Source organism: Nesoenas mayeri, assembly GCF_963082525.1.
Source record: "Nesoenas mayeri genome assembly, chromosome: 5".
In the NCBI taxonomy this organism is placed as follows: Eukaryota; Metazoa; Chordata; class Aves; order Columbiformes; family Columbidae; genus Nesoenas; species Nesoenas mayeri.
The window spans coordinates 42,109,207-42,213,494 of NC_137548.1; the positions used below are offsets into that span (position 1 = coordinate 42,109,207).

Genomic DNA, 104,288 nt, shown 5'->3' on the forward strand with positions numbered 1-104,288 from the left:
AGATCTCCAGTTGGAAGTGGGCTGCGAGCCACTGGCAGGTAATTGCTAAAGCAAGCAGGGCTGCATTAATTGAGATGACAGCAGCCAGCAATGTGCTCTCTGTTAGTCTTGGCTCTGCAGCAGCTGGTGGGGAAGCAGAAAACCCAGAAGGCCAGGGAACAGGGTCCGTTTCGCTACAGCAATGCTCCAGGCAAGAGCCTGCAAGGGGGCAGGAGAGAAATCTGTCTTTCCCCTCTGTTGGTCTGAGTACTCTGTAGCTGCACCTCTGCCGTTCACTGTGACTCCACACCACGCTGGTGTGGGCTGTGCCACATCCAGCACTTGAACTGGCTTTGGTGACCTGCACTGGGGGATCCCTGTCCTGTGAACTGTCCTGCCAAAGAGATGCAAGAGCCTGACGCAGCTGTGGGGTGGGAGGGAGGCAGCCATCTGTGACAGGCATGTGCATGCCCAGTAGGGAGGGGGAAGGGAGCTGCAGTCCCCCTTTTCCACCCCCTCTCCTCCCACCCGTGCTAGAATCGTGCCTGGAGGTACCGTGGGCCCTGGGGGGGGTTTGCAGTACCCTGTCCCCAAATGACTCATTGACAAAAACGGAATATGTTGCTTGGGCAACATAAGAGACTGTGAGAAGAGGAGAGCAATGCAGGCCAGGAGTGAGGTGTGTTAACAGAGGTGAGCAGGGAGCCTCGGGCTGCCAAGGCAGAAACTTGGCCCCCCAGAGCCTCGGGGTGTCTGCAGACCTGGCAAGCTGAAGATGCAGTGGGATGGAGGAGCACAGCACAGCCAGATGTGGTCCAGGTACTACTTTCTGTCACTCCTCAGCCTCCTCCCTGTGACCCCAGATCCTGCCTGTGGCTGCTCAGCCAAGCTGCTAGAGTAGGGATGATGACACTCACTTTGCTGTCTTAAGCCACTGCTGGTAAGTGTGGACTTGCCAGCTCAGGCCTCCAAGTCTGCCAGGGCAGGATCCAAGGCATCGTCCAAGGCTGCTCAGTTGCTGGGGAAGAACCAGGACCTGCAGCCACAGCAGTTGCTGGCTGCAAAATAAATTGGAAAGAAACAAGTTAGTTGCTGTGGTTTGCCTGCAGCACAATGAGATGAGCAGGGCTGTCGTGAGGTGCCCAGAGGGTGGGCAGCAGCCAGTGACCTCATGTGCCATCCTCTACTGGATGTCATGGGCTACAGTGCCCTGGAGATGGGTGCTCCTGGAGCAAGTGTGTCCCTCCTACCTGCACCACTGCCTGGGGAAGACTGGCAATGAAATGAGGGACTCTGCCCTCTGCAGGGACCAGAAAATAGCCCCAGTTGCCCAAGGCTACGCTCCACAGAGATCAAAGCCACCCTAATCGCAGATGTTCCTTTGATATCAGCCATGATGCTGCCCACTGAGCTGTAGGGAAATTGTTCGGTCAAGGGCTTTTGGATAAATGGTGCAAAAAAACATTTGCTATCATCACCACAGGGCTTGAGGGCTGGGCACAAAGGCAGAGCCCCTCCGCTGTGTAAGCAAGGGGCTTGCAGGCAGCGGCATGGCCCAGAGATGCTGTTCTAGCAGGCTGCCTCTTCCATGCCCTGCATGTATGAGGACAAGGAGGGACATCAGCCACCTGCAGGAGCATAAGCATCTCCTCTGGCCCTGACCACGGGGGCTCAAGGACCCCAGAAGCAGAACCCCACTGCGGGTAGTGGGGCAGATGGCAGGGAGAAGGGAGGAGTTGGATGCAGCTGTTATGGCAACAGAAGCTCTGGAGATGAAGGGAAACAGAACACTTTAAAGCATGTTTCCATGGCAACAAGCATCTTCAAAGGCCTCTGTAAAAAAAGAGGAGGTTTCCATAAAGGTGGGGACTTCCGCATGCTGAGCTGCTGCAGGTGCTTTGGGAGTTAAACAAAGAGGGCTGCCGAGGAGGCAGGGAGGGTACAGGGCCAGCCTTGCAGGGCAGAAAGGGTGAGAGAAGTGGAGTTTTGAAGCCCAGAGGCTGCGTTGTGCCTGCTTCCTCCCCCACAGTTTTTTTGCTAGGTGGGCCTTTGCTCCATAAGATGGTCAAGTCCAGGAAAGAGGGCAGGGAACAAGTAGCCTGATGGGAGCTAAAGGGCAAAGAAGTGCCTGTGCTCTTGCTCTGCCTCTTCCAGCCTTGCTTTCCCTACCAGGGGGAGGACAATCCCACAACATCCCTGCTGCAAAGGCTCATAAGCTCCAGCACTTCCAGGGACCGGAGTCATAGATGAGGAGCTCTGGGTCAGTACTGTAGCTGGGAGCATGCAGCCTGGCTGCCTGCTGGTGACAGGGATGTGACAGCACACCCATGGCTGATGTGACTGCAAAGGGCCAGGTGCCTGACAACCAATGGTAGGACAGGGGGTAAAGCGTTCAAACTGGAACACAAGAGGTTCCACTTAAATTTGAGAAGAAACTTATTCTCAGTGAGGGTGCCAAAACACTGGAACAGGCTGCCCAGAGGGGCTGTGGAGTCTCCTTCTCTGGAGACATTCAAAACCCACCTGGACACATTCCTGTGTAACCTCATCTAGGTGTTCCTGCTCCGGCAGGGGGATTGGATTAGATGATCTTTTGAGGTCCCTTCCAATCCCTAACATTCTGTGATTCTGTTAAAAGACTCAATCCAGATGGCCTATCCATCCTGGATATCTTCAGTGTGGGATGCATTCAGTTTCAGCTGATATAATTGAAGCTGTGGGCATTCTTCACTTAAAAAAAGAAGCTTGCCATTAAAAGAAGGGACAATATTAGTTACCACTAGATGCTGTGGCTGTCACTGGTTTTCTATCAAAGTATTCCCAGAGAGGTGACTGACAACGCTGGGAGCTGATTGACCACCCTACAGTGCCTGGCTCCACATCGGCAGGGAATTGCTCTGCTCCCCCAGCCCCAGCCCAAGCCCAGCCCCTTCTTTGCAGAGATGTGGACTTCTGTGCTTTATTTTAAGGCTACTGCTCAGTTTGATGACTAGCAAACTCAGTGCTCAAATGATCCCACCACAGAGTAATGCTCCTAATCCTGGCCAGTAGCCCCTGGGGATGCTGGAGAACAAGCACTTTCCCAAATCCATGGGCTCTGCAATCACATACCTCCTTTCCCCAACATCTGATGCAAAGAACCCGCCTATGCTCCGGTCTCCAGTTGTACCAATGGATTTTGAGACGTAACGTTACCTGGAGAACCCTTCGAGTGGCTTCTTTGTCTAATTGTCTGCAACAACACAGTGTCATTGGCAAGTGGTATAGGAGACTGTGGCCTCACACAGCATAGCTGGCTAGAGGCAGATTTAAAAGGACAAGTCATAAAGCAGAAGTGCATTAAAGGGCCTCCTTCAAGGGTATGAGTGAGGGAAAGTTTCTGCATGACCAAAAAGGTGCAGGTTTAAGGACTGTATGAGCTGGCTGGATAAGCAGGGCTGTGTGGCAGAGCATTTCCCTGCCTCGAAGGCAGCAGCACAGGAGTGACCCAGAGTACAGCACTGACTGACTGGGATCCTGCATGCCACAGCCAGGCAGGAGGCACCATGGCTGTGCTTCAGATACCCTTAATTCCCGTCAGCAGCTCCATGGAGGAATGCCAGGGTAACCCAGAGGCGTCAATTACATTTATCAGGCAATTAAAGTCACAGAAGCCCCATTAGCACACAATGAGTGCTAGGCAACCATGTGCTGAGGAACACATTGCTCACCTTGGGGTGTGTAATGAGGGGCCCGGCCAGCAATGCTGGGGGGATTGGGGTGATGCCATTCCTGGTCACTAGGAAGCAGGAGCAGGGGATGAGCTAGGGAGAAGATGCACATGGATGGACCTCATTCCTCTCCCTGCTGGCCCTCAGCCACCTGCAGCAGGATCTTTTACCATGGGACCTGTTATTGCACAACCAGCTGTGCCCATGAGATGATTCCCTTGCAGCCTCTGGTACTTGCTCTTTTCCAGCTTGTGTGCTACAGCTGGCAGCCCAGGGGCTCAGAGCAAAAAAACAGGGTTGGGGTCTCAGGACAGAAGTTACACAAGTGCTCGTGTCTAGTGAGCTGCTGGGAAGGGTCTCTATACCCTGTAAGCAATAAATGCGAGCAAGGAAGGGATGCTTACTGAGGAAGGAGAGCTTTTCTTACTAGAAAGGAGACGTATGTAGTTTGTTGTTTTGTTGTTGTTGTGGTGGGAGTTTTGTTGTTGTGGTTGGTTTGTTTTGTTTGGTTTTTTTAAATAACAATTGGTTCTGGCTATATGGACCTTGTGCTAACCTACATGGAACATGGCAGCAGGGATGTGGTGCCCCAAAATGCACCTGTGCCATCACTACACTACAGACTGCTCTGGGAAGCTGTGCAGCTCCTGGGTTACATTATAGCAGACAACAGCTCCTCTGTGAGGCATAAACTGGCCTTCTCTGCCTTAATTCACGGCGTGATTTGCAGGGTGCCACTTGCTCCGTGCACTGGAGAGTCGCCAGCAGCCCCCTCCCTGCTCATATCCCGTGTGGCTGATAATCCCAGCAAGATGAAAGGATGGCTCCAGTTGCACAGCAGAGGGAATGATGAGCCACTTTCCTGGCCCCATGCCAGACCCAGGGCTGCTTCTCAGCCTCGCACTTGCTTCTCCTTGGCTGTCCCGGGCTCACAGCTGGACACCCAGCATTAGGTCCTGTCGGCAGACAGACCTTGCCTGCTTTCCCTCCACTCCGAGAGGTTTAGAAAGTCAGTGCTCTTCACCCTATTTCCCTATTTCCTCCAACTTGTTCACAAGTGCCGGGTTCCTGTGGGTCCTGCAATCTCTTGTTAATATTCTGGGTGTGAGAGCATTCAGCATTGCTCCACCAGAAGCCAGAGGTTAAAAAGTACAAATATGATTATGGTGATAATGCTCCTGTGCAGCCAGCTGGAATGGCAGGAGAGAAGGAGGCTGCAGAGGACTTTGCCATCAGCCTCCACTCTGCCTTGTCTTCCTGTGACCAGGTATTGTTTTGCCTGCTTGGGGTAATGCATACTCAGTACCAGGTTTCCAGGCCCCAGGGAGGCTGAGAGCTTCAACTTATTAGTTTTGGGAGACACAGCTCACAAGCACATTTATTCCCCTCTGCTCCATGCCAGCTCCCACCCCCTCTCCGTTGCTCACAGGCCCTTCAGGAGCAACAGAGCTGGGTGCTGGCTTTAAAGCATTCACTTTTGTTTTTGCAATGTGGTCTTCATGCTAACCATATTCATTTAACAATAGCCAAGGCCTCATGTATTCCCCAGAAAGCTTGACCTAAATTCATCAGCAAGGCTTATTCTGCAGTTTGTACTGCAGCGGATGGGAGACTCTGTAGCAGCTGGGGGAAAAAAACAAACCTTGAAAGGGGGAAGCTTGGATTGAATTAAATCTGAATCAAATCACAGGCATCTCCTCTGTGTTTCTTTAATTGGAAGTTCAAATTCAGTTTATTGTTCCCAGCTCCATCATTTTTAGTTTCCAATGTGCTGCAGGATTTGCAGTCTCAAATGGCTGTGATGGTTGTGCAGGGAAATTTTGACTGCTGTGGTTGCTAGAAATTGGGAAAGGACTATGGTATAGTTTGGATGATGGCTTATTAGGTTTCAGAGTTAGCCCTGAGTGGAAGGTTCCCACCTCTGTGAGGCATTACTGCCTTCTTTCATCTCTTGTGGAAGGTATTCACTGGGCTGATTTATTTTGTGTTATTACAGTGACACTCAGGCATAAAGGGCATAAAGAGGTGGTTTCATCAAACTCCGTTCTTGAGGAACAAGAAAACGGCCAGGGCTTGATAATGACATATTAAACAGGTCTCACACATGTGCCTTAAACCACCATGACCTCATGAGGGTTAGAGCAACGACATGCTTAATCCTGGCTGTTTGGCCAACTCTTAAGTTTGTTAGTCAGCTCCCTGGAGAAGGAACAAAGCTGCTCATGTATGTACAGCTCTAAGCCATTGGCTGTGCTCCAGAAAACAGTTCCTCTTTGCTGCTGGAGAAGGATCCTCACCAAAGCTTTGCTTGTGCTCATTCAGGCACATCCCCTGAAGAGATTAATGCTCAGCAGACAGCACCTGAAACATGCAGAGGAAGGGAAATGCCACTTTTCTCTGGAGACTGACAACGGATATGCTGTTGGGTTTGGGTGTAGGCAAGGCCAATGCTGGAAGCCTTCTGGTACTGCCTTGTGCTCCTGGGCAAGCCCAGGCTCTGGCACCCTCCTCAGGAAGGTTTAAGGCCCACCTCCACCCTCTGCCCAAGCAGGTAGCTCAGCAGCACTGTAAAAGACCAGAAATGGAGCTGAATAGAGGAGGATGAGGAGAGCTGGTCTCATAGTGCCTGATCAGAGCTTTTCCCCAGCCTCGGTGTACATGTTTCGTCACCATCCCATCACAAAGCTTCAGCTAAGCTTTTGGGAAATGCCTCTTCCCTGCCAGAGAGACTGTCTCTGCTCCACCACCCCTGCCTCGCCACACCACCCTGGCCCTGGCAGCAGCACTTGCACTCTGTTGGCTTAAGAACCCCAAAGCCATCAGTCCCCATTAGGCAGCTTCCAGCTCTGCCACCCAACACCTCACATCAGCCAAACGCTGAAGGGCTGGGCCCCACCACATGACAAGAGCCTGGGGGCTGTCGCCTCAGGCTGCTGGGACACTCCCCTTTGGCATGCATAGGGGGAACTGCACCTCCAGCTGCCCCAAGCATGGCTCAAAACATCCTCCCCTCTTCCTGGGAATTGCTCGGGGTGCTTTGGGAGAAGACGCATTTTTGATTTTGTTCACATCGCTGAGGCAGCCAGTGATAGGACCCAAGGGAATGGCAGGAGGATGTGCCAGGGGAGGTTTAGGTTGGACCTTAGGAAAAGGTTCTTCACCCAGAGGGTGGTGAAGCACTGGAACAGGCTCCCCACGGAGGCAGTCACAGCCCCAAGCCTGACAGTATTCAAGAAGCATTTGAACAATGCCCTCAGACACATGGTGTGAACTTTGGGGTTGTCCTATGCAGAGACAGGAGTTGTACTCCATGATCCTTGTGGTCCCTTCCAACTCAGGACATTCTATTATTTTATGACTCTATGAAGAGGAGGGAAATGCAGCTCTTCTGCTCATCACTGAGCCCAGGTGAGTTAGCCTCCTTGCCTCCTGTTACCCCCAAAGTGGCTGGGGATAACACCCTGCTTCTCAGAGGGACAAGGGTGGGTCCTACAGAGGCTTTGAACCCTTCATTTTTATCAAGAGAGAGGTGAGACAGCACTGGAAACCCTTTGCAGCCCAAGGGTGCAGCCCAGATATGCCCTGGGCCTTGCTAGGCTGTAGGAAATGGCTCTTCTGGCAGAGAAAATCAGATGCTGCTCCATAAGTAACCTGCGTTTTGGCTAGAGAGGCAGAAAGGGGGCCAATGGCTTGGCATGGCATGGTGAGGGGGCAGCAGGTGCTGGATGGAAGGGTCCTGCTATGGTGGTAACTGTGTCCTGGGGAAGCTGGCTGCTCCTGCACTCACCGGCACAGCAGGGAGAGAGGGTACTGATGGGGCATCTCGCAGAGATGCCTCAGCTGGCCCTCCCCAAAACCACATCAGAGGCAACCAAGCACCTGACAGAGTCAGGCAGGGGACTTCAGAGCCCCATTTGGGACACACTCTGCCCACTTGGCTGCCAAGACAGGGGAACAGCCCTGCCACACCAGATCCATCTCTTGCCTGAAAAGCCAACTTCAGCCCAACCACAGAGAACGGAAGACAGAGCAAAGCGAAAGCAGAGTCACCTTTTGGGTTCTGCATCTGACCTAGCCTTAAAAACTCAATTTGAAGGTGGCATTAGGGAAGTAAGATATCGTTTATCAGGAGCGACAGATCCAATCTATAAATTAACATGCTCGGCCTGCGAGTCAGGAGGCAGAGATATCTATCAATTTCTCCCCAGCAGGCTGACACAGGCACACAAATTTGGCCAGTTCCCCAGGGCAGCATCCAGTCTCCAGCAGCAATGAGGACCCAGAACTGTTGGCAGAGCAGAGACAGTGACAGGGAAATTATACGGGAGAGCCCCGGAAAAGAACCAAGCTTCCACCCCACCCCGTCCTCTGTGACATGGGGACAAGAGAGCCCCCAACAAAATGAGGTTCATGTCTCAGTCCAAAAGCAGAGTATATTTTTAAACACACCATCAAGGCATTCGATATAGGATGAATTGCAAAACAGCTACTGTCCACTAGGGAAAAGCCGGCTATTGTAAGATATATCTACATAGTTCGCCTCGATCCTCCACAAAGAAGTGATAAACCAAGGAATTAATATTTGCTTTTTAAGTAGGACTTACACAAATATAATTTTAAGTATATAGAAACTACTGTTTCCGTGCACACTAAATCTGGGGGTTCAGGGCTGCTCATCGCCCAGCTCTGGGAGGTGCCAGGTGACTTTTGGTGATGCCTGGCATGACTCTGTAGTAAAGGACAAGCAAACGAGGACATTCACAACCCTGTCACGAGGCACTTGTCTTGCTGAATCCCTTTTCTACATAAAAACAGAGAGGCTGGGCCAAATGGTGGAAATTGCTTTGATCAGGAGCCCCACCACAGCCTTGCTCCCACCCCAGGTACCCAGATCTCTGCATCAGCTGCTCCCTGCAGGGAAGAACAACCAGTGGGGTGGCTAAGGGGACTACTCCCTCCGAGGGACATGGAAACAAAATGATCAGGAGGCTCAGATGGTGCAGCCAGGAAACCTGTTAAAGGCCTCGTAAATAAGAGCCCATGTAGACAGCAGGTACTGCAGGGCTTTATAGGCCTATAAAACACCCCGAGCTGCCACCAAGGCTGGAAGGGATGGGAAGGGAATCTAATTTCACAGGATTTAAAGCAGGTGAGAGAGATATAAATGGGTGTTTTTAATAGTAATTAATGTTGCCATTCAGAAGCACTTAAGCACTGGGTTCGGAGAGTTTCCAAGGGCTTGCCTCATAAATCACAGCCTGCTACCTGCCCGCCCTTCTCCTGGGGAGCCAGGCTGCTACTCCCTCGCCTGACCCTGCCATGGCAGTGGGGCCATTTCCAGCCCCAAGCAGGGAGCTCAGCATCCTTGCAGCCAGGCTGCTCCTGAGCCATGGCAAGTGGAGCCATCCGCAGACATCCCTTTGAACTGGGGGCCACCCCAGGACGGGCACAGGGATGACTTTCCCCAAGGTTATCCCCTTTTCTGCAGAGCCAGAGGGACTAAGCAGCAACTTCCTCATGCCTAACTAACTGCTCACTTCTTGGGCTGCCAGTTTTCACCCTACCTTCTTGAGTCACTTCTGCTATGCAGGCAGTCAGCTCCCAGCAGCTCTCTCTGTCTGGTGTGGCTGGGGAGCAGAGTCTGTCAAAGCCCACAGGGATGAGGTGGAGAGTGGGGTGGTGCATGGGAAACACGCAGTCACCGGGCAGTGTCCATAATCCCTGCTGTTTTGTGTGGTGCTGTTATATGTAAGACAACACCATGACCCTTTGGGTCTGATTTCGTACCATTCCTGGATGGTGACAGAGGCCAAGTGCTTAGCAGAGAAGCCCAGTGTGGGCAGCTGAAGATGTGCCCCATGCCTTAGCACCCCCACACGCTCCAGAAAGCAGCTGCAGAGCTCACGTCCTTTGTTGGATGCTGTGCCCCCACTCCTGCCTCCGACGCCCGCAAGTGCGCAGGTGAAGCAGGACAGCGAGGCCAGAGCTGCGCACCACTCCAGCCCCAGTCCTGCCCCGGCCTCGTCCCAGTCCTGTCTGCCTCTGCCCCAGTCCACCCCAGACTCGTCCCATCCCTGCCTGGGAAGGCTCCAATCGTGTGCCAGCCCTGCCATCTAGTGTCACTTCTGCCACAAACACAGGTTCTGAGCCACACCATTCCCCCAGCACCTCTGGTGCAGATGCTCAGTTGGGTCTAAGGTGTGACTGTTTCAGGCAGAGCTTGACTTTCCCGCCGGGCGATCGGGGCAGGGGGAGGATCTAGACTCAGTGTTTTGCCACGTGGTGATGCTTTAACTTCGAGTTGAAAGGAAATTGCTGCTGCCTTCACTTCTGGTCTCTGCCCATGGTTAAAGCAGGTCCCTGCCATTTCCGCAGTCAAGGCAGGAGCCCTGAGGAGAACAGGGAAGAAGACGATGCTAACTATATTTTCTGCACTATTCTTCCCCTTATGTGCAGTCAGATTATCCAGTTTGGGGATTAAGCATGCCCCTGATGCAGAGACAGTTTGTGATGTGGCTGAATTTATTAGCTGTACCTGTAACGCTTCCAGAGGCAGCTCAGGTCTGGAAAGCCCAGGGCTGCTTTGGTGTGGCACAGTGCCACAACAGAGGTCCTGTTGGACCCCAGCGCCTTCATACAGAGCTGAGTCAGCATGACTGCTCCAGGGCCCTGGCACCAGACATGCAGAGGCTGAAGAGCCCAGGCAGTGCTGGTTTTGATCCAGTTTCAAAGGTGGTTTGAATCCAGCTGGGATTTAGCTCCTTCTGGGTTGAGTTCCATCAGATTCTGCATGAGCTGCCCATGTCCTGGGGTCCAGGAAGGTGTGTGAGCTGGGTGCAGCTGCATCCAGGCACTCTCCAGCTGGTGCCACCAAGCTGCTGGAGGACAGGCACCTGGGGCAGATACCAAAGCATCTTTGCAGCATCTGCATGGGCCAACAAAACTGGCACAGAACCACAGCTAATAAACCCACCCAGACCAAATTTGCTCCTGTTTTGCAATGACACCAGTATGCCTCTGCACTGGACTCCACAGATGCTCTGTGTTTTTCCACAATGTGGCTGCAGAGACAGCTATTAGATTATCCTGCACAACAGAGAACTATGGCAGTCCAACCCAGCCATGGCCATTTCTCCTACAAAGAAGGGAAAGTCTGGGAAGACATCATACCATAATAGAAAGCACTGGTGCTCAATATGGGTAATGTCTGAGGATGATACTAAGAGATTTCTCCGTTCTCTCACACTGATTCACGTTTACTGCCTAGGAGAGAGAGACTTGATCCAACTGTTCTGATCTGACAAATCAGGCTTGGATTTTGCATTGGTCTCCTGTTTCAGTTATCGGCAAATATGAAATAATGGTGTGACAGGTGAGATCTGTTGTTACCAGGCAATATCTGCAGTTTGAACTTGAAATCTTGAAAGCTCAAGCTAATTTTGCTGAGGTACACAACAAAACAGAGGAATCACCAGTAGGTTCAATAAAGTAATACTCCTGTTACAGGTGAAACCTCCTGGGTTGTTGGTCCCTGCTTGGATGCCATTGTGGGGTTACACTGACTATATATAGGCTGAGCGTACACACACACACACATATGTATGTATACAGATATACATATACTCACATGTGTGTTTGTATATACATGTGTACATGTGTGTATACATATATAAATCTAAATTGATGCTTTGACTCATTAGCACCTTACTTTATAAACATCTGCATGAGGGATGCTCAGACCCCCAAACACACAAAGAACAATAAATCCTTATATACTTTGGAACAACCTCACTGGTGAGCTGGTTTTTTCCCATGTCCCATTCCAGATAGTGGAATGAGCCTTATTTCTGACCCCAAAGGGGTCTTCCTGAACACCCAGAAAACTGGTGGTGTTTTACGCTTCTTCCTTTTTCTCTTCTATGTGACTTATAAAGGGCTTATTCCCACACTAACATGCTGGTCAGTATGTCCAGGTCTCTTGTATGGCCAGGAACTGCAATTTATGCTGACTCACCACTGGGTTTGACCTACACCCCAAACTCTATTGCTATTTTATCAGTTGGGCTGCTGGCTATCAGCTGATTCTCTTGCTTTTAAGTAGGTCACATAATTTAAGGGGGAAGGGGAGAGCTTTCCCCTCAGAGGAGCACTGTATATCATTTTGTAGACCGTTTTCTGTTTACATAGGGAAGGATTAAATGAAAAGCAGGAGTACCTGTTGCGGTTGAGATGGACAAACAACATGGACCAGGTTCTTTCAAGGTGAAAGTAATAGATGCCATTTATTGCTACAAGTGCATTTTTATACAATTCTACCAGTTCATGTGTCTTTTCACTATTGGTTACAAGTTACAGCACTAACATCTCATTGGTTAATTTTTCTATCATCCATGTTATTCTTCTATCCCCTTCTCTCTCACGGGTACATCTCTCCTCTCTCCGGATACTCCTTTACTCCCATCCTTCTCAAGGGTAAATCTTAATATCTCAAGGCTGATCTCTACTCTCATATTTTCTGTCAAGGATTCCACAGACCCGCTGCAGTTTCCCATTAGTACCCACATGTGTGTTCAGGCAGGCAGGCATGGGAGCTGCTGGCAGCAGCGCAGGCACCTCGCAGGACATGCACAAGGACACTACCAGGGCAGTCAGAGTTCCCAGCATGAGGAACCCATCAAAGCTGCTCATTTTCCAGTGATAACTGTTCACTTTGAAAGACTTGGGGAACTTGAAGCAGCACACTTCTAAGCCAGAAATAATCCTGTGCTGGCTCTTCAGAATATGTGCTGCCATGTTAATATACAATTAGGAAGCACGACAGGAAAATATCTAGGTCTCATCCAGATATGGAAGTGAATTACTGCTGCTGCTATAGCATAAAACATTCTGTAAGGAAGTTAAACATATTTATCTTCTCAGTTAACTAAGTGAAAAAGTAACTTCTTCTGCCTGTAAGTGCTTGCTTGTGAAAAAATCAGCAGAGCTGTAACAAGATACAGCGGTTGAAACCATGAACCCGGCAACTCCAAGCGCACAAAATGGCATGTACATTATTTAGTGGAAAATTACCAGCCATCCAAATAATATTGCTTGTTCCCTTCTGAATTCAGTATCCCTGGAAGAATTTTTAATCAGGACTGATTTTTTTTCCTAGAAGATCAGCTTTAGCTAAGCAGAAAACCATTCAGGGAAGCCCCAGGCTGGTGCTGTGCAGGAGACCAGGCTACGTTGTCACAACAGCTACAAACAGCATTATAACCTGTTAATTATCACTTTTAAAATGAAACGTCTAAATCACCTACAACTCTAAATTGCCTTCCTCCAAAGCAGAGCATCCCTGTGAGGCAGGTAGGCAGGCATGGCTACAGCAGAGTAACAGCTGGTCAGTTTTTGCACCTAGGCAAGACTTTATTCAAAGCACTTGTCACAACCATTGCCATGCTGTAGACAAGCTCTGCCTGGAAAGATTGACCAGCACAACTATCACAGAGCTACCTGATTATTTGAGAATAAATCACTTTTATTCTGGAATACACTGTCAACACCAGGGAGTTATATTGGCAGAGCTGAGAGAGCTATTCTGGTCAATTCTCCCATGCAGACGTGACATACATGTGTGATAAGGCTGGAGAATAATCCTCTGGGAGAAGCAATGAACATTTTATTGATTGGGATATTTCAAACTTGTGCAGGACAAAGCAATATTTTATGTGCCGAATGAAAAGACCAGATGGGACTGAGGGTTGTTGTGTTTTGTTTTGTTTTTTCCCATCTCTAATTTGTGTGTTTAGTTTAGAGAAGACATTTTGAACAACATTAGCAAGTGGCAGAGGGAAAAAAGAAAATTAAAAATCTATATCTGGCTCTGATCCACCAGAGGCACTGTCATACTTTCAACATCAGCGGTAGGAGAGGTAATTTCCTTGAAATGCAAGATAAACATGTGATGCTGAAGCCACAGGTATGTGTAACAGGCCACCATGACCTCTAGAACCACATCAGCACCTCACACCCAGGCTGTTTGCTTTTCTTACCCAACAGATGCTGTTTAGGGCAGAAGTGCAAGGCCAGACAATGGAAGGAGGAGTATGGGAGGGCATGCAGAATAGGAAGCTTGCAATGAGTAAGTGCCAGGTGCACTTCTGGCAGCAGAATCAAAGCACAGTTGAGCTAGAGGGGACAGTGGTTAGTAATTTCCAGAACATCAACAGCAGATTTTCCTGCCTTGGTGTCAGCCCCTCTGCAGAGTCACAATCTCTGCTGTTTCCAGCTCTGTGTCCGTCTGCTCTCACACTCCATGTGCACTTAGACAAATGCCATGCACCACTGTGGCTCTCCCTGCTGCCTGCACAGGCAGCCAAGCTGGGAGGTGGGTAAGGAAAGGAGGCAAAATTTGCTTGGGGTTGGAAGGGCTCTACCAGGCTGGAAAGGCACCTGACAGCCCATCACAAGGTGCAGGGGTGAGAGCTGGTGCTCAGCACATACCCAGAGCTCGCCATTACCCTGAAATGGGCACTTGGGCTGTCTGAAGCAAACACCCAGGCACCAACTTTCTCTGTCCAGAAGGAATGTGGTTCCCACCGCCCATGTCCTGTTTACAAGGAAAGGGCTATGAGAAAAGACAACATATTTTATGAAACCAGCTGATGCAGCTGGGAGAAAAAAAATCAAGTGCCATTTCAGAGGTTTGAGAAAAGCGTATTATGCCCAAAACGTTTTCCAGCTGCATCAACTGGTCTAATGAAATACATAATTTCCCCACAACGCTTGCCATGCTTCTGTCCTTGACTGCAGGAGCATGGCCGCTATGCGGGCAATTAACATCGCTGTCCTCGCCTCTGAAATCCCCTTAATTGTGCTCTCTGTGAATTGCTGGGCCCCAGGACATTGCAGACCAGACATTTTGCAGCAGTCTCAGCTGAAATAAGGAGTAGGGGATCATACTTACCAATGTTTGACACTGAACGCACCACTGCGACCCCCAACCACATGGAACCTGGTATTAATTTCGATTTATTTTGTCCTGCAGTTTGAATCCACAGCATGCTGGTTTGGTATTTGAAAAGGCTCCTTTGTTATAAAGCAGCATTAAGGGAAGGTGGGACCTTTTGGCATGTGAGTATGGGCAGATGGGTCTTTTATACCCAGAATGATTTGGGACTGTGGGGTAACTGTTTTAGCAGGATGACATGCACAGGTTACCCCAAAACACAAGCTACCTTGACAGTAGTTAGCGCCTGTATTGCTTGCAATGTAGCAGGGCGGTGCAGAGTTCAGCACAGGCTGCTCGTCAATACTGGGGTAGTCAATGGCATTGGCAGTGACATTCTCCTGATTAGATTTCAAAGTTATGCTGCAGGAAGAGGAATAAGGCAGCCCATGCCTCCCTGTACTGTCCTTACGAGCTCTTTGCAGGTGTCACCGTGTCTTACTTCATTCAGGTCATATTGGGAAGGCTTTATGCACCTCCACAAAAATCAGAACTTTATTTCTGTAAACAAGGCTTAGGTAGCAGAGTACGGACCTGTACTTTGTGGTGGGCTGTGGGCAAAATCTGTGTTAGAAAATCACTGAATGCGCAAGACCCGCACTCAACCAGCACATCACGGCGGCACTGACATGAGCTGGCAGAGCAGGCGTTGTTCCCACACGGGGGCTGCTGCCAGGTACCGCCCGCACGCCCGGCCCCGCCGCCCCCGGACAAACGGGGCGCCGATCACCTCGTCCGGCTGCCATAAACCACCGTGAACCCCTGCGATGTCGCAGCGCTTCCCCCACGGCCCCTGCCCAAGCCCTTGGCTTCTGGCTGCACGGGGGTGCATGAGGAAACGCGCTCAGTTGATTGCCCTTCGCTAAATCACCCGGGTTGTTAATTGCCCTCGCTGTCCCCGCCAGCCCTCCACTCTGGGCTCCCCGGCTGCCACGGCCGGGCCCCGGGCGGGGCGGCGGGGCCGGGCCCTCCCCCGACATGGCGGCGCGGCCGGCGCGGGGCGTGAATAAAGGGCGGCGGGCGGGGCCGCGGCGCTCCGGGAAGAGCGGGGTCGGCGGCGGCAGCGGGTGAGCGGGGCTATCGGCGGGGGGGGAGGCCGCGGGCCGGGCCGGGGGTCGACAGCCGGCGGCTGACGTCCCGTGCCCGCCATGAGCAGGGCGCAGCTGACGCGGACGGGCATCCTGCGGATGGCGCTGGGCGGCGGCGCCGCCGACCCGCTGCTGCCGGCGGAGGGCGGCGGGGACCTGCAGGCGCCCTTCCTGCTGCGGGCCCTGCGCATCGCCGTGGTGGTCTGCCTCTACTGGTTCACCTCCATCGCCATGGTCTTTCTCAACAAGTACCTGCTGGACAGCCCCTCGCTGCGCCTCGACGCCCCCCTCTTCGTCACCTTCTTCCAGTGCGCTCTGACGGCCGCCTTGTGCCTGGGCCTGAGCCTGGGGGCGGCTTGCGGGCCTCCCTGCCCCGGCCTGCCCGCCCTCCGCCTCGACCCCAAGGTGTCCCGCAGCGTCCTGCCCCTCTCTGTCGTCTTCATCGGCATGGTCACTTCCAACAACCTCTGCCTCAAGCACGTCGGCGTGGCTTTCTACAACGTGGGACGCTCCCTCACCACCGTCTTCAACGTGCTGCTCTCCTACCTGCTCCTCAAGCAGACCACCTCCATCTATGCCCTCCTGGCCTGCGGAGTCATCATAGGTGAGGGGGAGCGGGAGGAGGCTGCACCCACCCTGCAGCCGGCCCCAGGAACCCGGAGAGACAGAGGTGGGATGTCTTCCCCTTGGGAAGCCATCCCCATGTGCATGGCGGCTCCCTGGTGAGGTGGGGTAGTTGCGGGCTCATGCCTTGCTCTGCCTTGGGCAACCCGCTTCGCATGTCTGGAGGATGTGGGTGAGTTGTTAAGAAAGGATCTTTCTCTTATTCGACCATGGGTTCACTTTACCTTTGGGCACTGAAAACCTCTCTACCCTCTAATGAAGTTGAATTCCCTTTGCCTTTTTCCCCCCACAAAGGCCATAAACCAGCAGTTGGCTTTCTCCCTGTTCACAAGTGTTTGTTGATTATTAACTTTGGTAACAATAACAGTATTTATGTCAGCACTGTTGGGACCATACAATGGAGCCAGCCAATTCAGATGGGCTGAGTGCCCGATGAAGGATTAAGTGATCAAGCCAAGCATAAAACACAACTAGAAGATCTGGTTGTGTGGTTAGGACATGGGGGAGGGCATCAACTAGGCTTAATAGGAATTGCTTGTAAGTCTTTAATTCCAATGGCATTGGTAATGCCAAAAACCTCTTTCACTGGAGGGCCACTTAGATGCCCCTGCTGCTGAAATGTTGACTTCAGTCCAGTTTCACGTGGACATGTGTTCACTTTGGTGCTTAGACAAGTAGATGTACTTGAATGAAAATGAGACAGGAGAATCCCATCTCCATAGAAGAGGTGAACAGGAACAGAACTACTGTTTTTTCCACCCAAGTGTTGCAAGCAATTGCCTTCAGCTAGTCCTGTGTTCGGATATTGCCCGAGGCAATGGCATCTGCCAGCCATACACAGTTTCTCTAAACCCTTCCCCCTGGCTCTATCTCCTTTAGCTGTGGGAGCCTTGGACTGTAGCAGCATAGCTGAGCATCCTCTCTGGCCTGCCACAAAGCCCTTCCTGTCTGTGCATTGAACCCAGTTGTATTTGGGCTTAGTTTAGAGCATGTTAGTCACTTTGCAGGCAGCTTTCCAGGTGGCCTCCAACATGAAGCAGCTAGTGGAGTGCTCCTTCAGTAGCTCATCTCTTTTATGTTTTGTTTATCAGCTGAATGGGGAGAGGTCTCTCTCTGTCCTGGAGATGCAAACCCTGTAGCTTCTGTTTTGGGGGTGGTTAATGAGTACATTACTCATTAAAGAAGCTTAATGTGGTGAAAACACTACACTCAGTTTCTGCCTTATGATCTTTTTTTTTTTAATCAAGCTTCTTAATATTGCATCCATGTGTTTACTATCTTTCCTTCTTTTCTGACCTATTAAGAAAAAAACAAAATAAAAACAAACAAAAAACACACCAAAAAACAACCCACACCTTGAGGAATATTTCTTGCTACCTGTGTCGGTTTGCTGCCTTTTCAATTAAAAAAAAAAATAAATCATATGATCTCCTTCTGAAAATGACCTGTACACAGAGTAGCTTTAACTTCAGTTCATGGGTCTTCAGAATAATAGTTTCTAAATTCATGCTGCCTGGTCGGTGTGGGAATCAGTCCTCTGAGATTGAATGATAGCACAGTAAATTACCTGCGCTCCCAAAATAAATCTCCCAAGGACAGTAGACATTACACTTTGTGGTTTCACTTAATAGAAGTGGGAAACCCTTAAGCCTGTCTCTGCTTGTGGTTTTTAGTGTAAGATAGATGATGAATTGCTAACTCTATATTTTGAGTCCTTCAGCAGTTGTTCAGATGCCTGATTTGTTTGCTTGCAGGTGGCTTCTGGCTGGGTGTTGACCAGGAAGGTGCAGAGGGCACTCTGTCATGGACTGGTATATTCTTCGGCATCTCAGCAAGCCTGTGTGTCTCTCTCAATGCCATCTACACCAAGAAGGTGCTGCCTGTGGTGGATGGTAGCATCTGGCGCCTGACCTTCTATAACAACGTCAATGCTTGTGTCCTGTTCTTCCCCCTCATGATGCTGATGGGCGAGTTCCACACCCTTTACCACTTTGACAAGCTGGGGAGCCCCAGTTTTTGGGGCATGATGATCCTGGGGGGAGTCTTTGGCTTTGCCATTGGGTATGTGACTGGACTTCAGATTAAGTTCACTAGCCCACTCACCCACAATGTGTCTGGGACAGCCAAGGCCTGTGCCCAGACAGTGCTGGCTGTTGTCTACTTTGAGGAGACAAAGAGCTTCTTGTGGTGGACGAGTAACTTGATGGTTCTGGGGGGCTCCTTTGCCTACACTTGGGTGAAGGGGCTGGAGATGAGAAAGGTACAAGAGGATCCTAATGTCAAAAGCAACGAAAGAAATGAGACTGGTGTGTAGGTGGCTCCTGCACCTCCATTTCTGTGCCTGGGGCATTAACTTTTGGTGCTCCTTTCTTCCTGGGGAGAAGAAGACCAAGGAGCAGGAAGAAATTCACCTGCCAAGTGGTGTGGAGAACTGTGTCAGGAGCCAGAGCCAAAGATCTGACTGGATCATGTTTTAGCCATGGGATCTCACCCTGTACTGGGGTTGGGAAGAGCATGTGTTGTAGAGAGCAATCAGGGGATTTGTGATCTTTTTTTAAAATTTGATGTTGCTACTGACCTAATCTGGGCAATTTGCATCTCTGGGAGGCTGGGTTTATAGTGGACAAAGAACAGGATGGAGCTTTGTATAGTTATGGATCTAGAATTAACTGAATGAATGCAATCTGAAGTTAAAAATCCTGAACCTCCATGTAAGGAAGAGGCAGGTAGTTGGACTGCTGCGGTTAGACTCCAGTAAACTGTTTTGTAAAAGGATTGGCAACAGCTGTTCTTTTCCCTCCTTTCTGGCTCTGTCTACCTGGTTTCTTACTTTGGGAAATCATGCTAAGTAGAAGGAATTAAACTTCTCGTTCCCTGTGTCCTGTGAGGGACAGCATACTTAAGTGGCCTTTCTCAGGGAGGAGTGAGCTTGGCCTCTGCCTCCTACAGTGACAGGCAGGAGGGGAAAAGTTACTCCAAAGCACTTGCATCTGAAGGCTGGAGATCCCAATTCATTTGGTTTGCAACACTTTTCCTCTTTACTCTCTGTGCAGTGGGTAGGTTTCTGTTTGAAAACATGGTTCTTACTAATTAGGCCTGTTTGGGAGGCCTTATTCTATACCTGCTCTGGATCTCCTCTGATGTTTGCAGTTTGTCTTTTGGCTTGTTCCTTTTAAACATCACCCCATGGCCATCTCAGTGAATCCTTCATCCCACAAAATCGTAGTTTTGCTCTGATACATCAATCCTTTTACTTGAGACTTGCTGCTGAGCAGTTCTGCAGAAATCTCTGTGTCCCCCCCTCCCACATCTGGTCTCATGTAAGTGCCACCTGAGGTTGCTCTAGAGCCATGATTTCTGATCCCAGGGGTCAGTGGTGCATCCTATAGTCAGCTGTGATGTTACACCAGCTTCCCAAACCTCTGGCCTCTTTATACTTAAAGGGGGATGCTGGGTGGTCAATATTGCTGCATTGTACTCTGCCCCACAGATCCGACACGATGTACCGTGTCCCCCCCGCGTGATGTCTGGCTGCTCCTACAGAAGGACGCTCCATTTCTGCCCGGAATATATTCCTGTCTCACTTGGGGCTGGGTGGAGGGGGGATGCTGCTCCAGGTTTCAGGTCCGTCCGCTAGAGGGCGGCACGGCGCCTTTAGACCTCCGCCCCCCGCGCGCCGCCCGCTCTGGCCCCGCCCCGCCGCGTACGCGGCGGGGCGGGGCCAGAGCGGGCGGCGCGCGGGGGCCGCGACGGCAGTTGACGGTGGCCATGGCGGCGGCCGCACCGGGCCCAGCTCCGGCCGTTTGCCGCTCGGTGCATTGGTTCCGCCGCGGGCTGCGTCTCCACGACAATCCGGCGCTCCAGGAGGCGCTACGTGACGCCGCGTCCCTCCGTTGCATCTATATCCTGGACCCCTGGTTCGCTGCCTCCTCTGCCGTGGGCATCAACCGCTGGCGGTGAGTGGGGCTGAGGAGGCGCCGGGCGTTCAGGCCGCGGGCGGGTCCGGCGGTTCGGGACACCTTGAGGAGGCGCCGGATGTGGGCTGTAGCGAAGGGCCCGGCGCTGGGGAGGGTTCCCGCGGCAGCTGGAGCGCTTTCGGGTGCGGCGGCTGGGCCGGGTCGATCAGGCCGCCGCAACAGCGGGAGCAGCACATGGTGCCCTGCCCGGCCAATGTGCTGCTCCCGCCGGTCCTCTCCGTGCAGGAGGGGTTCCTTGTCTGGCTGGCCTCGCCACGGTTTTTACAGCGGTGTTCCTTGACTCTGTGGGAGGCTGCCTTCAACTTTATGTAATGTCATTACACTTTCTCGTTACGAGCTGGGCGAATGTATGAGAGCGGCAAGCGATGGACGTTTAGCTTTAAGAAACGCCTTTCCCAGAATTTAGAGACAAGTGCAAAGGTTCCTCGGAGCTGCCTGACCATACCACGCCTTCTTTCTGCCCCTTGGCTGATGAGTGTGCATAGGCATGTGTGCATGCCTGCGTTCCTCCATCCCTCAAATTTTTACAGAAATGTGCTTTAGGTACTGCTAGCAATGTAGAGAAAGCTGCGGTTTTCCCTTTTCTACAAGTGAGAAAATGTATGGCAAGACTTTGTGTACCGGTGGCCAGTAACATTATATGGTGTCAGGTGTCAGTTGTCTAAACATTTGGAAACCAAATACAGGTAGTGTTTCTCCTCTCCAAGACCCCCCTTCATAGAATCGAAGTAGATCTCCTGCTGCCCTCACACTATTCCATCAGGGGTGGTGGACAGGACAGCCACCTGGCTAAAAATCCTTTAAGTGCTCTTTGAAATCCCATGTTGCTGTGCATTAGGGAAATTGTAGTTATTACAAATTCCCTCTGCTTTGCATCCTAGCCTCATCTTAGAGAAACAGGATGGTGTGGGTGATTTCTAAGCATTTCTAGAACCCACATCAGAGAATGGATTAAAAATTGTATATGTGCTGAAATGACCACAATGTAGATGTTCAAATTACAGAAAATTGTGGATTCTGTTACAGCTCAATATCCTAGGAGCCTGAAGTGATCTTTCCATAGACTAGACTTTCTACAGGCAGCAGCAGACAGAAATGCCTTTCACGTGCTGCTGTTCTTGCTAACTGTCCTCATTTGGAAGAACTAAAGCAGTGCCCCCAAAAGATTAATTCCTGATCAATTTAATCCTTGTTTGTTTCCACGAGCATTGCAGAGGGAGGGAAGCAGGTAGTGGTTTTATTTATGTTGTAGTCATGGAATGTATGAGCATATGAAGTTTTTAAAAAACATGTTTTCTTGGAGGTGTGCATCTACTGCAAATGTCAGAAGGTAGCACTACTGGCTGTTAGGCAAAAATGTATTAGCAATTTACGTATATTTATGGGAGTTGCATTGGTTCACATTGGGAACCTTGGCTTTGTTATGCTATTTTTTAAATGCAATTACTTGTATTCAGAGTTCTGTACTCCAAAACCAAATGTTAGTGTTTTACCTAGCTTCCGTTAATTTATCATGTTGAAAATCACTTGTTATTTACCTGCATACCATGTGTGAGCCACACAGGAAAAACCCGTGTTTAATTTTTAGAACACCTTGGAAAGTTGACATTCCTGTGTAATAGACTGAAAGTGGGCTGGAAGTTGGGGAGTGGTTTCTTTAGGTCACCCAGACCTGGTTCTGAGTCTTCTGTACTGTGATACAGGGCCCTTCTTTCTATGAACCTCGAGTTCCTTTATTGTGCAGAGGGAACTTGTTCTATATCAAAGCTTGCAATTCCCATTATGGGCAGTGCAGTTGAGAGACAAAGTACCCAGTTTGCAGGGCAGTTTGTGGCTGAGCTTTCCTCTTCACTGTGTGCAGTCTTAAGGGAGCTGATGCAGGTACTCATGTCTTGCAGGTCACGCTGCAGAGTGGGCCTGTAGAAATGAGGGAGGGGCAGAGGTTGGCTCGCTTACAAAAGGTTGTGAGTTTACCAGCCGTGTCACATGCTGTCATAGAGATTAAAGTTTTAAAGCTGGTGTATTTTGCAGACTTAAACAAAATGAAGTGACATTACAATGTAGATGGGGTGACGTGTGGCTGTGAATGCAAAGATAATACATTTGATATTTTATAGCACAATGGGGGTTCAGTAAGACACACCATTAAATGTAAAAAGCGTTTAAATTTTTTTTACAGTTTAGGGATGGGAGGAAATAGATAAATGTCTTGACATGCTCTCATCTTTGCATCTTCATGGTGGAAAATAAATGGCAGGTCTCTGTGCAGCTATTCCAACTACAGATAATTTTCACCTCGGAAGATCTTGCTGCTTAGTCTCGTGCTACTGATGAGCCAGGACTGTATGTTTCTCTGCTGTGACATTGCCTATTTGTAGCCAGAACTCTAAAACTTTCGCAGTTCTTGTAGCAATTCATTACTTTTCTTGGAGTTGTATCAACGTCTTTCTGCTTCATATGCAAAATCCCTCCTGCAGTAGAACCCATGGAAGAATATATTGTAGCAAATTACATGGTTTATGCTTTTCTCCTTGTCCTAATGTGGAGACAGCAGCTGGTTGCCAGCTATGTTGCCAGCTTTGAGAAAGAACATGGGAAAGGGGTTGCAGGAAGAAGAAAATCCTTGAAATCTCTTGCATCTGCACAAGCAGAAGGTAGATGTGAATGGCTAGGAACTGGCTGGTGCTGCAATCTTATAGCAGTTGGTAGACAAACCAGGGATGGATACAAATTATTGTTTTCTGTTTCTTGTCTTAATATTCTGTTTGATTTGGTCATGCGGGTTTGCTGGAGTTTCATGCAGATTCTTCTCATTTGTCTTTTAGTGGTAACTGGAGTGACTGACACTAACTGCTCTTATTTCTTATCTGCAGATTTCTGCTCCAATCTCTGGAAGATCTGGACAACAGTTTAAGGAAGCTCAACTCTCGCTTGTTTGTTGTGCGAGGGCAGCCAACAGATGTCTTCCCAAGACTCTTTAAAGTAAGAGAATCAAGTAATTTTCTGGAGCATAGTGAAGAAAAACTGATGTCTCAGTGCTATCCTTGTTTTCAGTCACTAATGATCTGCTAGTTGTTGGAGGCCCCCTCAGCTTCTCTTTAAGTACTGTGCCTAAGGGCCAGCTTGGGAGCCAGATATACTTTTGAACTCAGACTTGCAAAGAACTTTAGTAGTAGGGTGTAATTAGCATGCTTGAGCTTCTGTCTTTGTATGGTGGTCTTTGCCTTTGTTTCTGTATGTCAGGTCTTACACTGTAATGCTGGCTCCTCTGTGTTGAGAGCTTCTACCTCGCTGGCCATTTTCTTCCTGCAGCTTTTACTGAGGAAGACTGCTATGTCCACACACCTTCACAGGCAACTGAAAAAGTATACTGATCTGTATGTGAATTGCAAATAGGCTTTGTGTTAAAATTTCAAAATTCAGAAGTTTTAATGTTAGCTGGCATTCCTTTTCTTCTTCTATTCAAGGCTGAAGTTCAGTCAGATGAGCAGCAAAATACAACTTGGGCCCAAACTTCCTGCTGATATACCATTTAGAGTGGTAGAATATGCAGTGACCTTGGTGCTCTATGATGGATTATCAGGATACATTTTTAAAGTAATATGTCAGTGCAGCAGATTGTGTCTTAATAGTGTTTTCGCTAGAGTAACAAAGGTAAAGGGGAAGAACATGGTTTGCAGTAGTCTTATGAGTTGAGTTTGTCATGTGGATTGTACCTTATATACAGTCAACAGAACTAGTGTCCCCAAAGCCTACTATAGACCAGCTGCTGAGAAGGAGTGGTAAACATGGATTTATACCCTCCTGCTGTAAATGGTTCTGATGTCTATTTTCTGGAGGAGGGCAGTACTGCGGAGGGTAATTGGACTATGTGGGTGAGAAAGGGCACTGATATTTATTTTGGTTTCTGCATCTTAACACGTGACACAAACTGTGTGCTACTTTTAGCTTTTTCAGAATCTGGGTTATTTTTATCTTTTTATCTGCAAATAAGTTCTGGCTAGTAGTAGTTCATGCCCTTCTTATTTTAGTTCAAGGTATTCACAGGATAATTAAGACTTTGATGGAGAAAAATGTTTGCTTTGGTCAAAGAACAAAAAGTAATTGGCAGAGTCTGAAGTTTGGAGAGATGGTTGTGGAATCAGCCAGACCTGCTTTTTGCTGCAGTCTGCTTTGCCTGGGCAGGTGAGCTGATGAATACCTTAGATGTGCTTTAACAGGGCTGCAAAGAAAGGGCAAGGGGGAGGATGGGGGCATTACGCTATAATAAGGTAAATGTATGGCTTTCATGGGAATTCAGGCCTCTCCAAAGCTGCTGCACTGAACAGTGAATTAGCAGCAGCTCACGCCTTGTTGTCAGCTATTGTGGGGAGGCGAGTTATGTCACATTCGGTAATGCAACACTTGGACCTCATATAATTTCTGCTCCTGCTGCCAGTGGCTGAGCTATGTTGTCAATAACAGTTGCCGCGAAGGCACTATTACGCGTACATACTGTGAGGAGAAGTGTACTTGTTAGCTCTGTGTTAACCTTTGCAGAGGTTTTTTGTCTCACTTCCTCTGAACAAACGTGTAATTTTACCTCTTCTATCAAAGAAAAGTGTGTCATTTTTTCACTCAAGTTTGCTCACAATCCCTTTGGTGTGTTTTTCCTACAGGTTTTCGTTGCTATAGGCTAGATACTAAGAGACAAGTCAGTCATTATTTTTCTTTTGTATATTTGCAGCAATTTATTGTCATACAGCTTGTTTTCTGGTTGGTTGTGCTCCGTTTCCTGTGCTACTGTAGCACACAGAGTGTTAGGCTTCTCAAAACTGTAGGAAACAGCTGAATTTGAAGTTTTGTATTCGTATTTCAAACCTCTGTTAGCCTTAAATGTTGTTTTTATCCCATTCCTTTCTTTCAAAGCAGTAATGTGTGTTTCTTCAAGACCAAAGCCATCTTTTCCAAGCCTTCCAGCTAATACTGTCTTTCTTCTAAAAGAAATGAAAGTTTAAAATGAAGCTGTTAAATCACATAGAAGCAGGGCAGAGCTTGGAACATGTCTATTTGACCCCTTCTCTGAGTTGTGGATGCTGTCATGTTTTTATTTTGAAAAAGGAGTGGAGGACCTCTCTGAGATGTGCATTCAGTGGTACATAACTGGTTTAGTTCTCTGTGCATCTTAATATCAATTTTAGGATTTAATCTGAAAGCTTAGAAGAGGACTTGTACAGTTGTTTTCTGCTTCTAAATTCCCTTTCCTGTCTTTGGCATTAGCTTTAAAGGTCTTTAGTGAACTAATCACATCTGTTCTTTGTGATTTGTTTCTTGTTCCAAGGTGGTAAAAGACTGTCCTGTATATATAGAGGTGACTTCGACTGTCTCACTTGGAGAATGTGGTTCACATCTTAGCTGTGTGAGGGGGGTTTTAAGTATCTCTGTAGATTTCTGAGTGTGTTTGACTAAAGTGTTTGCTAAACAAATCTGTGGGCTGCTGCTCTGCTTGATGGATGTCTCAGGAGGGTCGCTGTGGAAACCATTAAACCTCTTCTCATAGGATTCATTTTCTCAGGAAAACTAGGCCATAGTCTTTGAGAGCAGACTGTGCTCTGGAAAAGCCTGGAAGAGGCTGAATGCTATTTCATAAAGCCTATTCCCTGTGATCTGTGAGTGATCTATTAAAGGTGTGAAGATACAGAATATGTGCATGGCTCGACCAGGGTAAAATAACTCCCCAAAGGCAGGACTTTAATTTAAATCTGAACTGCCATATCATACTCTACTGTGCTGACCGGAAAGGTTCACTCAGTTCCTGTCCTTTGTCCTGCATTTCCCACTACCCTGCTTTTGCTGCTTGTGTTGTACGATGGTTCTCTATTACGTAATGGCTTTAAAGAGACATTGGAAAAAAATAAGTGTATTGGTTTTACTGATAATAGTCTCCATATAAAAATAGGGGGTTTTGAGCAGAACTTGTATTGAAAGAGTTATCTGAAATGCTGTCTCTCCAAATGCTGGAACAGAATGGTAGGGTTACTTTTGGACAGCATGTGCAACAAAACAAGGTGTTGTTAGGCTTGAGGACTGAGCTGTAACCTAAGAATAGTAATAGAGAAGAACTCAAACCTCCTCTTACATGTTTTAAACCTGACATTGAGGAATTTGCATAACAGATGTGATGTCTGCTAGAGCTGATAAAATTGTTGATTCTTTGGTTATCTTGACTCCAGACTGCTGTTCTTCACAGAAACCCTCTCTGAGTTTCCAGGACTTAACACTTACCAGGAATTCTGACATCGTCCTTTGTAATTGTGCTGGTTAGAAAGAGTTTCCTGTTTGACTGCTGTGTATATTGTGTGTCTTGCAGGAATGGGGAGTCACTCGTCTCACCTTTGAATATGACTCGGAGCCGTTTGGTAAGGAGAGAGATGCAGCTATCATCAAACTGGCCAAGGAGGCTGGTGTGGAGGTGGTGATAGAGAACTCCCACACCCTCTATGACCTGGACAGGTATGGGGAGAGCATGGGCAGAGGTGCTGCCTGGTCTAGGCTGGGATTGTCATGTCTGGGGAGACTTCAGTCTCCTCTGTTACATTTATCGCTATATGCTGATCACTGTCATCCTGTGTGAGCCTAGAAGGTGTCAATAGGATTACTCTGCACGCTCGCATTTTTGATTAGAGCACGTCAAAGTGCTGCCAGTGACGTGAATGTACAGAAAGGTGCTGCCTCAAGCTGATTAAACTCTGTACTTGATAGTCATTTAAGTTGCTCAGCTGTGTCCTATTGATTGATCTGCTTGAGCATGTCCCCACTGCATGGACTGCTTTTTTTTAATTTCATTATAATAAAGATAGCTGAGCTGTTGTCTCAAGCAGGTTATGAAGGTAGGGCTTTTAACTGATGGATGTGCCGGGACAGCTGGAAGAAGTAGAACAAGGTAGATTGGGGCAAACTGACCTTATTCTAAAACCTGAATGCCTTGTCTTTGTTGTGTTTTTGCTATGGGGGAGCCTTGCCTTTATGTTGAGTTTTATATATTATCTACATAATATATAGATATGAAAATAATCTCAAACAGTGGAGATGGTCTTTCAGCTAAGACTCTATGGTATGCTTGACTTAACTATGTTTCAGTACTGTTCTTACGGGTTGCTTGTTTGGTTTGGGTTTTTTTTTCCCCTATGTATTGTGCCAGCAATGCTAAATGTAGATTTCCTCCTATAAATCTTTAGTATCCATAATTTCCTAGGGGAACGAGCTTTGCATTTAGTACATGCTGTGAGGAAATGTTTGTAGCAAGGGAGATTCTTCTTGAACCTCTCTTGTAAGCAGACACTGCTTACTAATCTTTGCATTAGAAAAGACCATAAATGCTTATTACATCCTCACCTTGTCAGTGTCCCTCACATCCTTCCTCATGTCATTGTCTTTTCCAAGGTGGCGGTCTTAGTTTACTTATGTTTTCAGGTGGAATCTGTTCCATATCTCTTCCAAGTTTTGTCACACTTCTTTATACTTCTAGGTGTTTCTAGAGATAGAGAGCAGTGGTGAAAACTGTCGTTAGTGTTCAAAATGTAGAAGCGACATGGATTTTTATAGTGCTGTAATGTTTCCTGTCTTCTCCTAATAGTCACTAGTATTCTTTTTGCTTTTTCTGAGTATTGCTAAACACTAAACTGATGTCTCAGGGATTCTTGCCAGAATGGTCATAGGTATTTGAGAGGCTACCACTATATAAGTATGTTTAAGATTGCATATACATGCATATGGAGAAACAACGTGACCAACACTGCATTTTATCTGATATTTTTGTCAGCTGGTCATGTGGTGTATAAGGAAATTTTTAAGCTGCCTTTCCTCTTTAGCTATTCCAGATAGCTTATTGCATCAGTAAACTTTATCATCATGCTCATTTTTGTCCCTTTCCATATATTTTATGAATAATGTTGAACAGCACAAGCCCTAGCTTAGATCTGTGTGGGATTTTTCCTCCTGTTGGAAAAACAGATTCCTACTCCATCCTGTATCAAAGAATTGTCTGTCTGCAGGAACCTTTTACTTTATCCCAATTTATCGTGTTTTTTTAAAAAAATTTCAGTGAAGGATCTAGTCAGATGGCTTCTGAAAATCCAGGTAGAATATATCAATTGAATCTCCCATGCCCCAAGCTCAAACGTCACAAACAGATTTTAAGGCACAACTTCGCTTTACCAAGGCCAAATTAAACCTCCAGCATATTGCATATAACCTTGCATTCACTGATTCCATTAGTATTTTCTACCCATCTGCATAATACACATGTCAGACTATTCTATCATCCCTCTGATGCCCTTGAAATGCTTTTTAAATCTGAAATTATATTGGCCTTTTTTCTTCATAGTATTCGAACAGTTTTAAGGCAAGTGTTGCATACAGCAGCTATTAGTTTGGGTATTTCTTGATGTCCTTTGCAGCTCCTGGGTAAATGCTTACTGGTCCTGACAAGCTGTTGCTGTTGAAGCATAGTGTGTTTTGTGGCATTTCTTCCTGACCTCACAGTCTGTGACATCTCCTGATACATTTCCTTAAACAGATTCAGATTTGTAATGTCCCCGAATATCTCCATAGTGAATACACGTGCAAAAATAAATGCAGGGGTTGTTGCTGTGCTGTTATAGTCTCTGCTTTTTTTTTTTTTTAATAACTTGATCACATCTTGGCCATATAAATATGCTGGAGTGTCTGTGAAGGTTGGGTTGTTTCGTTGGTGGGGGTTTTTTTACTATTTATGTTTTTTGGTTCTTGTTTTTGGGTTTTTTTAAGGGTTCTCAAACTTCCATTTGGCTTGGGAGGTGCAAGGAGGCTGCTTTTCTGGTTTTAAATTTAACCTACCAACACTTGGGGTTTTTCTATCTTTATTTGGTCTTCATTTTTCTGAAGGATTTTGCTTTATATTATCTTTACTGTTCCTTATTTGTGATCTTTTTGGACTCTTTTTGATGGCTTGTGTGCAATTGTTGGTTTTGTTTTGTTTTGTTTTGTTTTTTATTTGTTTGAGGGTTTTTTTAAATTTAGTTAGTTAGTTTCCCCCCAATGTCATTGTCAAATCGTCTCTATGTTGCGTGTCAGTGTTTTGCATCTCAGCTTGTTCTTTTTGCTTAGCGCGCTTCCTTGGTTTTATGCATTTCTCTTCTTGAAATAAAAGCCACTATGGTATTGTTGCTCCTGGAAGGATGTTAAATTGATGCATGCCAAAGTCACAGTTAGAGCAGGCAAGTGCTAACTAACATTTTCAGCTATACCTAGTGCTGCCTACCACCAAATAATTAATTGCCTTTCCTTGTGTGTTCTTGATTAATCGTTCCATGGAGCAGTCATTTATGGCAACTAGAAAATTGGGTTTTGGCAGGCAGCGAGCTGTGACAGCTACCCAGTCTGTGTGGAGGCAGCTCAAGTCTCCAGTTACTCTGACATTTCCTGGTTCTTGGCATCTCTGAGATTTCTCCGCATGTGGCAATGCAGTTCTGATATTGTATTTCTCCTGGAAGCCTCTCTCAGAGTGTATCACCCTCCAATTGTGCTAACCCTGTCTTTTTAATTCATGCTATGTGTTGTCCCTCTGCTCACCCTACTGTTTTTCCTGCATAATTAGTAACGTGGTGATAGCATCCTACTTCTCATCTTCCTTTAATCAAGTTTCCAACAAGATTATCAGGCCCGGTTTAAAGCAATTTGGACTTCTACATAAATTATTCCAGCTATCCTTCTCTTGTCTCCTGCAGTGTATTCCCAGTGCTACCTCCACCAGCTCCTTTTAAACATTTACAAAGAGTCTATTCTGTTAACTTGTGAATTTGACCCGGTTTACTCCATAGGAAGATTACAATATACTCCTTGTTGGTGCTGCTGGCATAGCTGTGTGATTATCAGAGCCTCTTTCCCCTCCTCTCCCTTTCAAAAAGGACACAGCTGTAGAATATCAGCATTTGTACTGGAAAATACTCCTAAGAAAATCTAGGAATTCCCAGTCAAGATTAGCCATGTTGAGATTGTAGAAGTCAGACAGAAAAGGTAATCTCTTGGGTATCAGCTTAGCCTGCTCAAAGCCTTTACTTGACAATTACTCTGTCTGACAACTTCCAGCTGACAGGTTGTTTTGTCCCTTCTCTGGATCTGCCTGTTTTCTCCTCCTTAGGATCTAAATCCTCTGCAGTCTGCTTGCTGATGATCAGCATTGTGGTTTCTGCAATCCTGAGCAGGCTGAGGTTATTCAGGGGGAGTGTGTTCAGTCAGAAAGTAACACTGTGGGCTTGTTTGTCGCAGGCATCAGGAGCAGCTTTTCCTTAAATATTTTATCCTAAGGCTGAAATGATAGTTCAATGTGTTTTAATAGGAGTGCATAGTAACTTAAAGGAACCAAGCACTGGGGGAGTATGCATACCATGGTGGTTCTGCAGTTCATAATTACACTACAGCAAAAAAGTGGTTCATTTCCATCTAAAAACATTAAGTCAGATCTCTGCCTGCCACATCTTGTTATCCTTGTCTGTCTTGCACAGTGCTCTGGTGTCAGGTGTTTTCCCCCTGTGCTGGTACTTAGCCTGTCATCAAGTCACTTCTTCATCTTTTATCTGCTCACGTGTGTCATTCTGTGGAAGTGGAATTGTTCGTCCTTTGCCCAGTGTTTGTTGTGTGGAATATCTGTTGGTTCTCTCTCCATCTCCTCTTTGAATCTGTAGAAATACCCCTTGTCTTAGGTATGCGTAGCCCTACACAAGCTCTCTGAAGCGAGGATTTAGATCAGAGCAATTGCATAAGCTGGCAAGGCTAACTAAATAGTCTGTGTGAATTGGTAGTGGGGTGTGCTGTGGAGCAGCCTGCTTGCTGAGTGCTGGCAGCCAGCTCTTCCTTGTGCCAGGAGGCAGAGGGGGGCACATTCAGTCCCCTGCCAGAACTGGGCCATCATTTGCAAGCAGGCTGAGGTGTCAGGTTTGAGGCAAGCAGCATTCCCTACCCTGGTAGCCATCCTGCTGGGGCACTGCTGTGGAGGAGAGTCAAAACTGACACCTGTGAGGGTGTGCATTCAAAGTCTGCAGACACTCTGCTGTTAAAGGTGACTGACTGTAGGATACCTTAGAATCCCAGCAGCACCATAACCATGTTTGGTCAGGTTTTTCATTGCCTGCTTTATTGAGGTAAAGTGTGACTGTGTGACAGTCACAAATACCCAAAGAACTTCTGGCGTCTGGGTACTACTGTCAGGTGGTGCTGGGCCGTATACTGCTGTTCTGGCAGTATAGCCATTTTTATGTGTGCTCACTAACATCAGAAAGGTTACATTTTGTGTGATGAATACAGTGATTCTGTTCTTCTCTGTTCTGCTTCAAGAAAACTAGAATAACTGCCATGTGTAGTTTGAGTTGTGTTGGGGGAGATGGATGAAATGGGACTATCAAGTCCTGGGGAGAGTCCTCCCTTTTTCTGTCACTGAGGAAAGTCCTGTGAGATTGTACTGCCTCGGTTAGAAGGACAGCAGGAGGAAGGACAGGACTTCTGCCAGGGGGGCTTCCTGTAGAAATGTTTGTATGGAAGACTGAACAACAGTACAATACCCTGTGTGTATCATATAGTGTCCAATATTGTACAGTACCCAATGTCTGATACTTCTGTTTCATGGCTGTATTGTGAAAGGTTCAAATTTTGTTACATAATGCCAGTGTCAGGTGCTGTGAAATGTGCGACTTGTCCTAGCCCGATCTCTTAAAGATTTGTGCCCCACATCCAGTAACCATTTAGGAATTTATGAGCTGTTCTAGGTAACTTCACTCATATTCACGTTCTTGATACAGATATCAGACAGTGGCATCCACCTGCAAGTCACTGCAATTTGCGCTAAGTAGCCGTGTGTTCACAAAAGTTTTAGCTGTGGATCTGGGATGTGGTATAATACAGCGGATCTGGAACTGAGTTGCAGGCTCAGCAGATGTGTGGAAGAGGACTGAAAAAAGCGGCTTCCCCGCCCCCATCCCAAGCACCTCAGGGCAAACAGCGTGCAGCTCTGTCACATTTTCTCTTCCAAGCTCTGAACTTCTCTGGAAGCAAGTGAGCCTCACCAGCGTGCTGTAACTGGAAATACCTCACTTTTCCAGCAGCAGTGCTGATTTTCTGGGGGTCTCTGTGAACCACTGGTCTTGTGTGGGTCCCCAGTGCTCAGAGAAGGCCACAGAGAAGATAGTGGTGGGTAGTATTCATGAGAGTTTGTGATCTTGTACTGTCTCTAGGGGGTTACACAGGGACAGCCAGCCAGAAAGTGTGTGCATGAAAGCAGAGGAAATGGTGTCTGGTGTGGTGGTACAGGACTGAATATGTTGCCTTGGAGGCTCACCTCAATGCAGTTGTTTGGAGGAGTGGGAGAGAGGCATGTAGTGCTGTGCCCACACTGATCATGTTTATAGCCTGGCACTAAAATTGCAGTGTGATTTGCACCCAGTGCACATCCCGATTGCCCTCCCCTGTCCTATGCACAAGTGGTTTTTTTTCTCCCATTGTTTACAACTTTACAAGCAGAAAACCGTGAGGAAACTGCAGGAAACCTCATTTTTAATGCGCACACCTGCACTGCCGGCCCTGAAGTGCCCCTTCCCCCGGGCGGCAGCGTGCAGGGATAGCGGCGGCGGTGCGGGAGCCGCGGGAGCGCGGAGCACGCGTGACGAGGGCCAGGGGCGGCCGGGGCCAGCGTGTCGCTCCGCCTCGCTACACGTGCGGCGCCGGGGGGAGGGGAAGGCACATGGCGTCCGCCGTAGCACTCGGCTGTAAGCCCAGCCCCTTGCATAAGCTGTTGACACTGCTGGGTGGGGAAGTCTGCTCTGCCGAAGCTCCTGTGTGAGCTGTGGGGTTGGCTGCCTCAACTTTATGTAATGCTGGTGATTCCTGTGCTGTCTGCTTTGCTGTTAACGCTTTCCTCTCCATGCAGAACAGGGGATTAAAAGTGGCATCTTTCATCCAGGGGAAGCTTACCTTGCCCAGGGGTCTTGTGAAAGCTCTGTCCCAGGAAAAATAAGACTGCGTGGCCCTAGCAGACTGAATGCTTAGTGGAGTAGTGAGGAACTGTGTCAGCCCTTTCCATAGAATGATCTGACATAGGTGAATAGCATGAGATAGGTCTGCTTGTGACCTTGTGGCATGGGGAAGGATGGTGATTTCTCTAATCACGAGAGGAATGACGCAGACTGGGATTTGTCTCATCTGAGATGGGTGGAGGAGGGGTCACTAAGAGGCTGAGGCCTTTTGTGTCAGAGGGAGGCAGTAAGTTCAGAATCAGGTTAGAATACCATGAGGTGTCAGGGGAACAGATGCAAGTCTGGGATTTGGCTTCTTGGGAGACAGAAAGGCAGTAATCAGAGATTTCCTACAGGGGCCTGATGAAGAGCTGTGGGAGAGATGTGATGCTAAGCCTGATGCAACCAGAGCTCTTTTAGGTTTTTTTTTTTTCCCATGGAGGTGCTTTAGTATGTGGTGTTTTGTTTTCTGGTGTGTTTGGGGATTTTGCTTGTTTCTAATATCCCTTTGAGGGATGCATCAAGGGGAAGTTGGGTCTATAAAGATTTCTGCATCCAAAGTGAAACACTATTCTGAGCAGAGATAGTAAAATACGGTTTGGCTGTTACTTCCTTGTGACTTCTGTGGTAGCGGGGCTGTGTTTTTTCTCCTTGCTTATTTTATCTCCAGAATAATTGAGCTGAATGGCCACAAGCCACCCCTCACCTACAAGCGCTTCCAGGCCATCATCAGCCGCATGGAGCTCCCAAAGAAGCCAGTGAGCACCATAATGAGCCAGCAGATGGAGGCGTGTAAAGTGGACATCCAGGAGAACCACGATGACGTGTATGGGGTCCCATCCCTGGAAGAGCTGGGTATGTGTTGAGAGTGAAGGCAAAGGTTAACTGCCAGCTGAAACAGCATCTAGTGGAACTGTTTCTGATGGCTGGCATGTGCCCAGGCCAGCTCTAGTGTTCTCATCTGACCTGGGCTGCCTCTAGCCATAGAAGCAGCCTAATCTTTTCAGCAAGAGCTGCACCTCGTGAAAATAGGCTGCTGTCCCTTGCAGTGGTAAATGCACAGCGTCCCCTTTGGTGTTGCTATGAAACGCTGCATCTGTCCTTATGTTCTCTGATATACTTAGCATGTAACCACTGTATCTATGTCTCATGTCCTTGGCAGCTGCTTTTCTTCCACTACCATCTCTGATACATCATGTAACAGACCCGAGGAGGTAAAAAAACTGTGTACCAGGCTTAGATCATTTAATTCAGTCATTGCCAACCAACACCAGTTTGGGAGCTTAGCAAGATGCAACTTATTACAGAAACTTCTTTCACTCATCCTACTGTGCCTTATGGTCCTGTATTTTTCTTGGGAGGAGAAGTATGAATAGAGAGCTTAGGCATGGGGAATGCAAGGCTTACATCAGGGAAGCGAATCTAAGTGCAAGGGAAGAAAGGATTGATGCAGAATACTGTCTGCATGTGTGGCTGGAGGCTCCATACCAGCTTTATAGGAGTATCACTCTTGTACCTTAAAGCACAGTTTCAGCAGTCATGTAAAAGTGGGGAGCTTTACAACAGGAATATCCTAAAGGTTGCAGTCCTGAGTAGATCTGCTTCCTTTATTGTCTGGCCTAATGTGAGACTGCCTGCAACCTTACACAGCTCTCTTTGCTGCCAGGGGAGGCTCATCTGTCAGCCCAGAGCAGTGCAGGCCAACTGTGTTATTGCTTGCCCTTTTGCATCAGTTCTTCAGCACTAATATAGCACCTTCCACAGCACCAGCTTTCAGCAGAATAGGAGCCTCACCAGGAGCAGCCATGCTGTCTGGTGAGCTGCTGATGTCCATGGCAAGGTATTTTGTAAGGCAGAGCTGTGGAGCACATACTTCTTTGCCAGCTGCTCTGGCCTTTGCAGAAGAGCCCTGTGGATAGTGCTGACACACAGGAGAGAGTGCTGGCATATAAGCAATGGGAAAAGTCCCCAGAAGGCTGCCTGACGCATTGCGGGGAGAGGCCCTTGTAGGGCAGTGTCATGAGCAGGCTCTCCACGTGTTCCTCAATATTTTCCTGCTGTAGAAGGACTAGAGCAGCAAGTAAGCCATGTTAGGCAACTGCAGTATATAATGTCTTGCTGTTATTAATGTGTAATCCTATCTGTACCCTTTGTCTAGGCATGGCTTCAAATCTTACCAAGTTCTTTCCCTCAGGCTTTCCTACGGATGGCCTTGCCCCTGCAGTTTGGCAAGGAGGGGAGACGGAAGCCTTGGCACGGCTGGATAAACACTTGGAAAGAAAGGTAACCCCTGTTATTTAAGTGGCGATTCCTGCAGGCTGCCTCCAAATGAAAAATGTTGAACACTGGCCATTGCCCTATTTCCCTGCTGGTCCTAGCAACCATCTTGGCATTCACCTCCGGCAGACGTGTTTGGTATTACACTGCTGCCGTGACCTTGGGTCATGTGTGGGGCAGGGAGCTCATGGGCTTGCTCAAACCTGAAGAAGTAGAGCTGTATATTAATTATGCTACTGTTTCAAGCACGTAGGATTCTTTTCCTTGTTTATATCTCTCTTTTTCCTTTAGAGTAGTGCAAACTTAGAAACTCTCCTCTAAGTTGCTCAGTCCCTGCTACACACTGCACACTGTCGCCTTTGCCTTTATCTAAGGTGTTAGAGCAAATACATGCTTGTAAAATAATGCATTTCCCTTGTACATCGTCTTGTTAATATTTTGTCTCATTGGCTGGTGTTCCTTTAGCCCCTTGCTGAAACACTCACATGTCTTCTGTGAGGCACGTGATCTTCATTACAGTGCATGAGGCATATCATTTCAAAGTAACGGTGACACAGATGCAGAGACGTGACTCAATTTTAAACAGTTTGTATCTTTTTAATGCTGGATGGATTGGTGGCAGTTGTAGAGATCAAAGCATGAATTCTTGTTCTGAAGGGGGAATAAGCTGTCAACACTTTACAAAAAAATCTGAATGTCCCCAAATTTTCATGGTCAGTGTGTGAAATGAGATAGACATACCTACACATAGACTGTGGTGTTAGCCTATGTCCCTAGGAACTCTTGGGGTTATTAACTCCTGCATGCAAAGCAAACTTAGTCCTTTTCTTGGCCACAATGACTAAGTAGTTTAAATCCTGGCCTGGGGAAGGGGTTTGCATATCTTGAATGGGGTTTGAGCGTTGGGATTGCCCACTTGAGGTGTCTCCCAGCAATGGTTGAAAGTGAGTAGAAGAGACTGTGCTGTCAGTGTCTTTGTTACCTGCACAGATGTCCGCCCTTAGTGTCTCACAAGTTTGGGAGGTTTTTTGTCTCATTTCTTCTGAATATGTCTAGGCGTGGGTTGCAAATTATGAAAGACCAAGGATGAACGCCAATTCATTGCTGGCCAGCCCTACAGGACTCAGTCCATACCTGCGTTTTGGCTGCTTATCCTGCCGCTTGTTTTATTATCGTCTCTGGGAGCTCTATAAGAAGGTAAGACAAAAGGTTTGTCTGGAGAGCAGGCTGGGTTTTAGCATGATGCTGGTTTCTGAACAGTATGCCGCAACAGCTGCAAAAGTTACTGTTGCCTTGCATGCGTTTGACCATTGGGGTAAGCTTGTTGGTACCACAGAAGAGGCTCTTGGGTGGGGAAATGTGATTCTCCTGTATGTAGTCCAGCAGACCATAAACTTGCTGATACCTTGTTCTTCAGCCTGGACTCTTCTGTCCTGAGCCACATAAGAGCTTTATGCTGTTAGATTTGGGTCATGCAGGTCTCTTGTCAGTGTGCTGAGTGAGTTAGAGCCAACACTGTAACTTTACTACCTGGGGTTTCTGGTAGAGGATGATCTGGAATAGAGCTCCTTTACAGGGCCTGTTAATAACTGACTTGGGGATTGTATATAAATGCACAAGTGGCCTGCAGCTCAGCTTAGTAAAGTCAGTCCTCCCCTGCTTGTGAATACCCATGTTCCCTTCTCCACAGGTGAAGCGGAACAGCACGCCCCCCCTCTCTCTGTATGGACAGCTTCTGTGGCGGGAGTTTTTCTATACAGCGGCCACAAACAACCCAAAGTTTGATCGCATGGAGGGGAACCCCATCTGCATCCAAATCCCTTGGGACAGGAACCCTGAAGCCTTGGCAAAGTGGGCAGAGGGCAAGACAGGCTTCCCTTGGATCGATGCAATCATGACCCAACTGAGGCAGGAAGGATGGATCCACCATCTGGCCAGGCATGCAGTGGCCTGCTTCCTGACCAGGGGCGACCTCTGGATCAGCTGGGAGTCAGGAGTCAGGGTGAGTCTGGCATTTCCAGAGGCTTGCAGGAGGCCATAAGGAAAACAAAGTCTCCCTGGCACTCTCTGCAAGGATGGGCACACAGGTATGGCTTTTGCTTCACATGTAAAATTGCATGGAAGAGAGGATTTGCTAGCAGGCTCTTGGCCTGCCAACAGCCTGACTTCTTTTCTGCCTTCTGCTGTGAGGCCCTGACAGTATCAAGAGTCTCCAGTAACTGTAACTAAATGTTAGTGGGACCCATTGCTAAATATGGACTGGGGATTTGGGGTTGTTTTTAATTTTTTTGTAAAAGTTCTCTCAGTCCATCTGTTTTCTTTGCAAGTTCCATGTCACTTTGTAACTGGACCTTTCTCCTCATTGTATAATCCATCACTGCCAGTCAGGGAATGCTCCATGACTGTGAAATCTGAGTCTTGAGTCTCTCAAGGAAAGAGGTAAAAGACCTTCCTTTTGGGCCATCTGATGGGACAGCCAGCTTGAACCTATCTGGTGTTCATATTGCCCTATGCAAAAACTGGAGGCAGGAGCATCTTGTCGCAAAGCTAACAAAGCAGAGCATAGCTGAATCTGTGTCACAGGGTCAAATGCTAGAAGTGCGGCGCATGTGCATAGTTGCAAGCAAGTTACTGCTGAAACCTGTCTGCCTCTCAGTGGCAGTGCCCTTTGGGACCTTCAGAGGGGTTCTTCCTTCTTGCTTTGGTGCCTTTTCTCCTGGGCAGCATCTGCTTGCTTCCCACAGCTGGTGCTTTGCAGTTGTTACACCTCCCAGGTGTTCGGATCAATACACAAGGCTTGCTACAGCACTAGGTAGTGATTGAGTCTGTAGCTGCCTGATAGATCAGACAACATTTCATCATGATGAGCAGACAGTGTCTTCCTATGTGAAAGCATTAGGAAGTGAGATGTATTGACCAGCCACCTGGCTTCAGCCAGCAGATTGCCTCTTTGCTGCTGCTGTGTTTCCTGGGAGCTGCTCTCACAGCTCAGTGCCTGCCCTTGGACTTGGCATCTTGGGTCCTCCTGCCACAGAGTCCTGCCTGGGGAAGCTCTCACTGCCTTTTCCTCCTGTTGCTGCAGGTATTTGATGAACTGTTGCTGGATGCAGATTTCAGTGTAAATGCAGGCAGCTGGATGTGGCTTTCATGCAGTGCATTCTTCCAGCAGTTCTTCCACTGTTACTGCCCTGTGGGCTTTGGACGTCGCACAGACCCCAGTGGTGACTATGTGAAGTAAGTGATGTGACTGGTGCTTCTTTCATGTTTGATCTGTGAACTTACGTCTCGTTCAGTAGCTGACAGGTGCATGATGCTTTCTGTGCATTGTGAATGCTGCATTGCTGCACTTTAAGTGGTGTTTGTGCACCTTTTTGCTTGGGTTGCAGGAAGTATCTGCCCAAACTAAAGGGCTTCCCCTCACGATACATTTACGAACCATGGAATGCCCCAGAGTCTGTGCAGAAGGCCGCCAAGTGCATCATTGGGGTGGACTACCCCAAACCCATGGTGAACCACGCAGAGACCAGCCGACTAAACATTGAACGCATGAAGCAGATCTACCAGCAGCTGTCGCGCTACAGAGGGCTCTGTGAGTACCAACAGTTGCAAAAGATTCTGTCTTGAATAGGAGATAAATGCTGGGAGGAGAGCTCATGATTTAAAATAGATAGTGCTTGTTTCTCTGGTCGGTCCCTGCAAGATGAAGCAGTCCCTGCCAAATCTGTTCAGTCAGTTTCCAGGGAGAGCTCCACTGAGCTCCTGGTCGGGTAAGAGCAGGGTTTGATTAGTTCTGAGAGCTGGTGATGGCACGGCACCATCCATATGCCACCAGTGGTCCAGTCTTCACTTGGGAAAAAGTCTAGACAGAACATCCTGAATAAATATGCTGCTAGGTCACAGTGTCTGTCTGTGGTCAGTACTGGGTGAGCTCAGGTCTGAATTCATCATACTTTGGGATATGAATGTGCTGGCTGGTGATCACTAAGGTGTTTCCATGTTAAAGGTTTTTCCCACTCCACATGTCTTTTGTTTCTTAACTCTGATCCTTTTGCCTTTCTCTAGGTTTACTGGCATCAGTCCCTTCCTGTGTGGAAGATCTCAGTGGCCCAGTCACAGACTCAGCTTCAGGGCAGGGCTGCAGCACCAGTACAGGTGAGCTGGAGCTGTTTGTGTGCTTCTGAGATAGTTCCATGTCGACTTAAAGGCTACGAGCAGGAGAGAGGGATTCTTCTCTAATAAGAAGAGAGTGTGCAGCTAGGAAAACAGATCACATTCACCTTCCTTTAGGCTTTCTTCAGAAGTCCCCAATGAGCCTTCATTCTTAAAAGGGCTGAAGAGTAGGAGTTGATTAAAGTGAATCTTTTATTGCCTGTATGGGATCATATGTAGCCACTTAAGGGAGAAGTGCAGATGACTGTAGGGCAAATCAGGTATAATTAAGCTGTCCTTCATCAAAGCAGGATACTTTTGTGTTTGTTCTGGGGGGCTTAATTATTCTGATTTTTAACAAAGTTTTTTCAAAAGTTTTCAAGGAGGCTGTGGCAGCATCTCTCTGTACTTTTGCACTGCATATTTTTTCTCCTGTGGCAGGTTAGGCTAGGGTGTACTTGTGAGGAGATCTAAAGGCAGGGGAACTGCTGCAATGACTCTTCTTCCTCTACAGTGATGAGGCTGTCGCAAGCAGACCAGTCTTCTCCAAAGCGCAAACACGAGGGAGCAGAAGAGCTGTGCACTGAAGAACTGTACAAGCGAGCCAGAGTGACAGATCTCCCCACTGCAGAGATCCCCGGCAAGAGTATATGATTGTGAGTAGCCCCTAGTGTTATCTGTCCTAAACTACCTTGTTCGGGCAGCTAGCTAGGCTCAATTTAATTTTCTTCCTGCACATTAACAAAATGAACAAAATGGACTTGCTTGTGGAGGGAGGTGGCTCCTAACTAATTCCGTAGCTCTGAAATCTGGCAGTGGTCTGCCTTCTGGTTGTTTTGCTTTTGCTTGACAAGCTGTTAACTCAGTTGTCCAGGAGAGAGCAGTACCTTGTTACCAGCACAATCACAGAGGACAGTCGTTCAAGAGTTTGCCCTAGTGAGGCTGCTTCTCTTCCCACAGAGGGGGTTAGCAGGCAGATGTGGTGAGGATATGGGCTATAGGAGGGGAGCAAGCAGGTCCCGTCATCTGCCTGAAATACTCTTTTTAAGTCCTAGAGGGGAGGAGCTGGTTGCATGTTCTGCCAGCTTTTCAGTATGAGGGGGTGTTCAAGTCAAATTTTCTCTTTTTGCTTTCTCCTGCAGCCAGCGACAAGCACCTTGCAAGTGAAGAGTGAGAGTGCTGAAGAGGTGACCAGAGAGGGGACTTCTGCCACAGAGGGACTGGAACTTGAGATCCGCAACAGAAAATCGAGGGTCTCTCATAAATCTGTAATTCCAATAGCTGCCACTAAAGGGCACTGTGCTACTTGTGCTTAGGAATATTTGGCTTTCTGGTCTCCAAAGAGCCAAATATATCTCTTCTCGGCCATGCCCAAAATTTGCCCACATTTAAGAGGGAAAGGGCCTTCTATCGGTTTGTTCACTCCTAGGTGTATCTTTCTTTTCTGACAATGGCTCAGTGCATGTGACTTGATGAATTGATGTAGGGAGCAGCATCTGCACATCAGAAATAGTGAACATCATTTTTCATCACTAATACTAGGCGATGAAGCGTGCTGATTAATTCAGATTATAGTAGGACTTGAGAAGGAAACTGCTACACTGTCAAAAATAGAGTACCCATCCTACAGGAGAACAGGAAATTCTCAGCCTTTCATTAGGCTACTCTGATGGCGATATAAATGCTGAATAAATCAAAGTGGTACTCATGTGGGATGGAAACGAAATGAAGGACAACTGTAGCACAAGAACAAAGAGACACAAACTGTCTGTACACTTGAAAGGCAGTTAGAACTTTCCCTGCAGAAGAATCTCACTGCTGCAAGGTGAGCGAGCCATAGTGCTGTTACCTGGAACGGGCAGCTTTGGAGGAGTTTGACAGCTGGGCGGGAGGGACTCTGAGAGAAGGAGGAATGATCAGAGAATAAGATCATGCCTTGATATGAGTAAAGCAGTCTCCCAGAAGCTTGCTGGTGCAAATTATAAGATAGCTATACCTGTGCCCTGCACGCTACAGCATTTCCTTCACTGAGTGAAAGTTCTCTCGAATGGAGTGACCAGTGCCTGGAGTGGCCTCATACTGATAGGGATGTATTACACATCAGCTCCTTGAAGTGAGTCTTCCTCAGGCTTAGTTTGTTGTCCATTCGTTGTGGATGTTTGCTCTTTCCTGTACTGGCATCTGTGGTTTGCATTGCTACATGGTGTATTCCTGTACCTCATACCCTGCACATTGTTCCTTCTTGCTATTTGCCTTCATGCTGCTGCTTTGTAGTCTAGCAGGATTATTGTGTACCTTTCCTGGCTCTTGACCATATATACTCCTTGACCTGGTCCTGTTATATGTCATTTCAACATGGTGCTAGCAGAGAGCCTCTGCTTGCCTTTCCCCCTAAGAGGGCAAGGGAGGGCACTACTGCAGGAGGGCCTCTCCTGGCCATTTTCAAGAGGAATTAAATCAAGCAGCTAATCCCGTGCAATGGGCGGCTCTTTGCACCGTTTGCATTTGCTGTTGTTCAAAGGCTTTCATCCCTGCCTGGCACAGATAGCGTGGGGCTGTGTGTGAGCTTATGCACCTAACAGCTTTGGGAGCACAGGAGTTGTCTCCCACTCTGACTGGGATAATCAGATTCAGTTTTGGAGCCCAGATTTGAATCCAGAGCAATGGGGCTGCAAATAGAAACTGACTCAAATACATCTAGAAAACCTGGAGTTGTTGAATGGAGGGCTGTGAGTTAATTTATTGCATAGTTGAATAACCTTTCCTTTGCACTCCCCTGCCTGGGGCATTGACCCTAGATTCCTTTCCCCAATGGAATCCATTGGGAAGACTGACCAAGTAAACAAGAGTAACTTTTCCTGCCCTTACTTTCTTCTAAACTACTATTCATAGAGTCTGTGTGGTGGATAACCCAGTAATCAACAAGTTTTGTCTCCTTCAGTCTGACCCAGACCTTACTCTCACTGTCTTGAGGGTAGAAAGGTGTAGAGACCCTCCCCCCTCACCTTCTGCTACAGAGAGAAGAAATGGGAGAGACATGCACTTTGTACACTTGGGTTATAGAAATTGTGAGTTCTGTCATTTGGCGAGTTCAATGCTTAGGCAACACTCTGTAAATATGACTTTTTTATATATATATATAAATGTCTTAAACCCTCTCTTTGCTGTCATCTGAATTATTTTGTTTGGTAAGTGGCATTTTTGGGGCTGGATCCATAGGGCTAAGGAGCCAAAGGGAGGGGAGGCGTGATCTCTTACAAGACTATGTGGGTGAGGAGTAAGTCACATTTACAAGGTTTTTGTTGGTACCTGTGATGTGGTGGCACCTGGAAGAGCTGCGTTGCAGCTAGTAGCACTGGGAAGGGCACAGAGAAATACAAGGGCAGCCAAAGATAATGGAAAAACTTCCTGCAATAAACCCGTTAAGTACGCTGGGATTCGTGCACTGTGACATCTTTTCCCAACTGAAACGATAAAGGTGTGTGAAACTGTGTGATAAAGGAGTGGGGGATGATTGTTCACTGTTTTCTGTAATGTTTAGGATTGGACATGGTCAATTAAATTACAAGATGGCAGATTGAACCAGGCTGCACCTTCCACACACAAATGTTTTTGTGGCAAGCTCTTTCTAATTTGTGGGTGCTAACAGCTTGACTGAGTTCAAAAAGGCTTGACCAGTTCTTGGGGAAAGAAAAAGCCATCAATAACCATTAGTGAAGATACCATCTTTTTTTTCAGGAAGGAGCATAAGATGGCTGGAGGCTGACATAAGGAAGCATCATGAAATGGGTGCCAGTTTGGGGATTTCCACTTCCTGGGATAACAGCTTTTCTGGGGCTAGGTGGCAATATCTGACCTGATGAAGGCACCCCCAAAACAGGCAGAGGTTGAGCTCTCTGCATGGGAGGAGAGAGCAGTTGGGTTTTGATGCTGTGATGAGAGCAGTGGTTTTCAGGATGTTCCCCAAGGTGGTGTGGAGGCTCCTTTAGACCGAGAGGGTGGGCACTGGGGCAGAGAAGTTCTCTTGCAGTTCTGCGAAGTCGTGAACTGGTACACCTACATACATTGTGACTTAGCAGTCTCATAACTAGCTAGGGCAAAGTTAGAGTAAAGTTCTACTTGTGCTTCACGTCATCCTCCTCAGTGCTCATGTGTGGACTCAGTTAATGGAGTGTTTGTTTTATGGGTTATTTTTTAATCTTTGGAGAATTACATGAGGTACATTATTTTCTTAGTGACCAGAAAGGCTTTAGGTTTTGCAAGGAGCTGTGACATTTCTCATTCAGGTTTGGCAATGGGGCTGATCTAGAACAGAAGGTGCTAGAGCCTTAGCCTCACTTGGGTATGTTCCGATGCCACCAGTGCAAACACCTGCAAAACAATTATTGCAAACAATCCAAAAAAGCAAAGACACAATTTTAAAACATTCTGCATGTATAAGCATTTAAAATTTGGACCCTAATTTGTTCAGCAAGCTTAAGATGTGACAGGTGGGTTTTGAAGATGCAAATTAGAGTATTTCAGAGAGGTGCTGGAGATAAAGGGCACGCCTGGTCTGCAAGGAGAGCAATGTGTACAGTGTGTTGGTTAACTGAGTGAGGGTGTGGTCAAGGTTCATGCTATTGCTGTGTTGTTCTCTTGTCTCTGGCAAGGACCTTGTGGGCTTGAGGAAGTATCGTTTCAATGCTTGAAGTGACTCCTACGTGACAAAAACCTTTTGAAGATAGCAGCCTGTGCCTTAGAAGATGAAGAGCCAGAATGACAGCAAGCTCAGTCCAGCTTTCTCTACACAGAGTGTAATGCTGTAAATAAACTTGGAGAGGTTGGGTTTGAGGCTCCTTCTCCGTGCTGGACAGAACGTCTCCCTGTCAAAGGGACGATGTTGATGTGGCTAAAGATGAAAACTGCCTAACCTTGGGTTTCAAGTGGAGGGTGTTTTCGTGCTCCATGTGCTGGTGGCTAGGGAAGTTCCCTTCCCCCATGTCTCTTCTATCTGCACAAAGGAGTTGGAGCAGCTTCAGGAGGGACCAGCCGAAAGATTTGAAAGTAGAAAACACACCTGGCTATGAAAAGGTGGGAGCCAGCACTGTGGCCATGGGGCAGAGGGGACACGGGAGCAGTAAGGAGAATGGCTGGTGGAACAAGAGCAGAGTTCTGGTCTGGTATCACACCCACATGAGACACGGGCTGAGACAGAAGCATAGTCTCTATTTTGCAGAAGAGGTATATGCAGTCTCCCAGAAGCCAAGGGCTCTACCATACATGTAAGTGACCAGCAGTGCAACCAGAAAGGCTGAAGTGGGTCTCCTGCCAGGCCAGCTGGAGCCAGGGCTGGGATGGAGGGAGGGCCTGATGACCAGACAGGGGCAGCTCTTGGTGCCTCAGCAGAGGGTGAGATGTGCTGCTGCTGGTCTGACTGCAGGAGGAGGCAGCCTTATCTCCTGCCCCAGGTCAGAGGCCAGACAACAGCCATGCTGCAGAGGAATCATGTTTTGGTAGCTGGGGCTTATGCTGCAAGACGGAGTTGTGTCAAAGCTCCCTCAGTCCCTGAATGGATGCTGGTGAGTCTCCTGGGTCCCGCATGTAAGGCAGTTCAGTCTGTGTATCCAAACCATGAAGGGGACATCTAGCCCCAGTCAGGAGGCTACCCCAGGGGTACCTGTGCATGGTGACCCTGTGGGTGTGTGCTTGTTTCTGTGCTGGCCCAGGAGTAACATCTCTTTTGCGTTTGTCTGGCAGGAGACCAAGACTGCTGAGAGCGAGTAGGGCTGTGTGCCTTGGAGGGCTCTGCTTGCTCCTCTCTGAAGGGGCAGCTGCTGTCATGGTTCTTGGCCAAGAGCTAATACCGTTGCCTCAATGACAGTCAGCTCTGTGGTTAAGAGAACACTGATGTGACCTGCTGTATCTTTAAAGTTTGAGCTGCTAAAGCAGTGCCACCCACCCCACCCAGGACTGTCACAGGCAGCAACCAAGAGCATAATCAGCATGCAGGAAATACAAAAAGTTCTCCTGTTCAGGTACAGAAGTGGCCTTGTGACCTAAAAAGACCGATGTTGTCCACTTCTGTGCACAGCAAAACCTGCAAAGCATGGGGAGGAGAGGCAGGGGAGAGAAACCTGCTGCTTGGGCTGGTGGGGAAGGGGAGCAGTAGAGAGCATTCACCCAAGATAAGATCCTCCTGAAGACACAGCTGGATTGCAAGAGTGGGTCTGCCTGTTCTGGGGAGAGATCTGCAACCTCGAGATGCATTTTTTTTTCCCCCCTTGTGCCTGTGGAACTTGTGTATAAGCAGCTTGTTTTGTTTCCCTCACTGTGCTGGCAGCCATGGCAGGCTTCAGTAGGGACAGGGTTTGTGCTGAGCCTGCCAGACCTGTTGCCAGCCGGGTGCTGTGGGAAAGCACAGTCTGATTTTAGCTGCTACCCCCACTGCCACCAGGCATGTCTCTGCTGCTGTGGGGACCCTGGCAGGTAGCCCTGTGTGTCCTGCCCATCGCCCTGGGTTACTGCCTGCCAGCCGGCCCTGCTCCTGTGGTTGCTTCCCTGGGCCTGGGGGAGACCGTGGCCGCCCCCCGCACCGGGGGCTGTGGGGCTGCTGCCGCCACCTGCGGCACATCTGCCCGGGGGGGCGCTGTCTCCAGCTGTAGGCACAGCGGGGGGGATCCAGCTGCGGACACATCTGCCCCGTCGGGGCCGGCGTTTCCGAGGGCCCGGGCGGTGTCGCCTTCAGCTGTGGCCGCATCTGTCCTGCAGCTGTCGCCGGGGGCCACAGGAAGGAGCCCCCGGGCTGCATCCCCCCGCTCCCTCCCCGGCGGCAGGTATGTCCCTCCCCGCCAGCACCGCCAGCATCCCCCTCCCTTCTTCCCTGCCTCCCTCCCTCCCGCCCGCCCTCCGCCTGCATGGAGAGAGCCACGGAATGGCGGAGCGAGAGAAAGGAGCCGCATCCCCGCCCGCCTCCTCCCCCTTCCTGGGGCTGCACCTCGCATCGCCCCCCAATTTCAGGTACCAGCCGCCCCCCCACCCCGGGACCCCCGCGGGGCTGCCCCTGCCCGCCTTCCCGGGCAGCGCTCCCCATCTGCTGCAGCCCCCCGCCCTGCCGGGCCCTCGTCCAGGGCTTCTGCCTCCTCCCCACCAAACCCTTCGGCCACCCACCCCACCCCACCCCACCCCACCGTCCCTTCAGCCCCCCAGCCCCAGCACCACTGAACCCCCACCACATACATCACTCCAGGCTCCCCATCACTATTTCAGCCCACCCACCCCGTATGTTGCTTCAGCCCCCCCTCATGTTGGCCCTCACCCTATCTGCCATTGCAGCTCCTGCCAGCCCCATGTCCCCCTCCAAATCCCCCAGCCTCATTACCTGCCTTGTCTCCTCTTCAAACATCTCTTCCTCATGAAAAAAAAAAGCTTCATCTTTCTCCCCACTGCTGAGAAAGCCTTTTTCTAGCCCTTTCCTAGAAATCCCAGGTGCTCCCTCTTCCTTCCCACCCCTGTGAAATAGGAACCCCAGTGAGATGGTGTGAAAGTGCCAGAATTGATCCTCTCGGCAATACCAAGTGCTCCCATCGATTTGGGATGCAGGGGGCTCCCTCTCCTCCAAAACCCAGTGACGCTGCTCACAGGGACTTCCAATGGCACAGGTCAGGCCACAGACAGCCGGAGGTGCTGACCTGCAGGGCCAGGGGCTTTGGAGCCTCTGATGCCCCTCAAAAGCAGCTCTGGAATGGGAGGGGACATGGGTGGGTAAGGGAGCTCTGCTGCTGACCGGGGATGCTGTGCCTGGTGTTGTTCGCTTGCCATCTGGGGGAGGCTCGCTGCTCCTGGCGCCCGTGCCGTCATCAGCCATTGCTCTCTGCTTGCCTCTGACACCCAGGGGTGCTGCCGGGCAGCTGGCTGAGAAGGAGGGATCAGTACCAGCTGCTTTGTGTGGTGAGATTTTGGGGAGGAGGGGCTGGTCCACACTTGGGGCTGAGCTCGTGTGTGCCTCTGGCAGGTCCCAGCCCCTGTGGCTCGGGGGCCAGCGGGTCCGTGTGAGGAAGTAAGCAGGTGCAGTCAAGCTATGGTGCTGTTCAGGCAATTTACCCCTGCAGGGCTCCTCTGCTCCTGGAGCCCCTTTGCCAGGTGGCTCCAGGGCTTCAGCAGCCGCCTCCTATTGCAGCACTGCCTGCGAGAGCTGCTGGGAGCTGTTGCAACATGGCTGGGTAAACCCTGCAAATCAAGCGATTAAATGCTGCCTCTGGAAATGTCCAACATGGAGAAGGGGCTTGGCCACTGAGCCAGGGGCTGGAGGCTGAGCTGCCAAGCAGCTGCGGACCCGTAAGAGGGTCTGGCTCACCACCTGATGCTGTCCTAGATGCAGTGTCTGTCCCCTGGGCACCCTCCTCCTCCCCAGCAAACAGTAACACTCTGGGAAAGGAGAATGAGTTGCTGCTTCTTGCTGTGCCTCAGACCTTTGGAAACGGAGCCCGGTGCCCTGCCAGCCTGCCCCAGGGAAGAACCTACCTCCACTGGGGAGGCTGTGCAGCCAGACGGAGAGCTGGGGTGTTCAGGCAGGAACATGAGTTCTTCCCCAGGTGCTGAGCTTGTGGTGTGTGATATGAAGCAGAAGGAGATGCTAATGATGTACCTGAGACTGGGCCAGGGTCTGGCAAGCCAGTGGTGACACTGAGGTGGGGAGCGGCATGTGAGGAGGGAGCCCTGTTTGTGAAACATTTCTGAGCTAGATGATGTGGCACAGATTGGGCTGTTCCTGTCCCAGGTGCTCTGTCCCCACCATGGGGGCTCAGCAAGGGCACATCCCTGCAGCTCAGCTGGAGCTGGTAGCAATGAGCATGGTTTAGGGTGAGGGATCATCCTGTGGATAACAGTGGGAACCTGTGGGAGCCCTGCCCTCTCCCCAGCTTGCTGCTTATAAGACGAAGTATTTCAGCTCTCCGGTACGTGCACCTGCTCTTCCAGTTCCCTGAACAGCAACGCACCCGTTCAACTGATAGGTGATCAGGTGGCTTGAATCAAGAGAGAACTTGGTGCTGGCCAGCATGTGGCCTGATGGGCAGGTGTCTGAAGCTCTGGTGGCCAGAGATGGTGATCTGGCAGGTCCCCATTGCTGTTGATGGTTTAATGTTATCTGAGAAGAGGTGGGAAGAGAAGGATGCTTAGGTGAACCCTCCTTTAGCCAGGAGGTGGCTGCTCACTGTGACAAGAACAGCATTTTAGGAGACAGCAATAAAAAAGTTCTCACCCAGCCTCCCTGTTGTTCCTTAAAGCTCCCCAAACCTTGCGGCTGGGGCTGCACCCCACCAGAGCTCCTTAGCATCTGTCCCTGGGACACTGTGTTGCAGTTCCTTACCCTGCCAAGATCTGCCAGTGCTTTAGGCCAGACTTTCCTGTAAGGGGCTCTCTGGGGCCTCTCCAGGAGTGGGTGTCCCTCTGCCCAGTATAAGAGGGAGCAGGGAGAACCAGCACAACCGGGGTGCAGCTGGGTGCAGGGCCCTGCAGTGCTTACTGTGCTGCCTGCCCCACTGCCCCCCAACTATGGCTCTGATGGAGCTGGGACCTGCAGGATCAGTGACTGATCTCTATCTCCTGGTTTCCCCAGTCCATCTAGCTGCTGGGTCAGGAAGGCTCCTGGGGGAGGAGACACTTAAGGAGTTTTTGCACAGGTCAGGAGACAGGAGGAAACTGTTCTGCTCCTCTGGGAGCCTAGTGGAAATCACAGACCTTTCCCGTGCTGTTCCCAGGGCCTCAGGAGGGGAGGAGGTCTCCAGGGGAAGGACCCCTCCATCTCTTGGGGAAGTTCAAGAAAGCAGCTTCAGGCTGAGGCAAAAATCAATTCCAGCCTTATGGGTTGTTTTATGTGTCTGCCATGCTCACTGTAGCCGTTGGAAGAGCCTTTTTGGAGGTGATGAGCTGGCCATCAGAGTGGGACTACCTGTCTTCTTGTGATGGGAGACAAAAGGGATGTCTTCTTGATGGAGGGAGAGAGAGGCACCTTCTCCTCTGTTTAACTAAAAAAGTCTCTGTGGCTAGTAAGACAGTACTAATTTTCCCACAGATGGTGGTTACAGTACTTCCACACAGCAATGGCTGGGAGGAGAGTGTCAGGGTACAGCTCCATCACAGTGTGCTGCCCTGGCCAAGTCCCTGCATGGGAAGCCCTGCACGGCAGCGGTGGGCTAGGAGGTGATGCTAAAATCCCCTATTCCCTGGCAGGGGATGGGGTCAAAGGAGGTGCAGTAGCCAGGCTTGATGATAAGGCTGTTATTGGGATGGCAATCAAGTTGCTCCTGCTAAGGGCAAGTAACAGCTGCCTCCGCTCATGCACCCACATATGCCCCCTCACTTGCAGATCCCTGTCCTGAGTTTATCAGTTCTCATGCACTCAGCAGGGCTGCCAGCATCCAGGAGCCTCTCAGCTCATCCTTCAGAAGAGGATGTAACATGTAGCCTCCTCAGATGCAGGGTTTGCCCACCCTTGTTGTCAGGGGCAAGCCCCATGTACCTGCGACACCATGATGCCTGCCCACAGCAGCGCACAGGTGGCACCCGTGCCTCTGCTGCGGCCGCTGGGGAGGGGACATGGCCAAAATACTTGTGTAGATCCTGCTCAGACTTTTACAGTCCATGATAGAGCTGAGGGGAGTCAGAGCTGTTTCATTTTTCTTGTATTTTTAGTCTCTTTAAGAAGCAAGAAAGGAAGGCAGGGGTGTTTCCAGCACAGGGAGCTGGGGGGATAATGGAGAGGCTTCCTTGTATCTCCTAGGAAGTCCTGAAGCATCCATGTGAGAGGAGGAAAGGGCAGGAGTAATATAGTGAAAGAGATTTCTTTATTCATTGCATCAAGTGAGGAGGTTTTAAGCAGACAAGGTGCCTCCAGGCAGAGCTGGTAGGGAAGATGGAGCCCTGGATACCATTATCGGGGATCTGAGAGACAATGAACATGAGTGACATTTTCCAGTGGCACGGCACTGGTGGGGTGAGAGCCAGCAACCGGCTAGCTCAGTGGAGAGCTCCAGGCCACCCGGTGAGCTGGACTCCTGTGCACATCATGCCCCTTAATCCAGCCAGGGATGAAGCTGGGTCCCAAGCAGCTGGCAGTGCCAGTCAGGTTGGTGGAAACGCACCTGTCACTTACCTGCTCACTGTGACAAGAACAGCATTTTAGGAGACAGCAATAAAAAAGTTCTCACCCAGCCTCCCTGTTGTTCCTTAAAGCTCCCAAAACCTTGCGGCTGGGGCTGCACCCCACCAGAGCTCCTTGGCTGGGGGGCCAGGGAGAGCTCCTGGGGTGGGTGCCAGAGTGGGGCAGGAGGGCAGCACTGCGACGGGCAGCAGTGAGCTGTGACCCCCCTGGGTGCCAGAGCAGTGTACGTGCAGCTGGTGGGGAGGGGGACGTCCTGTCCCCATCTCAAAATTAGGGTGGGCACCTCTTTCCCAGGGCTGATTTGGCTCCATCCCAATGGGACAAGGGGCAAACAGCTCTACAGAGGCTCATGGTCTGTGGGATGTCAGTGTGTAGCAAATGGGTCCGAGAGGAAGTGGGTGATGGAGGTTTGTCCAAGGCCACTGTGCCAACAGTTTGTTGGCAATACCTGGCAGCCCCTCCTGGGAAAGGCTCCTATTTATTTTGGCAGCAGAAGAGGTGTGGAAGATGGTAGAGCATCTCACCAGGTATTTCTCTGGCCCTTAACAAGGTTAGAGGTTGGGGAAGCTCAGGGGTCGCCCTGCCTGAGGCAGAAACAGGGCGGTGGGTTCGGTAGGGGCAGACGGGAGCAGCTGCTCTACACCGGCTGGGCTTGCCCCTTGGCAAATGTGCTCCTCTTGCATCCCTTCAGTTGGGGAACGCAGCCGGCCATGATGCCAGTCCCACTGTGCTGGAAACACTCTGGCCTTTGTGTCGGTGAGCAGCCCTGCTCTGCCTGGTGAGAAGCCGGACGAATTATCTCGTCTCCCGCAGCAGGGCACAGAGGGGCAGAGCTGCTCATGCCTGGCTCAGCCAGCGATGCTGCAAGGGCAGGAGGAGAAGGCCAGGTGGTACAGGCATCCGTGCTGGGGTAACCAGATCCCCGTGCCCGCTGCAGGTGCTGGGGAGCGGGTGCTGGAGCAGGACCAGGAGCCGGGCTGGCTGGCTGGCAGGCGGAGGCAGTCAGCATCCCCGGCACAGTGCAGGGACTTGGCACTGGCTCAGATGGGGAGGTTATTTTTTTTCCCCCCTCCAGGACAGCTGATTCCATCTATTTTTAATGAGCTTCCCCAGGTTGCGCAGTGAGGAGACAGAGCAGCGCCGGCAGCCACAGACTGCGCCGGGGCAGGCAGAGGGGCAGTGAGTGCCTGGGGCTGTGGGTGCCTGTCAGCTCCTTCACTCTTCTTCAGCCCAGGCCCAGGGATCTTTTTTGGGGTGAGAGTGTGTCCCCCAGGGAAGGGGGGTCTTCCTCAATGCAGCTGCCCCTGAAAATGGAGTCGAGCACCGAGGAGGAGCACTGGCTGGAAGATCAGTGGGAGAAATGGTAGGAAACCGTCCGGGCCTTGCGGGGGGAGGTTGTCCCCATGGGCATGCAGGGGGACAAGGAGCAGCCCCTCGCCCCTGGGCTCATCGCCCTTCTCCGTGAGCGATGGCCACAGGACAGGAACAAACTTGGCACCCAGTCAAGCCTAAAGTTTTCCCGGCTGCGCAGGGAGCTGCGTGGCAGCTGGGCACCGGAGCAGCAAAGGCGCTGGCCACATCCTGCCATGCACCGGCATCTGCAGGCAGGGCTGGTGCTGGAGAACTGCGCATCATGTCGCTGTCCCTGAGAGCATGGGCAGGGCTGGCTGTCCCCATCCTGGAGCTGGGGGCACTGCCACCCACCCCAGCTGCTCCTGCAGCGCTGGGGAGCCCCTACCAGCCCCTCAACGATGTTATACCTCTTGCCAGGACCCCACAGCAGCTGCTGCACTCCCCTGCCGAGTGGGGTGGAGGCCCTGAGCGTTAGCAGCTGATGGTGTCCCACCCTGGCGACCCATGTAACCTGAGAAGAAATCGATTTGTACTTTGAAGGCTCGTCATGAGCCTCCTGCTCCGAGTTCCCTCCCTCCATGGGCAGCAGCAGCAGACTGGGGGGGAGGTTCTGAAGGCTGCATATGTGCCCCCCTGATGCATCTTGTGGAGACTGCCCCCATGGGCACAGCTGTTCCCAGCCACATCACCCCTGGAGCCCACCACTGGCATGATCCTCAGAAACATGGAGAGAAGATGCTCCTTCCCCCCTGGGCTTCTCCTGGGGACCGGAACAAGGGAGGTATTGCCCCTCCATAGCACTGGCATGGTGCCACTGCAAGGGAGGAGCCCCAAGGAGTGTGCATGATGCTTTAAGCAAGGGTAGGAGCTCTGCAGGTCACAAAACACCTTTCCCCTTCCTTCCCTGATGGTGAGGGCCAAGCCAGAGCAGGGTGCTGGGCTCAGCATGGCACCTCCACTGAAGCATCTCCCAGCCCGAGGAGCTGGGAGCAAATGGGAGCAGCAGCACCCATGGTCACTCCAGATAAACTCGGGGGCCTGAGTTGGTTGGCAGAGGACTTTCGACCTGGGCTCTTTTATTTACCTCTATGGTAATGAATAAGTGGGAGAAGAATCATGGTACCACCATGGAGAAATATTTTAGCACACAGAAGCCAGAAGTGTCTTGCTGTCCCCCAGGGACATAATCAAGCATGCAAGGAGCCTGCTCATGAGCGCATTTCCAAGCGCTAAAAGGATATCTCTGTAAACTTCTTGAAGGGCTATAATGAGCCTGTGGGGCTGGCAGCCCTAAGGGACTCCTGGGGCCATGCAGGCAGGCTCTGCACTCCTGATGGCTGCGTGGATACCCACAGTCACCTCCAGGAGTGAATTTGGTGCAGAGGGAAATAACTGCCCTCTCTTACTGCAAGCAGCTGGGCTGGGACATTCCTCCCAGCCATGGCTGAGAGGTTGTCATGCCACAGCCAGTGGGCCTGTGATGCTTGCAAGGTCTGTGGGTCTTGATGTGGTCACCCATCCCAGTGGGGCCATCCTCCAGCTGTGCCTTGCTAGGACCCCCAGCTTTTTCTCTCCTGTAACCCCAACCTTTGCCCTGCTAGGTGTCTGTGTCCAGCTGGGTCAGCTCCAGAGTCTAATCTGGGATGATGGGAGCCAAACCTCCTGGGATCACCTGGCTGTGCTGTCTGTCCTGTCCTCTCCCAATCTGCGTGTCCCTGCTGGCTTTGGTCAGGCAGGGGCTGGTTTGAGGCATGCTCCTCCTGGCTCCCGCAGCTGCAGACCATGCCAAGACCAGATGTTTGGTGGGGACAGACCCATCCCCTCCAGAAGGACCCCCATTCCCAGTCTTCCTCCCCAGTCAAGACCAAGAAAGCCTCTCCTTGGGGTGGGTGGTGCTGGTCCCTGCCTGCAGGCAGCACCACCCTGCACCCTCCTGCCTTCTCTGTGAGTGACCACATCATCTCCACTCCCTCCAGGCTCACCCATGACATCAGCCTTGAGGAGTTTGAGGATGAAGACCTCTCTGAGATCACCGATGAGTGTGGAATTAGCCTGCACTGCAAGGAGAGCCTGGCCACCCGGGTAAGTGCAATGGGGATAAGGATGGAGACGGGGATGGGCAGAGAGTGACAGTGGGGTTGGTGAGACTGTCAGCTCCCATGAAGGACCACGAGGTCCTCATGCCAGCAATGCTTCCTCAGCATTACCACGGCCGTGATCTCAATTCCCTCTGCTCAACAGTGCCTTCTTCTCACTGGGGCACAGCACAGACCCTTTCTGAGCCAGCCAAACCGAAGGGACAAAAAGGCATCTCAAAGCTGGTGCCTTTTGGTCCACACTGCTGGAAGGGTTTGAGTTTGTTCCTCAGTGATGAGCCTAAGGGTTTGGGCATGGCTGCAGACTTCCCCCTCACTTGAGCAGGATGGCCAGCAAGCCCCTGGCACCCGATGGTCATCCTTGGAAAGCAAAGACATGTGTGAGGTGGCACCAAGGGTCCTGCACAGGACCTGCTCCTTGCCCCCATGTGCATCCCTGGCCATGGAGGTGCAGCTGGGCTGGCATGGTGAGAGCCTTCCTCTGCTTACCCAAGGCATTACTTCAGGCTTGTCAGCTGCCTTGGGCATTTTGGAAGTGGAGCAACCATGAGGCCTGGCATGCTGGTGAAACTGGGATGGAGGAAGAGGTTCCAGCCCCAGCAGGGAGCAGGTGAAATAATGAAGACTGTGCAGATTCTGCAGGCAGGTCCCATCCACCTCAATCACCCCAGGGCACTCTGTGGAGGCCGTGACGGGGTTCACACTGCTATCTGAAGTGCATGAGAAGGCCACAGGGGCAGAAATATGGAGATAAACTGAGAATTACACTTGATTTGGAATTATGCAGGGAGGCTGCATTTTGCCAATGTGTTTCATGCTAAAGAGATGCAAATTCTGGAGGAGCAATCAAATGGTTTGAGAATCATTTCATCTCTCAGGAGAAACATTTTCTCTGCAAAACTGATAAAGACCCAGTGAGGAGGGGAAAGGGAAAGGAATTGCTTGCAGATTTAAAATTAGAAAATGAGTTTGTGGTGTTGGGAATCCCTTGCTGCAGGCGGGAGGGTACAGACAGACCTCATCCCTGAGAGGTGAAGGTGTTCTGCTGGGCTCCTTTGTCTAATTCAGGACCTTCCCAGCAGAAATGTGGCTGCTGCTGCACGTCTCTGCTCTGGTCACAGCCTCCTCCTGCTCCGGGATGTTATGGCCAGGGCAGGACAGGGAGAATCTCGGGCTCATGGGCTATGCACACCAAAGGAAGAAGGGATAATGCTGGAAGAAAAATCAAAGGCAAACCCAGTGCTGGGTGTCCATGAGGACACAGCCACAGCAAGGGCAGAGCGTTGGTTAATCCTCCTGCTTGCAATAGGTGAGGAAGGCTGGAGCTGTGGGTGCATTGCTGGATGCTTCCCATTAGCTGCCCCAGTTCTCTTCTGCTTATAGCAACACTGGGCTCTTAGGACAATATTTCTTCTTTCTTCACAGAGTGCCAGGCCTTAGCTGTGGTTTGGTAGGCAGAGAATAAGGAGGTGAGGGTACTTGCAGCATAACTGCTGCAGCTCTTCCTTGAGGGTAAGGATAAATAAACTGTTTTGCCATTTAAAACAGTTAACTGAGGGGTTTCTGCATCCCTGTCGTAATGCAGAGACCTGATCCTTGGCAGAGGGTTTTCTTGGGCTTCAGCAGCGAGCCTCGTGCCTTTCCCAGGGACAGATCAGAGCTGCTCTGCACCAACACTGGGCGCACTGAGAGTCTGCTGGGGTGGAAGGGAGATGCATGGCTGCCCCCAGGCAAGCAATGTGCTATTCATAGACACTGCAAAGGAAGAAGAATACCACACTCAGAAAAAATGCCTACTAAAAATATGTCCAAATGGTTTATATGGGACATGGAGGATTGCCTGAGGAGCAGAACTGAAAGCGGTGACAACAATGGTGGTGAGAGGGGCTTTTCAATCGCAAATATCGAAGGCAAGAGCCAGGGAGCTTTCAAACCCAATTGCCATCCAGAGTGAGCTTGGGGCGACGGGGTTGCAGGATCCGTCTGATGGAAGCAGCCAGGCCCAGAGGGAGCAGCTTGGCCGGGTCTGCACACAGCGCAGGGGCCAGCAAATCAGTAATGACCCACGGCCAGCATCACCGAGCTAATTGCATCACGTGGGGACGGCTGGCTTGGCAAGTCAGCCTGACGCTGGGGCCAGGGCCAGGGGGGCCGTGCACTGATGCCCTGCCCGTGGCGAGCTCCCGGTGCCAATGGTGCAGAGCTCCTGTGGTACACAGAATGGAAGGCTGGCCCTGGATAGTGAAAGCCTGGTGACAGAGCGAGGGATGCAGGGTGAGAGCAAGCTGCCACATCACCAGAGCAAAGAGCAATGGGGAAAGGAGAAACAGAAGCTCTGTGGAGGCGGCGAGCTGCGGGGCTGGAGGCATCCAGCTGCTCCAAGCTTCCTAACTGGGCAATGAGTCTCCTGAGAGATGGGAAGACACCATACCTGCCCCAGCAGCGAGCAGGAGAGCACTGGGAAGGAGCAAGGGGACAAGGCCTGCCAGAGGGCTGGAGGTGGCAGTTGCTGGATGGGGATGTCTGGTGACCTTGGCAAGGTGGGGGCTCCAGGCAGAGCCACTTGGCAGCAAAACCCTGTGGCAGGAATGGGCAGCTAGTGTGGAGGTCAACACCCAAACAGAGGTGGGGTTTGGGTTTTTTCAGTCCTGGTTAGATGGAGATGACTTCATCGTGGACTATTTTAGCAGCTTTCCAGAAACAGTGGCTTAAACAGAAACTGCAAGGAGGCGTAGACTGATGTTTGTGTGAGAGGGAACTCTATACAATGACGAGGACTGCACCTCATGGATGGGAGGCCTTGTACTAAGAATGAGAAATGTTCCCAAGCGTGGCTGAAGCACCCCTTAATTTCAACAAGAAGTCTCGGGTGAATTAAAACCAGGAGCAAAGTGAGGGGTGGGCTGAGGAGAACGCTTGGCAGAGGAGTGGAGCTGCCTCAGGGCTGCTGAACTCAGAGCAGGAGCGGGGATCACCAAGTCATGGGATGTCACCCCCACCTCGCAAATGGCAGCTGGCTCCAGTGGGGCAGTCAGGCGTGTTGAGAGCAACAGTTCCTACAGAAGCATCGGGCCTTTGAGTTTGATCTTGGTTTAGTGGCTTGGAAATCTGGGGTGACGATCCTTGGTTTCAGCAAGATGGATCCCAGTAAACAACCAGGTCGTGGTTAATAAAGGCTCAGTGCCTCATCTGTATTCCAGGAGCTGCAGAAAATAGTTAACGCAGAAATGAAAAGAAAAAATATTTCTCTTATTGGAAATACCTCTGAGAGCAAGACCAAGTGCCCAAAGCAAAAAATCAGAAATAGGGCTGTGCTGAGCCTTTGTCATCTGCATGAAAAGACCTGAAGCAGCCATGAAGACGCAGATATGTGGAGGAAACAAACAAACAAACAAACAAACACCCCACAAGCAAAAAACCCGCTTTGGTTTTCCAGCATAATAAGACTGCTGGAAATGCTTGGCTTCCTCTTGATGTTCACTGTCACTGACCCAGCATGCTGCTCGCCCCTGGGAGGCCAGCTGGACCCACTGCAAAGAGGAAAGCAGCTGCAACGACCCAGCCAACCTGCTGATGTGCGGCTGGCATGGAGCCAGCTGCATGGGCTGGGAGCGAAGGACACAGCAGCAAGGCGGCTGCTTACTCCGGGTGGCTTTTCAGAGCCTGTCCTGTGAAGCTGCCGCTGTGATCCATCGCCAGCTGCAGCTGCAACGGGCTGGGAGCAGAGAGGCTTCTCCTGGTGCTTTGAAGATGGGAGCAGAACAGTCATAGATGGTGGTAGGGAGAGGGGACACAGTTGCTCCCTCTGCTTGGTGAGTCCCTTTTGCTTCCCCATGCTTATACAAATTTTTTTTCCCAGCTGAAGGTTTTGTTACTCCTCCTCTGACAGGGAAGGCTGGAGCAGTGAGGGAGCAGGAAAGAGCCTTTCACCTGGCCTTAGGTTACAGGAACTTGTTTCCAGAGGGCTCCCGAGGCAGCCTGTTCTGGTGAGGCATTGTCCTTCCAGTTAGAAAGGCTGCCCAACATCTAGTCCTTACCCTCGCTTTGCAGATCACGGGAGGTCCTACTCAGATGGTAAGGTGATCTATTGCTGTGTGGTTTCAGAATCACTTTGTTGTGCTACAGGCCATTAATAAGTATCTGCACTTGGTTGTAGCTTCCTCCTAGCTATTGAACCTGGAAAGGTGTATCCCTCTTAGGGCACACATTTCTTCAAAACAGGTACTGTTTTGTTTTTCTGCATCTTTCTGGGACTTTTCCTCCTCTGTGAGTTTTCCAAGTGATTACTACAGGATTATTGAGGCAGCATCATTAGCAGTCTAGGTTGAATGTCACCAGTTAACTCAAACACACCTACCTTAGCTAGGTACAATCTATTTAGCTAGCATTTCCTCCCTCTTTTTTTTTCCTTTGCCTCTGTTTCTTTGTTAAAATCTATGTGGTTTGCCACAAGCAAACAGTGTGACCTGCCGCAGAAACACAGAACTTGTTGTATGAAGGCTAACATTAAAAACAAGGAAGTTAAACATTTAAAGCCCTGAAAGGATGGGTTTTGTTGGCAGTGCTCCTCCATGTGCTCATCTTGTGCCTGCCAGAACTGCAGCAGGGGCAGTGGGCTGAAATGGCACCCATGAGAGGGGTCAAACACTGCCTGCAGCAGGCAGAGCCCTGCCCTTGCTGGTTTTACTCCAACAGTTCAGGAGCTGGTAGCAGTGAGAGCTCTTGGAGGAGCTGCCAGAGCTGCTGGGGCTGTTTCTTCTCTCATGGTTCAAGGGACGTCTTCCGTGCAGCCGGACACACAGATAGCATCAGCTGCAAAAACATGCCCTACTCCACCCCTGCCCACTGACGAGCTTTCCAGTCACCACAAACAGCTGATAACATGGGGAATTCAACTCGCTAATGCCAAGTCACAGACTTTATTGCTGCTCACAGCAAACTGTGCATGTGCAAGCCCCAGTTGCTGTAACAAAGGTGGCTTGGGAAGGAAACCACTGACCTTTAAACACCTGCAGCTGTGGGGGGACATTTGTTCCTCTTTGTCCAGCAGCACACCCACGGGGACATCCATTCCTTGCAGCCCTTGTGGGCCGTGGTGCCCACCTTGGTCCAAGGGTGCATGGGGAAGGAGCAGAGCGGCCCCCAGCCAGAGCACAGCCACCACCAGTGGGTGACTGGAGAGCTAATGCCAGGCTGCCAGCTCAGCGGGCATCCCTTCTGCATGGCTTTGTGTCCTGATATGTACAAATGCAGGGTGTATGAGAAGAGGCTTGTTCAGGATAAGGAAGCCAAGGGGAACGTAACTGCCGTCCTCAGCTGCCTAGTGGGTGTTATGAGGAAGAAGGAACCTGACTCCTCTCAGAGCTGTGCAGGGAAAATGTCAACCCCGTAGAGAGAAAATGTAGCAGTAGTGCAGCACTGGCACTAGTTCCCAACGCAGCGATGGGTTTTCCATCCATGAGAATATTCAAATGCAACAGGCAAGGCCCCAAGTGACCTGCTCCAGGAAGTGGTTGGACCAAACCTCCAACCAAAATCATTGTGTGGTTGTATGAATACCAGAGCAGGAACCAAGAAAGGGCACAGTCTGCCTTGGGAGGAAGAATCATAGGACAGCCCAGGTTGGAAGGGACCTTGAAAGATCATCTTGTCCAACCTTTTGTGGGGAAGGAAGCCTAGGTGAGATTATCTAGCAACCTGTCAAGTCATGTCATGAAAACCTCCAGCAAATGGGGACTCTATGCGTCCCTGGGGAGGTTGTTCCAGTGAATGATTGCTCTCACTGTAAAAAAATGTCCTTGTTATGCTGAGATGAAACCTGGGCGTGCACATTTGTGCCTCTCTTGGTGAATGTGATGGTTACACGTACCTACAGGCACCTGCCGGGAATGAGGTGCTGGGGGTGTTCCATCACGGGGGGGCGGCGAGCAAGGACGGATGCTGCCCCAGGTCTGCCTGGGGAGGCGGAGAGGGGGTGCGGGGCTCCCCGGCTGCGGGAATAACATCCCTGCCCCTTTAAAAGGAAGAGGCCGCCCGGTGCCGATGCGGCTGCACCGGCCCCCCCCTTCCCCGGCCCCGGCGGGAGGCGCGGCGGCTGCGGGCCCGCCCGCTCTCCCGGTGGCCTGATCGCGGCCGCTAATCCCGGCAGGGCCATGTGAGCCGGCCGGGCGGCGGGGCCCGGGCGGCGGGCAGCGGGGAGGCCAGCCGGCTGCAGGCGGAGATGCTCCAGCTCGACCTCATCGACGCGGCGGGGGACGCGCCGGCCGAGGAGCAGACGGCGCCCGAGCCGCTGCAGAAAGAACCCCCGGCTGGGACCACGGATGTCTACAGGCCGAAGAGACCCACAACTCTCAACCTCTTCCCGCAGGTGCCTCGCAGCCAGGTGAGGCCGAGCCGGGGGGGCTCGGGGAGAGCGGGCCGGGGAGTCCCGGTCGGAGGAGGGATGCTCCCGCTGCTGGGGGCTTTTGTCTCGGAGGGATGGAGGGAGAGAGAGAGAGAGATGGCGGGGCTCAGCTCGAGGGATGGCGGGGAAAGCTTCCGTTGTCCCTCCCCGCCGGGAGGGACACCCGCCGGGGATCCCTCGCCCACCGCCGCCCGCATCCCCGGCCCGCGCGCGGCGTGGACTCGGTCCTTACTGAGCCGGAGGGAGCGGTCTCCGGGCCCGAGGGCCACCGGGGGCGACACGGGGACGTGCTCATTCCCTGTCGTGCCACCCTCTTTCACTGCCGAGCCCCTGCAGGCTGTGCCCCCTGCCCAGGCTCTGCGCTCAATGGGGGTGGGTATTGGGGCTTAGGGGCCCGGTGGGTCCTTCTTCCAGCCCTTCTGTCTAAGTGGAGAGGAAACAGGCCAGGAAGGGGCAACAGTGTGGCAGGGCGGAGCTGTACTCCCGGCAGAGCCTGTGGGGCAGTGGCAAGGTGGGGGAGCAGGGAAGGGACCCTGTAGGGATGGAGAGCAAATGAGGCATGGTGCGCCTAATGCATGAATGAGCCATCACAGGACGGGGCACCACGCCACAAGGATGGTGAGCCCAGTGCTGGTACTGCCGGACAACAGCTGGCTGGGCTTCAGCCCCAGGCCAGGGCAGCAACAGCCTTGGGGCAGCATGGTGACACCAGGTGCCCTGTGCCTAGCGGTGGGGACTCAGTGGCCACCACTCCTGAGCAATGGCACCCGGCAACAGAAGCATTAATGTCAGCATCCCGTGCAAAATTTGAGACAGAATGGCAACGCCCAAAATGGTGGCTGGGAGGATGAGGAGCTTCTGTTGTCTTGCTCGTGCTCAGATTTTGTACAAGGTTGTGGATGGTTTTCCCAAAGACTGCCCACCCCAAGCAGATCTGGGGTTCCTGTCATCCCTGGGGCAGGCAACATTTCAGTGCCCCGTATGCTGACCCCCTAAGCAGTGTCCGGAGTCCCTTTGCCCTGTCTCTCCTGCAAACTTCACAAACCCATGCAAGGTGCGCACCACATGGGGCTATTTTTGCCATGCTACCGCATTCAGCTATGCCTTCTGCCCAGTAGGAGGATTTTCATCGTGGTGACGTTCAGCTGAGGAGTATGAAGTGAGAGGCAGGTGTCCCTGTGGGTGACAGATGGGGAGTAGTTGGAGCTGGGTGTCACCAGCCCAGTACCAGCAGCTGGTGCCAGCTCTGTGCCTGAGGCCACAGGTGGGAGGAGGAGGATGGCACAGAGCCAGGATGGGTGCCCGCGGGGCAGCTGGCACCAGGGACAAAAGCAGCAGGGCTGAGGAGGCGGGGGGAGCCCCACCAAGCATAATGGACAAGGGGACAGCACCAGCCTTGTCCCACACTGCACGGGGACTCTGAGGAGAAAGTGGCACGTGGCAGCCACATCCAGCTGGTCCTAACCAGTGTCCAGGGGTGGCAGCAGGCGTGTGGAGAGCAATTTGGTGGGAAGGGATTGTTGCATAGACAGTAGGCTGGGGAGAGGGAGCTGATGGTCACCTTGAAGGGCGATGTTAGAGGCTGTGGGGCCACAGGCATGGCCATAGCTGGAGGTGGGGGCTTTGCTGCAGCTGGCAGCAGGAGACTGGAGCCAGGGGGGCTGGGGTCACAGGGCTGGGGTAGCGCTGTCGGTGGCATCTAGCAAGAGGCAGGAGAAGTGCCAGAGGCAGGCGAAGTGCCAGAGGCGGGCTGGCTGCAGGGTGCTTGGCATGCCTGTTCTGGACACCTACCTCTAGCTAAAGGCAATTTTTCCCTGCCCACGTGCAGTGCCCTGAAGAGAGGATAGAGTGCATGGCATCCCTTGGGGACTGGCCTGGGAGATCCGCCTCCACCTGAGCCAAACTGTCCTGCACCCTCCTTGCCTGCCCAGCTCCCTGCTCCTGCAGCTGCTGAGAAGAGAGACCATGGCTGTGTGTCCTCTCTGAGATGCTCAGCTAGGGCACTGAGCTGCCCTCCTGTGCCTCCAGCCTCCACATGCTGGGCAGGGTGTGCATGGGCAGGGCACGAGGCCACCCTCTGCTCCAGCTTCTCCTTGCAGGGCCAGGAGCTGGCTCGGGGATGTCACAGTTGCTGCTGGGCTCCCTGTGATCATCAACCCAGGCAGGTGGCCTGGACATGGTGAGAGGAACATCCCCAGCTTCTCAGAGGGGAGGAAATAGCTGCAGGGACTGTCTAAGTTCATCCTCTAAGACCTTATGAGTGTCTCTCCCACCTGGCTGGGCATTACAGACCTCAGAGCGCCCTGGCCCTGTGGGATGAGTGGACTTGGTAGGCTCTGCCTGCTGGGTTGCTGCCTCCTGTCCTGGTCCAGGCAACCCGGCTGGCTCATGTGCTGGCCCCGTGGCACTTTACGCGCAGGGTTCATCACTACAGCAGCTTGCCCGGCCCACATCCCAGCCCATTGTGTCCCTGGGAAAGGCAAATGGGGTGCACCATTGTTTGCCTTGGCACAGGAGGGGATGGCAGGGGGCATGCTGGAAGGTCATTGAAGTCCTGTGGTGGGTCTCTCTCCACTCCCCGCATGGAGGCAGAGATCTGACAGCCATGATTCAGCAGCAACATGGTGGAGTTTCAGGGCAAAGGCTTGCGTCATGTTGGTGGGGAAGCAAAGCAAAGTCGGGGCAGCTCCTGCGCTGCTGGTAATAGCTGCAAGTTGGTGATAAGGCCATGAGAAAATCCAGGGAGTCCCAGCAGGGCTTAGTACTTGAGTGAAAACTAAAGGTGTGGAAAATGCCACTGCTGCAGCTGGGGGAGAAACACCTGATGCCCCAGAGGAGGGGCTGGGGGTGGGCAGCCAGGGAGAACATGGAGGTGAAGGGGAGGATGAGGACTGGGGCTGGGGCTGTGGCAGGTGGGATGTCATGCTCTGCGGAGGTGGGCAGGGAGGACTTGTCCCCTGTCTGCAGGAGGGTCCTCATTAGAGGAGACCTGGTGCCCTTTGGTCCCCAAGTCTCACAGTGGAGCTGAGCTTGTGTTTCCCTGTGCACACGAGTGTCCACATGCATGGCCCGTGGCCAGCCACCCAGGGCAGGGCAGGCAGGGCACAGCACCCACCGAAACTCCCCCAAGCATGGGCAGCACGGGCGGCCCGATCCTGCCTCACCTCTCTAGATTATTTGGATTGACATCTGCTGGTGAACTCTCTCTCTATATATATATAAATATATATGTATATGCATGTGTGTGTGCATGTATAGATACATATCAATACACACATATGTGTGTGTATATGCATACCCCTATATATACCCAGCATGGATGACTCCAGTAGCAGGTATCAGTCCGTCTAGTAGCTGGCTCCCAGCTGTGCCGCAGCACATCCCCTGGCCCTTGGGACTTCCCCCTTAATAACATTAGGTGGTTTGAAGGTGAGCAGGGCCAGAGGGATCAGAGCAAAGCATACTCACCTAGCCCAGGTGGGCTCCAGTCAGGCTTAGGCCTTGAATTTTTTGGCTTGGGACCATCCAGCCATGGTCTTCTGTGTCTGAGTTTCCCTGGGGCGGATGAGTGCAGCCATCCAGGCTGGGCATTTGCCTCCCTCCCCACTGGCTCGTTGCCTGTGCTGCTTCAGCTGCCACACCAGCTCTTGCAGCAGCAGCATGGCGAGATGTGGGGCTCTGAGGGGGTCCCCCTGAGCACCACGTGCCCAGGCAAGAGGAGAGCCAAGCGGAGTGCTGCAGACCCACAAAGGGAGGTGTGCTGCCATCGCTGTGCCATGTGCTGTTTACTGTTTGGGCTACAAGGCGGCTTTGTTCTTCTCCTCAGGACACTCTGAATAACAACTCTCTGGGGAAAAAGCACAGTTGGCAGGAGCGGGTGTCCCGGTCATCATCCCCTCTGAAAACGGGTGAGTTCTTGGGCTGCTGGCCAGGGGCAGCTCCTTGCACCTTTTCATGGCTCTCAGGAATAACTCCCCTGGCCAGACTCTGGGGCAAGTGGTGCCAGAGCAGAAGACTGGAGAAAACGTCCCAGGTGGAGGCAAGGCATGTCCTGCTTGAGTCTGGTGGCATCCTTGGCCCCATTCACCACCTGGGAGCATCCCCCTCTGTGGGGTTCTCAGTGCTGCTCTCCTTCCCCTCCAGGTGAGCAGACCCCTCCCCATGACCACGTTTGCCTGAGTGATGAGGTCAATCACCAAAACAGCACAACCTCCACCAAAGACCGAGGCACGTCCACGGAGAGCCCATGCCGGCGCACAGCTGCCACTCAGATGGCACCCGCCTGTGTCACCTCATCCCGGCCACCAGAAAAGCACCAGGCCACCAGCCGACCCCCACCGCACGGTGCCAGTGTGGTGGTGGTAACATCGAGGGGCCCCGAGGCCCATCGGGACCGCATCCGATACCAGACAGACGTGAGGCTGGAGGCCACAGAAGAGATCTACCTGACACCTGTGCAGAAGAACTCAGATCCCCTGGAGACTGACAAGCCGTTTCTGTCTCAGTCCAGTGAGAATCGCATGTCCATCAGCTCTGACATTGACACCTCCGGCTATTCGGCCCTGGCAGGGAAAACCAACCCCTCTATCAGCGAGGAGGATGAGGTGCTGGACTACATGTCCTCCCCCGACAAGACAAACCTGCCCAGGGCCTCCTGCGGTGGCGGGAGTGGTGGCTCTCGGCCAGGGCACAACCTTCAGAGAGCATCGGTGAGTTCGGACACCAGCGCCCTTTCCTACGACTCGGTCAAGTACACGCTGGTGGTGGATGAGAACGTGCAGCTGGAGTTGGTCAGCCTCAAGCAGTGCTACTCAGGCTACAGTGATGAGAGCGACTCAGCCACTGTCTATGACAACTGTGTCTCCTCGCCCTACGAGTCGGCCATTGGTGAGGAGTATGAGGAGGATGCACTGAAGCGCGACTCAGTCTGCCTCTCGGAGGACTCCACCCCAGAGGCGGACATCCACTTCTCCAAGAAGTTTCTCAACGTCTTCATGAGTGGCCGGGCACGCTCCTCCAGTGAGTGCTGGGCACCAGGCGGGGGTGGGCTGGTGGCTGCTGACCAGGCAGCCCTGCTTGTCCCTGGTACAAGGCTGAGGGCATGCTCTGTAGATGGAAAGCCACCAGCAGACACCAGCTGCAGCTCTGCTTGCCACAGCCTGTGGCTTTTTTCCTGGTGGCCAGGGAGGCATAGGGGGACCTGGAAAAGCCTTGTGAGCTGCAGGCAAAGGTGGCTGGAGCCATTTCAGGCTGCTTTTTTGGTTAGCCTGACGATGGCCGTGGTGGTGAGGAGGCTGGGTGGTCTTGCAGAGGGACAGCACCCTCCTGCAGTGTGTCACCCCTCCCCAAGCCTGAAGAAGTACTGTGGCTGGTGGCATGCCCCACCAGGCAGGGCTTCCCATGGCATGGCCAGTTCCACAGTGCTGGTGACTGTCACAGCTGCGTGGATTGGTGCAGGGAGGTCGTGGTCCCAGTGGGGGACCAGTGGGCACCAGTGCAGCAGCTCTAGCCATGCCTTCCTTTCCTGTGGTACCATGTGGCTTCATCTCAGCCGAGCCATCCCCCAGGAGCCTCAGCAGCCTGCCCAGCCCTTGTCCTTCCCTTGCCTGTGGTGCTGAGTCCTCAACGCTGAGACGTCCTCCTCTGCCTTTGTCCCCAGGTGCTGAGTCCTTTGGGTTGTTCTCCTGCATGATCAACGGGGAGGAGCAGGAGCAGACCCACCGGGCTGTCTTTAGGTGAGCCTGCAAAGTGCAAGTGGTGTCCCAAGCCTCTTGCAGGGGAAAGCTGGTGTGGCCCTGCCATCATGATGGGGCCAGCCCAAACTCCAGTGTTTCCAGCTTTTGGGAAGCCCTGGGGACCAAACCATTGCCCGTAGCTTGTGCCCTGTCCAGGCTGCTGCAGGTGCAAGACATCTGAGGGCGGCTGGGTCTTCTCTGAGGAGCAGCATGGGTGGTGTAATAGGGAGACCTCTGCCCTAGGTGCCAGGATACTGCCACCTTTTGAGTCTAAACCTGCTCAGATGCTTTATTCAGCATCCAGGCTCCCCATGGCTAATTACACCTGCCAGGGTACTGCCTGCCTGGGTGGGCGGTGGGTTTTGCATTGTCCCCCCAGCAGCGTACTGGCGAGAAGGCCGCCGGTGCTGCTGGCCAGCTGGGTGCTAGTGACTCCATGCCCAGGTTTGTGCCTCGCCATGCGGATGAGCTGGAGCTGGAGGTGGATGACCCGTTGCTGGTAGAGGTGCAGGCAGAAGATTATTGGTATGAAGCCTACAACATGCGGACGGGTGACCGGGGCATTTTTCCTGCCTACTACGCTATTGAAGTCACCAAGGAGCCAGACCATGTAACAGGTATGACATCTCTGCGTGAAGCCTGCTGGTGTCCCCCATTGTGTGTTCACCTCCTGTCTGCTGAGCAGAGCCTGGCGCTGAGCAGGGGGACTTAAGGAGGACCAAGCTGGGCACCTGGCAGGGAGTGATGGGCAGCTTCTGGTGTGATACTGGGAGCTGGTACCTAGAGCTGCGGGGAGCCTTCGTGGGCGGGGAAGCAGGCAGGGGAGGGAATATGGAGCAGGGAGGTGGATCTCAGCTCATGTTCCCTGTCACTGGAGATGATCCCCACTACATGCTCTCTCTTCCAGCTCTGGCCAAGAGCAGTGACTGGGTGGACCAGTTTCGGGTGAAGTTCCTTGGTTCGGTGCAAGTTCCTTATCACAAGGGGAACGATGTGCTGTGCGCAGCTATGCAGAAGGTAACATGCCACCCCAGCCCTGGGAGCACAAGCACTGGCTTCCGGCAGCAGGGAGGGAAGGGAAGGGAAAGGGTGAACCATCATCACTGCTCACAAGTGCTGGGGCTTTGTCTCTCTGTCTTCCCCCCCAGATTGCTACCACGCGCCGCCTCACTGTGCACTTTAACCCACCCTCCAGCTGTGTCCTGGAGATCAGCGTGCGTGGGGTCAAGATTGCTGTGAAAGCTGATGACTCCAAGGAGAACAGCAAGGTAGCACCCTGCTCCCTGCTTGTCTTGTCCCTTCTGTGGCTACTGACTCCTGCCCCCTATGCTACAGGCCAAGTTTGCATATGAGAATGGAGGATCTCCACCCATCTAAGAGTGTGAGAAACACCGTCGATGGGGTTGTAGACTCACCATCACGGTCCCTGTGCCTCACAGGATCCTAGCTTTGGGCTGTACTGCTGGCTGATGCCCTTGCAACTGCCAAGCACATCACTGTGTGGGGATGGTGTGAGCTGAGCTGTGCTGGTAGTCTGTCAGCTGCTCCTAAACCTTTCTGCTACTATTTTGAGTGGTGTCCTCCAGATCTGCCCTGTAATCTCTTTAGCTGGTTATGGCAGGTTGCTGATTAGTGTTCTGCGTAAGTAGCCTAGCAAAGCACAGCCAGATGCTGAGCAGAGCCAAGTAAGGGCTTTGCAACAAGCCTGGGAAACCTCCTCTACAGCTGGGGGGTAGTTTATGGCCATGGGTGCTGTGGCAGGGGGCTGGGCTGGCATTGCTACAGATCTTGCCAGTATCTAGAAGATGCCATCAACTTGCTTGATCTTTAAACTTGTATAAATATGTTCTCATTTCTGGCTGGGAGCTTTCAAACACCAAGGCTTGAATGGCTTGTTTAGTTACACATTCACCTTCTATCTGCTGCTGTTTTGGAGAACCTTCTTAGCAAGGGAGAAGGGCTGTGCGTGCTGGGCAGACAGCAGCACTGACACCCAGCCGAAGCACAGCCTAACCGTGGGCCTCCAGGGAAACCCGCTGGAGCTGCTGGAGGTAGAGGCAGCCAGGGTAGGAGCCAGCATGGCTGCCTGCAAGATCACCCTGGGTGCAGGTGCTTGGACCTGCCCTGAAACTGCTGCTGGTGGCAGCCCAGGGTCAGGCTCCAGTTTATTTCAGCTCTGAGTCCAAGTGCTTATTTCCAGGGGACAGAGACGAGCTGTCCCACAGGGGCGGTGGGGAGGAAAGCTTTGATGGTTCTTCTCTCTCTCCCCCAGGTAAACAAGTGTAGCCATTTTTTCCAGCTGAAGAACATTTCCTTTTGTGGGTACCATCCAAAGAACAACAAGTGAGTAGTAAGGAGGTGCAGGGTGGTTCTCAGTGGCAGCAGGGAGGCTTCACTGCCTTCCTGTTCCCTGGGTGCGGCAGGGCTGGGAAGGGGAGAGGAGGCTTCCCAGCACCCTGGTCCTGAGGGCTGCCCTTCCCCCGTGAGCCCAACACTGTAGCTTTGTGCAAGAGCAACAATTGGATGGGAATTAATCCCAGCTCTGGGCATGGGCCATGGGAACTGGTGGCCACTGGGTTTTGCGGGGGGAGAGAGGGCATGCAGGTCCCAGACCCCTGTGCCTGCTTGCCTGTCAGTCCAGTCTCACCCACTCTCTCCACCTGCAGATATTTTGGATTCATCACCAAGCACCCTGCTGACCACAGATTTGCCTGTCATGTCTTTGTCTCAGAGGAGTCCACGAAGCCTCTGGCGGAGTCAGTAGGGTGAGTCCTGGCTGGACAGGGAGGGAGGCATTTGCTCCCGAAGGGCAGGAGGAAGGCGGCAGCCAGGCTGAATCCTGCCATCTCTCCACACGTGTGGGGTTTGGATCCAGCCCCAGGCTGGCACCTCTTCCCTCAAGTGAGAGGTTTGGGTTGAGAGCCAGAGCTGACAAGGCTATGGGCAGAGTATTCCTGACAGCCCTGGAGCAAGGCCCGGTGCAAGGCTTTGCAGGCAGATGGCTGAAAGTCATGCACTATGCGGGGAGGGAGACCCTGCAGCTCTGATGACAGCTCTGGGTGCTGTCGCAGCTGAGCTGGGCATGGGGGGGTGAGGAGTCAAACTGCCAGTGGGGCAGGGAGCAAGGGTGAAAAGGGAAGCGGGGCTCGCTGGGAAAACGCTGCTCAGCTTTGCCTGGTGCTGTGTTGCAGGAGGGCTTTTCAACAATTCTACAAGGAGTATGTGGAGTACACGTGCCCCACGGAGGACATCTACCTGGAGTAGGGGCTGGCACAGGCACCTCCTGCATAGCCAGGGCTGCCATCTCGCCCCTTCCCCCTGTCGTGCATGGACAAGAGCTGCTTTGAGCCTGGAGGAGGAGCAGGCCTGGGGCAGGGCTCCCCAGGGCATGGAGCATCATCTTTTTTCATGACTCCCTTTCCTCGGGCTGTGGGACATGGGGGCGGGGGGTGGCTGGACAAATTGTGTTTATTGAACAAAATACTTTTAGTTTATTTTATGGGAGAAGCACCCACTGGGTGCCCCTGCCTGTGAGCGGTGGCGGGGTAGGCAGCAGTGTGCTCAGGCCCTTTCCTGCTGCAGGCTGGGGTGACAGCATCTCCTCCTTGTGATCATGGCCCAGCTTCCCGTCACACCCCTCTGAGGTGACCTTTAATGCAGTGGCAGAGTCGGACTCTCGCAGTATGAAGACAGAGCAGCTACAGCAAACAAGACCCATATGCTGGTTGCAGCCTGGGAGATGCGTTTGCCCTGGCTGGGCATCGCCTCCTGGCCGGGCCCTGGGGACAAGGCTGCTGGGCAGGGATGACAGAGGGAGTCCCACTGTCTCCTCTGCCAGAGCCAGCACAAGGATGAGCTGAGACAGCTCACCCCTGCCTCTGCCCCCATCCCCATTCCTCCCCTTTTGTATCTGTGCCCTGGGGAGAAAAAATTTCCCCCCCATACCTCCCTGCAGTAACTACACCCTCGGAAGGGGAGCTTTTTCTGCGCCTTTTCCCCTCTCCCCGCAGCCGTGGGAGGCAGGGGCAGGGCTGGGCCACCCCAGAGTTGTGGGGCTCAGCCACTGTGCAGAGCTGCGTGGGTGCCTGCCAGCAGCAGGGCAGGGAAGGGCTACAGCCTGCAGGGAGCCAATTCAAGGCAGAAGAGTCTCCTGGTCCCTGCAGCCAGCAGTCTCTGTGCTTCAGTTGGATCTGCTGTGATGGCAACAACTATTAAATATGATGGTTCATGGAGCATGGCTGCTGTGCTTTTGTCCCATTGCAGTGGGTTTGGGCCCTAGCTTGCTCCTTCCCTTGGGACCCCAAGAAGAGCTGGAGCTTCTTGGGTTTGGTCCTGCAGGCCAGAGATCATCATATGCTGATCAGAAGAGACCTTCAGAGGTCATCTGCTCCAGTCCCCACCCAAAGCAGAGTATACCCTTAAACCCACCCACCCCACACCTACGCTGTCCTGCAGCTGTCTGGGGTGGTCCCCGAGGCCAGGTTGCGGTGGGCACAGGGACACAGTGGCTCACAGGCGGGCATCGTAGTAGTATTCCAGCAAATCAAGCTCATCGCGTTTGCTTTTGCCAGCTCTGCGCAGCCCCACCGGCCGCTCCCGGGCCACCTTGGTCCTCAAGCGAGGCTGCTTGGGCTTGATGCCATAATCTGCAGGTAGAGCAGAGAAGCTGGGCTCAGCCACGGGCTGCCTATGAGGCTGGAGACAACTGCCCACCTGGAGGGATGAGTGCACGGAAAGTGGCAAGGAGAGAGCTGTACCGTCCACCAGGCCAAAGTGTTGCTGTGGAAGCTCCAAGGGAGCAGAGAAGTCCTCAGGAACTGAGTAGCTGCCTCTGTGGAGGAAAACCAGGGGTGGGAGTGAGCTGAGACCCTACAGTGCTCACCCACGCTGACACAAGAGCTCCCACATGCTGCTTGTCTTCACCCCGCCCAGCCAGCTCTCAAGGGCTTGGTACCCTGGGGTACCTCAGCAGGTACCAGAGCAGCAAGAAGGTGGAGGAAGAGGGAAGTGCCATCACCTCTGGGGCAGGGGCTGTGGCAGGGCAACCCCCAGTAGCAGGGCAAGCAGCAGGAGCCAGCACCGCATGGTGCACCCTGGCGAGGGCTCCGCAGTGAGGTCACAAGACACCCCGGTGTCCCTGGACACCAGCTGCGTTGGACAGGGCACCAGTCCCTGCTCAGGTGCTGCTGCCACAGCCTCTGGTACATGGACTTCTAGTCCTGGGCTGCCTGTCCGTGCCCAGGCCTCACCAGCTGCTCACAGCCCCTCCGCACTGGTGCACATCCCTCCCGTGCAGCCAGAGCTCCATGGCTGTGTCCCTGTGCCTCAACACCACCCTTTGCCTCCCTCTCAACCCCTCCAAAAGCAAACCCCTTCATCTCAGTGTCTCCCTGTCACCAGAAGTAAACCCTCCAACACTTTCCAGACATCACAGCCTTCAGGCTCTTTCCGTAAAAGCCCAAACGAAGGGATCAGAGTCCCTCACTCATGGCTCTTGCCCACTGCCACATTACAGGGCATGGCTGCCAGCTGGGGTGGCACCAGAGAGCGTGCACATTGCCAAAGCCCCTGCGGTCCCCAACTATGGTGGCCTGCTATGGAGGGTTGTGGGGGGGAACTACATCCCTTATTCCAGGTGCTGAGGCAAGGCTGTGCATGACCGCTGCACCCCGAGTCCCTCAAGGATGGGTCAGGCAGGAACCTGCCACACGTGGCACTTTCCAGCTTCTAACCTCTGCATAGGACTGGCAGCTGCCTGTGGCACAACCCAGTGCCACAAGCTGGCTACCCCTTTGTCCTGGCCCAGGGAGCCTCCACAGCAGCCCACTGAGCACTGATGCCTTACCTGTCCCCCAGTTAGCAGAGCAGACACAAAAGGAGGGCCATGGATGTCCAGGTCTGTCCTGGGCCCTTCATTAAGTGTGGCATAACAGTATGTACTGAATTAATCTCTTCATTTCTCCTCCGCCCTTGGCCAAGCCCCCAAGCACTGGCTGGCAGCCATTCTGCAAACCCTCGTAGCACACATCAGGCGCTAGGAAAGCAACTAGGCACCTGGAGTTACAGTCACCAGCTGAGCAACATGTGGAACCCCACCTGACACAGGCCAGAGAAAAAGGCTCTAAGTGAGAGTGTATCCCAGGGTAGATAACTGCAAAAGCTGCTCTTTCTCATGGGGAGAGACCTGCTGGCAACCAGAAGCAAGGGGAGCCCACACACACAGGGGAGGAGAGGTCCTTCAGCTCAGTTCTTTCCATTAAGTCAGTTTATTTGACAGACAAGGCCGCTCCAAGCAGATCTGCCAGGCACGGCCAACATGAGCAGGCTGCAGGTCAGTCTTGGCGCCATGAGGTGGGAGACAATGCTCTCCAAAAACCACTGTGCTGCCTGGCTTTATTATAGTGCAGCAGTACAAAAGGAGAAAATTGAAGTGCTTAAAAAAAAAAAAAAAAAAAAAGAGAAGAGGTTGCCCCATCACCATCGCTGCAGCCACAGAATGGGCCAGAGAAAGGTGGCCAGGGTCTCTTCACACACGTAGTGTCCATCATTCACAGCTAGATTTGTTAAAAAGATTACATACACCCCTCACCCCACCCTGCAGAACAGGAGCTTCTCATTGATGGTTTAACTGAAAATTAGACATTATCAACATCCCTCCCCCAGCCTGCTTGCCCTCCTTAGAAATGTCCAGCCATGATCTTAGCAGAGAATAATCATCTTCTCATCAGCCCCAGTTATAGAAATAGATTTTCTGCCAAGCAGGCAAGTAATCCATCAGTGGCCCTGAAACAAGAAAAGGGAGGGATGATGCAGATGACAAACCAAGAACTTCAGGTATATGAGGTATATCCCCCCACTTCTCATTATGATCTCCAGCAATCACAAATCTCCAGTATACAACTCACATGAATGCAAGAATAGAACAGTTACTTGTGCCAAGATGGGAGACAATTTTGGGATGTGGTGGCAGAGACAGAGCAGTACCAAGTGGGGCATGATACGTGCTCAGCACAGCCACAGTGTGGGACACCACTCCCTCCAAGCTCTAGCGGGAAGGGGAGGCTACAACGTACAAGGGGAAAACCGACATGCAGCCAGTCAGGCCACTGCTGTGGCAGAGGAAAGAGGGAAGACAGCTCAGCAGTAATGAGCAGGTGCAGACCCAGAAGCAACCGCTGTAGAGTGAAAATGCTTATGTAGCACACAGCTTAATGCAGGCTCCAAAGCCTCTCCAAAATCACTGACTGGAGGGTGCGGCTCCCGAGCTAGCCAGCTTTGTGACCTCCCCAAGGAAAGGACAGGCCCACAATGCCAGGTTCATCTAATGCCATATCACTGCCATGAACAGCTCCACATCAGCTGGGAAGAGGAGGAAGTAAAATTCTGGCCCATAAAAAAGGGAATCCTCCAGTGAAGGATTAGAAGCCAGACCTGGTTCAGCCCTTTGATTTAAAATTGGCTCCTGGCTGGGTCAATATCTCTAGGCAACTGTTCACCCCTTGCGCCTGCGTTGCAGACTGGGGATCAAGAGTTCAGAAACAGAGGCTGCAAAGCAGGGCTCTGGTGTACCAGCTGAGGTGCAGAAAGGGAATCCAGGAGAACAGGCCCAGGTGGCAGAGACAGAGCTGTGTAGCCCGGGAGGGCACAGGGAGGTTTACCACCGCAGTTAAGCACAGGTCTCCAAGAGCCTGGAAGCAATTCATCCTTCCCTGTTCCAGTTTAAAACAATATAAGCATCGATACCAGATGCACCCGATGCTAACCATTGCAGAAACTTCAATTCCTTCCTTGGGTTGGAAACTGATGGACAAACGTTCTGCCCAATTCCCCTGATTTTTCTCCACCCAACATGAACAGGGATATAACGGTGGGGCCCACTTACGTGTGATAAAGCCAAGTCCAGGCACATAATCGGCCAACAGGCGCAGAAGGAGGAGGATCCTGCCCCTAGGAAGGGAGAGAGTATGAATGAGTCCAGCAGGACACCTCCTGCCCCAACTGTTGGACACACTAACAGCAATGGCAGCTGTTAGGCAAAGGCTCAGATTAACCTGGTCACAGGCACCCAGACCTCTCCAGATCTACTCACCCAGTTCCCTAAGGCTACTTCTGTTAAAAGGGAAATTTTCAGCAAAACCTAACAGGGGCCTCTTACTCTGAATATCGGTCATAGAAAGGCGATCTCAGCAGGTAGTACAGCAGTAGGATGGTTCGTCGCCTCAGTTCTGCTCGCTCTCGCCTGTTCAGGTCTTTCAGATCACTCAGCAAACTCAGACTGGAAGGAGAAGGGCAGAGAGCTAACTCATGGCAACAGCAGCCAGCAGGAAAAAGAAAGTGGATTTCTAAATGCTCTTTTTTCTTAGCTCCACATAGAGCAGGCTGCACCAGAAGGGAGAGCACTCTAAGTGTTGTAGAAGATAACTAAACGTGTTAATCTCCCAGATAAAGACCAGGCCCAGCCCCTGTGTGTGTTTCTCCCAGGCCTGCCCAGGACTGGGGAACCGGGGGAAGCGTGATGCTCAGCACCAGCAACCTCAAGGACCCGCAAAGACTCTTCCTCAGACTGACCTCGAGATGTCCAGGACCGCTGAAAGGAGCCAGGGTTTCCACGATCTCTGGCCCCACACTCCTAAACTCAATACTAGGAATACACAGTCAAGGAATGGAATGAACCAGAGATGCCTAATGAGGGGCATGTAGCCAAAGCCATCCCCTGGGTACCAGCAAAGCGCTGCTGTGTACACAAGAATACAAGCTTGGGCAATGCTGGGGGCTTAGGGAAGGGGCTGGAGCACTTGCACCCACAACTCCAGCGGCTGAGGTGAGCATCAAGGCATAAGAGAAGGGAGGAGTCCCAAGGGCTCTGCCTAAGCAGAGCAGCAGCAGGGTGAGAGAAGCCTGGCATGGCACCAGGGCTGAGCCTGCAGCACCTTCTGCTACCACCAAGGGTACAGTCTGAGCCCGCACACAGCCAGGGCAGGATACGGTGGAGGAGAGGACGGGTAATGTAGATGGATTCTGCAATGGTTTCTTGGAGACCCAGAGGGGTGGGAGTCTGGTTCATCTCCTCTGCTCTTCGGCTCTGCGACTCCTCCCTCTGCTGGGGGGATCCCCAGTGCCGGGACTGCAGGGATGGGGCTGAAACAAAAAGATCAGGTCACCAACACGAACAAAACCTTTCTACCACGCTTCCCCACCCCACCATCCCACTGTTTTCTGCACTGTGAAGGTGTGAAACAGGAAAGCTTGAAGAACTGCACACACAACAACTGCTTCAGCTGACCAGCACCCCCAGAGCTCGCCTCCAGAGGGTACAGAGCAGGGAGAGGTACTTATAAAGTCTGTGCCCTTCAAAACATAACCACACTGAAGGGTTGTGTCAGTCACACAGCTCACTTGGGAAAACACAATTTAAGTCCCGGCTTTGCAGCCTGTGCCTGAAACCCCGTCGCTTTGATAACCCCCACACCCACAGGGCCCACTGACTGGCAGGATATGTTCCAATACAAGGTTCTGCTCTTTACTGCACACACCCAGGTCGCACGTACAGGGTACAGAGCAGAAACAGCTCAGATGAGGACAGAAAATGGGCTCAGTTACTTACTGCTCTGGAGAGAGCGCACGACACGGCTGGAACGCTTGCCAATATAGGTCTGATCCTTTCCCAAGGAGTTGTCTTCGCCGTCTGCAGGAGAAAACAGACACAGGGGTCAGGCTTCAAAGGAACACACCTCACCCCAGAGCTGGCAGCACCTCTCCCTACATTGCCATCAAGAAGAGCAGACTGAAAGTTTGATCTAGCGCAAACTGGACCATCCTGAAGGGGCAAACAGTATACAGAGCTGTCCGAGGGTGAAAAGGTAAATCTGCCTGACATTGCCCAGGCCTAGGATCATCTTCCTCACCATCAGACCAGGGGGCATGCAGCTCCACTCATAGTTCAGCCAGTGGTTCCAGGCTTATACTCCTCCACCCCCTCCTTCCAGACTGCAGGACAACCCCACCACTAAGCTACCCTGTGCTCTGCAGAAGGTAGAAAGTGCAATACAGTTTGGCTCTGCATACTGAAGCCTTACAGTTCCCTGTGTCGTCCAAGCTGCTGCTCTGATGAGTAATTCCTAGCAGGACAAGACATGTGGCCCAGCAAAGTGCCCAGCCAATGATAACAGCACCATGGGGTCACCTTGAGGGCGGAGAGGCTGCTGCTGCTCCCTATTCAGCGGCACGATGGGAGGAGACGTCTGGATGCCAGCTTTGTACCACAGCAGGAGCAGGAGACGAAGGATAGCTCTGTGGATAGACACACAGAAGCCTTCAATACTAGGCTACAGAGCTGAGCTCCTGTTGCACTGGAAATGTGGCTTCCACAGAAGAGAGAAACACTCAGGTCTGCTCAGGGCAGCCAGCAAGATGAGAGGGGTAAGCGTCCCCTTCTGTGGCACAGTATCCAGTGCACTGTGGGGGTCCTAATTCCCACAGCCTCTGAGATCAGCAGCTCAGTCCTGCTCAGACTTTTTCTTGGGGTATTGCCAAGTCCCCTCCAGATCCCCTTTCTGAGTGCACACAGCCCCTTCCCCTCCGCCCATGGCACTTACTTAGCCAGCTGGATGAGAACAATGATGGTCCACCGGCCCATCTCCCCCCACACCCTGGCTGTCCCCATCTCTGCAAAGACCTCCACGCATTCTAGCACGCTCAGCCAGGTCAGCAGCTTCTGCTGGGGCAGCGACTGCAAAACACAGAGGGGAGGAGGGGAACAGGATGCAGGTTCTGCTTGGGAGTTAAATGGGGCAGAAGCACAGCCCAGTCTGGCAGGACTCTCAGAAACAAGCACTGAATAGCCTTGGAAGTCACCACCCCAGAAACAGAAAGTGGTGCTGTCACTGCGGCCAGAGTCTACACGCAAGCCCACTTCTCCACCTCCAAGCAGGGACAGACTGAGACATCACAGCATCACACACGGCTGCTACCCCAAAAACACGGAGAACATCACAGCTGTACCTTGGATTGCCTTCTACCCCTGCTGGGGGCTGACCCAGCAGGACAGTCTCTTGGGCTGTGGCACTGTGCCTCAACTCCAAGGCAAAACTCTCTCCTCCTCCTTTTCCTGGAGCTGGGCTACACAACAAACCTCCTCCCCAGTTAAAGTTGATGAGGGAGTATACTTGGAGTAGAGGAAAGGGGACCAGAGTCCACAGTTACACCACAGTGAATGGCTGCTGAATACAGCATCAGTCTAGACCCCAGGCATGAATCCCAAGACAGTGGGTGCTCTTCCAGCCTGCATCCCTAGCTCCCCACACAGAAGCTTGCTGGTGCTGTCAACCACAGGTTTTAACCATCTGAAAGCATCAATAAAAATAATACAGCTGAAATTCACTTTGGCCTTCACCAATGAAGCAAGACTTTCGCGTTTGTCTGATATCCCAGCCAGACAGCTACTAACATCCAAACCCACACAGCAGGCAGACTTGCAACACAAGAGGCCTGTTGGCGAAAAAAAAGTGCCCTCCTCCTCATCCCCAAAGGGCCTGCCGAGTACTGGGAGCCAGCCTGGGGCTCCTGCAAGAGAGACATACAAGCAAGGTACTTTGTTTTGCTCAATAGCATACGCAAAGGCTGAGGGATGGAATCAGAGCTTTAGTGGTCCAGAGCCACAGTGAAGGTTATTTGGCAATACCTTTACCTATCTCAAGTTCTGAGTTTCTCAAAAAAACAGTGGAGCTCCTCATGCAATTCAGGGACTGATTTCTGTGGCCCAGGGAGAGCTCTGGCCACTCCTTCAAGCCAGCAGCTATGGGGCAAGGCTGCTGTTTACCTTCATCCAGAGGTTGCCTCTGGCCTCTACATACCTGACAGCAAAAGAGGCTACAGCAAAGACCTGGTAGTTTCTACAGACACTCCCTGAAAGCTTCTGCAAGAAAGCAAGCACATATCCCATATCCTCCTCCCACACACTCCAGCCTTACCACGGGCAGGCTCTGCTGCAGCTCCTTTCGGAGAATCCAGTCATTTAACAGCACAAGGAGGTTGGAGGCAGAGTACACTAAGGAAGGAACAAGAAAACCACTGTTACGGCATGCACGGCAAGCAAACCAAGGAGGGGATGAGGGAAGAAGCGCAGCCAGCCGTGCAGATTCCTTCACAGCCTGCCGGAGGATGCAGCCAGGTGTCAGCAGCACCGCGGCTCCCGGGAGCGGCCCCCATGCACCGCGCCGAGGCAGCACCAGCCTCGCAGCCGGCCGGCCCGCCCGCCCCGCGATCCCGGCCGCCACCTACCCAGCTCCGACAGCGCGTAGGAGTCCGAGAAGCGACCTGCGGAAGAAGGAGAGCGGCTGTCAGCCAGCGCCCAGAGCGGGGGCAGCCCCGGTTCCCCGCTGGGCAACAGCCCCCCGGGGAGCTGCCGGAGCGGGGCCCAGTCCAGGCCCAGGGCCCGGCCGCCCCCCTCCCGCACCTGGCAGCAGGTAGGAGAGGCCCCGCACGGTGCTCTCCAGCTGGGCCGTGGCGGCCGGGTGTCGCCTCACGTACTCCTGGTAGCGCTGGCACAGCAGGCGCAGCCGCGCCGCCGGGCCGCCGCGGGCAGGGCCCGGGGCCGCCGCCGCCGCCGCCGCCATGGCTCCCACGGCCCCGCGCTTCCGGGGCCGCCACCGCGCCTGCGCGCCCCGCCCAGCCCGGCCGAGGCGAGTGGAGCGGGCCAGGCGCGGCGGCCGAGCGCCGAGCGGCTGATGGGCGGCGGGGCCGGGGGTTAAAGGGCCGGGAGCAGCGGCAGCGGCGGCGGCGGCCGGGCAGGTACGGGGCGGGCTGGGGGTGTGGGAGCTGATGGGCACCGGCTTCTGTGAGGGCTGGGGTGCCGGCCTGTGAGGGGCCCTGGGGCCAGAGCTGTCCCGAAGCGGGACGTGGCTGCTGCAGGGTGAGGAGCCGGGGTGCGGGTCAGTTTTGGGGAGCCCCGGGAGGGAGACGTTCCTCGAGCGCTGCAGCGAGGCGCGGCTCGGCCCACGCGTGGGCCTAGGAGGCGGGCAGCGCCGTGCCCGGCGAGGCTGCTGGCGGCGGGGTGGCGGTACCTGCTGCGCCGGGGTCGCTCGGGGGAGCTGCTGGTTCCTATGGCGGCGCCGGTGAAAAGTTCGTGGTGGCGATGGGGAGGGAGCGTGTGCGTCTGCAGCGGCGGCTGCCACGTCCTCACCCGGCGGGGACCGGCGTACCGGAGCTGCTGTTCCGACCGGACAGCCTGTGCCCCCCAGGGGCAGGGGGGCTGCTCTGGTGGGCACTTGGGGACCGTGTTTGGGTCGCTCCCCGGGAGTCACCTCTTTGCCCCTGGCGAGGGCTTTATTCCGGGAAGCGCAAGGTGTGCCCGAGCGGGCAGGGGCAGCCCGGCTCCTTTCGGGGGCTGAACGCTCTGTGCCCGGGTGCAGGCAGGAGGAGCGGCTGCCCCGAGGGTCTGCGAACCGCGGGCAGAGGCTGGAACAGGCTAGGGGGCGCTTGGGGACGGGGACCTGCCGGCCCCGCGGTGTTCTGTGACCATGCGTGGCAGCGCTTCTCCCTGCCCGGGATCGGGGGCGGGAGCGCTGGGAGGAGAGCGAGGTGCCGAAGAGAGGTGGTCGGGCTGTGCTGTCAGCGCGTCCCGGCTCTTTCCCGGAGCATGAACGGGACTTGCACAGCCACAGCCACGCTCTAGGCTTTGCTGTATGTAAGCATAACCCCCGGCTTACAGGCGAGAGCCTCCAGCCTGTTGCAGGAGGGGGCTCAAACCTGCGTTCGGTCCTGCAGACCCTCCCTGCCGCGGAGAGCGGGGCTGGGCTGCACAGACCGTGCTCCGGCTCTGTCTTCTGCTCTGCCGGGAGAGCCACCCTGTGCAGAGGCAGCCCGGCCATCCCCTCCCGGCTGTGTGCTGCTCCCGGAGCTGGGCCTGGCCCTCGGCACACCTTGCAGTGCAAAGGTCGACCGAAGCGCACATGGGTACAGCTGCACGCCTCCTTGCCCCACCTCTGAAGGTGCGTGGGGTGGGCGAGGAGGGTATTTCATGGCCTTTCGCAGGTCTCACAAGTGCAAACAGAGCTCTGCCAAGCTGCCCCTCCTTCCTCCTGTCCAGTTACCTCCGCACAATGGACGCAGTGTGTGCCTGCAGCTTCCTCTGCAAGAGTTATAGTTGCATGGGCAGGCACTTAATCCTTTCTGATCTCTCCTCTTCTCCCCCCTTGCCCTGAGGGTTTTTTTTTCCAGCACGCTGAGTTCAAAAAGGGCACGAGATACTGGTGGCAAACAGTCTGGCACTAAACAAACCTTTTTAATCCAAATCGCATGGATTAGACCCAACTTCCCATTCACACGCAGTGCTACTTGTAAGCTCCTCTGAATTTCACGGTGGCTGAGCTGCTAAGTGAAAGTACAAAGGTGGGTGAGGTAGCACCTGAAGCCTGTGACAGAGGTCTGGAGAACAGCTTGCTGGTGGTAGGTGACTCTAGGGGCATATCCAGTGCAGACTGCTGGAGCTGCTCTCCTTCAAGGAGAAGCTCTAACTCTGCCAGACAGCAATCTGAGAGCCAGCTGCCTAGGAGACTGCCAGAGACACCTTGTCTTCAGTCAGAGGTGAAGCTTGATGCACAAAGTACTTGGGCTACTCTGAACAGCATAGCCAGATAGTGAGGTTCTCTCCCTCAGCAAAAAGCTTTTTGGCAGATGTTTCCTCTTCATCCATTGTCCCTGGCCTCCCTCCCACCCTCTGTCTGTCCTGTCCCCCTTTCTGTTCATCTCTGTCCTGGAGTGACCGAGTTTGGAGGACAGTTTGAGTAGCATCATGCTGCCTTTTTATGGTAAATATGCTGCAAGGGAGCGCTGTAGGAGGGGTGGCTTCTCAGGGCAGCTGAAAGCCCATGAGATTGGGCAAGACTTAAATTGCCTTGGCTTATGGTGCCCACAGTGACAGGGGAGTGGGTAGGAGGTGAAAGGCTAGGCTGAGGGGCTTGTTTCTCTCTCAGCTGCACCCAGAAAGCTCTCTGAGCAGCTCCTTTCTTAGCACTTACTGTCAGTCTGGGTGCTGAGGGCTTGTGCTTACTGGAAATCCACTGGCTGTAACCGAGGCCAAATAGTTCCTATGCTGCGATGACGAGGGGTGCAGTCTCAGCACTAATGGCACGAAAAGAAGCACACCAAAAAAAGCAAATGCTCTGCCAGCCCATCGGTGGGTATGATGCCGAGGTCCAGCTTGCTTATCTGCCAGCGTCTTGCTCTTTGCTCAAATCTGCAAGACCAAACCATTTCTGTGGAGCCTCACCCTAGGCGGGGCACTGCTGTGGGTCTGAGGCAGTTCATCCTAAGTAAGCCTTGCTCAAAACATACCTTGCAGGGTGCTGGGGTAGATGAGGACGTATTCTTACAGCGCTTGTTAGTGTTAGAGCTGGTTAGAGCTGATGTATCGAAGCGTGGCTGTGTCTTGGGGGGCTGGCAGTTTTCCTTCTGTCCTTCCACTGTGAGGAAAGGAGCCTGGCAGTGTAAGGTCTGGGATGTGGACCTTTCCAGCTGTGGTTGGAAAGGAGAAGTCCTGGTGTGAGATGAGATGGCTTTTCTGGCCCTCTTTCCTTGGAGCATCCCTTCCTGCCCACATTGTGGTGTGCCTGTCTATTTTGTTTGCTCCTGAGTGAGCTCAGCCAATCCTTTGGGATAGCTAGGGATATATTGTGACTTTCTCCAAATAACCTGTAGACAGAGGCACATCGAGGGAGTATTTTAGTCCCTGACACATGAGCCCTGCCTAGAATGGGAGGCCTGATTCACTCACAGTGTCTCACTGGGGGCTAACACCTTTCAGGAGAGCTCCAAATCTCAATCCAAATGAGGAGACAAGCATACCAAGCTCTGAGCATGGCATTTCTGGTGCTGGCAGCTCACACATCTGATCTCTGACAGCCCTCCTGGGACCTGGAAAGGCACTGGTGGGCAAAGGATGTTGGTGGTGTAGTCTTTGAGATCCTCAAGTGCTGCTGACAGGTCTATTGCTTGAAGTGGTAGTCTGAGGGGAAGGGAAACCCAGGTCAAACAAGCTTAAGGGGCCTTTTAATGAGCATTTTGACTTGAAGGCTTTTTGTTGCCATTCTCTGTCAGGGTGCCCCTGCCCTTCCCAGCTTAGCTGAGATTTGGCATCTCAGGATGGAGACTCTTTTTTTGGCTTCCTGGCAACATGTGCAGAGCCCTGCTGTGAGATAGTGACTGCCTCCTGCCTCCAGATGCCTTTTCCAGAAAAGCATTTAGAACCTCAGGCTGTTACTTGGATAACTCCCTTCCCTGATTCATTAGCAATGTGCAACATGCAGCGTCTCTCCTATAATATCCTGAATCTGCCTGTGCTAAAGGCTGAGAGGGAGAGGCGATATCTTTTAATAACCATGTGATGCAGTTGGAAAAATCTTCTGGACATGCAGTTCTCCGGTGGCCTGGGTTAATGGAAACACTCCAAGGGAGAGATGCAGCTGGATTCTGAAGGAGAAGACATGCTGCAGCTGCTTTTGGGTGAGCAGGGCAACTGCTTGTGGTTGCTGATCTGCTTTTTAGCCTCAGCCTGGCTCCCCTGGCCCCACCTGCACAAGGCAGCAGAGCTGAAGATCTCTCCCACCATGCTGCAGCTCTTGCAGGCCTTGTGCGTGGTGCTGTGTAAGTAACTGCTGGTGGCTGGGTTGTGGCCAGTGGATGTGGGCTTCACCCTGGAGAGTTATCTCTTGCCATTGCGCGTGGCCAGTTTGCTTTCCCAGTGACGCTGGTGGCCGTGCTGTGGCAGATGCCATTGGGCAGCGCTGCGGTGTGTGGCAGGCACGTGCCTGGCTCTCCCCACTCATGATTAGCTCTGCTGAAGGTGCCTTTGGTCTCCCAGCTCTTTGCAATTGAAACTACTTGGTCTTCTGCTTTCTGTTCCAGGTGGGTGTTAGGGACTTGGTTTTTACCTGCTGAACTGCTCCCTGTAAATGCAGAGCTCTGGTAGCACCAGAGGATGGGTTGTGACTGCAAAGGTGGTGTGTGCTGGGTGGATTTGGCACTCTGGTTCATATCCAGTTCCCCCTGCTCCAGAAGTATCCATCTTCGAGGTTCCCTGCTTAGACTCCTCTAATCTGAAGTGGGAGCTGACAGACCAGGCTGAGCAGAACAGGGCTGATGGAGGGGGTAGATGTCTGTTTACTGACGTGTGTCCTCCTGTCCATAGCTGTCCTCTCTCACTGGCTGCTGCCTGGTAGATAGATACTGTGGGAGACTCACAAAGCAGAAGTAGTGTCAGGCTTTGTTGCTGGAGGAAGGTTTTGCTGAGCAGTTGTAGTGCTGTACTTCTTCACTGGACTCGGTGGGTTTCACTGTTCAGGTGAACAGCTGTTGTAAAGTATTTCTTATCTCTAGCCCTTGTTAGGATTGATATCTCCCTTGTTTTACGTTGTGCTGTGCCAGGCTGACCTGGGGTTTGCTGTGGTGTGGCTGGTGCCCAGCACACTGCACACTTTCTCTGTTCGGGGTTTTAAAGCAGGTGGGGCAGACCAGAAAGATGGTTTTGGTAGGTTTTACCTGCTTTGAAGGTCCTGTTCCTCCTGCATCTCAAAGCAATGATGTGTGGATAGAGGGGCTTTAAATCGAAACTCCCAGTTCCTCTTTGATTCCTTTACCCCAACTGACTTGCGTGTCTCTGTGCTTCTGGTTTGTGCTTTCTCCCAATAAGGAGGTGATAATTCCTGTAGCCTCCTGGGAGACTGGCTCATTCATTCCAGTCTGCTGTTGTAGGGTGTGGGTGCCCAGCTCCATGGGAGCTGGAGGAAAGGGATTTGCTGGCAGGATCCCAGCGGAGGAGGAGGAGGAGGATCTCCTCCTTCTTTGAGAACAAGTGACATGTGCAGGCTGCTCTGCTCTCTGCAGTGCAAGTTGTGTGGTGGTTTTTGCCTGCGTTCTCTTTCCTCTGCCTTTATCCCTTCTCTCTCCCTGTTGTGCATCTATCTGGATAGACTCTCTCAACTCCCCTACTGGGACTGCCCAGGGTATGTCACAGAGTCTCAGGTTACTGGACATGATAGTTAATCCCTTCATTGCCTGAGAGGCTAAACACTGCTGCTATCATGTTTTGTAGGGGGCCAGAGAACTTGCATCCCTCCCCCAGCTCCTTGTCCTGCTGAAGAGTCAGTGTGATGACTCACGTGTGTTGCGATGGAGCGTGGTGGCCGTGGCTGTGCACATGGCCCCAGAAGTGCTGGCAGCATCCTCCTTGTGTGGGTGGGGGATGTGCTACAGGACAGTGCCATGATCTGGGACTAGAAACATGCAGCATGCAGATATTCTCTTGTGAGGTGTCTGGGTGGCCTTGGGTGACACTGGGCTGTGCATTGTAACAGACTGGAGGAAAGAGACAGAACCAAGGTTTTGGGTGCTGCTGATCTATGACACTCTTGGCTGTGCAGGGGCCTGTCCCCACAGCTCTCTTACACAGTAGCCCTTCACATGACTGTTTGTCTTTTGGGTTTCAGGTGACAGCAGGCTCCAAAACCCTCAAGTACAGCTGAGATGTGTTATGTGCCTTATAAATTGACCATCCGTGGTTAAAAGGTGGTCCTCACAGCAGCCACCAGGCCCTGCCAGCTTCCCCAGGTGTTCCTGGTACCCCTGCAACATTGGCAGACTCCAAAGGTTAGTTATCTTGCTTGTTAAGTAGGCAGTTTACATGTGCATGCTCCCTTCCTGTCTTATTGCTTCTGTACCCAAACTGATAAACTGGGGATAATTGCATGGCAGAAGGTCATGGCTCTGTGGGTTTCCTCTCTGCTGGGCATGTGGATATTTAGGACTTGTGGGGAGGTTCTGGAGACAAAACTGGCACTTGTAAGCCCCTGTGGCCCGGTTCTGTGGAGGTAAAGACCAGATTCCCCACGTGAATCTGTGGAACAAAGTGTGGTCTCATCTCTGTGGCTGTTTCACTTGAACTTCCCTTGAACGTGCATGTTTGTATCCTTCTCCCCAAATGCTACGATGGTCTGTTGCCTGTTTTTAGTGTAGGGGGCAGTAGGTGTCTGGGAGCTGGAACAAGCTTCCAGGGGAAATGGGAAGACCCCCTTCTGAAGGCAGAGGGTTTGTGCTGGCGTTGTTCTGCCCTAGCAGCTTCTTTTCCCTCTGTCCCTTGCACTGATGTTTCTGTAGGACCACTGTTCTCAGTGGCCGCCTCTCTCTCCTCTGCCCCTCATTAGTGCAGGGCTTGGCATGTCAGCAGGAGGGAGCCTCAGCGTGTCTGCGCCTTGATCGGATTTGTCAAGGCTCCTTCCCTTTTCTTCCTGTTCATTGAGGGCTGAAACAAAGCAAACAGAAGCGAGGAATTCTAAAGAATAGGAGTGAGGGAAGAGATGGACGCTGGATTGACAGGCTGCCCCTGCACACATGCACCCCCTGCTTTGGTCTGATGAGGCTGAGCTGGAGGCAGAGCATTTTGTGAGGTGAGGCCCTTCCCCGGCACTCCTGTTCCCAGACACCAGCTGCCCTGCTCCCCATACTGTGCACCGTGGTGTGTTGCAGCCCAGGGGGCTCCTGTCCCCACTGACTGGATCGCTTCCTGAGCAAGGCTCTCCCCACTGCATGCTGCACAGGCACATAGGCCTGAACAGAGCTTGAGGGAAATGGGCCTTTGTTCGAACTGTTTTGTTTGCCATGGGCTGTGATAAAGGGTTTCCATCTTTACCTGTGCCAGGAAAGGCTCCCTGGTTGGGCAGCACCAAAGGAGCCTGGCGCAGAGATCAAGGTCTTGCTTGGTGCCAGGGCAGCACTGGCCCCTCCCCAGCCTGGAGCCAGATAAGTGCTTGAACAGGGCCCTTCTGTGCAGGCAGGTCTGGGAGAGGAGAAAAGGCAGCCTGGCTCTCGTATTGTTTCCCAGGAGGCAGGGGAGTCGTGGCTGGCCAGGTGAGGCTGCTGCAGGTAAAGCTTCACTCTCTCTGGTGGGGCTCCTCGCTCCCTCCTCGGCTGTCCCCAGGCCATTGCACAGGTTCCTCTTCCTCCTGCTGCAGATGGGATCAGGACAGGCAACAGGATGCTTGGCAGCCCCAGCATAAATCTCTTGAGGTGAAATACATCCCTATCCAATGACATCCCATGCATTTAAGCCACAAGGAACAGCCTTTAAGCCACAGCCTCTGTTTCCTTTCCTTCTTCTTCCATGTTCTCCCCCTTCTGGCAATCTCTGCACTCTGTGGTTTAATTAGAGAGTACAGTAAAGTGCTTAGACTCCAAAATGTGCAGATTAGGGGGTTACTAATCCTCTTCCTCAACGGGTGCTCACATCCTGCCCAGTCTGTTATCGAGCTGCTTTGCACAGAATGGAAACTCAGACAGACTTGAGACTTCTGCCTCTCCTCTTGCTTTCTGTGCAGAGGAAGAAGGGCAAGGGGGGGCAGGAGAGCCATGGGGAAGGAGGGAAGGAAGCTGTTGGCTTCTGAAATTCTCAAGGTGGGTTTGTAGTCAGCATTGGCCATCTTCACTTCTTTTGTCCTGGCTGGTTTTGGTGCTCCAGGAGCAATAAAGCAAGGGTTTGGTGTCTTGGTTCTGGGTTTTTTGAGTGCTGTATTCCCGTTCTGACCAAATAAACCCCCTTTTTCTGTCAGAGGAAGGAGCTGCTTCCCTGCACGTGTGTGTGCACGTGTGTTTATATGCTGGGTGATTCATTTCAGGTCTTGAGCCTTCCCTGTGTGTCCACACCTCTCCCCAAGTTCCCACTTGCCTGCCCTGCGCTCTGGTCCCCAGTATGCACCCAAGGGAGCAGAGCTGCAGTGCTGCCGAAAGCGTGGGACTCCCAGCTGAGGGCAGGAGGCTGGTGCCTGGTAGCTCTGTGTGGGGCCTGTCCTGTCCTCATCTGTGGAGGCTGAGATCCCTTTATAGGACATACGCTGTCAGTGTGAAGGGTAAGATGGAGTTTTTGCTGTTCCAGATGGAAACACCAGCAGGGAAGAGGGAGTAGGGAGGATGGGTGTGGTGGGAAGGATAGACCCTTCCTGGAGGTAGGAGGAGAATTTGACCCTGATGGTCGGTCACAGGCTGGGCTGAGCTCTGATACCTCTTGTCCCACTCCTGGGGCAGGCTGAGTGCTGCACAGGGGTTGCTGTGGATTGCAGAAGACATGAGCTTTTGTCCTGAGCCACTCATCCGCTGGTTAGCAGCTGAGTTGAGGTATGCTGTTTCTTCCCTGTCTTTGTCCTTCGGTGTGGGAGTTCAGGGTTTAGCTCAGCAGTGTGAGAAGCCCCAGGGATGGGAGCACAAGGAGCAGCAGGAGGGTAGGAGTGCTGGGGATGGTCAGTGGGGAGTCTGGGTGTTGGGAACATTCTCCTTTCCACCTCCTGGATTTGGGAACTGCCTCCCCTCTGGGATCCACTTCCCCTCCATTTTTACCTCATTTCCAGTTTGCAGAATGCCCCATGTGTGTTTTTGCAGATATGTTTGCAGTCTCTTAGCCCAGCCAGCAGTTTTTCCTCCGCATGTTCTCAGAGCCTATTTGCAATGTGTAAGCCTCTCTGTAGCTCCACTATCACTTCAGGTCTTAAAAAATGCCCAGGGCACCCTGAGTGGATACACTATTGCTGCTTGAGTTTTTTAGAGTCTGTCCTGAGCCATTCTCATTTGCTATTTATAGTGCAGTTGTTCCGTTCCTCTGTGGACGAGCTCTGCTTTCAGCCTTGCTTGGGCACTGAGGGCACCAGTGCCAGGAATAGCTCTGGGCAAGGAAGACATGGGAGTGGCTGCTTGAGCAGAGCTCCCAGTTTGGGCCAGTCCCTGGTGGAAGGGGCATCAGGCTGCATCCATGAGCTCTGCCTCTGGGTCAGCATCAGCCTTCTGTGGCACAACTGCTTTTCGGGCAGGGGCAGTGAAGGGATTGCCTTTCCTCGTCAGGTGCGCTGTGTGTGTACCTGGCACTGCTGAGGCTGCCAGAGTAGAGTTTGGCACTAGGAGAAATGGCGTCTGGAAGAGTTGCTCCAGTGCCGTGTACCAGCGGGCCTAGCAAGGGACCTCCGTGTGATGTGTTTGCACTGTGGAGGGCAGTTTGCATGGGAAGCCCTGCTCCTAGTGTGTCCTACAAGCAGCAGCTGTGACCTCTTGGTTGTGTGTTCTGAACCGCTGCCCACTAGGGTGGGTGGCTGCCTTTTCAGTGGGGCACCTGCCGTCCCTCGCACGGGGCCGTGCTCTCCTTGCCCTGGCGAGTGCTTGCTGGCCTCAAGGGAGCTGGAGCTGAGGTCTGCACAGAGCCTGCAGCACAGGAAACACCAGCACCCTCCTTAGTGCTGCTGCTTCGTCCCTTTGGCTCATGATGCTTGCAGCTTGTCTGGAGAGCAGAGCTGAACAAATAATTAATTGCTTGATTTAGTGCCCAAAATGAAAAGCTGGAGGAAAAAAAAAAATCAACACAGCCAAGTTTGAGACCCTTTATCTTTTCTCTTAAATGTAATGCAGCTCAATTTCAAACAAAACAATGCAAAATGAGACTTTTCTTAGAAAACAAAGCTTTTTGTTCTTGTCCAAAACTTGTCATGAAGTAGCAAATAGGTCCGAACTGTCTGGAAACTGCAGTTTTCAATCAGTTACTATTCAGCTGAAACCACTTACCCAGCTCTGCTGGTGACAATGCTCGGCGGGCACCTGGGGGCCTGGCTCGGAGCCATGACCTGGCACCTTCCCAGAGGTGGTGGGGAGGATGGTGTGGTGCTTCTTGTGGACTTTTCCAGGCAGAGTGCTGGTCCGGGGTTGTTGGAGTCCCTTTGCCTCCTTTTTTTGCTGTGATTAACCTAATTAATTTATATGACATTAGTGCAGACTCCACAAGCTTGTTAGGTCTGGTCAAGGTGCACTGGGATGTGGTCCCCCTTGTCCCACCAGGTATAGGTTGTTCAAGAGTGTTTCAGCAGAGCAAGGAGATTTGGTGGGGGGAGAACAGACAGGAAATCTGTCAGTCCCTACCCATGGGCACTGCTATCTGGAAACTTAAGACATGGTTAGTTCACAGGGTTAAATTCCCACCCCTGTGCGGTACAGGGCATGGCGCCGGCTGCGTGCTCCAGCCGTGCTGATGGCAGTGCTGGAGCTGGCAGAGGATTGCTGCAGACTGCCATGGGAAGGAGCAGGAGCTCCGGGATGCTGACCCTGCTGTTGCCTCTCAGCTCTGACCCTGGGAACTGCTGCAAGCCTGCGGCAGTGGAAGCATCAGGAAACAGCAGGGCTGAACAGGTATTGATGCCCGGAGCACATCCGGAGACCAGGACACAGTGAACCTAACGCATTTGGAGCTGGCCATTAGCTGCAGCACAGGCGTCAGCAAAAATGCAGATATTAGAAACCTAATCCTGACAGAGGGAAGGGAGCTGGAGATCAGCCCAAATGCTGTTCGTCTTCTTTTTCAAGAGTCAGACGGGGGCCTCCTGCCCCTTGTAGTACTCCTGTACAGTGCCCAGGCTTGGTTTCTCCTGTGCCTAGCTGTGTGGAAGAGATTTGATCCAGGACTCTGTAGCCTCTGTGATAGTGTCAGGGCAGCTGTCCTGGGTCAGGCTTGTGCTCTGTCAGGCCCAGAAAAAGGCTGGTCAGTGGCAATACTTCACCTGCTGATTATCCTTCTGATATCAAACAACTTGTAGTCCAGGAAGGTAAAGCTGGAAGCAGTATGTTGGACTAGGTATCTCCTCTGTGAGCTTGTTGGGAGGGGTCTCAGCAGCACGTGGCAGGGTCTCCTGGGGGTTGGGAAGCAGTGGGGACACCTCCAGGTGCCAGGTTGGAGCAGGGCTGGTGTAGTCCAGCAGGCTGTACAGAAGCAGGGCCTCGGTGGGAAAACCATGACCAGCATGGACATGTGAGATGCTCCTTCATCCTGTGCCTGACACGCTGGGCACAGAGCTGGCTGAGTGCTGGGGGAAGGTGGTCTGCTCCAGAGCCACACTGGGGGGCTGCTGGCTGGGTCACCCCCTCTTGCCTTGCCTGAGAGTTGTGACAAGATGCAGCTGCCTAACTTGTAAGCATTGCAGGATGTCTGGTAGACTTAAGCCTCCTACACAACACTTGCACACTCTGCTGTGGTACCAGCCTCCCCAGCCTGCCCCGCACAGCTGAACCCGGTGCCCGGTCGTGGGCAGGGAGACTGACTGCAGTGCTGCCCTGCCGAAGTGGACTGTATCTAGCAGGGCCTTGTGACTGGAGTCCCTGCCAAGAGTTGCTCCCTGATGCATTCCTGGGGTTTCAGACACGGAGAGGTAAGCGGTGAGGCATGCTCCCGTGTCAGACCCAGCCTGAACTTGCTTGTTTCTTCTGGAAACGAGGAATCAGTCTGGTGATGAAAGTCCATGCTTCAGCCAAGCTCAGAGCTTCAACACCCTTCAGAAGCTGTTAGTTCCTCTTCCCAAAGTGCTGTGCTTCTGTCAGAGAAGATGGCTTTTAAGTGTGACCTTTGCAGAAGAAAAACCTGAACTCTTAGATCTTATGGGCCTGAGGAGAGCTTGATACACAAGAATGAGCCATAACTGAGGCACAGCTGACTGCTGACCCAGGAAGATATTCACCTTTCTGGGATTTTCTCTGCAGCTTGGTGGTGCTGGGGGCAATGGGGAGACGGGGACACTTCCTTGTTTTACAGCTCATGTGCTGGTATCTGACTCTGTTGCTGCTGCTTGATCCCATCTCCACAATATGGAGACTGTTTTACCACAGGTTGCTCTTTACAGGGAAATATGAATATGAAATTCTTACTTGATTTTTCACTTATCATAAGACTGTGGAGGGAGGGGCGGCGTGGTAATCCGGAGCATGGGGTTTTAATCCTGCTCTCCTGGCCAAATTCCATTCCGCCTCTGTAAATTCCTGCAGCTGCCCTGCTCTGCGCTGCCTGTGTGGTATCCACCGGCTGGGGCAGCCCCCTCAAGTGGCAGCATTTCAGCCCTGGGGAGGAGGCCAGGGAGGTGACCCCAAATTGTAAGGCACTTTGTCAGATGAGTGCTGCAATATGTGCTTTAAAGGTGACCTGCTGAACGAGGAACCTGCCTGTCCCCTCCCATCTCTTTGTAAGGGCAAAAGAGATCAACCCCAGTTGCCTCTCTTCAAAGTGTGGTGCTTTTTCTTGGTTTCCCGTCTTGCTGTGTAGCTCTCACCACAGCTCTCAGGCCCTTTCTCGCCTCCTGCAAGCCAGGAAGCTGCTGTGTTCTGCTCCTGCTGAGGCAGCCTAAGCAGGTCAGCTAAAATGTTGCTGCTCTCCCAGCTCCGAAAATGAGACCTGGGAGAGAAGGATTTGCAGTTTCTGTCAGCTACAGCTAGGCTCTGAAGTCACTCCTCTCCTGGCTGGGGACCTGTAATGCTTGGGGGACATGGCTGGGGGGCTGCAAGCCTAGGGCTGTCCTTGTGCCCCTCAGGGCTGCTGTCCCTGTGACCTGCAGACTGTCTTGCTGTGCCCCAGCATCGCCTCTGTGGGTGCACCGTAGCGCTATGAGTGACAGCAGGCTACAATGCCCACCCTGCCATGGGCCTCACTGCCAGAAAACAGGGCTGCTCCCCTCTGTGCTTTCAGGGCTGCGGGGGGGGGAACATGCTGATGTGACAGGAAAGCTCCCACTGCCGGCTCTGCCTAAACATTAACTACTCACCTGATAGTCACCAAGTCACGGAGAGCGAAGGCCGGTCGGTCTGAGCCATGCTCTTACAAAAAGAGAGAATCTCAGAGGAGTGGGGTGCCTGCTTGTGGGCAGCTCTGGGGATCTGGGGCAAGCTAGGTGGGCACACCACCCCAGGAGCAAAGGCTGCTTGTGCATGGAGGGGTGGCTGGTGGGCAGCCAGCCCTGGGCGCCTACCCACGCCTCAGAGGTTGCTGTGAGTGTGCACCCGATGTTTGTGCAGCTGCCTGGCTCTGCTGGCTTGACACTCCGTGTCCCCTGGCTGTCACCCTGCTGTCTCTGGAGGCAGAGAGTCCAGGCATGAGGAGAGACTGCTGTCTCTTCCCCCGTGTCTGCCATCAGCCTCTCACAGTGAGGGAGGGGACCTGGCTGTTTCTTTCTGTCCCATTTGCTGTGTCCCTGATCCCTGCTGAAGCAGGGTGCTCCCGAGGAGAGCGTGGGGGAGGGAGGATAACCTGCTGTGAACAGCACTTCTGCCCTGCACCCCTGTGCTGGGGCTGCAAACCAGCAGTATTGGTAAACCTCTCATCTTACTGCTGGCTGCGCTTGTCTGGCGCAAGCAAGGAGACTGAGGAGGGAGGACAGAGAGGCTGAGCGCTGTGGCTGCAGGGACTGGAGATCCGGGACACTTGCATATGTGCCATGGCTCTCCCTGTGCCCCTTGCCTGTGAGCCGCTTCCAGCCTTGCCATTCGCTTTCTGTGCCTTTAACATTTCATGGGGGAGGAGAAGCTAAGTATCCACCTTCCTGCTTGCCTGCCTCCCCACCTCCATGAATGTCCGAAAACACCTCCACCTTGTCTATGTTCCCCTAGCAGCAGCCTGCCTGCTTCTGCCCCAGCTGGGAGCACCTGGTGGGGTCCCCCTGAACCCAGCATGGGCCCAGGCCCTCTCTTGAGGGAGTAAGCGAGATTGGGCAGGAAAAGCGTGAGGGGAGGTGGTGGTGGTCACCGGTGCAGGAGGCAGTTTCCTTCCCCGCAGCAGTGCTGTTGGCAGGAGGTCTGGGCTTCCCCCAGGAGCTGGGTAAACCCTGTGCTGCCTGGGCTGCCTCAGCTGGAGCACTCGTTAGGTGATGGATACCACGGCCTGGGACAGGACAGTCCTGAGGGCTGAGCTGCATGTGCCCCAGGGCCAGGTGGGGGAGCAAAGCAGGGGGCTCCTGCTCCGGGGAGCCATGAGCTGTGAGGAGTGGGGCAGCCTGGGGGTTTCCTATCTCTGCCGGGGCTGGGCTGGGCAGAAAGGTGCTATGGAGGTGCCTGTTGTAACCGGGACTCTGCAAGGACAAGTAGGAGCTGCCTGAGCAGGAGGTAAATGCATCTCCCGGGGCAGTGATTTCAGTGCTGCCTGGGTGGAGACCCAGCCTGCCCCTGCCCTGAGGCTCGGGGGCTGCCTTTGCAGGCGCTGCTCTGCCTTTGCGAGGCAGGCTGGGGCTTGCTGCCCCAGCTCGCCCTTGGGTTACGGAGTGGGGGGCCATTTATGTTTCATCTAAATTGCTGTGCAGACAGTTTGCATCCTAATCGCTCCGCCTGCTGTCGGTGGCAGCCTCCTCCCAGCACGCCGTGCCTGCTCGGGGCACCCTCCAGCAGTCTCCCGCCAAGGCAGGCAGGAGGGCAGGGGACTCTCCTTCCCCGCCGGCCCTGGGCAGGAGCCTGCTGCCTTTCCCCAACCCTGGGGCCGGGTGCGGGGGGAGCTGCAGGTAGAGCCTGTCTCTGCATAGTTAGCATTCCCAGCCCCGGCCTCCAGCTCCTCCGGCTGCCATCCCGTTTGCTCCTGGTGTGCTGGGCAGGTCTGGGGTACACTGCGCTCTTCGGGGAGCCCTGCCCTCCTGGGCTGGTGGGGCTGGAGCAAGCCTGGGAAATCGGGGTGCAGCTCTTCCTTTTTCACACCTGTAGTGGTATTTGCACCCTGTCCAGCTGAGAAGCTATCACTTAAACCCAGCTGATAGCTACTCTCTCTGGGTAGCAAGGACTGCACTCCATCCTTACCATGCTCACGTCCTGCGCTGGCCATGCAGCCCCTCAGCCCACTGAGGGGAGACGGCGTGGGCTCTGCTGCCTTCCAAAGTCCCCCGAGTATCTGTGTGGACAAAGGCTCATGCACCTGCCTCTGGAAAGGAGGAGGCAGGTGCTGGGTAGGGGGTAAATAATCCTGATGCCTCTCTTATCTCAGCAAAGGAGGGATTTTTGAGGCCCAGGAGTGGGAAGGGGCTGAAGGGAGGGCGGATTCCTCCCCGCCTTACTTTGGGCAACTCCGTGCTGCTGGAGCCGGGGGCTCTTAAGTAGAAAGCGAATTTAATCTCTTGTGTTGTTTGTTCTTTCTTCCTCCGAAAGGGGGGCCAGCGCGGGGCGTGCGGGGGAGCTTGGGTCTGAGAGCAGGGAGGAGGGGGGGAAGTGTCAGATCGGGAAGGGAGGAGTAAAGGGAGGACGGGGAACGGCAGACCCGGGCGGGAGCAGCAGCACTGGGCTGCCCGCCGGCTGGGGAGGCGCCCGGGGAGGAGGAGAAGGGGAAAGGCAGGTAAGGAGATCACCTTCTGGGGAGCAGGTGAGCTGCCAGGTGAGGAGGGGGAGAAGGGATGGTGGGAGGGGTGGGTGTGCTACGGGGGGTTGATTGGAGTCCTTGAGTGCTTCTGGGAGGGTCTTTGCCAACTGGCCTAGTGCTGGTCCCATCCTGTCCTGGTAGCATGCTCACATGCAGGCTGGGGACAGTGTGGTGTTCCCTGCACTGAGGACTCCCCAGAGCAGCCACAGGGGCAAGCAGGAGCCAGAGGGGTGCTGCTGTGTGCCTCCACCTTTTTCATTTGTGTGAGTTCCTTTCCTGTCCTTCAGCTTCCCAGAGAGCTTGGTGCCGGCTGAGATCTCTCATCTTGCACTACCCCCCACCTCTCCTCCAGCAAGTTCAACACAAAGTTTTGGGGATGCCCAGGCTGGGCAGAAGCAGTGGAGATCAGGTTGTGGGAAGAGAGACAGGCTGGCAGCAGTGTACAGAGACCTTGCCAGGTCCACCGCAGCTCATGGCCATGGCAGCGATAAGGGGTGCCTGCGTCTGGTGTGCTCCATGCATCAGCTCCCTCTTCCCTGCCATGCCTGTGCTTGGCCTGCTCTATAGAGCGGAAGAGCAGGGCAGTGCCGGGGAGCTGTGGTGCTGGCAGGACCCGTTCTCCGTCAAGAAAGGGAGTGTAGCCCTCACGTGCTGTGCAGGCTGCCACAGGGGCTCAGCTGTATCCCCCAGTGGGTTAGGGTGGCTGTGCTCCCTTAGGCTAGCCTTGCCCCAGCCCTTGCAGAGCCTGAATCTGCTGTTGCATGTCCCTTGCTCCTGGTGAGCTTGCCATCTGCCCTCAGCAGGCAACGCATGCAGTGAGCAGGCGTTTTCACTTGGGCCCCATGGGCTGCTCAGGGTGATGTCCTCCCAGGCTGCCTATTTCAGCCCCCAGGCGCTGGTGGCCCCATGGGCATCTGCACATCAATGGGCTCCAGTGGGATTTGTGCAGGGGGGAGCAGACCCTAATCCGGCCCATTCATCCCTACGGCAGCTTTTGTTGAGCCTCCAGATGTTGGGCGGAGGGCAGGGGCTCAGTATGGAGCTGCGGCAGGCAGGCAGGGGCACGGAGCGAGGGCAGTCTGTGGTGAGAGGCTGATGTGGCCTTGCTTTGTGGGGGCTTTGCCTGCCCTGGGCTGGGTAGGATCTCGGGTAGGACTCTGCAGATGGGCTTTCTGTCCCTGTGCTCGGCCGGGGCGCGGGAGCAAAGTGCAGTGCTGTGCCCAGTGCTGTGCCCAGTGCTGTGCCCAGTGCTGTGCCCGGTGGGGCACGTCCTGCCACCACCTGGGGATGGAAGCGGCACAGTCCGGGTGGTGCGAGTGGGGGCGGTGAGGCCATGGGGCCCTAACCTGCCCCGTTGAGCCAGCAGTGCTGGGAAGCAAGTTTCATGAAGCGTTTAGGATTTTTCCACCAAACTTTGCGGGGGCAGGTGGCTCTGAGCGGCGGGGGAGGCATTTGGCCCACGGCAGCCCTGCATGCAGGATGTCCCCCCAGCCTGCTGGCGGGAGGGCAGGAGCCCTGGGAGGGAGCCAGGGAGCTCCTCACCTGGCTCCGGCAGGGCTGTGCACCTCCGAGCCTGCTGTGTCCTTGAGGCTGCATCTCAAGAGCAGTCCCAGCCCCTCCAGCCTCCGGAGGCAGTGGGCAGGGACCCGTGCTCCCTCTCAAGGGCAGGCTCCATTAACCACCCTGCCCTGCCACCCACCCCTGGGTCTCTCGCCTCCCTGGGGAGCCCTTTGTTCTTTCCCCTTGCCTGCAGGATGGCAAGGAGCAAGGTTCAGAGCTGGAGTGAAGCCTCTTGGAGGGCTTCTTTCTTCCTCCCATGTCTGAGGGCCCCCAAGCGCCGTGCAGCCACAGCAGCGCAGCTGGGCAGGCCCTGGAGGGGTCCAGATGCCCCAGCATGGCTAGAATGGATCTGGCTGTCACTGGAAAAAATGAAGGCGGTGTGTCTTGCTGCTGCACTCAGCCAGGCTGTGTCCCGCAGGGAGCAGGAGATGGGGTGTTCTGCTGGGGGATGCGGAGGCAGCTGGCTGTGGGCTGCAGGGCTGCTGCTGACACTGCGCTCTCCGCTCCCCTATCCCTCCACAGGCTCTAGGATGCTGGGGCCAGCCAGGCTCGGGCTGCCCACCTGATCCTCGCTGCCCCTGTCCTGCCAGCACACCATGTTGTGCTCCTGGCGTGTGAAGCTGAAGCTGCTGCTCGCCACTGTGACCCTGGCCGTCCTCCTCTCCTGGCTCTACCTCTTCGTGGGCAGCTTCGAATGTGAGTGGGTCCTCCTATTCAGATCAAGGGATGGTCCCCAACAGAGGGTAGGCAGGGGAGGCTGAGGTCTTGGGGTGTTTGCTCCGTAGCCATGCAAGTCACTGCAGGTATATCTAAGCCCTGCATTTCCAGGGGCATCCTGGAGGGTCAGGGGAGCAGAACTGTGACATTGGCTGAGCACACATGGGGTGTGCTGGGACCTCTCAGTTGGGGCTCAGCCCTACCATCCACACCTGGTCCTTCCCAGCTAAGCTCTGCCTTGCTGTGCCCATCGCATGCCCCGTGTCTTCTCCGCAGACGGCCGCTTCCTCCTGCTGCCGCCCTGCCTGGGCGAGCAGCCGAGCCGGGACGTGGAGCGGGAGGCGCTGGCCTCGCGGGTGCGCAGGGTGGAGGAGGAGAACCAGCGGCTCCGTCTGCAGCTCAGCCAGGCGCAGGGGGAGGGCAGCGATGGCAGCCCGCAGTGGGGAACCTCTGCCGAGGATGGGGACAGCCCTGCGGGTGAGAGGAGAAACCGCACGGCCTGCCTCAAGCAGCGGACAGTGCACAAGTGTGAGGTGGGTGACGGCAGCAGCACGGTGATGTGGTGGATTGAGGATTTTGGATGGGAGACTGGGACCCTGGCTGAGCATGGAAGTATGTGCAACCCCCCTGGCACTGCTCTCTCTGGCCATGCTGGGGCCTCATACTGTTTTTCCGTGGCGCTCAATGGTATGCAGTTGGAGGCTGAGGGTGTCTTGCTTCTCCAGAGAGGGAGGCCAGATGGGAGGAGTGGCAGCCAGACTCCTGGTCCCCGTTTCTGAGCTGGGTGTCTCCCACCTCTCTCTGGGGCTCCTCCCCCAGGAGAAGGGCTGGGTTATGGAGTCTCTTCCCATAGCACTGCCCCATGGAGGAGCTGACAGCCCTCTGCAAGGGGTGGTGGGGTGTCCAGTCTCAAAGGCACTGTTTGTCTCTGGGCAGCTTCTGCACGTTGCGATAGTGTGCGCTGGACACAACGCGAGCCGGGATGTGGTCACCCTGGTGAAATCCATCCTCTTCCACAGGTAACGGGGAGGTGCTGTGCCAGAGGTCTGCTGGTTTGGGGTTCCCAGATGAGCTACTGCAGGCTGCTGGAGGGGCAGTGCTGAGGGAGAGGGGCGCTAGGGCCTCTCTCTACCCCTTGTGCCACTGCTTAGAGGGCCAGAGGGGGATTTGTTTTCCCAAGATGGCAGATTTTTCTCCATCCGCTGTTGTTTCTCCCCTGGCAGGGGTGGGAGGGATGGGGACCATGTACTCTTTCTCCCACCGTTGTGCTGAGTGCTACTGCGCTTGCCCTTGGCAGGAAAAACCCCCTCCACTTCCACTTCATCACAGACTCGGTGGCCCACCAGATCCTCCAGACGCTCTTCCAGTCCTGGATGGTCCCCTCCGTCCACGTCAGCTTCTACAACGCCAATGACTTGAAGGCAGGCACTTACCCCCTTTGCCGTGTCCCAACCCAGAGCCCAGAGGGCAAAGGGGAGCAGCAGAGAGGGGCTAGTGGGAGGGGGTTTATTAACACTCTTCCTGCTGGTCCCTCATTCACCTGCTCCCCTTTCTGGACTTGTTGCTGGTTCAGCTGAGAAGAGGGTCACGGGGCTCGTTCTGGAGGGGTGGGGAGGCCCCTTGGGGCAGCACTGTCTCCACAGCAGAGCTGGGTGCCCCTCTGAGCACTGAAACACTGGGGTTCAGGTGTGGGTTGTTCTGGTGGCTGGAGGAGGAGCCAGGCCAGGGTGAGAGTGAAGGAGGAGATGCAGCCAGTAAGTGTATGAAGGGCCTGGGAGAGAGGTGTGTGGCTGCCGGTGGTGCAGCTGGAGAACATGCTCCAGGCTCCGCTGGCTCCACAGCTGTGTTGTGCCCCCCTGCATGGGGTGCCGGGCACACACAGCCATCCCGCCCAAGCAGGGGAAGGGCATGGTCGTCCCCAGCCCTGAGGCCGTGTTGCCTTGCAGCCGGAGGTGTCATGGATCCCCAACAAGCACTACTCTGGCATCTATGGACTGATGAAGCTGACGCTTACCAAGGCACTGCCCTCCAGCCTCTCCAAGGTCATCGTCTTAGACACCGACATCACCTTCGCCACTGACATTGCTGAGCTCTGGGCTGTCTTTGGGAAGTTTTCTGGTGAGGACAGGGTGCCCCTGGGACTTGCTGGGTCCCTGGCAGGGCCCTAGGTTCTGTGAGCCCACTGTCCCCTCAGGGTTGTGGTCCCGATCTGCCACACCACCAGTGCAGTGGGTTTGCTTGGGCTCTCTGAACCTGCAGCTTGGGCTAGATCCACATCCCTCTCTTTCCTCAGACAAGCAGGTGATTGGGCTGGTGGAAAACCAAAGTGACTGGTATTTGGGCAACCTCTGGAAAAACCACAAACCATGGCCAGCCCTGGGACGTGGCTTCAACACGGGTGAGCTTGGGCTGCTGGGGTGGACCCTGCAGCCTGATGGTGCATCCAGCTGAGGTGGCACTTGGCACAGGGAGGCTGGGGAAGGCTGAGGTGAGGCAGGAGGGTCTGGTGGGCATGAGGTGGCTGCTACAGCAGCATCCTGGGATTGTGTGGGTGGGCATCGAGAAGTGGCACGTCCCAGGGGCTGAAGGCATGCGGGCTGCAGTGCTCCAGCTCTGTAGTGGCTGGGTGCTCCCTGGGTGAGCCAGTGTCCTCCTCCCGGCACCCAGGAGTGATCCTGCTCCTGCTCGACCGGCTGCGTCGCCTGAGCTGGGAGCAGATGTGGCGGCTGACAGCGGAGCGGGAGCTCATGAGCATGCTCTCCACCTCACTGGCCGATCAGGTAATGGTCCTTTAGCTGGGGTGGATGGCCCTGCTGCAGTCCCGTAGCTCTGCTGGCATGGGGGTCTGTGCTGTCTTCCTCATCTACCTGTGCACTTGCCTTTCTCTCTTCTAGGACATCTTTAATGCAGTGATAAAGCAGGACCCAGCACTGGTGTACCGGCTCCCCTGCTTCTGGAACGTGCAGCTCTCTGATCACACCCGCTCAGAGCAGTGCTACACTGAGGTCTCAGATCTCAAGGTGGGTGGGTTTGCTGCCTTGGAGACTGGGGAGGGCCTGAAGGACAGCGCATGCACTGGAGGTCCGGAGGAGTCAGCGTGGAGTCTGGGGACTTGAGAAGCATTGTGTGCTGCTGACTTCCCCTCCATGGGCTGACACGCCGTTGTCCCAAGGTGATCCACTGGAACTCGCCCAAGAAGCTGCGGGTGAAGAACAAGCACGTGGAGTTCTTCCGCAACCTCTACCTGACCTTCCTGGAGTACGACGGGAACCTGCTGCGCCGGGAGCTCTTTGGTTGCGCCAGTCTCCCCAGCCCACCCAGCAACCAGGTGAGAGCGATTGCGACTCTGCCACTGACCCCAGAGCCTGGGGAGGACAGAGACCCCATGTGGGTGCCCCAGCTCCCCGCAGGGCTCCTGCTCTCCCTCACCTTTACGGCATTGCAGCTGCAGCAGGCACTGGAGGAGTTGGATGAGGACGATCCCTGCTATGATTTCCGACGGCAGCACCTCGTGCAGCACCGCGTCCACCTGTTCTTCCTACAATATGAGTTCTTGGCCCTTCCAGACCCCACCGATGTCACCCTTGTGGCCCAGCTCTCCATGGACAGGTACTTGCTGGTGGGGCTGGTGTGGAGTCGGATTGCACCTCCACTCCTCTGGGGTGGCTACACAGCTGCGGAGCCACCAGGGATCTTGTAAGATATGTTCCTCACCCTCGCACCAGCACTTTGCAGGGAGGAGCAACACCCTGAGCTGGGAGCAGCAGTTCCTCCCACTCACTCTGAACTGTGCTCAGGTGGCACACAGCCTACTGGCAGGCATCCAGGTCTGGGGCTGGCCAAGCTCCCACAGGCCAGGTCTTCTGCTCATGCAGTGTCCTGTGCTTCACAGGTTGCAGATGTTGGAGGCCATCTGCAAACACTGGGCAGGCCCCATCAGCCTGGCGCTGTACATGTCGGACGCAGAGGCCCAGCAGTTCCTGCGCTACGCCCAGGCCTCGGAGGTGCTGAGTGCCCGCCGCAACGTCGCCTACCACATCGTCTACAAGGAGGGGCAGTTCTACCCCATCAACCTCCTGCGCAACGTGGCCTTGGCCAACACGCAGACGCCATATGTCTTTCTGACGGACATTGACTTCCTGCCTATGTATGGCCTCTACGATTACCTCAGGTAAGGCTTTCTGCAGCCGGCTTTTGCTCACCCTGCCAGGCTCCCCAAGCACCAGGGTTTGCAGGAAATGCCGTGGGTGGCAGTTCCCAACATGAAGAAACTCTTTCCTCTGTGTTCAACCTTGGGATCCTGCCCTTGCTTTTGTCAGTTGCCAGCGGATGAAGCAGCAGCTATGGGTGTGAGGGGTGCCCTGTTCCTCCTGCCCCTGCATGGCACCCCTCTGAAGTGTCCAAATTCATTAATACCCTTCTGGAGCGGTGGGCAGGCTGGAGGGGCTGAGGAAGGGAGCTGTGGCCATGGCTCACAGCCAGAGACACCTCACACCCTTCCTACCACCACAGGAGCTCCATCCAGCAGCTGGAGCTGTCCCATAGGAAGGCAGCTCTCATCGTGCCGGCGTTTGAGACCCTGCACTACCGCCTGACCTTCCCCAAATCCAAAGCAGAGCTGCTCTCCATGCTGGACATGGGCTCTCTCTACACCTTCAGGTAGGGACTGGAGCCAATTTTGTACCCGTGTGCTTTGGGGCAGCTGGCTCAGAGAACCCCCTGTGACCTCTGCCTGTCCCAGGCAGTCTCCCATTTCCATCTCTCCCTGCAGGTACCATGTGTGGCCGAAAGGCCATGCCCCAACCGACTATGCCAAGTGGCGGACGGCCACCGTGCCCTACCGCGTGGCGTGGCAGCCAGACTTCGAGCCTTACGTTGTAGTGAGGCGAGATTGCCCCAAGTATGACCAGAGGTTTGTGGGCTTCGGCTGGAACAAGGTGTCCCACATCATGGAGCTGGATGCACAGGTGGGTGAGGGGCTGCTCCAGGCACCGCTGGGTGATGGGGGGGCTTGGCTGGGCAGTGATTTGTTGCTACCACCAAGCCGATGCTGATGGTGGGGGCTGCTGCTCTGCCCCCAGGAGTATGAGCTGCTGGTCCTGCCCAATGCCTTCATGATCCACATGCCCCACGCCCCCAGCTTCGACATCTCCAAGTTCCGCCTGAGCGCAGGGTACCGGGGCTGCCTCCAGACGCTGCGCGAGGAGTTCCACCAGGACCTGTCGCGGCGGTATGGGGCTGCTGCGCTCAAATACCTCACTGCCGAGAGGAGCCTGTGATGCCTGGGGACAGTGGGAGCCCCGGCCCACCACTGCAGCCTGGCCTGAAGGACCTGAGCCGGCAGCACAGCCTCTCTAGCCCAGCGATGGGGTGCCCACAGCTCCAATGGGAAATGACAGCTGCAAGAACAGGCAGTGCCTGCAGGTCAAGCTGCTGTGGCGTGGCCAAGGGTTTTTTTTCACAGCAGCAGCCTTCCTGTGTTACAGGGAACCTCCTTTTGCCAGGGGAGATGGTCTCCTCCCTCCCCTGTTTTAGCAGGTTTGGATTCTCAGCTTTCATTAGCTCATCTCACCTTGAGGCGTGGCTCCTTGAGAGTCCTGGGAGCTCTGCCTTACTCTGCTCTGCTTCTGCTCACTGGTCCCAACTCCCAGTCCTCTGCACACCACTCTGGGGCTTTGGTGAGTGGGAGATGAGGATGCAGAGCATCCTTTGGCATCCTTTGTGGAGCAGGCTCAGAGGAAGCTTCTCAGCATCCTGGGAGGTGGGGCCAGGGAGTACCAGGAGTTGTGGAGACCAGGTCCAAGCTCAGATTGAGGTTGGTTGGTTAACAGGGTGAAATAATACTGTTACTCCTCATCCATATGGATGCAAAGTCTTTAGTTGTATTGGTCCAGTACTGGTGGTGTGGGAGTCACCCAGCGCAGGACAGGCTGTCTGCTGTCCCCAGCAGTGAGCTCCTGGAAGGGGTCTGTGCCTCCTGGCTGGAAGCAGCCATGCCAGTGAGAGGCACCATCCTGGGGCTGGCAGTGCCTCGCGGGGCAGGGCTGTGAACTATCGCGATGGGCTGAACAGCAGCTTTGTGGGCCAGCACACACTTGGAGAAATTCCTGGCAGGGGACCATCCTGCTCCTCCCCAGCTCTTGGCAGCACAGATGTTGCCTTTGACAATCAGGGTTGTGGTTGACACTGGACAAGACCGTAGCTAAGCACTGTAGCCGGATCCCTGCGCCAGGAGCAGCTTGGCCAGGCACTGTTCCACTGCTATCACACACTGGAGCGCAGAGGATATGTTGCTTTCCTCACGCTATTTAAATTATTTAATACTTTTCTCTCAAGAACTAAATGATTAGGGTGTCCGGGGTTTTTCTTTTAATCCTTTCTTCCTCCCAGATGATTTTGCTGGTGGCCTTGGAGGCTCTCCAGGCCAGCTGCTGCTGCAGTCTCTGCTCTTCTCTCCTTAGCATTACTCTGGGCTGCAAGAGCCAGCTCTATGCAGGTGTGAGGATTTCCGTCCATGGTGGAGCCATACAAAGTGCGGGCTATGGAAAGGGCACAAGCGCCTCTTCCTTATTCTCTCTTTTTAATTTAATTTGTAAATTAAAGCTTTTTTATTCTTTTTCAGCTCCTGGTTATTAATTTTTTTCTGCTGTGAGCCTGTACTTGTCCCCTGGAGGGAAGGTAGCGGGAGGAGAGCAATGCAGGGGTAGCCTGAGGCTGGGCTGGGAAAAGGCATCGCTGGGCTCACTCTGCCTGGCACGTTCAAAGCCTTTTCCCTTTTCCCTTTTCCCGCACAGTGGGACAGTTAGAGAGCCCCAAGCAGCAGCAGGCAAAAGAAGTGCCTGTGTCGCCAAGGGCAGGTGTGCTGCCCCCTGCCAGCTTTAAAAGGGCTGTTGGTTGCTGACTGCGGTGGGATTGAGTCTTCTGGTTCCCTGCGCAGGCAGCAACCTTTAAATGGAGCCTGGGCCTTCGTGGCTTAGGCATGCAGTCAGTTTAATCACATGCAAGGAGAAGAGATGTGTTTTCTTCTGCTGGTGCCAGGGCTTGTCTCCGAGAGCTGCGTGCCGAGCTGGCTGCTTTGACCCACAGGACCTTCCTCTCACCGTCACACAGGTGGCAGGACTTGACCAGGACTCCCCCGCTGAACAGGCCTGGCTTTGCAGGACGGGAATAGACACTGGCTCTGAGGCCACACTAGCAACTAGTTTCACCTGCTGGGGGAGGACAGGGTGGTACACCAGGAGCAAGGTGTTGAGGCTTTGCTTGGGAAGGGGCTGGAAAGACGTTACTAATCACTGTGAAGCCA

At 53.2% G+C, this 104,288-nt stretch overlaps 6 protein-coding genes across 7 annotated transcripts; 4 read left to right on the plus strand and 2 right to left on the minus strand.

Moving 5' to 3' along the window:
• Positions 1-15,827: 15,827 nt before the first annotated feature.
• On the plus strand, positions 15,828-18,705 carry SLC35C1 (solute carrier family 35 member C1; the record flags this gene model as incomplete). Its single annotated transcript, XM_080344636.1, has 2 exons — positions 15,828-16,371; positions 18,146-18,705. 2 exons carry the CDS (start codon positions 15,828-15,830, stop codon positions 18,703-18,705), a joined length of 1,104 nt encoding a protein of 367 aa, XP_080200762.1.
• A 1,432-nt stretch (positions 18,706-20,137) lies between these two features.
• Positions 20,138-42,989, plus strand: CRY2 (cryptochrome circadian regulator 2). 2 transcript variants are annotated; one of them, XM_080345678.1, is made up of 12 exons: positions 20,138-20,347; positions 23,242-23,350; positions 26,718-26,860; positions 34,061-34,245; positions 35,549-35,673; positions 36,724-36,864; positions 37,358-37,669; positions 38,750-38,901; positions 39,054-39,256; positions 39,730-39,819; positions 40,331-40,472; positions 40,959-42,989. In XM_080345678.1, exons 1-11 carry the CDS (start codon positions 20,160-20,162, stop codon positions 40,468-40,470), a joined length of 1,788 nt encoding a protein of 595 aa, XP_080201804.1. In that variant the 5' UTR covers positions 20,138-20,159; the 3' UTR covers positions 40,471-40,472; positions 40,959-42,989. The 2 variants fall into 2 exon arrangements, with proteins under 2 accessions (XP_080201804.1, XP_080201805.1); XM_080345679.1 differs by having other exon boundaries at positions 35,585-35,673.
• A 3,740-nt stretch (positions 42,990-46,729) lies between these two features.
• On the plus strand, positions 46,730-69,810 carry MAPK8IP1 (mitogen-activated protein kinase 8 interacting protein 1; the record flags this gene model as incomplete). The annotated part of the gene is made up of 12 exons (XM_080345842.1): positions 46,730-46,815; positions 54,289-54,394; positions 60,569-60,790; positions 64,638-64,719; positions 64,955-65,830; positions 66,471-66,546; positions 66,991-67,163; positions 67,454-67,563; positions 67,695-67,814; positions 68,819-68,889; positions 69,213-69,311; positions 69,738-69,810. The coding sequence occupies 12 exons, from the start codon at positions 46,730-46,732 to the stop codon at positions 69,808-69,810; spliced, it is 2,094 nt and encodes a 697-aa protein (XP_080201968.1).
• FREY1 (Frey regulator of sperm-oocyte fusion 1) lies at positions 57,495-71,631 on the minus strand (the record flags this gene model as incomplete). The annotated part of the gene is made up of 4 exons (XM_080345843.1): positions 57,495-57,611; positions 70,990-71,192; positions 71,304-71,371; positions 71,564-71,631. The coding sequence occupies 3 exons, from the start codon at positions 71,629-71,631 to the stop codon at positions 71,056-71,058; spliced, it is 273 nt and encodes a 90-aa protein (XP_080201969.1). The 3' UTR covers positions 57,495-57,611; positions 70,990-71,055.
• A 1,030-nt stretch (positions 71,632-72,661) lies between these two features.
• On the minus strand, positions 72,662-79,171 carry PEX16 (peroxisomal biogenesis factor 16). The gene is made up of 11 exons (XM_080346057.1): positions 79,001-79,171; positions 78,826-78,861; positions 78,516-78,592; positions 77,142-77,275; positions 76,730-76,836; positions 76,151-76,231; positions 75,532-75,684; positions 75,115-75,187; positions 74,702-74,821; positions 74,429-74,493; positions 72,662-73,329 (listed from the first exon to the last, which is right to left on the minus strand). The coding sequence occupies exons 1-11, from the start codon at positions 79,158-79,160 to the stop codon at positions 73,271-73,273; spliced, it is 1,065 nt and encodes a 354-aa protein (XP_080202183.1). The 5' UTR covers positions 79,161-79,171; the 3' UTR covers positions 72,662-73,270.
• Positions 79,172-96,855: 17,684 nt separating this feature from the next.
• LARGE2 (LARGE xylosyl- and glucuronyltransferase 2) lies at positions 96,856-103,974 on the plus strand. The gene is made up of 14 exons (XM_080346137.1): positions 96,856-96,964; positions 97,262-97,518; positions 97,922-98,004; positions 98,283-98,406; positions 98,932-99,103; positions 99,279-99,383; positions 99,653-99,765; positions 99,880-100,005; positions 100,158-100,313; positions 100,431-100,594; positions 100,878-101,156; positions 101,498-101,644; positions 101,757-101,952; positions 102,067-103,974. The coding sequence occupies exons 1-14, from the start codon at positions 96,865-96,867 to the stop codon at positions 102,262-102,264; spliced, it is 2,220 nt and encodes a 739-aa protein (XP_080202263.1). The 5' UTR covers positions 96,856-96,864; the 3' UTR covers positions 102,265-103,974.
• Positions 103,975-104,288: the final 314 nt, after the last annotated feature.

Coding starts and splice junctions, on each gene's coding strand:
- PEX16 (XM_080346057.1), bottom strand. CDS start 79,160: ATGGCGGCGGCGGCGGCGGCGGCCCCGGGCCCTGCCCGCGGCGGCCCG. Junction 77,276..78,515: donor TGCAGCAGAGCCTGCCCGTG/GTAAGGCTGGAG, acceptor TGTGTTTTGCAG/TCGCTGCCCCAGCAGAAGCT. Junction 75,188..75,531: donor TACCCGTCCTCTCCTCCACC/GTATCCTGCCCT, acceptor GTGTATTCCTAG/TATTGAGTTTAGGAGTGTGG.
- LARGE2 (XM_080346137.1), top strand. CDS start 96,865: ATGTTGTGCTCCTGGCGTGTGAAGCTGAAGCTGCTGCTCGCCACTGTG. Junction 98,005..98,282: donor AAATCCATCCTCTTCCACAG/GTAACGGGGAGG, acceptor TGCCCTTGGCAG/GAAAAACCCCCTCCACTTCC. Junction 101,645..101,756: donor GGCTCTCTCTACACCTTCAG/GTAGGGACTGGA, acceptor CTCTCCCTGCAG/GTACCATGTGTGGCCGAAAG.
- CRY2 (XM_080345678.1), top strand. CDS start 20,160: ATGGCGGCGGCCGCACCGGGCCCAGCTCCGGCCGTTTGCCGCTCGGTG. Junction 38,902..39,053: donor CCCAGTGGTGACTATGTGAA/GTAAGTGATGTG, acceptor CTTGGGTTGCAG/GAAGTATCTGCCCAAACTAA. Junction 39,257..39,729: donor GTCGCGCTACAGAGGGCTCT/GTGAGTACCAAC, acceptor GCCTTTCTCTAG/GTTTACTGGCATCAGTCCCT.